The sequence below is a fragment of the Heteronotia binoei genome, chromosome 2 (assembly GCF_032191835.1).
Source record: "Heteronotia binoei isolate CCM8104 ecotype False Entrance Well chromosome 2, APGP_CSIRO_Hbin_v1, whole genome shotgun sequence".
NCBI lineage: Eukaryota > Metazoa > Chordata > Lepidosauria > Squamata > Gekkonidae > Heteronotia > Heteronotia binoei.
Window position 1 is genome coordinate 183,448,500 of NC_083224.1, and position 143,592 is coordinate 183,592,091.

Sequence of the window (143,592 nt, forward strand, 5' to 3'; positions counted from 1 at the left end):
CACTCAATTCAAGTTCAATTTCAAATTCAGTATTCGGTGTTCAGTGTTCAATGTTCAGTACTGGTTAGTTGTGGGCCAGCCGGAAGAGGGCTGTCTTACCTCTTCCTGTCTTACCCGCAGGGCCCTTACCTCTTCCGGCAGCTGGTTCCACCAGGATGGGGCCATTACGGAGAAGGCCCTGTCCCTTGTAGCTTTCAAACAGGCTTCCTTTGGCCCGGGGACAACCAGAAGGTTTTGAGTTCCCGATCTCAGTGCTCTCTGGGGAACGTGTGGGAAGAGACGGTCCCTCAGGTAGGCAGGTCCTAGGCCATATAGGGCTTTAAAGGTAATAACCAGCACCTTGTACCGAACTCGATAGAGTATTGGCAGCCAGTGCAGAGCCCAAAGTCCCGGCTGAATGTGCTCCCACCTTGGGAGCCCCAATAACAACCGGGCGGCGGCGTTCTGCACCAGCTGCAATTTCCGGGTTCGGCACAGGGGCAGCCCCATGTAGAGGGCATTGCAGTAGTCCAACCTCGAGGTGACCGTAGCATGGATCACCGTTGCTAGATCGTCGCGCTCCAGGAAGGGAGCCAGCTGCCTTGCCCGCCTAAGATGGAAAAATGCGGACTTGGCAGTGGCTGCTATCTGGGCCTCCATTGTTTTTCCATTTTTCTTTTTTCATCTCTGCTTCTGTTGTGATATTCTAACCATTATTCAACACTACTTGTTTAAATATTTTACATTTTTGGTAGCTTGTTTTACTTTTGAAAATAAATGATCCAGTCTAAAGCCACCTCTTGCCATTCTTAATACTTATGGAACAACTAACAAAATACTAACAGTAAAACACAAGATAAAAGGGTTTTAAATGCCTGTGAAAATCGTATCATAGTGCCAAAAAGCTTGATAGATTTGGCATCCACCAAAATGGAATTCACAATCATGGTGCCACCGTCCAAAAGATGGTGTCCCTTGTGGACATTAAATTGACCTCCAAAGAGAGAGCAAACTTGAAGTAGGGCCCAGGGCAGGGGTGTCGAACTCATTTGTTATGAGGGCCAGATCTGACATATATGAGACCTTGTCAGGCTGGGCCATGTCAGGCCGGGCCATGTGTGTACTTATTTAAGATTAGGTAGCAGAGATATAAGCTTTTAAAAGGACACAAACAAACACAACTTTTAAAAAAACCCCTTAAAATTAAACATACTTAAAACATCAGCACTTGTTGGTCTTAAAGGTGCTTTCTTTGTATTTCTCCCATGGGATCCAAGGAACTGGGCAAAGGAAACTCTGACTCTTTCCCTCCCTCCCCAGGGGACCAGGAGGGGGAGGAGCCTCAACCAATGGAGAAAATCAAGATTTTGATCTGTAGCTCCTGTACGATTGAGCAAGCCTTGCAAAGCAAGCTGAGATGCAGAAGGAAGCAAGAGAGAGGGAGAAGGAAGCAGACAAGCCAGTTGCTTGGGAGCCTGATAGGAGCCCTCTGGGGGCCTGATTTGGCCCCTGGGCTGTATGTTTGACACCCCTGGCCTAGGGGAAAGATCTAGAGTCTTAGGCAGCCTTATATGGTAGCAGGTAGTCCTTTAGGGGGGATGGCAAAAGATGAGATGGCTGCTCAAATTCATGTTAGTTACTGATGTAACTAACATGAATTTGAGCAGACTTCGGAGAATGGTGGAAGACAGGACAGCCTGGCATGACTTTGTTAATGGGGTCGCAAAAAGTCAGACTTGACTGTGTGACTGAACAACAACAACAACAACAAAGTCCTTTAGGTACCCCAGTTCCAGGCTGTTAAGGCTACTTCACAGGTCTGTTACAAGGACTGCAACAAGACAACCACTGTGGAATTGCCAAGAGTAGTTTTTATATAGTGCCTTGCATTCAAAACTGTTAAAAGTCAACCTGCACACTTAAGGCTGTGCCCGAATAAAAAGTGAAAGTGACAGGACTTAATCGAGCAATAACAGCCGATAACTGATAAACCGTAACTGCTGTATCACCACTCAGTCCTTCACTGCAATCCAAGCCACTCTAGGAGGGTTCAGATAGAAAACCACTTCAGCCTAAATGGGAAAGGCTTCCCCATGTATTACTGAGGTAATCTGAGTTCAGTGTAATTATAAAGACTGAAGTGTGCATGGGTGCCTCTCCCATTCAAAGGCATACCATAGGGAGAGGCTGTGGCTCAGCGGCAGAGCATCTGCTCAGAATGCAGAAGGTCCCAGGGTTCAATCCCCGGCATCTCCAGTTAAAAGATCGGGCAGTAGGTGATATGAAAGACCTCTGCCTGAAAGAGCCGTTGTTAGTCTGAATACTGACTTTCAGGCTTCATTTTGAGCAGATGCTCACAGGAGCGGAGCTTTGGAACCACTAAATGTTTATTGTGTTTTTTTCTTTCTTACACACACCCCCCACCAAAAAAAACCCTTGCTTTTGGGCTCCATTGTTCAAACCCGCTGTGAGAATTTGGCTGAACTCTAAGATTTGATGAACTTTATATTTCCCCCCACAAAAAATGGCAAAGTAACCAAAACATATAAAGCAGACAGATGGAAACCTTCATTATGCCACTGCGGCCACGTAGGAGAAAGTCATTTAAAAAGTATGATGGGATGGGAGTAAGGTTTTAGAAGCATTTTAAGATAGATGCTGAGCTGATATAATTTAGGACACCTTCTGGTGATGTCAGGGGTGTGTGGCATATGCAAATGAGTTCTGCAAATGAGTTGTGCTAATAAGCTCTGGCACCTCCTTTTCTACGAAATGACCCCTTTGATGGACCAAGGGTCTGATTCAGTCTAAGGCAATTTCATGGGATTTTGTGTGATTTCTCATCTCTCAGTCCCTGCCCTCCTATAGAGATAGTAACACTGACTGACCTACCTTACAACACTGTCTTGAGGATAACACAATGGTGATGAGACTGAATTGTGAATCCCAAACATCTGTGGCCCCAGAAGGCAGGACCAGAACCAATGGGTTGAAATTAAATCAAAAGAGTTTCCGTCTCAACATTAGGAAGAACTTCCTGATCATCAGAGCGGTTCCTCAGTGGAACAGGCTTCCTCTGGTGGTGGTGGGCTCTCCTACCTTGGAGGTTTTTAAACAGAGGCTAGATGGCCATCCGACAGCAATGAAGATCCTGTGAATTTAGGGGGAGGTATCTGTGAGTTCCCTGCATTGTGCAGGGGGTTGGACTAGATGACTCTGGAGGTCCCTTCCAACTCTATAATTCTGTGATTCTATCTGAGTTTGAATTCTGCCTCAGTCAGATACTCTCAGCAGCATCAGTATCCCCCCTCCCCTAGCAATATGGAAATTTTAAGCATTCTAATAATATAGTAAGGGAAACAGTCAAAATAATGCCATGTGGAGATCACTGAACACTCATAAATTCCAAATAGAAATCCAAAGTATCTATTTGCAACACAACCATGAAAGGCACACACGACTGAGGAATGAAATTGCTTTCTCTTTGCTTCCGCGCAGCGACGTTGTTCCATCGCTTCCTTAATATGCAAAATAATATTTCCTGAATTTCTGCTGGTCCCCCCCCCACCCCGCCCATCAGGTTTCTAAAACCTTGGAATCCACCTGCCACCCTCTTTCCTTCACCGCACATGGCCCGGCTGCTTCGGGGTTTTTTTTGCCTTGCGTCTGAGTGTGTGTGTGTGTTTTGGTTGGAACCCATCATCCAGGAACAGCTCCGTGCTGATCTGCGTGTTCTGGGTTAGATAACATGGACAGCAGCCATGGCTTGGGGAGGGCCAGGAGGCCGGCTGGGAGCAGGGTCCTTTCTTGCCTGGGTGGGGTCAGGGAGAGGGTGGGGGGAGGCTACGCAGGGTTTTGCAAAAAAAAAAAAGAGAGAGAGAGAGAGAATGTAATCAAGCGTGCCCGTGGCACAAGCAAGGAGAAGCCAAGGCAAAGGGTGAAACGTGGCAGCCGAGCCGGGGGTGGGGGGTCGCCTCGATTTGCTGTCTGTCCATTTCTCCCCCGCCTCCCTCTTCCCCCCCCCCCCGCCTCCCTCTTCCTTTGCCCAAAAAAAAAAAAAAAAAAAAAAAATCCACCCCAGCAACAGGACTTGCCAAGCCAGTTTGCAAAGGCTTGGAGCGGCGAGCAGCCCCGTGTCAATTTCCCTTGTCAATTGCAGGTTTCCCCAAAGAGCTCTGCTGCGGCTGCACCTTTAAGAGAAGGGAGGGGAGCCCATTATAGCCTTAGAAAAACCAGGAAGGGAGTTTACACAGCATCATACGGGGCTTTGCATCTACTGTTACAGTAGGGGCAGGAACAGCAGAGAGAGAGAGAAGAGGAGAGAGAAGAGGGAGGGAGGGAGGAAGGACTTGGAAGAGCAGCTCAGGAATTGACTTCAAACTCCAGGCGGCCCCCCCTCCGCCTCTTCCTCCTCCTCCTGGCCCCACACCCTCAGGACCAACAAGGTAAGAACTCCGGATAAAAGGGGGGGGGGGATCTTTCCTCGCGGGGGGTGCTTATCAAGAGATCTGGTATCTCTGTTTGGGGGGGGGAGTCCTTTCCTTGATCTTTCACCCCCCCCCCCAGCATCTTTTCCACCCTGTGACTTTAATCTTAACTTTAACGAAAAAAAAAGGAAAAGCAGTCTAGGGATTCCGGGTTGCATGTGTGATTGGGGCATAGATGGGCGCGCGGCGGGAGAGAAGATTGACGTTTGGGTTTATATGGGGGGGCAGAGTGAAGGTGAAAGTGGTTCAGTGAGTTGGAAGGTGTGGGGGTTGTTTGCAATGCAGACTGTGTAATGCAAAAAACGGGGGGTAGCAATTAATCTGACGGCCTGTCTTTGCGTTAGGGAGCTCCGAGGCTGGTGCAAGGGGTAGGGGGTTGTAATTAAGTTGGGGGTGGGGGAGAAGCTGAAAATAACTTTCCACCCCTCCCCCTCCTTCTCCTTCCTGCCCAGCCTTTCTGTGCTGCGTGCATACGTTGTACTTGCTGAGGCTGGGGCTTTCAGGGAGGGTAAGGAGGGGGGCAGGATATGTTTTTTTTAAGGGAGGGGGGCTTGAAAGCCAAGGGGGGAAAAAGAAAAAAGTTGCCGGGATTCCTGGGAGTTGTAGTTTTCCCACCCTACTACTGCCTGTAGGTGCAATAGGCACCGGCACTACGCCTCCCGAAATGCACCGCGATGGGGCTGGAGCCGTCCTTCCTGGGGGAGGCGTGTTGATAGGCGGCTGCAGGGGCCAATAAGAAGTCAGCCTGCGTCGTATTTCCCCTCTGGCCTCCGCTTTGACCAATGGCGGACCGAGGGGAGCTTTCGGGTGGGGGGGGAGGGGAAAGCGGCCAAGGGCTCGAGCGGGGCCAACCTCAACCCCTCCCCGGGGAAGAGGTGGGGTCCTTGGGCGCGGTGTTTAGGAAAGGCCGGGGATGCAAGGCCTAGTATAAGGCCCGGGCGGGGCTCCGTCTCACTTCACCTTTCTTCCAAGCTTCATTATTGAGTGCTATGAAGGACGAGGAGAGACGGCTGCTGAGGAGGGGGATCCTTCTCGCCTTCCGTAGGACAAATTGCGAGGGCAAGCCGCAGAAAGGGAGAATCTAAAGTTTAGAGGTTGGAATATGAAGGGGAAGTACTGTGGGAAAGGGGGTGATGTTTAGAGGGCAAATTCTGAGCGAGGGGAGGGATATGATTTAACTGGTTGTGGGGTTTGGAATTGGGGACAGGGGGAGGAGGTTTGAGAACTGCTTATTGTCCCAGGATTCAGTAAACAGCTGCGAGTATGGAGTGTCCTGGGTTCCAAATCTGCGTTCGCCACCAGCTTCTTGATTAAAGTGATGGTCTCTGGCAGAATCTTTCCAATAGTCAGCTCTTCTATTTGTTTCTAAACTGTCACGAATGAATGACCCAGTGACAGGTGCACTGACTTAAATGAGGGGGAAAAAATAATGTGAGCTAATAACTTTTAGGTGACTCATGGCTGAGGCCTGGGTCGGATCTTTTCCTGTGCTGTGAATTGGCTTTGGTGAGCGAGTGACCTCTTGGGAAGGAATCCAAAAAGCCGCACAGGCATAATATTTTTATTTGGAATGGATTTTTAAAATTGCAAAGAAGTGAACAAGCTTTAGATTCCAGAGAAAACTCTTGTAACAGTGGCTGTCAAGCTTTGTGCTGGTGAGCGTGGTTGGAATAATTAAGTTGCGCCCAATCCTGTTCTGTAAAAGGTATAAATTTCAGAAGTTGCTCATCCCCGTATCTGTGGTGTACCATAGCTGATGCTGTCTGCAAGGTTTCAACCTCTCTGGGAATCTTAGTTTTAATTTATATTTATGTTTGCCATAAATGACTGAGTTGGCTATGTGTGGGCAAATGAGCAAGTAATGTTGGACGCCATGTTTGCGAGGCCTGTGTATGTTATCGGCTGAACAGAAAATGTGTGAGTTTGTGGTCTAAATTTCACCGTGGTTAGGATTTTGCAAAGTGTCCTCCGTGCTCCTTTGCATTGAGCCCCCCCCCTCCAAATCTGCACTACGCCTTGTGCAGTTGTTTAGACAATAGTGAGCTGATCATCCTAATAGCTTCACACACTTGAAAGATGCTGGTTAAATTGTTGTAATATGTGGGGGAGGTAAAGAGGGTGCTGAGTTGTGAGAGAGATGTGGAAGAGGACTGTAGAGATTAGGGGACTGGCTGGTAAACAGACTTAAAGGAAAGTGAATTGGGGTTAATGGGTGAGGCATAGCAGGCAGTGCAAAGGTGATTGGAAAACAGAAGGTCACCTGGACCCAAAGTGTCGGCATATGTGAAGGAAAGGTGAATTTGGTGTGCCAGGCCTTCCTGATAGGTGGCGTTTAAGCTGGTAAAGCAACTGAAGGTGTGAAGTAAATTGAGGCAGCCGTGCTAAGGAAGAGGGGTCACCTCAAAAGCAAAAATAATGGGTCATTGAGGAAGGTTCAAAAACCTGGTGTTGGGGTAGATAAAATCAGATTTGCAAGTAGCTGTTCTCCTTTTGGCCTTGATGAGGGTGAATGATTTCCTGTTAGGGGCCTTCTGTAAAGTGTTTGTCTGTGTACCATCAGCGTTTAAAGCACTGTAGGGCAGTTAGTTTACAAGCTAACCTAGAAGATGTAATAGATCAGGGGTGGCTAAACTGCAACTTGGGAGCCACATGTGGCTCTTTCACTATATTATGTGGTTCTCAGAGCCCCCACTGCCCTGTCAGCCAGCTTGGAAAATGCATTTAAAGTTAAAGTTCCTTTCTTTCCACCTCTCCCCCCATCTATTGCCTGCCTGCCTGCTTGCTCTCAAACATCTGACATTCATGTTTTGCGGTTCTCAAAGTTTATTCTATGTTGTTCTTACATTAAGTGAGTTTGGCCACCCCTGTAGTAGATCCTTTCAACCCAATGCTAAGAGACCAGATGTGGTTTGGATCTCGTGCCCAAGCTTGATTTCCCATCACAGTTTGAGAAACATGCGTTCCTGAGAAAGTGGAGAACTACACCAGTTACAGTGGAACCTAAGGACCACTTTGCCACATGGTAGTCACTTAACAGTGTTGCTGTGACTGCTGTAGATCGGTGTAGAACTGTAGACTTTTGTAACTGGTGGGGTGGGTAAGAATATGTGTTGATCACCAGCAGCAAGGAACAGTTAGACGTCCCTCTTTGAACTGTGCGGGTTGATCTTGAAGGATGTCCACACAAATAAATGGCCCTAAATGTTGATGTGGACCATCGATTGAAGGAGGTACGAGTCATCCACTGTCACTGTCTTCCTTTAATAATAACAAATAAAGACAGTTTTGGAGAGATGGTGGAAACAGAGCACACAGAGGAGACTTACAGGGGAATCTGAGCAGGGGAAACTATGTCCTGGTTGCCGCGTCTAGAGAAAGCGATAGCTCACGTAGGAAGGGGCAGGTGAACAGAGGAGAGCTCTGAGATGTGCCGGGTCTTGTTTTTGCCTTTTGCGAGGGAGGGGACTTGGGTGGGGTCCTGTTTCGCACTAAGCCCTGGAGAGCTGGGAGATTGAGAAAGACGGTGCAAGTTGCCCACTTTGTGGATTTAACAAAACAGCAGCTCTGGCAGAGAGAGAGGGTGGGGAGCATGCAAATTTGTACTGGCTCGGTCTCCCCTCCCTGCTTTTCTTTGGCACTGAGGCCAGGCGTGGAGGAGGCTGCTCAAAGACTGATTGTTAATGCTCCCCCAACCTCCACCCTCCCATTTTTCTTCATACCCGTGTGTCTACCATCAGTGCTGAACCCGTAGGGCTGAATCGCGAGAGTCGGTTGCTGAGGCCTGTTTGGGGGCCCGCAGAGCCAGGATGCTTGGGAAGAGGGCGTTGGGAGTCTCCTCTCCTCCACTGTTTTGAGTTAATTGGGTTCAAACTGGGAAATCGGGATCTCAACGACTGGAATGCCATCGTCTCTGGCCTCCTCCGTCTGCTTCAACCAGAAACTCAAGAATCCAGCCCTTAGCCTCTCTGTAAGCAGTGCAGTCAGCCGGTGTAGCACAAGTCCATTGTGTGCTTCCCTCGGAACTCCCAAGAGCACCGGCTGGCCGTGTGGTTGCTTTTAGGCAGGTGGGCTTGTGTGATGAGCAGAGGATCTGGGAAGGAGAGGCCCTGTGAACAACACAAGTTAACTGAGTCAAACAGGGCCAACTTTTGTAAGTGGTTCGGGCCTTGCAGAAGTAAACTTAAGAATAGTTAGAGCTGTGCGCGTGATGGGAACAGAGGAGCATGTGGGAGTCCATACAGAATTTACTCCAGTGTAGGATTTAGATTCCTGAATTGAACTGGCCATTTTAATTTCCGGGGAGATTTCCTGGTAGGCTACTGGCAGCCACGATCGAGCCTAACCAAGCCGCTTCTTTGGTGTTTGCGGTGCCCAACCGAAGGTCTTGTAATATCCAAAAAGGGGAACCACAGTTAACAATGGATAACCAAAATAAAGAACAACGGTGATGCAGGTACTAAAAAATTATAATGGCTAACAATATATAATTCCTTAATGAAGTATTCCAAATGTAGCTGTTGCTGTAGCGTATGCGTTCGGAATACTTTGTTAAAGAATTACACACCGTCAGTTATTACAATTTGTTTAGTATCTGCATCACAGCTGTTCTTTATTTTGGTTATCCAGCCAAGGGTATAGTAACAATGGTCATAAGTGTCGGATCCCCCTGGTCTGAACTGAGCGACCAGCGTTGCCGAAGCCACTTAACTTCAACCTGCTCAGGTGGGTTCTTTGAATGCCCCAGGGCGTTTTTGTAGCGGGAACTCCTTTGCCTATTAGGCCACGCACCCCTGATGTAGCCAATCCTCCAAGAGCTTACAGGGCTCTTAGTACAAGGCCTACTGTAAGCTCTTAGATTGACTACATCAGGGGTGTGTGGCCTAATAGGCAAAGGAATTCCTGCTACAGAACAAGCCCTGGAATGCCCCATTCCATTTCAGCTGAGAATCTGGTATTTCTGTTTTGACACATTTATCTTGCCCTTTGTCTGAGAAGTTCAGGATGGCACACGTGGTTTCCCCTCAGTTTATCCTCATAGCATCCCTCTGAAGTAGTTGAGGCTGAGAGGGCACAGCTGGTCCAAAGTCACCCTGAACAGTCATACCAGAACAGGAATTTGAACCGGGGTCTCTCCGTTCCCAGTCAAACACCCTAACCACTACACCGTGAGAGCACTGTTGTAAAGAAACAAGCTAGAGGGTCATATCTGAAGCTGTTTTGTTGGCTGGCGATATGCCCCCTCTCGACATCAGGTTTCCATACGTCCTTCCTTGCATCAGTGTTGCTCCGTGTGCAGAAAGGTCGTAAACAGGGCCATAGTTTGTTCTGGCTTACACAGGCAATGTGAGTTTACACTATAACTTTTGTGTACATGGTATACATGGGGCGGTGTTGTTGGAAGGCTTGTTGCACGGTGCAGTCAGTTCCCACCTAAGTTAGAAGGCCCGTCCCCAAACGGTGTGGGTGACCAACGAAGCTGCTTGATAGGAATCTGAAACCTTGTGGGGGGAAAAGATGGCAGTGATGGCATTTCCCTAACCAAAGAACTGGACCAGTGTTTTGTCATGGAATTTGGTACAGGTTATCCGCTGAACCACCAAAGGAGAAGACTTCCATGCAGGCTAGGCCACAAGTTTATAGTGAAGGAAGTTGGGCTAAGGCCTTGTCTTGACCTTGGGAAAACAAATATTTAATCATGAGCGAGCTGATGATTTGGAGCTGTCTTATGTCCTCCTGTACTGTCTTGTGAAGAGTTGGGCTGGCCATTGTCGATGATTAGAAGGAATGTAGTTTATTAGTGGAGTACCTGCTCTGCATACAGAACGTCCCAGGGACTATCCCTGCCATCTCCAGTTCAAAGATCCCAGAGAGACGATGTTGGACTTTACCTTTAAAGCCATATCATGTGTCTGTAGAATACTAGAGTGTGCTAAATGGACACATAATTTTGACTGCAAATGTCCACTCTTGTGAAAATGGCTTAAAATAATCCCAAAGTGGGGAAGAGATAAGTATTCCTGTTTTAAATGCCAGTTTGGGCCGCCATTCAATCCAGTTCTGGAAAAATTGGAAGCGAAGAGGCAGCAACCAAATGAACTGGAGACCAAGGGAGAAGGTGTGATGGGTTTTTTCTCTCTTGGCATTAGAGAACTACAGTTACGGATGCTGCGTTAATTGGGCTAGCCCAAGAGAAGCTGACATTGCCCAGCCTCCCGAATCAAACTGTTCCACCGCTATCTCCTCTGTTGAAAGTTGTCTAAGGATGGCACCCTTGACCAACTGAGCCTCCGTTTTCATTGTTAAGACCAAAGCTGTGCCAGGGAGGAATCTTCAGTAAAGGACCTGTTGAGAAGTGGTTAACGGTGGTGGAAGTTCACATGAACGTCGGAAGTAGTTGTCCTAGGAGAGCTCAGAGTGAACCCGTCATTTACCTGTGGTATTGAACCTAAAAAGTTGCCTTCTGCCAAAACAAACCACTGGGACCGTGTCATTCCAGGTAGAGAGAGGTCTTTCCTGACATCCGCTACCTGAAACTATTTAACTGGCGATGCCAGGGATTGAACCAGAGACGTTCTGTACGTGAAGCTTGCACTCCGTGGCTAGCTCCTTGCATCATCCGTTCACACTTGAGTTCCGACTCTGAGCTCCTTCCATTTTTTTCTCGAAGCACGATCGAGGAAAACGTTTTAGCTATCTCATCCTCTGAAATGTGCCCAGATGCTACTGAACGATCTGCCTGTCCCTGCTGTCTAAATTCATGCTTTTTTTAAGCTCCAGCATCTAAAAACTCGCAGGAAAGCCCACTCGTTCCTGGTATCAGCAGTCCGTTCACGAATCTAGATGTTTCTTGCGCTAGAAAAATAATACCAGCGATCTCTCTAGATTCTACCGGCCCTTGTTTGTGCAGGCTCTGCAACAAATAGTTCCTGTCCCAATGTCACTCTTGCAGGTTACCAGAGTATACCCCAATGACGCAAATGCTATCCAGATCAAATATGCTTTCAGTTCGTTAATTTAACTGTTTTGCCATTGAATCCTAACTTTGTACTACTTTGCATTCTTAACCACTGTCCAACAGCTCACATGTAGCTCTGCTCACTGTACCCCATTCCTTTGTCTGATGAAGTGTGCATGCATACGAAAGCTTACGTTCTGAATGAAACGTTGTTGGTCTTAAAGGTGCTACTGGACTCCTGCTTTGCTTCAGACCAACACGGCTGCCCACCTGGATCTATCCAATGATGGTAGTACCTGATGCTAGTTGGATTCAACACAGATTTCTCTGTAGTAGTGTAATGCTTTCATCAGGCATGCTGTGTGAGTTAAGCACTATCAGAGTTGGTTGAATTCCTGGTTCAGGCCCAATATACCCATTGGCTAGTTTCAGATGTAATGACAACTTGTGTTTTTGTTGTTGTTGTTAAGGGAAGGAATTTTGAAAGTCCTCATGTTTGCACCTTCCTTTTCCCTCGGGGGAGGGACTACGGCTCAGCGATAGAGCATCTGCTTGGCATGCAGAAAGTCCCAGGTTCTATTCCTGGCATCTCCAGTTTAAAAATCTGGCAGTGGGTGATATGAAAGCCCTCTGCCTGAGACCCTGGATATCTGAGTAGGCAGTACTGAGTTGGATGGACTAAGGGTTTGATTCAGTAGAAGGCAGCTTCATACATCTGCATTCCTCAAAGACTTGTGGGTTGTGATGTTTAAACGGGATGAAATGACAAGCTGGTTGGTTCTCTGGCTTGGCTCCGAATCCTGGTTTATAGGCAAGAACACTTGACAGTTGGCTGTTTCACCCAAGGCAAACATCCCGACAAATCCTGGATAGTTGCAGGTTGAGAAGTCTTGAGAAATCGTTGGTTGTTCCTGTGACGACAGTCATCTTTTGAATGGAGCTTGTCTCTCAAGCAGATGTGGGGAGAGCCGAAAAGTGGGTGCGCGTTGCCAGTCTTGGGTGGGTTTTTTAATGCGAGACAGCGTGATTAGAGCATCAGATTAAGATCTGAGAAACCCAGGGTTGAATTCCCGCTCTGTTATGGAAACTTGCTGGGTCTGCCACGCACACGCAGCCCAATCTGCCGCTTCCCAGAGTTGTTGAGAATACGGTGGAGGAGAAGACAATGACATAAGCCTCTATGAATCCCCATTAGGGAGAAAAGTGAAGTATGAATGAAGTAAATAAATAAAACAGGTGGATTTTATAGTGATCTGAACCATCTGAGACAGGGGTGGCCAAACTTGCTTAATGTAAGAGCCACATAGAATGAACATCAGATGTTTGAGAGCTGAAAGACATGAACATCAGATGTTTGAGAGCTGGAAGGCAGGCAGGCAAATAGGGTAGGGGGGAGAGGTGGAAAGAAAGCAACTTTAAATGCATTCTCCAAGCTGCTGACTGGCTTGGCTTGAAGAAGTGATCTAAAGAGACAAACGGCTCTCCAAGCTGGCTGACAGGGTAATGAGGGCTTTGAGAGCCGCACAATATGTTTGAAAGAGCCACGTGTGGCTCCTGAGCTGCAGTGTGGCCTCCTTTGGTCTGAGATATGCTGGTGAATGGTCATCTTTGTTAGTATATGCTGGATGTTCACAAAGTTCATATGGGGGGAATAGAATTCACTGGTGAATGTCAATGCCAAACCAAGTTTTGAACTTGTACAGTAGCATAATACAGGGGTGGCCAACGGTAACTCTCCAGATGTTTTTTTGCCTGCAACTCCCATCAGCCCCAGCCAGCATGGCCAATGGCTGGGGCTGATGGGAGTTGTAGGCAAAAAAACAGATGGACCAGTGGTTTGACTCTGTATAAGGCAGATACAGATGCTGATATTTCTGCTCACAGGCAAGGCAAAATTTGCTATCTGTTCTTTACGTCCTCATGAATTATTTCATGCTTTTGGTCTTCAGCAAGCAAGAATTAGGGTTTCCGTTGGATGATCGCAACCCAAAAGAGTCCATCAATCATATGTCTTGAACATATGGATGTTGGTTTGAAATGTTCCTCCATTGCTAAGGAATTACAGCCATAAAATCTGTTTTATGGGTCTGTGGGGATTTAAAAAATGTTGTTAATGTCTTTGAAATAAACTATGAAGTGTCTTGACCATTTTTCCCCAGTAGTGGGCCAGTTGGGTAGAAGAATACACATAAAAGCAATCATGGATAAACTCAATGTTTGACACTTGCAGGGAGAAAAGATAACCACTGCTCAGAATATTCTGTTCCAGAAATAAGCTTAATTTGAAAGGTATAATCTCGTAGCCCTCTTCTGACTTGATCAATTCCAAACGATCTAGCTAACAAATAATGTGGAATTTTTACAGTTTTAGATTCCCTGTTGTCGCTGCTGTGATGAGATTTGCAACTGTTTCCACAACTACCTTTCTGACTGTCTTTTTTAAAAACAGCTGAGAAAGACGGCGGGTCTCTCAGCGATGAATATTGTTGTCTGTTTCTTGTTTTGGGACTTGAGGATGCCATAAACATTCCGTCAAACTCTTCCTTTTTTGCACTCACTGCTGAAATTGTATATATTTGTATGTTTCGGTGTTTTTAGCTACCACTTAAACTTTAATTGGGTGTTGAAAAGGGATTGAGCGCAGTTGTTACGGCGTGTCAGACTAGGAGCTAGGAGACCCAGTTTTGAATCCCCACTCTACCATGAAAGCTCACTGGGTTACTTTAGTCCAGTCATACACACTCATCCTAACAGGGTTATTGTGGAAACAAAACGGAGGAAAGGAGAACTATGTAATCTAGTTTGGGTCCCTACTGAACATAAAGGTGGGGTATAAATGGAGTAAACAAAAATCCAGGAGATTACTCTGTTTGTCTTGGTGTATTTTTGTCCGGTGTCCAGTGGGTGGCTGTTGGTGATTCAGTGCTTCCTCCTCCTCGAGAGTAGCAGCATACTGTTGTGGATCTCCAGAATATGGCTTCTTCCTTGTCATAGAGCAAGCATGGTGTTCAAACGCTGAAGTAGGCAAGAGTCATTTCGTAGAAAAAGAGGTGCTGGAACTCATTAGCACAGCTCATTTGCATAACTCATTTGCATATGCCACACACCCCTGACATCACCGGAAGATGCACTAAATTATATCCGCTCAGCATCTACCTTCAAATGCTTCTTGGGTCATAATTGTCATAATAAAACCTTACTCCCATCATACTTTTAAAATTACTTTCTCTTATGTAGGAGCCCTGTGGTGCAGAGTGGTAAAGCTGCAGTACTGGAGTTAAACTCTCTGCTCACAACCTGAGTTCGATCCCGACAGAAGCTGGGTTCAGGTAGCCGGCTCAAGGTTGACTCAGCTTTCCATTCTTCCGAGGTTGGTAAAATGAGTACCCAGCTTGCTGGGGGGGAAGTGTAGATGACTGGGGAAGGCAATGGCAACCACCCCATAAAAAGTCTGCCATGAAAACGTCATGATGAGACGTCACCCCAGAGTTGGAAATGACTGGTGCTTGCACAGGGGACTACCTTTACCTTTATGTGACCACAGTGGCATGATGAAGATTTCCATCTGTCTGCTTTGTAAGTTTTAGTTATTTCCCCATTTTTGGTGGAGTAAAATATTAGAAAGTTTTGTCAAATCTTGGAGTTCAGCAAAATTCTCACGGGGGTATGAACAATGGAGCCCCAGAAGTAAGTATTGTGGGGTGAGGTTAAGAAAGAAAGCACAATAAAATTTAGATGTTCCGGAGCTCCACTCATGTGAGTTCCTACCCAAAATGAGTGCCAGTCCCCACTTGGCAGAGAAACTCCTTGAGCGTCCTCATGCCTATCACTTTAGTTCAGCCTAACCTGCCTTGTATTATGCTAGTGAGGATAAAACAGAGGAAGAACCAACCTACACCACTCTTCAAAAGGAAGGGCAGGATAAAAATGTGGCCATTTACCTCCGGGGACTTTTAAATAGCCATTAAAGCTAGTGGATCTCATTGCCTCTTGTGGCAGGGAGTTTCATAAGCAAATTTTTATTTACTTGAGTTTTAGCTTGTTTTGAAAGCCCCCTGGCTTAGGTGTGTTTCATCCCAAACAGTACATGCTGGCCCATAGGCCACGTTAGTCCGGCCCCCGTCTGAATTCTGCGGAGTTCAGCTGCAGCCTCCAATCACAGCCTGTTCTCGACAGCCCTGCCTTGTCCATTGAGCCATGGCAACCAGGTTACTGGCAGTTCCCTGAAGAGATAGTTGCAGGACTGAAAACAATTCAAAGGTGGCCTGTCTGGTTATAAGAACATAAGAGAAGCCATGTTGGATCAGGCCAATGGCCCATCCAGTCCAACACTCTGTGTCACACAGTGGCCAAAAAATCCAGGTGCCATCAGGAGGTCCACCAGTGGGGCCAGGACACTAGAAGCCCTCCCACTGTGCCCTTCGCAAGCACCAAGAATACAGAGCATCACTGCCCCAGACAAAGAGTTCCAACAATACGCTATGGCTAATAGCCACTGATGGACCACTGTTATGGGCCAGGCATCCTCTGACTACTGAATTTGAGTTATCACTCCCCTCAGAGTTCTCATAGATGGGTGCCTCGATGTTGGCTAAACATTTCTCCTTTGCTTTGGGGGCACAGGATGGAGACTGCGGGTCATTCCTAGTTCAAACCTTCTGGCTATAAGGCTGCAAAATGAGCCACTGAGGAATTTCAGAAGCCCTCTTGGATTGGATCAAGATCAGTGTAGTTCCACATCCTGTTTCATGCAGTTGGCAAACCAGGTGTCCAAAGGAGGGACACGGAGGCCACAGTTACTCCTTGCTGCTTTCTCTTCCCTTCAGCCTGGTATACAGAGATACTGCCCCTAAACATGGAGGTTCCTTTTAGTATTGGCTCCCCCAAGAGTGGATAGAATAATCTGTCTTCCATAGATCTTTCTGTTTCAGGCGGAGTCAGAAATCCAGCGCTGGGGCTAGAAAACTGAGTTCAGCGGGAGTTTTTGAGAACTTGGAACTGCTTAGTTTGTCAAAAGCGCGGGCATAACATAAGCGAGAGAGTTTTTCTGCTTGTTATCTGGCCAATCAGAGTGAGATAGAAATCCTCAAGCCACTAATAGGGGTGACCAACGGTAGCTCTCCAGATGTTTTTTTGCCTACAACTCCCATCAGCCCCAGTCAGCATGGCCAATGGCTGGGGCTGATGGGAGTTGTAGGCAAAAAGCATCTGGAGAGCTACTGTTGGCCACCCCTGCACTAGGAGACCAGTTTCTCCGGATAATTAGAGGCTTGCTGTGAGTATCGTCAGGAAGAGAACGCAGGAGCATCTGGAAAAGAGGCAGTTCCTTGAAACCGAAGGTAAACTTCTCTTGGGCTTTCTGTGCTGGGCCAGGCCAGAATGGCAACCCTCTCTGCCCTATGGCTTGTTGATGAAGCCTGGTTTGCACATTCATTAGAGTGGACTGCACCATTTCATGGGGCAGTGAGATGGAGTCCTGCTTTGCCATGTCCCTTGTATGGGAAAAAACTCAGTGTGATAGAAAAATAGCAGGGCAGGAAGAAGTTCTAACACACACACACCTCGTTGCTTGTTAGGTTGTTTTCTATTTGCAGGGATTTTTTTAACAGGATCCACCCCACAACATGATCCCCCCACCTGCAGTCTGAAATGGTGCAGTCTGTTCGGTGACCTTGGATGTTTGTCACCACCTCCTTCTTGAATATGTGAACTAGGCTAGGGGGTCTCTAAGCATGGTGCCCATGGTTGCCATGGCACCTGCTGACAATTTCTGGTAGTCTTAGAAAGTGGGTGGGGCCAAGTGGGGCTTTTGCCCAATAAGGCTTCTGATTTGCCATTGGAAAATCTATCGAAGGGTTATTGTTAGAGTTCCGTGCGGCCTCGTTGCCTGATGTGTGGTTGGCTCCGCCTCATGGAGTGGCCATTTTGTGGCTGTGCCTGCCACCTTGTGCCAGAATTCCGAAGGTGCCCACGGGCTTAAAAATGGTTGGAGAGCTCTGAAGTAGGCAGTATGTGGTGCTTGCATACCGAGTTGTGTGCTGACCTAGAAAGTACTCCTGTGCGATGTTGGCACAGGTGAGAGTGAAGTTGTTCTCTCCTTGATGATTGAGCATAGGTTTTTCAGCGCTGAGCCATAGGTATTCCAGCATGGCCTTTTGATATACTTCCCCCTCCCCTCCGCCAGGTGTTGAGAATGGCTTACATAGAATGAAAAAGCAGGGCACGGAAACAAGGCCAGGCAGAAGAGCTCCCTTGGGATTTCTTGGTATCCATCAGCAATCCTGTAAAATGCATCTTCTGCAAAGGCTTCATCGACCAAAAAGCATCTGGTGAGATTTCTTAAGTTTGGCACAAAACAAGCCGTCCCTGGCTGTTGGGCTAAGTGCAACCTTTTGCTTTTAATGGGAATATACCTCCAAGTATACCTCTAAGAGGCAAAGAGCCTTGGATCTCCTGTCACAACAAAGGAAGTTGGCTAGCGTTACAGGAAAGGAGGCTGTGGTTATGCGCTCAGGAAGGCCCAGGTTGAAAGATGCTCCAGCAGAAAGGGTGGGTTCCCCTCTGCCAATGCAGAGAGAGGTTCTCTAAGCCAGAGGTGTTAAACATGCAGCCCGGGGGCTGAATCAGGCTCCCAGAGGGTTCCTATCAGGCCTCCGAGCAACTGGCTGTCATCTGCTTCCTTCTCCCTCCCTCTTGCTTCCTTCTGCATCACAGCTTCCTTTGCAAGGCCTGCACAATCGCACAGGAGCTACAGAACAAAACCTCTGTTTTCTCTATTGGATGAGGCGTCTCCCTTGGGGAGGCAGAGCTTGTTTTGCCAGGTTCTCTCAATTGCACAGCAGAGCTACTGAGCCAAGCCTCCCCTCCTTCTGTTGGCTGAGGCTCCTCCCCCTCCTGGTCCCCTGGGGAAGGAAGGAAAGAGCCAGAGCTTCCTTTGCCCAGTTCCCTGGATCACATGGGAAAAATACAAAGAAAGCACCTTTAAGACCAACGAGTGCTAATGTTTTAAGCATGTCTGTGTCCTTTATAATGTTTATATCTCTGCTACCTAATCTTAAATAGGTATACATATGGCCAGGCCCAACATAGCCTGGCATGACAAGGTCTAATTTATGTCAGATCTGGCCTTCATAACAAATGAGTTCGACACCCCTGCTCTAAGCAGTCCTTAAGTTGTGGAATCATCCGAAATGTGCCAGATTTGGACCTTCGAAACAGATTGTAAAAGGCCTCTCTTTTCCTTTGGATTCCATGTCCTTGCTTGATGTTATTGGCTGCAATATAGTTGGTTCCCCCCCCCCTCAATGTTCTGGAATAGTTTTAAAATAATGGTAATTATAAAGAGCCCTGTGGCGCAGAGTGGTAAAGCTGTAGTACTGTAGTCTGAGCTCTCTGCTCACGACCTGAGTTCGATCCCAGCAGAAGCTGGGTTCAGGTAGCTGGCTCGAGGTTGACTCAGCCTTCCATCCTTCCGAGGTTGGTAAAATGAGTACACAGCTTGCTGGGGGGAAAGTGTAGATGCTGGGGAAGGCAAGGGCAAACCAGCCTGTAAAAAGTCTGCCGTGAAAACGTTGTGATGCGATGTCACCCCAGAGTCAGAAACGACTGGTGCTTGCACAGGGAACCACCTTTATCTTTAATGTCTTAATTGCACTTGCCTTGAGAATCATTGCAGGAACACATAATATAAAGTTTGCTGTGTCAAAGGTAAAAAGGCTTTTCTCCGCTGAGGGGCTGAATGAACCAGTGTTCTGTCCATATCTGCAGCAACGTCATGGGGAAGTGTGGATCCTATTGCGGGAAGGCAGAGTTTGTACTTTTCAGGAAGATGCGTCTGCTTCTCTTTGCAGTTGAGCTGGGATGGTCTTGCCAGAACAGACGATGCCAAGCCAACTGGCCCACTGGCAATTTTGTAGGCTCTTACATCTGTTTATCCATCTTTATCCTGCCCTTACTCCAAGAAGTTCTGAGCAGCATACATGCAAATCCCCTATTTTATCCCCAACAACAACAAATCGGTGATTGGTTTTTCGTCTTTTCTCTCCCTTCTCAGCTTTTGAGGGGGATGGAAAGTGCTGCTGTTTTAACAGTGGAATAAAGCAGTAGACAAGGGCACCTTTAAGACCAACTAAGTTTTATTCAGTGGTTCTAGGTGCTCTCATAGCTATGCTTCATTGATGTTGTTGAGTTCTGGGTCTCCAGAATGGTGTAGTACTTGGAGACTCTAGTCTGAATCTGGGAGACCCTGGTTCAAATCCTGTCTTTGCTCCAAGTTCATTTATAGAGCTTCCATGACACTCTGTCTCTCGCTGTCTCTGTCTGTCTCGGTCTCTCTCTCTGCCTAAACTACCTTACAGGGTTGTGATTGTAACAATCAAATGGAAGAGAGCAAATGATGTAGGCTGCTTTGGGCCCCCACTGGGGAGGAAAGCAGGGTGTAAGCATCTAAATAACTATCCATTGACATATAGTTCTTTTAAATTTCTTTGGCATGTGAGTGGCACAGAATCCCTCCCCATGTGTTTGGTGCCCTCTGCAGTGCACGTCAGGATACCTGCGGACCGAGGTGTTAATTCAGCATTAAAAGAAGTTTAGAACAGGCTGCCTAAAGTCAGCATGCTAGGGAAGGAAGCTGTCAAAAATGCCCTACGAGTGCCACCTAAATTATTAGACCTTGCCACAGCTCGTGGCAATGAGTTCCATATGGTAATGATGCAGTGTGTATCGAAAATACTTTGTACTAACCCTGCAGCCAATGAATGATGGAGAAAATCCAACTATCAAGTTGTTGGTAGAGTGGATCAATGAAATCAGGAGAACCGAATGCAATACCATCTTTTTCAAATTTGGTATGGAGGGGTCACTGGAGCGGGAATGGATGGAGGAAGTTTCCAGAATGAAGAAAGGCTGGGCTTCAAGTACAGCCATGTAATTAACGTATGGAACTTGCTGCCACAAGGTGGGGTGATGTCCAGGAGCTTAGATGGCACTCATAGGAGGTTATATAGCAGCGGTGACCAAACTGTGGCTCTTTCACACATATTTTGTGGCTCTCCAAGCCAGCTGATGGCTTGGAGAATGCATCTAAAGTTAAAATTGCTTTATTTCCACCTCTGCCCCCCATCTATTTTCCTTCCTTCCTTCCTTCCTTCCTTCCTTCCTTCCTTCCTTCCTTCCTTCCTTCCTTCCTTCCTTCCTTCCTTCCTTCCTTCCTTCCTTCCTTCCTTCCTTCCTTCCTTCCTTCCTTCCTTCCTTCCTTCCTTCCTTCCTTCCCTCAAACACCTGAAGTTCATGTCTTGCAGCCCTCTGACATCTGATGTTTATACTATGTGGCTCTTAGGTTAAGCAAGTTTGACCACTCCTGCTCTATAGCTTCCTTCCTTGCCTGCCTTATGTCCACTATTCTGGATGAGTTTTTAGACAGAATGAAACTGATGCGTGGAGAATATCATCAATACCTGTAAGCCATTTACTGATTGGGAACTCATACATGGGTGGGGTGATCAGATTTCCCTTCCCCCAGAAATCTGTGAGGCAGGTGGATTGAGAAACAGTTAGTTGCTCAAGGTCATACACACAAATGACTTTGTGGCCCAAGTAAAGGTGGTGGGGGGTTGTGTATGTGTGTGTGCACCTGGAAGTCATGGTGACCTTTGGTGACTGACCCCTACTGGGGACCTGGAGGATATTCATTGAGGTGGCTGAATAAAACCTGCCTCTGCCTCCCAGCTCTGGTATTCAAGGAGGTTTCCAATCCAAGTACTTGCCAGCGTCGACCCCGCTTAGCTTCTGAGATCTGAAGAGATTAGGCTTGCCTGGGCTATCCAGGTCAGGACTGGCCAGAGTAAAGTTTTGAGCTGTTATCTGTCCAGCCCAAGTCCCGCACTCTAACCATTGCCCCATGCTGCTAATTTAGCCATCACAGCCAATGAACTGGCTAAGGTGCTTCTCAGCCAGTTCATTGGCTGTGATGGCTAAATTAGAATATCCGCAAACAGAGGCAAACTACCAGCTCATAGGACAAAGCATGAAAGGGCTGAGGCTTGTAAGCCTCTCAGGAGGCATCCGGTTGGCTGGAAATGGGATCTTGAACTTCTTTTTACTACTATTAGCCATGCCGGCTTGATGGAGCCTCTGTGTTCAGTAGCATTCTACGTGCTGGCAGACAGTGGCTGAGTGCAGAGTTTAGGGTTGCCAATCCCCAGGTGAGAGAAGGGGATCCCCCAGTTTTGAGGCCCTCTTCCTGCTTTAGGGTCATCAGAAAGCAGGAAGCGGAGGGAAATGTCTGCTGGGCACTCCATTATACCCTATGAAGATTGAATCCCATATGGAATAATGGAGAATTGATCCATGGATATCCAGGGCTCTTGGGGGTTTTTTGATGTAGAGGCGCCAGATTTTCTGCATAACATCTGGTGCCTCTCCTCAAAACATCCCCAAATTTCAAAAAGATTGGACCAGGGGGTTCAAATCTATGAACCCAAATCCTTCATTATTCCTGTCTTCTTCTTCATTATTCCAAATGGAGGGAAGGCATTTAAAAGGCATGTAGAGTCGGAAACGACTGGTGCTTGCACAGGGGACTGCCTTTACCTTTAGCTACTTTAAATGTGATGGCCAGAACCCCCTTCGGAGTTCAGTCGTGCTTGCCACATCCTTGCTTCTGACTCCACCCCCATAGTCTCCTGGCTCCATCCCCAAAGACCTCAGATATTTCTTGAGTCAGATCTGGGACTACTGCCTGGGTGCCCTGCTTGTGGGTTATCTAATTGGGGCGAGACGGATTCTGGATTTGACCCAGGCGAGGAGGCTGCAGCCTGCAGAAGGAAATGAACTTAATTTCTTGTGGCGTCTCCAGCTCTTCTTTTAACACTCATCCAACCCAAAGATCTGGGAAAACCGGGCTTGTCTGTTCTGCCCCCACTATTTTCCTTGACAGACATCTCTTGCCCCAACAAGCAAGAGAGCGAGAGGGAACATTGTGTGTGTTTTCTTTGACTCTCCCCTCCTCGGTGAGCTCCATTTCCTGATCGCGTCTTCAGGAAGGGGAGGGGGTGGCGGCAGACTCTTAATAATAGGGCCAAGCTCCTAGGAATTTCCTAGGGCCTCACTGCAGCTCGACGCCCTGCCTCAAGTAGGGAGTGAGGAGACTCAGCTCATCCCCGCTTCTCGCTCTAGACGCACACACTATGGATTGCGCAAGGGTTATTTTGGCTCCCTCCTGGTGCGCCAGTCAAACTCGCTCTTCCTTCCTGGTTTGGGGGGGGGGGGGAACCAGAAGGATCAGCATGGCAAGGAGTAGGATTGAGCCAGGCTGGTGAGAAGGAGACCTGTTAAAACAAGGGTGGGCCTGTTTAGATAGCTAAGTGGAACCTCCCCTGCCAAAGGCAGTCTACCAGGTACTAGGGCTGAAAAACAGGGAAGGGCAGCTGCTTTCCCTTTCCCCCCTTTGGGCTTTCCTGGGAGAATCCGGCTGGCTGGGAAACTTGATCATGGACTTAGAGGGGACTTTCTGGTCTGCTGTGGCGGAACTGTATACATTTATGACAATTGATATTGGGGAGCACTTCCGGTTCCGGGTGTTGGCTGCAGACGGCTGTATTCACGACTCTGATAAGCGCTAAGTAGCTTTAAATACTTCCAAGATATTTTAAGCTGCTTTTTTAGCCCTTCTGTGTTTTACTTGATGATTTCAAGGACTTGGCATTCTTATTATTTTAAGTACCGACGTTTATGACAAGGCAGTTATAATCCCGTTTTATCTCCCAACTCACAACATAGGTAGATTAGATTGAAAGTGGGTGACTAGTTGTTGTGAGCTTCATGACTAGTTGTAAGAGCTTTGAACCTCGATGTTCACAGGCTTTCTCTGATGCACGAACCATTACACCAAGTGCATATAAACATATAGATCAGGGTGGCCAAACTGTGGTTTCGGAGCCACATGCAACTCTTTCGCACGTATTGTGTGAGTCTTCAAACACCCACAACCCCATTGGCTAGCTTGGCATTTGTCTCTTTAAATCAATTCTCCAAGCCAAGCCAGCTGGAGGCTTGGAAAATGCATTTAAAGTTGAAGTTGCTTTCTTTCCACCTCTCTCTCCCTCCCTTCATCTATTTGCCTGCCTGCCTACTCTCAAACATCTGACGTTCATTCCATGTGACTCGTATATTAAGCAAGTTTGGCACCCCGGCATAGATGATCCTTGCTTCAGTGTTACCATCCATATAATGGGAGCATTAGAACTGTTAGAACTGATAAAAGGAAGTACTTCTTCATCCAAAGGGTGATTAACACATGGAATTCACTGCCACAGAAGGTGGCGGTGGCTACAAGCATAGACAGCTTCAAGAGGGAATTGGATAAGCATATGGAGCAGAGGTCCATCAGTGGCTATTAGCCACAGCTTATCGTTTGAACTCACTGGGGCAGTGATGCTCTGTATTCTTGGTGCTTGGGGGGGGCACAGTGGGAGGGCTTCTAGGGTCCTTGCCCCACTGGTGGACCTCCTGATGGTGCATGTTTTTTTTACCACTGTGTAACACATGTTTTTTTTGGACTGGATGGGCCATTGGCCTAATCCAACGTGGCTTCTCTTATGTTCTTCTTATCAGCTGTTTCAAAGTAAATGTATGAGAAGTACAAGTAGGGTTGCCAGCTCTAGGTTGGGAAATGCCCAGAGATTTTTGGGGTGGAGCCTGAGGAGGGTGGGGTTTAGGGAGGAGAAAGACTTTGATGGGTATAATGCCATAGAGCCCGCCTTCCAAAGTAGCCATTTTCTCCAGGTGAGCTGATCTCTGTTAGCTGGAGATCAGTTGTAATCCCAGGGGATCTCCAGCCACTACCTGGAGGTTGGTGACCCTAGCTACAACCAAGTTTCCTTCAAAGTAAACTTGAGTGGAATTTAAAATCTTTTCAAAATCCTGTTTCCACAACGCGGCAAACTGTCCTTTGGCAACCCCCCCAGAGTATGTTTGACTGTGTAGATGTAAAAGCAGCTAAGTCTAACCAAACACTTTGGCTCTAACATGGAAAGCCAGCTACCAAATAGGATGCAACCTTGGTTGTTGGTCACAAAGTCTGTGTGTGAGAGCTCAGCTTTGAAAAGAAGAAGAGGAGTTTGTTTTTATACCCTGCTTTTATACCTTGTTGAAATGCCCCGTGGCACAGAGTGATAAAGCTGCAGTACTGCAGTCCTAAGCTCTGCTCACGACCTGAGTTTGATCCCCAGCGGAAGCTGGGTTTTCAGGTAGCCGGCTTGAGGTTGACTCAACCTTCCATCCTTCTGAGGTAGGTAAAATGAGTACCCAGCTTGCTGAGGGGAAAGCGTAGATGACTGGGGAAGGCAATGGCAAACCACTCCATAAAAAAGTCTGCCATGAAAACGTCATGATGCGACGTCACCCCAGAGCTGGAAATGACTGGTGCTTGCACAGGGGACTACCTTTACCTTTATGCGACCACAGTGACATGATGAAGATTTCCATCTGTTTGCTTTGTAAGTTTTGGTTTCCTTTATACCTCGGGGCATCTCAAAGCAGCTTACAGTCGCCATTCCCTTCCTCTCCCCTCAACAGACACCCTGTGAGGTAGGTGGAGCTGAGAGAGCTCTGAGAGAACTGTGACTGGCCCAAGGTCACCCAGCAGGTTTGACGTGGAGGAGTGATGAATCAAACCTGGTTCTCCAGATTAGAGTCTGCTGCTCTTAACCATCACACCACGCTGGTTCTCAGCTTGGATCATTTGATTGAGTCTGAGAATTGGTGCGACGTCCTGGCTGGCATGTCAGATTATGCCTGGAAGATGTGGAAATCCATGTTCAACCATGATCTGCTGCATTTATATCCCACAATTCCTCTGAGAAACTCAGGGCAGCATGCATGGACATTTATCCTCACAACAATCCTGTGGAACAAAGTAGGAGTCAAGGGCACCTTTAAGACCAACAAAGTTTTATTCAGAACATAAGCTTTTGTGTGCTGCAAGCACACTTCATCAGACGAGGAATCAGGTACAATGAGCAGAGCTACATATAGCTGGTAGGCAGTGGTTTAGAATGCAAAATGGTACAAATTTAAGATCCAATGACAGAATAGTAAAATTAACAAATTGAGCAAATCTTTGATCTGGATCGCATGAGTATGAGAAAGCAATAAAACAGTAATATGTCAAAATGTGAGAATGTTCTACTTTGTTCAACTGCTTCAGACCAACATGGCTGCCCACTTGGATCTAACAATCCTGTGGTTCAGGTTAGACTGAAAGAGAGCAGAATACTCCTGGATCCCTACAAATGAGCTTCATGGCATGGTCTGGGGTGGGTGGGGCGGGGTGTTGAACTTAGATCTTTCCGTTCCAGATTCCACCCTAACCACTAGACCTCACCGATGCTCGTTGGGTAACCTTGAGCTAATGAGTTCAAGTGTATAAACCAGGGGGGGCCAAACTTGCTTAACATAAGAGCCACAGAGTATAAACATCAGATGTCTGAGAGCTGCAAGACATGAACATCAGATGTTTGAAAGCAAGCAGGCAGGAAGGCAAATAGAGGGAAGAAAGCAACTTTAAATTTAGATGTATTCTCCAAGCTCCCAACTGGCTTGGGGAGCCACACAATATGTGTGAAAGAGTCACATGTGGCTCTTGAGCCAGAGTTTGGCCACCCCTGGTGTAAACCCTCATGGTTCTGGAATCCTCAAAATGAGCCTGTAATTGCGTAGAAACCTAGCGCAGTGTGGCAAGTCTAAGGTTTTGAGAGACATGGATTCAGATCTCACATTCGACTGCAATGGATGGTACCAGGAACCAGCAAACAGAGCCTGCTGCTATTAGGGGAAGCAGTCATCAAAAAATGGGGGTCTTGAGCAAAATAAAGGGGATTCGTGGCCTTCTGGAAAACTGTCGGGGCTGCAGGGATCAAGCCGTGCTGAATTCTGCAATGTCGACTTGTACCCGTGCCCTGCCACCCAGTACCCCGTTGATGCCAAGGGCCAGGCACAAGAAATCCCACCTACACAGCTCACCACCTTGGCTCTCTTCCAAAGCGCCAGTGGAAATTTACCGACTTGAGCTTCCCCCTTGCTACATACCAGACTCCCTTCTTTGTGGAGCATTGCCAAGTCAGGCGGGCGAAGGCAGAACAGTTTGCTGGGGAGGGGGGTTAGGCCGATAGCTGTCGACTGGAATGTGGTTTGTTTTGTATTACGTGTGTGTGTGTGTTTTTAGGGGCTAGCAGGTTCTCCTGGAGTGTCTTAAAGGTATTTTTTTAGGACAGCCAACAAGTCTTTCCCCCTTTTTGGAAACCTGTTTTGAATCAGGCAGCATGGACTATCTCAGCTTTTATAGACCCTTTTTCAAACCATAACGGTGATTCATGAAGCATGGTGTTTTATAGCTAAGACCATCCCCCATCCTGCCCCTGACTTTTATCTCCTTTTGTAAAAAAAAGTTATTTAAAAATTTCTGTCCCACTTTGCTATTATAAAGCCCTTTATTTCCACTGTTCCTCTGTGGCTCCCACTTAAATGGCTGTTCCTCCAACAAAAGAGCCACTTTAAGTTATAGAGAGAATCTTTAAGACTGGAGCTAGATTTTGAGAGTCATAGAATCATAGAGTTGGAAGGGATCTCCAGGGTCATCTAGTCCAACCCCCTGTGCAATGCAGTAAATTCACAAATACCTCCCCCCAACACCACCAGTGGCCCCTGCTCCATGCCCAGAAGATGGCAACAGTTCCCTTGAACAGATACAAGCTTTGACTCTCAAAAGTTTATAACCCCAAAATTTTTTTGGTCTCTAAGGTGCTACTGGAATCTAGTGTTTCTCCGGCAGACCTACACGGCTGCCCACTGAAACTATCCTTAGATTCGAGAAAGGCTTCCAACTTGAGCCATTATAAAAAGCAAAAGGTAAAGGTAGTCCCCTGTGCAAGCACCAGTCATTTTCTACTCTGGAGTGATATTGCTTTCACGTTTTCATGGCAGACTTTTTACGGGGTGGTTTGCCATTGCCTTCCCCAGTCATCTACACTTTCCCCCCAGCAAGCTGGGTACTCATTTTACTGACCTCGGAAGGATGGAAGGCTGAGTCAACCTGGAGCCAGCTACCTGAACCAGCTCCCGCTGGGATCGAACTCAGGTCATGAGCAGAGGGCTCTGACTGCAGTACTGCAGCTTTACCACTCTGTGCCATGGGGCAGCTATAATAAAAGGTGGGGGTATACATATTTTATGATGAATAAACTGCTCAGTGGAATGGAAGGATTCTCTCCCCACCCCCTTACCCCCGTACCAAACTCTGGTTTGTACCAATAAGTTAGTATCCAGTTTGACAACAGGTAAGATGTGCTTTTTTCTTTTCCAATACAGCTTTGTAGGTTAACTCCATAGTGCAGCAGCCCTGCAGTGGTCAGGTTTGTGGTGTGTCAATTCAGACACTGGGCCAGATCACAAGCAGCATAAGCCATTGGGTTGGATCCCTCCGATCCATTGCTCTAGAGGTGGTGCTTCCCTCCAGCGCGGGGAACTTTTATCTGACGGAAGAGGGTTCTGTCACCACTAGCAAAATGGATCAGCATGATCCAACCCCATGGTGTTAAAATGCAATGTTGATGTGCAAACCATGGCTTGCCTGTTCATGAACATGGGGATTTTCAGATTTGCAAATGCCCTCCTTCCCCTTGCACGCAGCCAGCCGCTGACGAGATCTGCTTTCATAGCAAACCACTTGCTTTCATTTGCATCTGAGCCGATGAACCTTGCAAACTCCGATTGAGTGGCTCTTCAGAATTTTGGTTGTAAAGAAAGGTTAAGCCACAAACGGGATGGAAGGGAAGTCTACAAGCCCCCAGTTCCCTCAAGAGCATTCACATAGCAGCAGTTTTACTCCTTAAACCTCGAACCTTCAAGGTTTCTGATTGTGGCATGTTGGCCACTTAGAAGACACGGTTAGTGCATTCGGATGCATTCCAGTCCATTGTTGAGATTCCTTTGCTGTGATTTTTGCACTGACCCGTTGCTTTGGATTTCCCCAGAAAGTTTCAAGGTGAATATCATAGAGCTTGAAAAGTCAGTGTTCCTATTTTTGCTGTCGGGGGAATGCCTCATTCAGTTTTTATTAGTGACGTGCTCAGGTTCTTATTCTCCAAGGCTTCGCTCCCAGTCTCTAACACCAAGCAGGGGAGTGGATGCATGTGCATTTAGGCAATGCATATGAGCATTAAGGCAATGCACAGCTGGCCTTTTTAACACATGACACCTTTTTGGAATCTGGGATCAGGCTTTTCTTGTAGAAAAAGCCCTGCAGGAGCTCATTTGCATATTAAGTCACACCCCTGACACCAAGCCAGCCAGAGCTGCGTTCCTGCTAAAAAAAAAAGGCCCTAGATTCAGAAATCAATTAATGGTGCATGACCTTGTTGAAGCTGGACAGCTCTTACTCTGATTGGGAGAACCTTGCGAACCGCATCTTGAACTCTCTAAAAATGTTCAGAACAGTTCTGTTTTTTCGAGTATATTCCGGAACCCAGAGACCAAAGGCTACCTGGGCTTTTAAAATGAGGAAGTTAAAGCTACTGCAGAGTGTCTGAACATCATGCTCAGAGTGGGACTTTCAGCAACGTGTAGCGATTGCAGAGCATTTGGGCAGTGATTCCTTCTGTGAGAATACACCACGCCGCTATTCTTCTTTGGGGAGAGAGTGGATATCAAGACATTGCATTATCCTACAGTATCGTAAAAGGTGTTTTAATATGCCTTTGCTGAATATGCAAAACCACAAGAGGGAGAGTTTTTGGTTTTTTGGTATGCTGTTATCACAGATGGCTTATGGTGACCCTGTGGGGTTTCGAGCCAAGAGATGTTCAGAGGTGGTTTGCCATGGCCTACTTTTGTATAGCAGTCTTGGACTTCCTTGGCACTGTCCCTTCAAAAAAACTTGCCAGGGCCGACCTTGCTTCACTTCCAAGATCTGACAGGATCAGGCTAGCTTGGGGCCATCCAGGTCAGGGCAAGAGAGAAATGCCACCCAGGAATTCTTGTCTGGCCGAAGGCTCAGAGAATCCACAGATTTACCTGGAAATAATCTCTGGGAAGCAGGGAGAACGTTGCCGCCCATTTGGGTGGAGGCTGGCAAATCTTGTTTCCTGAACAGCTGGTTGGCAGCATCCTAGTATGGTGTGGAGGTACAGATGCCAGGGATGCCCAGTAAGCATATGCAGGTGGTAAGCTGTAGTCCAAGCTCTGCTCATGACCTGAGTTTGATCCCGGCGGAAGCTGGATTCAGATAGCCGGCTCAAGGTTGACTCAGCCTTCCATCCTTCAGAAGGTGGTAAAATGAGTACCCAGCTTGCTGGGGGTAAAGTATATATGACTGGGGAAGGCAATGGCAAAAAAGGTAAAGGTAATCCCCTGTGCAAACAGTAGTCATTTCTGACTCTGGGGTGGCGTTGTTTTCATAGCAGACTTTTTTTTACAGGGTGGTTTGCCATTGCCTTCCCCAGTCGTTTACACTGGGTACTCATTTGACCGACCTCGGAAGGATGGAAGGCTGAGTCGACCATGAGCTGGCTACCTGAACCCAGCTTCCACCGGGATCGAACTCAGGTCGTGAGCAGAGCGTACTGCAGCTTAGCACTCTGCACCACAGGACCCTAGGCAATGGCAAACCACCGCATAAAAAGTCTGCCAAGAAAATGTCACAATGTGTCATCACCCCAGGGTGATGTCAGTAACAACTCGGAGCTTGCACAGGGGACTACCTTTACCTTTTAAAAAAGAGCCTGGATACATGTCAGGGGCGGCTAGATAACTTCTGTCTACAGACTGTGCAGAAGGAGTGTGACAAAAAGGGGGAAAGAATTAAGAGAACGGAGAGAACCCCTCTGCCCTTCTTCAGACTGAGGCTACTGGGGACTTTAGAGTAGGCCTATGGAGTGGCCAGGCAGATGTATCCCTGGTCCCTGCCCCTCCCCCCCCAATCCTTCTCGAAAAATTCACATCTCAGCTTTCTCAATCTGCTTACGCTCACCTGCTACCTTATTCATTTTATTTATTTAACGGATATTGATCTCCCCTCTCAGACGTAGTTTCCAGAGCAGCAAAGAAGGAAGTGGGTAGCCAAGTCTGCCACACTGACCATGCTCACCTGGGAGGAAGCACCCTTGAACTCAGTTGAGTTACTTCTGAGCAGGGCTTTTTGGGTAGCAGGAACTCCTTTGCACATTAACCACACCTCCCTGATGTACCCAATACTCCTGGAGCTTACAGTAGGCCCTGTAAGAAGAGCCCTGTAAGCTCTTAGAGGATTGGCTACATCAGGGAGGTGTGGCCTAATATGTAAAGGAGTTCCTGCTACAAAAAAGGACTGCTTCTGAGTAAATAGAATATAGGTTCAGGCTGTCCGGTGCTTACCAATTCCAGGTGGGGGATCCTCTGGTTTAGGGGGGCTTCTGGGAAACGCTACCCCCAAACTGTGATGTTGTGTGTGACATCCCTGACATGCTGAATTAATATGGAAGTTATGTCGTCATGCTGGGGACATCATGTGGCGATGCTCTGGTTTGTATACAAAACTCTATGGTTTGATGCTGATTTTACCATAGAGTTTTGCCCCAAAACCAGAGCAGTGTCCCTAATATCACTGATGCAATGATGTCACTTCCAGGTGGGGCCAGCACGTTGGTATATCTCTGCCCACTTCTGGAACACCCCAAATCCCCCTGCCGGCAACACAAAGGGACCTGGCAACCCTACCAGAGCATGAGCTATGAAGTGGGAAACTCTGGTTTGAACCTTGCTTCCTCTCTTGCTGGTTATTTTGGCCTCCGTTCACCCATCCTGCAATATGGCATAATAAATACTGGCTTACCTTATGGGGCTGTTGTGTGCAGTTCTAGGTTAATGCGTACAAAGCACTCTTTGAATGTTCAAAGTGCTGTATAAATTCTACACGTTATATCTAGGTAGATAATAAAGTCTTTGTCCTTTTTTATAATCATTGGATTTCAGACTGGCTGCATTTTGGTGTAGTAGTTAAGTGTAGTGGTTAAGTGTGCGGACTCTTATCAGGGAGAACCGGGTTTGATTCCCCACTCCTCCACTTGCACCTGCTAGCATGGCCTTGGGTCAGCCATAGCCCTCTCCAGCCCCACCTACCTTACAGGGTGCCTGTTGTGGGGGAGGAAGGTAAAGGAGATTGTGAGACGCTCTGAGACTCTTCAGAGTGGAGGGCAGGATATAAATCCAATTTCTTCTCCTCCTCCTCCTCCTCCTCTTCCTCCTCCTTCTCCTCCTCCTCCTCCTCCGAGGGGGTGAGTCTGGACTCCACCACTTCGGATAGCAAGTGGCTGGAATAAATCCAGAGCAGAGACACATCTTAAGACAAGGCATTCCTTCCAGTGTGAGAAATAACTTCCACCCTGGCCAGCTTTAGGAACAACATCTATTCCTCCATTTGTTAGCTGTAGCCTGAAAAGTTTTATGGCTGTGTCACTATTAACTGGCATTACTGTTAGGAGAGGACTGAGAGGGGAGGAAGTGAATGAAATAGATTTTGGAAGGTTATTGCTTTGGCTAGTTAGTTCTAATGTATGTTGAATAGCATATTGTATCAGTGTGGGTGCACAAAACTGTAGAGGAGTGGGAATGGTTTTTAATTAGACTCGGGGCTTTTTTTTTTGTAGCAGGAACTCCTTTGCATATTAGGCCACGTCCCTCTTCTGTAGCCGGTCCTCCAAGAGCTTACAGTAGATCCTGTACTAGGAGCCCTGTAAGCTCCAGGAGGATTGGCCGCATCAGGGGTGTGTGGCCTAATATGCAAAGGAATTCCTGCTACCAAAAAAAAGCCTTGAGTATACTTGAGAAGCCATCCCTGGGTCAGGGATCCCGGTGACCAGCGGTCAGGAGAGATATGGTGGTGGGAGAAGGTATTGTAAGGGAAGGAAACAAAGATACGGATATGCTCGGTCTCCTTCCAACTTTCCTCCCATCCCGAGACAAATGGTAGTGGGGCCAGGAAAGTAAACTCTTCTCTGATGCTGTGTAATGCCAGGTCCATTAATAATAAAACCACTACATTGCAGAGTTATAATGCAATGCAAGGAGTAGACATGGCACGAGTGACTGAGGCCTGAGTTAGGGAGGACGAGACAGTTGCCTGGAAAGAGCTTAGGGTTGCCAGCCTCCAGGTGAGGTCTGGAAATCTCCCACTTTTACAACTGATCTCCAGCTGGCAGAGATTAGCTCCCCTGGAGAAAATGGCTGCTCTGGAGGGCGGACTCTATGGCATTGTGCCATGCTGAGGTCCCTCCTCTCTCCCAACCCCACCCTCTCTTGGATCCACCCCCCCAAGGTCTCCAGATATGTTCCAACACAGGCTTGGCAACCATAAAAGAGCTGGCTCCCCCAGGTTTTTCAGGCCTTCATCAGTCTCTGACAAAGAGTCAGGGAGGTGACAATACTCATTCTAGAGATGTTCTCCTTCAGGGTACTCCCTGTCCCTGGTATTGATAATGTTGGCCTGGCCTGCGACACTGAGGAGAGTTTGGCTATCTGGTTGGTGTACTGACCGCCTAGCGCACCAGTAGACACCTTAGGGGTGCCAAGTTCCCGGGCTGGGTGGGAGTTCCCCCACCCTGGAGGTTCCCAACCTGCCAGCCCATATTGTGCCGGCGGGAGGGATCCTCCCCCGATGTCACTGGTGTGATGACATCACTCACAGTTATGTCATTGTGCCAGCGACATTGCATGCCGGTTGCTCTGGGAGCTTCCGGGAAAACTGTGGTTTTTCCAGACACTCTAGCAATTTGGGAGGGAAAGCTCTATGGTACCAAATGGCGCCCTGACCATGGCCCCGCCCTAGGCAAATGTCCAATTTTCTTAATGGGTGGGCCAGCCCTGTCTGCAGGATCCGCTGCCTCTCTGGCAATTCGTTTGATAGGCTGATAGATGACTGTCATAGCCATCTTTTAAAAGCCATCAATGAAATTGTTTCCTGATTTCTTCTGTGCCCCCCTTCCAAATTAGCACCAAATTAGCACCATGGTATACTGTGGAGCTCTAGAGGATGAAACAGGAGCTTAGACGACTAGAAAGAATTTGGCTATGGGCTCATGACAAAACTGCAAGAACATCTTATAGGATGTTTATGAGATGGCCTCTATTGCTTCTGCTAGTTTTTGCATGGCACAATTATTTTGGATAATTAGGTCATTACCCTCTCTTTCGAGGAGAATCCAAAATGCTAGTGATTCAGCAATTAGCTGTGAGGCTTTTGCGAGCTTTTTCATGGATAAAATCTTGTCACTCTGCCAGGACCTACCTGCCAACATTGATACAGTACAAGACCTGTTGGCCATCTTCGGGTCTGATACGGGATCAATTCATTTGACTGTCCCAGGCCGATGTTGACAGGATCCTGAGCACTGTGAAGTCTACCACTTGTCTCTTTGACCCTTAGACTAACTGTACTCCCCCTCTAGTGAGGGGCGTCATGTTATGCTTCCTGTTATTTGCCATCGTATCAATTGAAACCGTATTGTAAGAGTTGTTTAAATAGATTTAATTTACGAATAATTTTACTATCTGCTGTGAACCCTGTTGTAGAGGGGAGGGCAGGCTATAAATCTAATAAATAGAGCTTTTTTTTAAAAGCCGGAACACATCGGGACACAGTTCCAGCTGGCTTGGCATCAGGGGGTGTGGCCTAATATGCAAATAGATTCTGGCTGGGTTTTTTCTACAAAAAAGCCCTGCGTGAAACAATGATGTCAAGGGGTGTGGCCTAATATGCAAATGAGTTTCTGCTGGGCCTTTTCTACAAAAAGCCCTGCTAATAAATAAATAGATTGCAGCAGGGTTCTGGATTTCTCCCTGAGATTCCAGTTCTTTATATGTCGGAGATTTGTTTTGGAGAGCATTCTCCCCCCCCCCCACTTGCAGGATGAAATGGTTTAGCCCAGAGACAGGTAGGCTCACCGTTTCAGTGTGAGCCTGTGCAGTACAAAATCTAGGCATTCCTTACATGGGGGGGGGGGGGGCGGGGGGAAGCATAGCTTGCACATGACCCTCCCTGGGCTACCTGAAGCCAGCTCGTGGGAGAAACTGGACAGGTGGTACCTTGGCCATTACTGAGGTGACTCCAGGCAGCAATGCCGGAGCCATTCCTCGGAGACTAAATATGGATGGGTTTCCCCCTTCTTTCCTTTGAGGCATTTTTCCTGTGTGAGAGGCAGTGTGGTAGGGTTGCCAATCCCCAGTTGGGAGCAGGGGATGCCCTGGTTTGGAGGCCCTCCCCCTGCTTCAGGGTTATCAGAAGGGAGAAGGGGGTTATCAGAAGGGGGGAGGAGCTCTCCATTATACCCTGTAAACATTGGTCCCCATAGGGTATAATGGAGAATTGATCTGTGGTTATCTGGGGCTTGGGAGGGTTGTTTTTTGAGGTAGAGGTACCAGATTTCTCAGCATAGCATTTGGTGCCTCTCCTCAAAAACACCCTCAAGTTTCAGAAAGATTGGACTAGAGGTCCAATTCTATCAGCCCTCAAAGAAGGTGCCCCTGTCCTCCATTATTTCCAGTGAAGGGATGGCATTAAAAAAGTTTGTGGTTTCTTAAAATATGATAGCCAGAACTCCCTTTGGAGTTCAGTTGTGCTTGTCACAACCTTGCTTCTGGCTCCACCCCCAAAGTCCCCAGATATTTCCTGAGTCGGACCTGGCAACCTTAGTGTGGTATAATGTTTAGGGTGCAGGTTAGGAGACCTGAATTCAAATCCTCCCTCAGTTACAAGGTTTGCTGGGGCAAACTTTAGGCCCGTCACTCCCTCACAGCCTGGCCTGCCATGCAGGGTTGTTAGTAGGCTAAAGAGGGGGAAAGGGAAGCATGCCCCCTGCTCTAAGCCACCTTGGAGGGATAAAAAATATATACAGAAGGGAGATCCTGCATCCAAGGTGCCATCTGCCTCCTCCAGAGTTTACCAGTAGTTTAATTAATACTAATGAACAATTAAAAAGTCATCTGCCTGATTAATTGTGAGGGCAACTTTTTAAGCAACCCAAAGGGTTTTTTTCCAATTAAATGTCTAATCACTGTTGCGTTCTTAGGAAATCTTTTGTACTCAGTTTCTTTGTTCTCACACTTCGAAAAAACCCCACCTGTATTTGTGTTTTTAATTGTTTTTATACTTGGACTGTAAACTGCTTTGGGAGTGCTTTTTTCCTAGCCAGGTGGGACATGAAAATAGTAAAGGAATAAATGTCCTCTCAGGGCCGGATTAAACCTTGTGGAGGCCCCTAGGCAGTTGAAATCTTGGGGACCCCCTTGCAAATTATCTCGTTGCAGCACCCACCCCACTGCCTGTGGCCACCGCTGCAGCCTGCAGGCACCGGTGGCTAAATAGGCAAATGCAATATTGGGCTGTATTAACAGTAGTGTCCAGTTCATGTGAAATGATGGTATTGTTTTACTCTGCTCTGGCAAGACCTCACCTGGAGTATTGTGTTCAGTTTTGGGCACCACATTTTAAGGAGGATATAGACAAACTGGGATGGGTCCAGAGGAGGGCGACGAAGATGGTGAGGGGTCTGGAGACCAAGTCCTATGAAGAAAGATTGAAGGAACTGGGCATGTTTAGCCTGGAGAGGAGGCGGCTGAGAGGTGATATGATCACCACCTTCAAGGACTTGAAAGGCTGTCATAAAGAGGATGGTGCAGAATTGTTTTCTGTGGCCCCAGAATGTAGGACCAGAACTAATGGGTTGAAATTAAATCAAAACTGTTTCTGGCTCAACATTAGGAAGAACTTCCTAACAGAGCAGTTCTCCAGTAGAACAGGCTTCCTCGGGAGATGGTGAGTTCTCCTTCCTTGGAGGCTTTTAAATAGAAGCTGCATGGCCATTTGACAGCAATGTGGAGCCTCTGTATTTGTGAATTTCCTGCATTATGCAGGGGGTTGGACTAGATGACCTCGGAGGTCCCTTCCAACTCTATGATTCTATGGGTGGTGAGGACTGGGAAAGTTATTTTAAAATTTACCATATGTCACATATATGAGAATATGCTTATATTTCATGTTGAAGATGAATAGTTAGCACATGGTGACTTAACACAACAGAATTCACAATATCTGGCATGCACTGGAAAGTAAGTGTGGAAGAGAGAGCATCAACCATTTTGTGACTCTTTAACTACCCTGATTGCAACTGCAAGCAGAAATAACCTTCAACAGATATGCATCCTATTTAAAGGTAAGCATGCATACATATTCTATAGGAAGGAGGTGCTCTAAAACTACACTGAACATTGGTCCTCATATTGGTATGGAGTTCTCTGGGAAAGACAACTGATCTCCAGAATTTACCCAGAGTAAATGGCCACTTTCAAGGGTGGATCTAGGGATCCATTCAGCTCCCAAGGCACAGCCTCCAGCTCCAGGAATTTCCTAAACTGCAGGGCCGAAGCCAGGATTTGGAAGGTCGGGGGGCATTTACATTTTTCGGGGGGCACTGATGCCCCCCAGCGCCCCACACGACCTTCCTTCTAGTTGCTCTCCCTCTCTGCCCCAGTCAGCAGAATTGCCACCTACTTGCGAGTAGCCCCATGAGTAGGTGGCAGGTATGGGGCTACTCGCGAGTAGGCAGCAGGCACAGGGCTACTCGCGGGAAGGGGGGGAGGCAAGCAGCAGAGGCCAAGAGAAGCGGCTGCGATCAGGGCTGGGAGGGAGGGGAAGAGGCCAAGAGAAACCAGTGATGGGGGCAGAAGCAGCCCCCCACCTCCCCCCCCCACTAGTTAAAGGGCCGGATGATCAGCTGTTCTGTGGGCCCTTTAACTAGCACGGGGACTGGGGCTGCTTCTGCCTCCAGCCCAGCACACTATTTTAATGGTGGGGAAAGGAGGGTGGTGGCGAGGGGCAGGCAAGGAAGAGCTTCCCTCTTCTCCCTGCTGCTTTCCCCACCACCACCCTCCCTCCCTTCCCCGCCATTAAAATAGTGTGCAGGGCTGGAGGCAGAAGCAGCCCCAGTCCTCCTGCTAGTTAAAGGGCCTGCAAAACAGCTAATCATCAGGCCCTTTAACCGTGGGGAGGTGGGGGCTGCTTTTGCCCTGGAGGCACAGGCTATTTTAATGGCAGGGAACGGAGGGCAGCAGCAAGAGCAGCAAGGAAGGAAGAAAAGACCCTTCTCTTCCCTCCCTGTCACTCTGGTCGCCACCCTCCTTTCTTTCCCCGCCACTAAGCTGAAGGCATGGGGGCCCATAGGCAAGTGTCTTGTTTGCCTAATTGTTAATCCGGCCCTGTGTCCGTTCCTTCTTCCTTGCCTGTGTGTTCGAGAAGGATCTCTCTGACCCACAGAGTCACATGTTCATTTGTACCCTCTGACATTTTGCAGATGGAAATTAGGGACATGTTTGCGACACCCCCAGTTTTCATACCAAAGGCTGCATCTCCCCACACTCGCACTCTTGGATGTTGCTCAAGGCTCTTCTCACCTGTTCTACAAGTCTCTTTGCGAATCTGTTCTCTGCCGGTTTAAAATTCGAGAGGGTGTTTGTTCTTTGAGTTGGCAGAAACCTCTCCCTGGTCCTGCAATCTGCAATCAGAAGTTCAAAGTACGCCTTGCCAGCTGCGGCGTGCATCAGAGCACCTCCTGCCATCTTAATGCCCATGTGCAGTTCTTCACTGAGAAGCATGGCATTATGTTTCTTCCTCAGCTGAACATCTAGAGCAGAGGTGGCCAAACTTGCTTAACGTAAGAGCTGCATAGAATAAACGTCAGATATTTGAGAGCTGCAAGACATGAACGGCAGATGTTTGAGAGCTGGAAGGAATGGTAGAAAGAAAGGCAGAAAGAAAACACAAAGATTGGGGAGGGAGAGGTTGAAAGAAAGCAACTTCAACTTTTTATATGCATTCTCCAAGCTGCCTGCTGGCTTGCCTTGGCAAAGTGATTTAAAGAGAGAACTGCCTTTTCCAAGTTGGCTGACAGGGCAATGGGGGCTTTGAGAGCCACACAATACGTGTAAAAGAGCCACATGTGGCTCCCAAGCCACAGTTTGGCCACCCCGGATCTAGAGAACCTGGGGGAGGAAGCTCAAATTCTGCAGAATGCCAGCTAGGGCAACGCCCATTGGCAACATCTTTGCCAAGAATCCCCCAAAGTCTGCGTCCTCGTTGCAGAGAATGCACAGATGGCATGTGAAGCAAGTCACCTTTGTGTAGGCAGTGCCCGGTTAGGAGACCATCAGGGGAGAGGATTTTAAAGATGGACAGTGATCTTAATGTGAGCAGGGTTTTTTTTTTTTTTTTGTAGCAGGAGCTTTGTTGCCTGTTAGGCCACACACCCTTGATGCAGCCAATCCTCTAAGAGCTTACAGTAGGCCCTGTAAGAAGAGCCCTGTAAGCCCTTGGAGGATTGGCTACATCAGGGGGTGTGGCTACAAAAAAAGGATTTGTATGATTGTATGGCATTTTCCCTTGTCAGCCTCCTTGAGCAGGACTCAGGAGAGGCAGCACAAAAACTTCCTAAATACTGGATACCAAGCCTCATTTTGGGAAGGAGCTCACAGAAGCAAAGCTCCGGAACCTCTAAATTTTATTGTGCTTTCTTTCTTACCCCCGCCCCGCCAAATACTTGCTTCTGGGCTCCATCATTCCAACCCCCTGTGAGAATTTTGCTGAACTCTTTTAAGATTTGACAAACCTTCTAATATTTTTCCCCACAAAAAAATGGGGAAATAACCAAAACATGCAAAGCAGGCAGATGGAAATCTTCGTCATGCCACTCTGGTCACAGAGGAGAAAGTAATTTAAAAAGTATGATGGGAGTAAGGTTTTCTTATGACCATTATAATTCAGGAAAGCATTTTCAGGTAGCTGCTCAGCTGATACAATTTAGTACAGCTTCCGGTGATGTCAGGGGTGTGTCGCATATGCACATGAGTTGTGCTAATGAGCTGTGGTACCTCTTTTTCTAGAAAATGGCCCCTGACTCCTTTAAGGTTGCCGACTTGCAGGCGGTGGCTGGAGCTCTCCTGCTATTCCTGCTGATCTCCAGGCAACAGATACCAGTTCACCTGGAGAAAGTGGCTACTTTGGAAGCTGAACTCTATGGCTTTATATCCCATTGAAGTATCTCTCCTCTCCCAACCCTGCACTCCTCAGGCTTCACCCTTAAAATCACCAGATATTTCCCAAACCGAACCTGGCAATTAAATCTGAAGCAAGGGGTGTTAGAAAACTGGCCCTAACTTTTGTCCTCCTTAGAAAAAAACAGAGAAGAGAGCCCAATCAAAACACTTTCAAGAACCTAGGGTTGCAATCCCCAGTTGGAGGCAGGGGATCCTCTGGTTATCAGAAAGGAGGGGGTTGAATATCCACTGGGCATTCCTTTATACCCTATGGAGAGTGATTATAGAGTATAATGGATAATCAATTTGTGGGTATCTGGGACTCTGGGGGCATTGGTTTTTTGCAGTAGAGGCACCAAATTTTCAGCATAAGTGTTGGTGCCTCTCCACAAAAAACTCCCCAAGTTTCAAAACAATTGGACCAGGGGGTCCAATTCTGTGAGCCCTCAAAGAAGGTGACCCCATCATCCACTATTTACAATGAGGGGGACCCGGTCCCTTTAAATGTGATGGCCAGGACTCCCTTTGGAGTTGAGTCGTGCTTGTCACAACCTTACTCCTGGCTCCACCCATAAATTCCCCAGATATTTCCTGTCGGACCTGACAACCCTACAAGAACCACTGGTTTCAAGTGCCAAGAACTTACAAGAACCGCTGGTTTCAAGTACCAAACCCCTACAAAAGCTATGGCTGACCCAAGGCCATTCCAGCAGGTGCAAGTGGAGGAGTGGGGAATCAAACCCGGTTCTCCCAGATAAGAGTCCGTGCACTTAACCACTACACCAAACTGGAGTGGAATGAACTTTTGGATGAATTGTTCCCAATGGTGTTGAATAGAATGTTTAGCCATATCCGGATAGACAATGGGGAAACACTTTTTTTGCAATAATTTTGCTGGGTTGTTATGATGGGAGGGTGGGAATCCTGCTGGCTCCTTGCCATGGTTATGAGATCAGATGCCAGCTATGGGAATGACATGCCCTCTTCTTTATATCCTCTCCGGTTGCCACTGGTATTACTAACCAGTCTCTAAGTAGGGATGCTAGCCTCCAGGTGGGCACCTTCGGAATTCTGCAATACTGTGTTGGACACAGGCTCCAATGGCTGCTACAAAATGGCTGCAGGAGGAGGCGGAGCCAGCCACAAAATGGCTAGCACAGTGACGATCCTTGTAATGTGGTGGCAGCTGCTGCCAAAGCATTGTTTTTAAAAATTTGCACAGCCGTTCAGAACTCTTTGCTGGACAGAAACCCCAACCAGCTCCAGCTACTTTCAAAAAATGCTTGGCAGGCATCATGGGGACCTCAGGATCAGAAACGCTTCAAGGAGAGGGAGAGAAGTAGGGCTGCAAATCTCCAAGTGGGGGCAGGGGATCTCCCATTTTGGGGGCCCACCCCCCACTTCAGGGTCATCAGAAAACAGAGGGGGGGAAATGTCCGCTGTGCATTCCCTATGGAGACCAATTCCCATAGGGTACAATGGAGACTTAATCCATGGGTATATGGGAATGAGGTGGGTTAATTTTTGAGGTATAGGCACCAAATTTACAGCATAGCATCCAATGCCTTTCCGCAAAACACCCTCCAAGTTTCAAAAAGATTGGACCAGGGGGTCCAGTTCTAGGAACCCCAAAAGACAGTGCCCCTATCCTTCACTATTCCAAATGGAGGGAAGGCATTTAAAAGGTGTGCGGTCCCTTTACATGTGATGGCCAAAACTCCCTTTGGAGTTCAATCATGCTTGTCACACCCTCGCTCCTGGCTCCACCCCCAAAGTCTCCTGGCTCCACCCCCAGAGTCCACAGATATTTCTTGAGTCAGAACTTGCCGCCCTGTGGACGAGCCAGGGAAGAGATCTCTCCATTCCCAGCTGCAGGCACATAGCTGGCCTTGATTAATGGCTATGGACTCCCCCCACCCCCCCAGTCAGCGTGCCTTGTTCTTATTAGCGGCCCGGAGGCTTAAAAGAATTCCTCTGTGTTTGGTGGGCTCTTGCAAACTCCCAGAGGAGGAAAGGAAGCCGAGTTCCCATCTTAGGGCAGCATGTGAAGCAGGAAGCAGCTGGGCATGATGGGAAAACAGATGCTGCAGGAGGGGCACTTGCCAAATGGAAGCCTTGGGTGGCACACGTTTGCATTCAGGCGGATGGGAAGCTGCATTCCTGGGAGATTAAATGTGGTCCTGGGTGACAGGGGAGAGAAAATTGGCCAGCAGTCATAGGGGTGGAGTAACCTGTTCTAAGGAAACAACCCCTTGCAACATCTCGCAGCTTGCCCTACTTTTGAAATGGCGGTGGCGAAAATGCCGACGACAGTTTGGTTTGGAAGATCCTCCCCCCCCACACACACACACACAATGCCCTCGGAGCGGGTTAACTGGCTCTGCTGGATTTTGCTTGGCACTGCTGGGCTGTGCCTACCTTTCTGGTGGTTAATGCAGGGCCAGGGAGCCTCTGCGGCTTTTTGTCATTGTTGGAATTGCCAGTCCAGTCCCTTGATGGGTCTGGAGAATAAGTTACAGGTGGGGAGACAACGCTAAGAAGGACCAGGTTTGGGTCAGGCTGAGAGAACATGATTGGCCCAAGGTCACCCAGCGAGCTTCCATAAAACAGTGGAGATCCAAACTTGTGTATCCCAAACTGTGGCTCTTTCACACATATTGTGCACCTCTCAAAGCCCCCACCCCCACCCCATCAGCCAGCTTGGAGAAGGCATTTATCTTTTTCAGTCATTTCTCCAAACCAGTCAGTGGCTTGGATAATGCATTTAAAGTTGCTTTCTTTCCATCTCTCCCTTCTCAATCCATTTTCCTTCCTTCCTTCCTTCCTTCCTTCCTTCCTTGCAGCTCTCAAACATCTGGCGCTCATGTCTTGAGACTCTCAAACATCTGACGTTCATGTCTTGCAGCTCTCAAACATCTGGCGTTTATTCTGTGTGGCTCTCAGGACTTTTTTTGCAGCAGGAACTCCTTTGCATATTAGGCCACACATCCCTGATGTAGCCAGGGCTTTTTTTTTTTAGAAAAAGCCAGCAGGAACTCATTCCCCCCCCCCCCCCCCCGATATCATCATTGTTTCTCACAGGGTTCTTTGTAGAAAAAGCCCTGCAGAACTTCATTTGCATATTAGACCACACCTCCTGACACCAAGCCAGCTGGAACTGCGGTCCTGTGCATTCCTACTAAAAAAAAAAAAAGCCCTCGATGTAGCCAATCCTCCAAGAGCTTACAGGGCTCTTAGCAGAAGGCCTACTGTAAGCTCCAGGAGGATTGGCTACATCAAGGGTGTGTGGCCTAATATGCAAAGGAGTTCCTGCTACAAAAAAGCCCCAGGGATGCCAACCTCCAGGTGGGACTGAGGGATCCTCAGATTTATAGGCCATCTCCAGACTAAACAGATCACTTTCTCTGAAGGAAATGGATGCTTTGGAGAGTGGGGTCTACTACTAAGGTCCCTGTCCTCCCCAGGCTCCATCCCCAAATCTCCAGGAGTTTCCCACCCTGGATCTGGCAAGCCTGCCCCCCACCCTCTGCCAATGGGGGTGTGTGGTATCAAAGTGGGGACCTCAGTGAGTGAAGGAAGTATCCCCCTTCCCTTGTTCTGCCAGAGGAAAGAGTGCTTGTCATCCAAATCTCCCGTTTCTAGATTTTAGGGTGAAAAGTGTGTGAAGTTTTTCTGGTGAAGCCATTTCAGGTGGGCTTTGGGGCCCATCTCCATAACGCATTCCACACAATGGTAGTCATTTCACAAGAAGCCGTGTGAAGCTTTTTTCCCCACTTGTCTGAATCATAGAATCTCACTTGCCTTGTTACAGAATTTGCAGGAGAGAGGAAAGCCACAACCCTCTGTTGTCTTCTGCACATCTTTTCCACTACTACATTTTTAATCCCGCCCTCCTTCCAAGGAACTCAGGACTGTGCTTCTCTCCATCTCAGTATTGTCTTCACAACAATGCTGTGGTTGGTTAGGCCGAAAGAGAGAGAGAATGACTGATCCATAGTCTCCCAGAGAGTAGGAATTTCAGCTAGGGCCCATGTCAGGGCTTTTTGAGTAGAAAAAGCCCAGCAGGAGCTCATTTGCATATTAGGCCACACCCCTGACATCACCATTGTTTTGAGCGGGCCTTTTTGGGAGAAAAAGCCCAACAGGAACTCATTTGCTTATTAGGGCATACCCCCTGAAATCACCATTGTTTCACACAGGAGAGGGGGGTTGTAGAAAAAGCCCAGCAGGAACTTATTTGCATATTAGGCCACACACCCCTGACACCAAACCAGCCAGAACTGTGTGCCTGTGTTATTGCTAAAAAAAAAGCGCTGACTTGTGTAATCTTAGTTTGCGGCTCTAAGCACTACACCGCACTGCCTTACTCTGAGCCTTTTGTTGTCTGAGAGACTTCCCCCATAGTATTCTGAATAGAGATTTGAACCAGGGCTGCCAATCCCCAGGTGAGGGCAGGGGATCCCCTGGTTTGGAGGCCCTTCCCCTGCCAGGGTCATGGCTGGCATGTAGGAGTAGGCCAAGTAGGTGACTGCCTCGTGTGCCACCTGGCCACTGGGTGGGTGCCCCTTCCCCGTCCTTGCTTGCGCCAGCTGGCTCGGCTCTGAGGTGTTTGGAGCAGCTCTGAACACCTTGGAGCTGAGCAAACATGCAACTCGCCCAGCCGCTTCCGGACCAGGAGGGAGCTGAGCGGGACGCATAGCGTGGCCATTTCCTCGGCTCCGAGGCATTCGGACCTCCACACATCCCAGCCCAGCCCCTTCCAGGTCAGCTGCGCTACTTGAGAGGGCAGCCTCAGTGGTGCAGAAACTCCCTGCCACCCCTTTCTCCTGCCCGGGACCCAGGCAGCGAAAGGGGCTGCGGGTAGGGGGTGCAATATGCGTGCCGCTGGGAGGCTGCCTTCCATTTGCCAAGCAGACTCCCCGCTGTGAAAGAGGCGGCGGGGTGGTGACATGCACATGGGGGTGAGGGTTCTTGCCTGGGGCGATCTGTGGGCATCTGGGGCTGATTTGTGAGGTAGGGGCACCAGATTTTCAGCATAGCATCTGGGGCCTTGTCAAAAACACCCCCAAGTTTAAAAAAAAAAAGATTGGACCAGGGGGTCCGATTCTATGAACCCCCCAAAGAAGATGCCCCTATCCTCCATTATTTCCAATGAAGGCAGGACATTAGAAAGGAGCATGGTTCCTTTAAATGTGATGGCCAGGACTTCCTTTGGAGTTCAGTGGTGCTTGTCACACCTCGCTTCCTGGCTTCATCCTCAGACCCCAGATATTGCTTGAGTTGGACCTGGCAACTCTGAATTTGAACCTGGGTTCCAACATTCAAATCATCATTTGGCAATAGTTCAACTCGCTATTTATTCAGAGCGTGAGTCAGTATGGAATGTGATTGTTGGTTAAAGGCTTCAGGAACATGCAAATGCTCTGCTTTTGTTTAAATGGAGGGACATGTGTCTAGTCCCTCTGAAGTATAAAATACAGCTGTTAAAATCCAGAGTGAAAAAGGGTGGTTGACCAAGGCTCCTTTTTATGCAATGGGAGTTGGCTTTAGTGAATCAGAGCAAATTATGCAGAACTGCATAGGTGCAAGTTACCTGTTTTGCATACGGTTGATGCAAAATTTAGGAAGGGGGGGTCTTATGTTTAGCCCAGATTACTCCTGTTGTGGTCCCCGTTTAATTTTAGCGTTGGCAGCATCAGGGCTGAAGGAACGGGGCATCTAGAGGCCAAGTGCCCACCAAGCCATTTAGTCCGTGCCAGCTGTGCTGCAATACCGTCCTCCAGCCATGTGTGGTGGCAGCACTGTGGGTGCCCTGGGAGAAAGATAGCAGCTTTTCTTTCTGGCAAGTGGTACCAAAATCCTGCTTTTAGAATCCACGGCGGAGATGCTTCAACCACTGGTCCATGGACCAGCGCCAGTTCGCCAGAAATTTCTGTCGGTCCGTGAAAGGAGGGGATCACGGTGGTATCTCCACTCTACCCCACGCAAAACTCTCCCTTCTGCCAATGGGCCGGATGGAGGGAGGCAGAGCTGCCTTGCCTGGCGCCAGGCTGGGGCATTCTATGGTTTTTATTTATGCCTTAGCACAGGAATCCCCAACCCCCGGGCCATGGATTGGTTCCGGTCTGTGGCCTGTTAGCAACCGGGCCATGAATTGTATAATTATTTCATTATATATTATAATGTAGTACTAAGAAGAAGACATTAGGTTTATATCCCGCCCTCCACTCCAAATTTCAGAGTCTCAGAGCGGCTCACAATCTCCTTTACCTTCCTCCCCCATGACAGACACCCTGTGAGGTGGGTGCGGCTGAGAGAGCCCTTTCAAGGACAACTCCTACAAGAGCTATAGCTGACCCAAGGCCATTCCAGCTGGTGCATGTGGAGGAGTGGGGAATCAAACTCAGTTCTCCCAGATAAGAGTTCGTGCACTTAATCACTACACCAAACACTTTAGAAATAAAGGGCTCAATTGTATCATCCTGAAATCATCCCCACCCCCACCCCCCGCTGGTCTATGGAAAATTTGTCTTCCACAAACCAGTCCCTGGTGCCAAAAAGGTTGGGGACTGCTGCCTTAGTGGTCCCTGAAATAATTCTCCTATTTTCGCTGATCCTCAAGTATAAAAGGGTTTTCAACCACTGCTTTAAGCACAGTATGCCATTGACTCTGTAGATCACAGCTATGGCTTTTCGAGTCACTAAAACCCTGATTTTGTTAAACATCCTGTATAAAAACCGTATGTAAAGTTTGCATGTTTTAAAAAATTCCAAAGGGGCTGCAAGAAATAGATAGTAATTCCTGCTCTTGATTGGGAGGGGGGTGGGTGGGGAACAGGCACCAGTTTGGGGAATCTTTTTGTTCTTTTGGTCAAGAGCTGAAACCAGACGGCTGCTTCCTTACTCTGTTGCAGCCGCTGATCAGATTGGGTCCAAGAGTACGTGTCAAAACGTAATCAGAGGACAGAACAGAGACACAGTGGGGTATTGGCCAAATCCCAGCATATGCGATGTTGCAGAAAGATGGCAGTGAAGAGGAATTGCCCAGATGGAATCCAAATCCCTCCTGCCCGATGCTTCTACCTTGGGGTCTTTTGGTTTTGTTCCTGTTAATTCTGCTTCCCCACTTAATAATTAACCCTCCCCTGCTTCCCGACAACTCCCCTTCCGTCCTGGGCGAAAGAGTCTCCCTGCTCCCCAGTGGTCTTGTCGCTTCTGCAGCCCTGATTGTGTAAGTCTCCTTCCCCCCCACACCCATTGACACGCACAGTGATACTGTGAGAGGCTGTTTTCCCCACCACCACCCAGTAGAAATGATCTGCTGCTGCTGCGGAGCCAACATAAGTGTCCCCCGAGGTGGGTTAGCTGCCGGACCCTGGGGTTTCTGCTGGTGTCCACTGCCACCAATCCAGGGCTGGCCGTAGACTGTCTGGCATCCTAGGCAAGGCTAAGTTCTGGTGCCCCCCCCCCTGCACTGATAAGATCACTGAGTCACAACGAGAGTGCCCAATTCAGCACCCCCAGAAGGCCGGCACCCTAGGCAATTGCCTAGTTTGCCTAGTGGCAGGGCCAGCCCCGCACCAGTCCATGCACTCTCTCGTGCTGTTCCCCCTATACCCCATATTGTTGCTAGGTCTGACTCAGGGACTATCTGGGGGCTTTGGGGGTGGAGCCAGGAGACTTTGGGGGTGGAACCAGGAGCAAGGTTGTGACAAGCTTGATTGAACTCCAAAGGGAGTTCTGGCCATCGCATTTAAAGGGGCCACGCTTTATGGGAATAATGGAGGATGGGTCAACTTCTTTGGGAGTTCATAGAATTGGACCCCCCTGTCCAATCGTTTTGAAACTTAGAGATATTTTTGAGGAGAGGCACCAGGTGCTATGCTGAAAATTCGGAGCCTCTACCGCAAGAAACAGCCTCCCCCCAAGCCCCAGAGACCCACAGATTGATTCTCCATTATACCCTTTGGGGACAGATCTCCATAGGTAATAATGGAATGCCCAGCAGACATTCAACCCTTCCCCCCTGCTTTCTGATCACCCTGAAGCGGGAGGAGGGCCTCCAAACCAGGGGATCCTCTGTTTCCAACTGGAGATTAAACAACAACTTGGGATCACAGTAGGGCTGCCAAGCCCCCAGTCCAGGTGGGGCTTCCCCCACCCAGGAAGTTCCCAACCTGCCGGTCCACATCAGGCTGGCAGGGGGAACCTCCTTCGATGTCGCTGCCACGATGACATCACCTGGAAGTCACACTGGCAACATTGCACTGGCGACCACTCTAGGTGTTTCCAGGGAAACTCTATGGTTATCCCGGATGCTCTAGCCATTTGGGAGGGGAAACTCTATGGTACAATAGGTGCCATAGAGTTTTTCCATCTCAAATGGCTAGAGCATCCTGGAAAACCATAGAGTTTCCCCAGAAATGTTTAGAGCTGCCAGGAGCGGCAATGCGGCGTGATAACGTCCCTTCTGGGTGACATCATTGCGTCAGGTCCCCCACCGGGGATTAGAGGGGACTTGGCAACCCTAGAGCACAGGTATATTATAGGAAATATGTGATATACTGGCTAACATTTAGTAAAAACTTTCAAAGAGTCATATAAACCTTTTGTACACATTATAAAGAAGTACTGCTTTACAATACTGTAAAGAAAGGTTCATCCAAGGAGCACCCAGACATCGGCTCATTTTGTCACAAGTCTTCCTCAGGAGCAGAGCTTTTTTTGAGCAGGAATGCAGTTCCAACTGGCTTGGGAGCAGAGGATGTGGCCTAATATGCAAATGAGACCCCGCTGGGCTTTTTCTACAAAAAAAAAAAAAGCCCTGCTCAGTAGTATTCCTATTTCCTTCACAGTTACCAGGCCCTTGGCAGATCGGCAGTCCTTGTAACCCACCTGCTCGCAAACTCTCCACTTCCTGTGCTCCAAGGTCAGCGTTCTGTGCAGCACTATTGGAGAGCAGCATGTGGGTGGTGCACAGCAGCGGTAATCCTGGCAGACTTGGCAATAGCACCCTCAGCGCCAGGCCTCACCCAGCAGTGTCAGGCTGCGTGGGTGGGTGGTGGGAAAGCTTTCAGTTAAGGGAAGGATGCCAAGGTGGGTAAAGGCGTGCAGAAAAGGATGTCCTAGCAGGGGTCCTGATGGTAGGCAGAAGGGGGCATGCCATGCCAGCTTCCCCCGAAATCTGGAACCAGCCCTGTGCTTTTGCCTCCTTCTGAATGGTCCTTCTGCCCTCCCCCCCAAAAAATCCTAGTCCCTTTCCAGCGTTCTTTCGTCTGCCTCAGAGCTATGACCTCTCCACAGAACCAGACCCTCACCCACACAAGTTCCTGGAATCGGCAGAAGTTATTTCAGTAACAAAACATTTAGCCATGTTCAGACGCAGTAAACTTCTGAGTACCAGTGTCGGGAGGTTGCTTTGACCGCTATGCCCTGTATTGCTGGCCCTCCAGGACAACTGGTTGACCACTTGTGAAACAGGTAGCTGGACTAGATGGACCACTGGCTTGATCCAGCAGGGCTCTTGCATCAAGAAAGCCATTTGCCAGTGCTGGGGATGGTTTAGCCAGGAGTCGAACCTGGGGCTTTCTGCAGGGTTCCATCGTTGAGTGTCTACAAAACTTCTCAAGAAGGTTATTAGTAGCTGTGTGTCTTGTCTCAAGGAGGTATGCCTAACAAAATGCCCCCTCTTTACAGGTGTGCGTCATTGTGGCATGACTCTGGCAATGTTTTTACAGGCCTGGTCCCAAAAACAAAGTGGCAAACAAGACCTTCCTGGGCACAGAATTGTCCTGGAACAAAGGACATCCCTGGTGATCACCTGTTGCCAGGGGTGGAATTCTAGTAGGAGCTGCTTTGCATATTAGGCCACACCCCATGATGTAGCCAATCGTCCAAGAGCTTGCAAAAAGCCTTGTAAGCTCTTGGAGGATTGTCTACATCAGGGAATTAGGGCCTAATATGCAAAGGAGCCCCTGCTAGAATTCCACCCCTGCCTATGGCAAATGAGCAGGGGGGGAATTTCTTTATCTTTTTTCTCTCTCTCTTTCTCTTTTTCTCCTTCCTTCCTGTCCCATTGTTAATTTCTCCAAGTGGCAAAGCATCACATATCTTATTAATTAATGTCATTTCTCTTCTGCCCTTCCTCCAAGCATCTCAGACCGGCACATGTAGTTTTTCCTGTTCTCTTGACAGCCCTCTGAGAGGCAGGTTAGACGGAGTGAGTCAGTCACTCGAGGTCTCTCCCTGTGAACTTCATAACTGAGTGAAGATCTGAACCCAGCTCTCATGAGTTTGTTCCTTTAATCACCACACAGAACTGAAGTGACTTCCAGATCAGTCCATGATTTGACTGTCTTCTCACTCGGGCAAATTTAGACCAGTCACACACTGCTTGCCTCGTTCTCCCTTTAAAATTGTGGGGTTTATAACACTATAGGGCTCCCAGGTCCAATTCAAGAAATATCTGGGGACTTTGGGGGTGGAGCCAGGAGCAAGATGGTGACAAGCATAATTGAACTCCAAAGGGAGTTCTGGCCATCACATTTAAAGGGACAAACACCTTTTAAATGCCTTCCCTCCATTGGAAATAATGAAGGATAGGGGCACCTTCTTTTGGGGCTCATAGAATTGGACCCCCTGGTCCAATCCTTTTGAAAGTTGGAAGGTATTTTGAGGAGAAACACCAGATGCTATGCTGCAAATTTGGTGCATCTACCTCAAAAAACAGCCCCCCCCCCCCGCCCCAGATACCCACAGATCAATTCTCCATTATTCCCTGTGGGAATCAGTCTCCATGGAGTGCCCAGCAGACGTTTCCCTCCCACTTTCTGGTGACCCTGAAGCAGGGGAAGGGCCTCCAAATTGGGGGATCCTCTGCTCTTACCTGCGGATTGTCAATCCTATAACACTAGCATCCCCTGGCAAAAGTTTTATTAGAGGTGCTGAGGATCAATTTGAACTGTTTTGAATTCTCTGATCTTCTATAACTCTGGTTTACTATTTAGAGCAGTGGTGAGGATTACAAGGAGGCAGTGAGATTGACAGAGGACATGGGGGGTGGGGTGGGGTTTTTTTTGGTGCTTATGCACCCCATTCTTGGGCAACCACCGATACCCTCCTAGGTATCTCCAGGGATCTCCTGTCCTTCCACAAGCAACTCTTTGGGGGTGCATTTTGTGCTGCTGCGGAAGGAGGGAACCAGCAAAAATCCTTCTCGTTCTTGGTGGAAAGTGCCGTCAAATTGTAGCCAACTTGTCGCAACCTCATAGATTTTCAAGGCAGGAGACATTCGGAGGTGGTTTACCATTGCCTTCCCCTATGTAGCAACTCTGGACTTTCTTGGTGGTTTCCCATCCAAGTACTAACTCAGGGGTGTCAGACTCATTTGTTTTGAGGGCCAGATCTGACATTTATGAGACCTTTTCGGGCCTGGCTATGTGTGTCATAAAATGTAATGCCAAGTAGTGGAGATAAAAACTTTATAAGGACACAAGCACAAAGATATTTTTTTAAAAAAACTTAAAATAAAACATGCTTAAAATATTAGCCCTGTGGTGCAGAGTGGTAAAGCTGCAGTACTGCAGTCCAAAATCTCTGCTCACTACCTGAGTTTGATCCCGGCGGAAGCTGGGTTCAGGTAGCCGGCTCAAGTTTGACTCAGCCTTCCAAGGTTGGTAAAATGAGTACCCAGCTTGCTGGGGGAAAGTGTAGATGACTAGGGAAGGCAATGGCAAACCACCCCATAAAAAGTCTGCCATGACAACATCGTGATGCGACGTCACCCCAGAGTCGGAAACGACTGGTGCTTGCACAGGGGGACTACCTTTACCTTTAAAGTATTAGCACTCTTGCAATATTGTGGTCAGTATCAAAGCAAGCTCTCCCTCCCCAAGAGAGGAGCCTCAGCCAATGGGGAAAATAGAGGCTTTGCTCTGTAGCTTCTGGGCAATTGAGAAATCCTGGTCAAGCAAGCTGTGACGGAAAAGGAAGCAGACTTGCTTGTGGGCCTGATAGGAGCCCTTTGGGAGCCTGATCTGGCCCCCAGGCTGCACGTTTGACACCCCTGTACTAACTAGAGCTGACTCTGTTTTGTTTGTCTGTGAGATCTGACAAGATCAGTCTAGCTTGGGCTGTCAAAGTTGCAGCCTCTTTCTTTGCACCTGTAGAAATTCTAAGGTGGGATCCAAGTCTACGTCTGCAAGGAGCTCACTTAAAGGTGTGGCATTGCATGTTTGGGGGCTTCTGATGGCAGAAAAGAGGGGATTAAGCAAAGCCTGCTGCTGACTCACCTCTGAGTCAGCGGTAAGCTGCATTGTGTTCAGTGGGAGTGGCATCTAAGGAAGTTGTCCATTGGAGTTGCAGCTACGGAATCCTTTTCTTTTGCTCCCAGTGCACCAAGGGTTATCTGTGCCAAAGGCTGTCTCAGAATTTTATTACATGCCATGATGTGACATAGAAAATTTCTGAAAGTGCCTAAAGCCAAATTAAAGCAATTCAGTAAAGAGAGACCCAGTCATGCCCTCGGGCTTATAGAAAAGCTGATAGTGCTTGAGATGGTCTTGTGACCCCTGGGACTTTCTGGCAAAAATCCCTCCTAAAGCAGACACATGGAGCCACAGCCTTGGCAACATGAAAGCAACCACCTTCAGCCGGATAAGAACGTTCATCCATCTGGGCTGCTTATTAGCTCCAGCAAGACTAAAACTGGCGTCTTCATGCAAAATGCTACGGACCTGTCGTTGTCTCAGTCCAGGAATAGGAAATTACCATATATTATTGTTGGTCCATCTGGACCGGGAGTGGCTAAATTTGCTTAACATAAGAGCAACATAGAATAAACATCAGATGTTTGAGAGCTGGAAGGAAGGAATATGGGAAGAAAGATGGGGAGTAAGAGGTAGAAAGAAAGCAACTTTAACTTTAAATGCATTCTTCAAGCCGCTGGGTGGTTCGGCTTAGAGAAGTGATTTAAAGAGACAAATGCCCTCTTCAAGCTGGCTGACGGAGTGGTGGGGGCTTCAAGAGCCACACAATATGTCGAAAGAGCCACACGTGGCTCCCGAGCCACAGTTTGGCCACCCCTGACCTAGACCCTGGTTCTGCAGAATCTCACAGTGGTGGTGGACAGGGCTATCAAGTCGCAGCCAACTTATGGTGACTCTGTAGGGTTTTCCAGGCAAGAGATGACTAATGGTGGTTTGCTATTGCCTGCCTCTGTGTAGCAACCAGGGCTGATCCTGATTAGTTTGTAAGATCTGATGAGATTGGGCTAGCCTGGGCATTCCAAGTCAGGGCAATCTCACACTCTGTCAGACGTTGTAACAATCTGGGATAAAACCTGAAGTTCTCTAGCAGTTTGGTGTAGTGGTTAAGTGTGTGGACTCTTATCTGGGAGAACCGGGTTTGATTCCCCACTCCTCTACTTGCACCTGCTAGCATGGCCTTGGGTAAGCCATAGCTCTGGCAGAGGTTGTCCTTGAAAGGGCAGCTGCTGTGAGAGCCCTCTCCAGCCCCACCCACCTCCAAGGGGTCTGTTGTGGGGGAGGAAGGTAAAGGAGATTGTGAGTCGCTCTAAGACTCTTCAGAGTGAAAGGCGGGATATAAATGCAATATCATCTTCTTCTTCTTCTGGGTTTTGGTGGGACCTCACAAAGCCCTAGCTTCAAGCCAAGTCGACTCCTCTAAAACAGGGGTGGCCAACAGTAGCTCTCCAAATGTTTTTTGCCTACAACTCCCATCAGCCCGCCATTGGCCATGCTGGCTGGGGCTGATGGGAGTTGTAGGCAAAAAAAAATCTGGAGAGCTACCGTTGGCCACCCCTGCTCTAAATGATAATGCTCTAAGGAAGGAGTGGTCAAACAACATAAGAGCCGCATAGAATACACATCAGATGTTTAAGAGCTACAGGACATGAATGCCAGATATTTGAGATCCACAAGACAGGAAGGGAAGGAAAATGAGGGAGGGAGAGGTGGAAAGAAAGCAATTTTACATGCATTCTCCAAACTGATAACTGGCTTGACTTGGAGAAGTGATTGAAAGAGAGAAATGCCTTCTCCAAGCCAGCCGACAGGGTTGTGGGGGTTTCGAGAGCCACACAATATATGTGAAAGAGCCACATGTGGCTCCCAAGCCACAGTTTGGCCACCCCTGCTCTAAGATCTCAGATCTTTCCCAATTGATCCTCCTTGATTAGAGATGCTGGGAATGAAAAACTGCATCCCTTCTACCCACAAATCATGCCCTCAAATCACTGAGCTGTGGCGCTCATAATCCTAGATGAACACGTATGATACCAAGTCAGAGCAATTGGTCCTCTTTGCCCAGTATTGTTCCGAATGTGTCCTATGAAAAAGCTCTGGTCCCCAAATCTTGACTGGAGCATGTTGACATCTGCCACGTGTCTGTCGCTTTCAAATCCTCAGCTTTAGCACCTCCTTGCTCCGCTTTTTGGAACAGGTATCTTGATAAACATCATGGCATCTGGGTGCCAACTTTGGCAAGGACGTTGCAGAGCTTCATAACTGGCAGGACTTTTTTTTTTTAGCTTGAATGCGCAGGAATGCAGTTCAAGGTGGCTTGGTGTCAAGGGGTGTAGCCTAATATGCAAATGAGTTCCTGTGTGGAACAAGGATGATGTCACGAGGTGTGGCCTAATATGCAAATGAGTTCCTGCTGGGCTTTTTCTACAAAAAAGCCCTGTGCAGAACAAGGGTGATGTCATGGGGTGTGGCCTAAGATGCAAATGAATTCCTTATCAAAGATTTCAGGTTTTCACGGCTGGTAACATCATTAGGGTTTGTAGAATCTTTCGGGCTCAAGTGCCGTGTTCTAGTAGAACACGGCACTTGAGCCCAAAAGATTCTACAAACCCTAATAAAAATGAATTCCTGTTGGACTTTTCCTACAAAAAAAGGCCTGGTAACTAGGATATCTTTCCGATGTCATGAAATGTTCCTCTTGGCTTAGATTTTGGTGAAAGAGACTCACTGGAGACAGCAGCCTCTTGTCACACTGGCAGGCTCCCGCTATTTATTTATTTATTATTCCATTTAATTTATAACTTGACTCTTCCCCAAAACCGGCTCAGAACAGGTGACAGCAATTTATAAATATACAATTTACAACCTTCTAAAAGACAATGTACAGTTAAACAGAATCAATAAATAACAAAATCTCTAAAGCAGTTACTATACAGTTCAAGATGGCGTAAAACTCATATGGAGAAGCAATATCAAACATCTAAAGAAGCTGGGGTTGGGGGGGGGGAAGCAAGGGAGAGAAGGGAAGGACAGGGAGGCAGCTTATTGGCTAGCCGACTGACACTAGCCTAGAGTTGCCAATCCCCAGTTGGGCAGAGCAAACAATGGAAACACAATATAAACAGAAATCTAAAAACAATTGTGTCAAGAATACAGTTTGACAAATTTACAAAAATCTATATATTATATTGTGCAAAAACATCCACATTTCATTCCAAAACCATAAATCACATAGAGAGCATAAAGTCCCAAACAGAAACACTGTTCCTAAGGATGACTCCGAAGAATGTCTTTTCAAAAAGTCTATAAGGAGTACTACTACTCAGGAGTAAGTTCCAAACGGAGTCCTTCCACTGATGTCGGCTTCCAAAGCGGAAATTCTTGCCTTCACGCAATCACCAGCTTAAATCGCGTTCTACTGCATTTGCAGCTTCTTCACAAGCCAATTGAAATATCTAATATGGGCGTTTGAGAGAGGCCGGTCTGAGGACCTTGTCAGTTGGCTTGTGAAGAAGCTGCAAATGCAGCAGAACGCAATTTAAGCCGGTGATTGCGTGAAGGCAAGAATGTCCCCTTCGGGAGCCGACATCAGTGGAAGGACTCCGTTTGGAACTTACTCCTGAGTAGTAGTACTCCTTATAGACTTTTTGAAAAGACATTCTTCGGAGTCATCCTTAGGAACAGTGTTTCTGTTTGGGACTTTATGCTCTCTATGTGATTTATGGTTTTGGAATGAAATTTGGATGGTTTTGCACAATATAATATATAGATTTTTGTAAATCCCCAGTTGGGGGCAGGGGATCCCCCCTATTTAGAGGCCCTCCCCCTGCTTCAGGGTCATCAGAAATGGGAGGGGTGGTGGAGGGAAATATCTGCTGGGCATTCCATTATACTCTAGGGCAGGAGTGCCAAACATGTGGCCTGGAAACTGAATCAGGCCCCCGGAGGGCTCCTATCAGGCCTCCGAGCAACTGGCTGTCATCTGCTTCCTTCTCCCTCTCTCTTGCTTCCTTCTGCATCTCAGCTTGCTTTGCCAGGCTTGCTCAATCGCACAGGAGCTACAGAGCATAGTCCTCTGTTTTCTCCATTGGTTGAGGCTCTCCCCCTTTCTAGTGAACTGGGGAGGGAGGGAAAGAGACAGAACTTCCTTTGCCAAGTTCCCTGGATCCCACGGGAGAAATACAAGACCAACGTCCTAATGTTTTAAGCATGTTTTATTTTGAGGTGTTTTCCTTTTTAAAAAAATCTTTAGTTGTGTTTGTCTGTGTCTTTTAAAATGTTTCTATCTCTGCTACCTAATCTTAAATAGGTACATACATGGCCTGGCCTGACATGGCCCAGTCCAGCCCAACAAGGTCTCATTTAGGTCAGATCTGGCCCTCATAACAAATGAGTTCGACACCCCTGGTCTAGGGAGACCAATTCCCATAGGGTATCTGGGGCTCCGTGGTGGCTGTTTTTTGAGATAGAAGCCTCAAATTTTAAACATATCATCTGGTGTTTTTCCTCAAAACAACTCCCAAGTTTCAAAAAGATTGGACAAGGGGGTCTAATTCTATGAGCCCCTATCTCCCTATCCTTCATTATCCCAAATGGAGGGAAGGCATTTAAAAGGTCACTTTCAATTTGATGGCCAGAACTTCCTTTGGAGTTCAGTTGTGCTTGTCACACCCTTGTTCCCGGCCCCACCTCCAATGTCCCCAGATATTTCTTGAATGGGACCTGGCAACTCTAATACTGGCCTCAACCATAGGCCTGGCAAAAGAACTCTGTTTTGCAGGCCCTGCTGAACTGTACCAGATCCTGCAGGGCCCTGATTGCTCCTGAAGAGTGTTGCACCAGGCCAGGGCCAAAAAGGTCGAGGACAGCCGGATGCTCTTCGGACCGGGGAACCACCAGCATATTTCGATCACTTGAGCATAACACTCTACAGGAGACATACCAGGAACATAAGAACATAAGAGAAGCCATGTTGGATCAGGCCAAAGGCCCATCCAGTCAACACTCCGTCACACAGTGGCCCAAAAAACTAGGTGCCCATCAGAAGGTCCATCGGTGAGGCCAAGATACTAGAAGCCCTCACACTGTTGCCCCTCCCAAGAACTAAGGATACAGAGCATCACTTCTCCAGACAGAGAGTTCCAACAATACACTGTGGCTAATAGCCACTGATGGACCCTCTGCTCCATAGGCTAGTCCAATCCCCTCTTGAAGCTGTCTATGCTTGTAGCTGCCATCACCTCCTGTGGCAGTGAATTCCTTTGGGTGAAGAAGTACTTCCTTTTATCCATTCTAACCCAACTGCTCAGCAATTTCATGGAGTGCCCACAAGTTCTCATATTGTGAGAAAGGAGAAAAGTACTTCTTTCTCTACCTTCTCTATCCCATGCATAAACCTCTATCAGGTCATCCCTCGTTGGACATTTCTCCAAAGCTAAAGAGCCCCAAGCGTTTTAACCTCTCTTCATAGGAAAGTGTTCCAACCCTTTAATCATTCTAGTTGCTCTTTTCTGCACCTTTTCCAATGCTATAATATCTTTTTTGAGGTGCGGTGACCAGAATTGTTCACAGTGCTCCAAATGAGGCCACACCATTGATTTATACGGGGGCATTATGATACTGGCTGATTCGTTTTCAGTTCCCTTCCTAATAATCCCCAGCATAGAAAGGGCAGTCCCGAAGGCATGCTAGGCCTCGAGAAGATAAAAGTGAACAAAAGGCAGGCTCCACTCAGCTCTCCTTGTCTTAAGTTCCTCCTCCCACCCTCCAAACTGGGTTTCTACACCAGCTGCTCTTAGAAAGGTCTCTGCAGGGCCCAGGGAGGGACCACAGGCAGAAGAAACCTGCTCGGACCTGCCTGCGCTGTTGCAAAGAGCTGTGTCTTTGCTGAAAATGTGCCTCTAGCTCAGAAAACAGCCCCACAGAGCCCCAGATACCTGCGGATCAATTACCCATTATACCCTTATGGGAATTAGTCCCAACAGGGAATAATGGAGTGCCCAGCAGACATTTCCTCCCCCCTTTTTTCTGATGGCCCTGAAGTGGGGGGGAGGGCTTTCAAACCAGGGGATCATCTGCCCCCACCTGGGGATTGGCAACTCTACTGAGCACAGGCTCAATTCTGCTTATTTCCATGGACACTAGGGTTGCCAGATTTGTTCTGGAAGAAACCTGGAGACTTTGGAGTGGAGCCAGGAGAGGGCGGGGTTTGGGGAGAGGAGGGGCCTCGACATAGTACAATGCCATAGAGCCCACTCTCCAAATCAGCCATTTTCTCCAAGGGAGCTTATCTCTGCCATCTGGAGATCAGTTGTAAAAGTTGCCCGGAGGCTGGCAACCATAGGGAGGAGGAGCAGGACGGTGCTGGACTGGCATCAGGAAGACTGGGTCTGTGTCATAGAGTTGCCAGCCTCCAGGTAGAGCCTGGAGGTCTCCCAGAATTACAGCTGACTTCCAGGCTACATAGATCAGTTCCCCTGGAGGGCAGACCCCAGGACATTCTATCCTAATGATGACCCTCCTCAAACCTTGCCCACCCCAGACTTCACTCTCAAATCTCCAGGAATTTCCTAACCCACAATTAGCAACTGTAGCGTACTAGGTGATCTTGGGTCAGCTGCTGTCTTCCTGCCTAGCTGCCTTCTCAGGGTGACTGTGAGAAGAAAATACAGGGTCAGCAGGAGAACCACCCTGAGTATATTGGAGGAAGGACCTATAGTTAGGCTTGCCAGATCCCTGCTCTAGGTCAGGACCTCCTACTTTCAGGCACGCTTGTTCCCTCCCTCCCATTACACACTCTTACCTCAAAAAGCCGGAAATAACCCAGAAGTAATGCAGGCATATCAAGCAGCAACACGTTTGTTTGTTTTTTGTCAAGAATCTATGGTTTGTACCTAATTCTACCATAGAGTTGCCCCAAAACCAGAGCATTGTTGCCTGATGTCCCCACGTCACTTCTGGGTGATGTAGGCTTTTTTGGCATTCCTCCCCACTAGGGTTGCCAAGTCCAATTCAAGAAATATCTGAGGACTTTGGGGGTGGAGCCAGGAGACATTAGGGGTGGAGCCAAGATCAAGGCTGTGACAAGCATAATTGAACTCCAAAGGGAGTTCTGGCCCTCACATTGAAAGGGACGGCACACCTTTTTCAATTCCTTCCTTCCATAGGAAATAATGAAGGATAAGGGCACCTTCTTTTGGAGCTCATAGAATTGCACCCCCTGGTCTAATCATTTTGAAACTTGGGGGGTATTTTGGGGAGAGGCACTAGATGCTATATTGAAAATTTGGTGCCTCTACCCCAAAACACAGCCCCCCCAGAGCCCCAGATACCCGCGGATAAATTCTCCATGATTTTCTATGGGAATAAATCTCCCCTCTCCCCTTGCTTTCTGATGACCCTGAAGCGGGGGGAGGGCCTCCAAACCAGGGGATTCCCTGCCCCCACCTGGGGATTGGCAACCCTACTCCCCACACCAGGAAATGTCCCCGCCAGCACACCACTGGGACCTGGCAACCCTACCTAGACTAAAAAAAACAAACTCAAAAACAAACCATGCCAGGGGGTGTGTTGTGCCAGTGTCCCTGCTGTGGGAGCAGTAGTGTTTTCCAGCTGTTCCATCTGGCCCTTAGATGGCAAAAATGTTGTGCTTTAGCTGCCAGTATTTTCTCTCCCTCCTTTCTAGCTCCACTCCCCCACTCTGTTTGCCATCCCCAGATCCCACCGCTAACACCAGGCAAAGAAGGCAGATATGAATTTTACCAGGTAGATCCTGGTGTTCAGCCGTGTTGGTCTGAAGCAGTAGAACAAAGTTAGATTCCAGTGGCACCTTGAAGACCAACCAAGTTTTATTCAAGGAACGTACTTTTGTGTGCAGGCACACTTCCTCAGATACATTGAAATGGAAATTAACAGTTCATATATAGAGACATAGGTGAACAGCAAATTAGAATACAACTTAATGAAGATGTTTTGACAGCAAAAATAAATTGAGTTTATATGGTCACCAGGTCACCATTTGTTTGGATTTAATTAGGGAGGGGACCTCAGGTAGCCTCAGCTGAACTTCCTAACCATTGCCCTGGGGAAGTGAGACCCCCCCCCCCCCCGGCAGACTGGCTCACCCATAAGCATGGCCACATAGTTGGTGTTTAACACAGTGCAGGTCACATTGGGCTCTTTGAGAGTTGTGCTTTGCTTTTGCCTTTCCCAGAGGACTATATATTAATGTCTATCACACACTACATTTCAAGTGTAGTTGTATTGATTTCTCCCCTCCCTAAATAAAATACTTTTAATTCACATTTTTTTTTGCCTGTGGGGGATTGACAAGTTTCTAAATCTCAATAAGCTTGAAGCATATCTTACGGAAATCTCAGGAATTGGAGGTGTGTGAACAAAACATCTCTGGTGTTGATGGGAGAGCTTCATTACCTTACGCCCTTCCCAATGGCTTATAGAACCAGTAAGCATTTTACAAACTACATGGGGGAGTACAGGTATGTGAGAAAGTGCATGCAGATATTCTTAATTTGTATTAACTTATCTGAGCCTTTGTGGTTCTTAATATAGTACCTAATATGCTTTTCTTAGAATCCACAGTCCTCCCTTGTCAAAGAGGGGCATGCGTGTGGGAACTAGCACCGTGTGTTGTAGCATTCATGATTGTGAGAGTTACATGAATCATAGGCTCACAGAGTGGGAAGGGGCCATCCTGTCCATATTCTAGACTAAACTTTCTCTGTGCAGAATCAGCCTACAGCTGCGGTGTCAAACTTGCAGCCTGGGGGCGGAATCAGGCCCCCAGAAGGCTCCTATCATGCCCCCAAGCAACTGGCTGTCCTCTGCTTCCTTCTCTCGCTTCCTTCTGCATAACAGCTTGCTTTGCAAGGCTTGATCAATCGCACAGGAGCTACAGAGCAAAACCTCTATTTTCTCCATTGGCTGAGGCTCCTCCCTTGGGGAGGAAGGGGGGGGGAGGCAGAGCTTGCTTTGCCAGGCTCTCTCAAATCACACAGCAGAGCTACTGAGCCAAGCCTCTCTTCCTTCTGTTGGCTGCTGCTCCTTCCCCCTCCTGGTTCCCTGAGGAAGGAAGGAAGGAAGGAAGGAAAGAAGGAAGGAAGGAAGGAAGGAAGGAAGGAAGGAAGGAAGGAAGGAAGGAAGGAAGGAAGGAAGGAAGGAAGGAAGGAAGGAAGGAAAGAGCCAGAGCATCCTTTGCCCAGTTCCCTGGATCCCATGGGAGAAATGCAAAGAAAGCACCTTTAAGATCAACAAATGCTAATGTTTTAAGCATGTTTTAAGTTGGTTTTTTTTTTAAAAATATATATTTAAGTTTGTCTATGTAATTTATAAGGTTTATATCTCTGCTACCTGATCTTAAATAGGTAGACACATGGCCCAGCCTGACATGGCCCGGCTCAACATGGCCTGGCATGACAAGGTCTCATTTATGTCAGATCCAGCCCTCATAACAAATGCGTTTGACGCCTAGAGCGTCCGTCCAGCCTTGCTTAAAGACTGCCAGTGAGAGGGAGCTTGCCACCTCCCTAGCGAGCTGATTCCACTGCTGAACAACTCCCAACTGTCAAAAAAGTTTTTCCGAATATCGAGCCGTCACCTTCCCGCCCTTCATTTAAACCCTTTTGCAGGAGCCCTCTCCTCTGCTTCCAACAGGAACAGCTCCCTGCCCTCCTCCAAGTGACAGCCCTTCACAGACTTCAAGGGAGCAGTCATGTCCCCCTCAGCCACCTCTTTTCCAGACTGAACCTTCCCAAGTCCCTCAGCCTTTCCTCATAGGGCTTGGTCTCTTGGTGGAGGCATATGACCCTGATCCGGGATCTTGGCTGTGTGGGGTGAGAGGCTGGCCTCGCACCATCCCCTGTTGATGCATTCTGCAGACACTGCAGTTTGGCAACCCCAAATTTCTTCTTGTTTTTTTCCCTGGGTGAGTCGGAGGTGGGTGGGGAGCAGGTCTATCCTGTCTGAGTCTTGCTTGGTCATCAGGAGCACATCAGGTGCCAGGCGGTGTGCTAACAGCGTCTTCCTTTTGGGAGGGGGAAGCAGGCAAGATGCGAAATCGTCCTCTTGTAAGTGATCCCTTTGATAAGAGAAGCGGGGAAACAATGTTGTTGGGCTTTTTTAAAGAAAAGAATTGGGTGGGAGAGTTCTGCTTCATGATACTGTCACACAGGGCTTTTTTTAAAAGCAGGAACTCCTTTGCATATTAGGTCACACCCCCAAGATGTAGCCAGTCCTCCAAGAGTTTACAGTAGGCCCTGAAATAAGAGTCTGTAAGCTCTCAAATGACTGGCTACATCAGGGGTTTGTGGCCTAATATGCAAAGGAGTTCCTGCTAAAAAAACAAAAAGCCCTGTCGCATAGGTGGAAGGTGCAACCACAGCTGGAATACTGTGGTTGCCACATCTCACAAAAGGCAGGGCCTTTTTTGAGCAGGAATGAACAGGAATGTGGTTCCAGCTGGCTTGGTGTCAGGGGGTGTGGCCTAATACGCAAACAGCAGTTCCTGCTGTACTTTTTCTACAAAAGAAAAAAGCCCTGCCAGGAAGTATGATGTGTCTGGAAAAGGTGCAGAAGAAGGCATGTTCTTAGGGTTAATGTGGTTTCCCTTGAAGGCCATAAGGAAGGGGGCGTAAAAGAGGTCTATAAAAATTTGTCGTAATACTAGAACTCAGGAGCACCCAGGGAAGTTGGTGGACTGTAGATTGCAAAAGAGAGGAACTTCTTCACGTGCATAGTTAATGTATGGAATTCTCTGCCACATGTATCGAGTGACAGCCGCTGGCTTTGTAAGGAGGTTAGTAAAATGCATGCTCCAACTTGGATGGTCGAAGCTGGACAGATCTTGGACGATAAGCCAGGTCAACCCGCCAAGGAAGTCCAGAGTTGTTATGCCGAGGCAGGCAATGGCAAACCACCTCTGTCTGTCTTTGTCTTGAAAACCTTACTGGGTAGGGATAACTCAGCTGCCACTTTACAGCAGTTTCCACCACCACCTAGGGTTACCGATCCCCAGTTGGGGGCAGGGGATTCCCTGGTTCGGAGGCTTTCCCCCCACTTCAGTTTTGTCAGAAAGCTGGGGGGCAGGATAGCTGCACTCCATTATACCCTATGAAGACCGATTCCCATAAGATGTAATGGAGAATGGATCTCTGGGTATTTGGGGCTCTGGGGAGGCTGTTTTTTGAGGTAAAGGCACCAGATGTTCAACATAGCATCTGATGCCTCTTCTAAAAAAAAAAAAATCCCAAGTTTCAAACAGATTATGAGCCCCAAAAGAAGGTGCCCCGTCCTTCATTTTTTCTAATGGAGGGAAGGCATTTAAATGGTGCACAGCCCCTTTAAATGTGATTGCCAGAACTCTCTTCGGAGTTTAATCATGCTTGTCACAATCTCGCTCCTGGCTCCACCCCCAAAGTCCCCAGATATTTCTTGAGTCGGACCTGGCAACCCTACCACCACCACCAGTTAAATCCTTGGAGGAGAAATGGTATGTCGGTGGTTGTTTGCCATGATAGCTGAAGAACTTATGCATTCAGAGGCAGTGTCCCTCTGAATCTTAGGGCATCACCGGCTGGCGGGGCGGTGGCCTTCATATCCTGCACGTGGGCTTTTTGGAGGCATCTGGTTAGTCAGTGCAGGAAACAATATTGGACCAGATGGACTTTTCCAGCAGGACCAGCGTGGTGTAGAGAGTAGACTGCCTAACTAAGATCTGGAAGATCCAGGTTTGAATCCCTACCTTGCCATGAAAGTTAGCCTGGGTGATCTTAGGCCAATCGCATGCTCTCATCCTATCCTACCTCACAGGGTTGTTGTGAGAATAAAATGGAGGAGAGGAAAGGATGTAAGGCGCTTAAAGACCCCACTGGAGAGAAAAGCAGGGTGTACATGAAGTAAATAAAATTTTGTTCTCAAGTAATTCTGTCCATTATTTCTATCACCTAGCATTTGAAATAACTTGCTTTAGGTATGCTGTGAAGTTCAGGGTGCAGGAAAAGGTGTGTGGGTTTTCTGCTATTACACAGCACAGCCTGACATCTGGCTTTCAGCCTGTGTGCAGCTTTCTGAGAATATCAGCCTCCATTAAAAAAATGTTTCTAGTCCTCATGGATTGTTGAATGCATATACTTACTTGCACTTAGTGCAAACTCCGAATTAAGTAAGATGGACAAGACTTCAAGCGTAACTGATGGTGGAAACTGCGGTCGTGTCAGCGACCCTGAGCTGGATAGCCCAGGCAAGCCTGATCTTGTTAGATCTTGGAAGCTAAGCAGGGTTGACTGTGGGTAAGACTTGGATGGGAGACTGCACCCAGCCGAGAGGACAGAGGCAGCCTTTCAGCCACCTCTCTGAATATCCTCTGGTCAGTCACCAGAGGTCAACATGACTTCCAGGTGCAGATACACACACCTAAAATACACAAATATACCAAAAAAGAAAAAAAATCAGTGATCCCATGAGTTTTTCAAGGCAAGAGATGGTCAGAGGTGGTTTGTCATTGCTACCTCTGCATCCTGGTCCTGGTATTCCTTGGAGGTTGACCCTGCTTAACTTCTGAGATCTGACAAGATCAGGCTAGCCTGGGCCATCCAGGTGAGGAATTTAATTGCACCTGTCTCATCTTGTAGCTAACCGATGCAGAATGAGTTGTGTAGAATAACTGTTCTTCTGCATAATGCTAATCAGGTTGCAGAATGGTTTGACTTTCTAAAAGCAAAATTGGTGGTCAGGGCAGAGTTTTTATAAGCTTGGCAGCAGAGAGCTGGTAGGGAGCTTATGGAGGACTTGAGATTGTGCAAAGGGGTGATTGTCTGAAGTGGGGAGTCTCCCCGTCCACTGACTGTATTTCCTGTCTCTCCGCAGCCCTCTGGTGTCGGCATGGAGGGTGGTGTGGATGGCCCCATCGGGATTCCTTTTCCCGACCACAGCAGCGATATCTTGAGCAGCCTGAACGAGCAGAGGAACAACGGCCTGCTCTGCGACGTGGTGATTCTGGTAGACGGGCAGGAGTTCCCCACCCACCGCTCGGTCTTGGCGGCCTGCAGCCAGTACTTTAAGAAGCTCTTCACCTCAGGGCTAGTGGTAGACCAGCAGAACGTGTACGAGATAGACTTTGTGAGCGCTGATGCCCTGTCGGCGCTGCTGGAGTTTGCCTACACCGCCACCCTTACCGTCAGCACTTCGAACGTCAGCGAGATCCTCAATGCCGCCAAGCTGCTAGAGATCCAGGCGGTAAGGGAGGTTTGCACAGATCTCCTGGACAGGAAGATTCTGGCCAAAAATGACCAGATGGATACAGTAGATCAAATTGATCAAAGGAACCATCTCAGAGCGAAAGAGTACCTGGAATTCTTCCAGAGCAACCCCATCAACGGCCAACAGGGCAGCTTTCCGTGGACCAACCAAGACTTGAGAGACCTTCATAGGCTCAACTTCCGTGGCCCAGAGGAGGAAGAAGAGCCGGATTGCAACGGCGTGGACTTCTACTCGCAGGCTGCCCTCAATGAAAGACCAAAGGCAAATGACTGTGACCCTGACAGCAACCATGCCATGTGGTTGGAACATGACGAGGAAGAGGCCCAGGGACCTTTGTTCCCACCCTCCCAGAATGGACAATTTGGTGGGCGCAACCTGCCGACAGCAGCAGGGGAGGACGAGACGTCGGCAGCAGCTCAGCTGGACCACGAGGTCGGGGACTCCCCCGCCTTTGCTCCTGGGGGAGGGGAGGGGGAGGACACAGAGGCCAGAGAAGTGGACGGCCTGGCCGCCAGTGCCCTCCTGCAACAGATGATCAATTCCGTGGGGCGGCAGCAGCTGACTGACGAGGACCGCAAGGATGACGACGGGGTCATGGATTATTACTTGAAATATTTTAGCACTTCCCAAGAGGGCGAGGTCTATCCGTCCTGGTCCCAGAAGGTGGAGAAGAAGATCCGAGCAAAAGCATTCCAGAAGTGCCCCATTTGCGAGAAGGTGATCCAAGGGGCTGGCAAACTCCCACGCCATATCCGAACCCACACAGGCGAGAAGCCCTATGAATGTAACATTTGTAAAGTTCGGTTTACAAGGTAAAGTAGGCATTACCTCTAGGATCTGGGGGCTTGTTCCTTGTAAAATTGTAGAGTCTGTTGAGGCTGGGGTCAGATGGGAGGTGTGGAGTTGTACCTTAGGAACTTGCCCTTAGACCAAGGGTGTCGAACTCATTTGTTATGAGGGCAGGATCTGACATAAATGAGACCTTGTCGTGCCAGGCTGGGTCATGTCAGGCCGGCCCATGTGTATACCTATTTAATATTAGGTAGCAGAGATATAAACTTTTTAAAGGACACACAAACACGACTAAAACATGCTTAAAATAAAACATGCTTAAAACATTAGCACTTGTTGGTCTTAAAGGTGCTTTATTTGTATTTCTCTAATGGGATCCAGGAAACTGGGCAAAGGAAGCTCTGGCTCTTTCCCTCCATCCCTAGGGGACCAGGAGGGGGAGGAGGCTTAACCAATGGAGAAAATCAAGGTTTTGCTCTTTAACTCCTGTGCGATTGAGCAAGCCTTGCAAAGCAAGTTGAGATGCAAAAGGAAGGAAGAGAGAGGGAGAAGGAAGCAAACAGCAACCAGTTGCTTGGGGGGCTGATAGGAGCCCTCCAGGGGCCTGCATGTTTGACACCCCTACCTTAGGCAGTAACTTCTAAAGGGAGGATTTTACTGAGAATCTGAAACTGTTCGTGGTTCTGAGAGATTTCCCTGCAGGTGAGACTGTATCCAGCCCTGGTTTGGGTCAGGAGTAGCAGAAACGTCTAAAAGCTTCAAGGCCAATGGGAGCCTGCGATACAGTATTGTCCAACTTTTTGATTTTGAGGCATACAGATACCGTTAATATTTTGTTCTTCTTCTAAAGAAGGTCCAGAATTGCCTTTATAGATTTCACAAGTGGTCTCCCAATCTGTGTCAGACCTACTCAATCCCCAGAGGTAGGATTCTGTTCCTCCGGCCTTGTGTGTGTCAATCCAGAGCATTTCCAAACTCCCATCTCAGTCTTGGACTGCTTCCATCTATTTAGTTGCAGAACTTAGTCAGTGAAATGAGTTCTAAACAATTGGCAAATGTAAATTGCCATATGTTAATATAAACAATAATAATAACCATTTATTAATGGAATGATATAATGTCAGTAGCGTACAGATGTATACACCAACACACTACAGTGTAGTTAAATTAAAACCATTCTCACAGCTAAGAACATAAGAGAAGCCATGTTGAATCAGGCCAATGGCCCATCCAGTCCAACACTCTGTGTCACACAGTGGTCAAGAAAAACCAAGTGCCATCAGGAGGTCCACCAGTGGGGCTAGAAGCCCTCCCACTGTGCCCCCCACCAAGCACCAAGAATACAAAGCTCCAGACAGAGAGTTCCAATAATACGCTGTGGCTAATAGTCACTGATGGACCTCTGCTCCACATGCTTATCAAATCCCCTCTTGAAGCTGTCTATGCTTGTAGCTGCCACCACCTCCTGTGGCACAGCTCATCCTTCAAATATTATCTAGGATCAAAGAGAGCTTCCAAAAAGTTAAACAAGAGCTTTTGACCTTTTGGCAGGTTGACGGGGCCAGTTTGGTGTGGTGGTTAAGAGCAGCGGGCTCTAATCTGGAGAGCCAGGTTTGATTCCCCACTCCTCCATATGCAGCCAGCTGGGTGACCTCGGGTCACTCACAGTTCTCTCAGAGCTAGTCTCTCAAGAGCAGCTCTCTCAGAGCTCTCAGCCCCACCTACCTCACAGAGTGTCTGTTGTGGAGAGAGGAAGGGAAGGGGATTGTAAACTGCTCTGGGACTTTGAGTGAAGGACGGGGTATAAATCCAATTCTTCTTTCTCTTCCTCCTCCCCCTCCCCTCCTTGGGATTCCAAGGGATGGTGGGTACCACAGCAGAAGAATCTTTGCCACATGCCTTGGCCAGTTCATACCAGCCCAGATCATTGAACTAGATAACATAGTCTTGCACACTACAACTGGAAATGGCTCTGCAACGTCTTCAGTCGAGAGAGATCTTTTCCAGGCCTCCAACAAACTTCCTTTAAATGGTGGTGCTGTGGATTAAACCTGGGGCCTTCTAAATTTAAAACCAGGTGCTATGATACCACTGGGCAAGAAAGGGAATGATATATACTAGATCCAAGAAGCCAAGGTTCTTTGGCTTTGAAGTTACTAACTGAACCCAACCCGAATTTGCTTCTAAGAATTCTCCTCCAAATCCTCCACAGGGAATTTTGATTCCCTAGCTATAAGATTATTCGGCAAACAGCTTGTATTTTGCGAATATTCAGTCTTTGGGAGTTTTAAAGGTAATAACTGCCTCACCAGCGTCTGCTTTTAAATCAGGTCTACTCTAGAGCCAGCAGAAGACACAGGAGATGGCTTTATGCTGAGGGCTTTCCTGTTTGATGCACTTTTAACCTGTGGTTTTTTTTATATGCTTGGTGAAATTGGGCTGTTCTCAGATGGGTGCAACGTGTTCTCATTAGGATTGCTTTGATTTGGAAAGTGGCTTGAGTATTTTTTTAATGCAAAAGGTATTAAATGTATTAAAGATACGTCATGGTGGGATATAATGGTTAGGGACCACTACTGGGGAGAACCGGGTTCAGATTCCCACTCAGCCCTGAAGTTTATGTCAGCCCTCATTGAAGGGGAGGGAACTATAAGTTGCTTGTGGTCACTGGCTTAGATGTCATCATCGGAGGAGCTGGGCTTCCTAGGTGGTCTCCCACCCAAGTACTAACCGGGACTGGCCCTGCTTAGCTTCTGAGATCTGATGAAATTGGGCTAGCCTGGACTGTCCAGGTCAGGGCTGGAACTAGTGTTGCCGACCCCCAGTTGGGGGCAGGGAATCCCCTGGTTTGGAGGCCCTCCCCCACTTCGGAGAGCCAGTTTGGTGTAGTGGTTAAGTGTGCGGACTCTTATCTGGGAGAACCGGGTTTGATTCCCCACTCCTCCACTTGCACCTGCTGGCATGGCCTTGGGTCAGCCATAGCTCTGGCAGAGGTTGTCCTTGAAAGGGCAGCTGCTGTGAGAGTCCTCTCCAGCCCCACCCACCTCACAGGGGGTCCGTTGTGGGGGAGGAAGGTAAAGGAGATTGTGAGCCGCTCTGAGACTCTTCGGAGTGGTGGGCAGGATATAAATCCAATATCTTCATCATCTTCTTCTTCTTCAGGTTTATCAGAAAGCGGGGGCGGGGAGGAAATGTCAGCTGGGCATTCCATTATACTCTATGGAAACCAGTCATAGGGTATAATGGAGAATCAATCTGTGGGCATTTGGGGCTCTGAGGGGCTGTTTTTTTGAGGCAGAGGCACCAGATTTTCAGCATAGCATCTGGTGCTTCTCCTCAACACCCCCCCCCCCCAAGTTTCAAAAAGATTGGACCAGGGGGCCCAATTCTGTGACCCCCAAAAGAAGGTGCCTCCATCCTCGATTATTTCCATTGGAGGGAAGGCATTTTAAAAGAGCACGGTCCTTTTAAAATGCGATGGCTTGAACTCTCTTTGTGCTTGTCACAACTTTACTCCTGGCTCCACCCCAGAGTCCCCAGATATTGCCTGAGCTGGACTTGGCAACTCTAGCTGGAACGCTAGCACCTTCAGGGGATTTCTTTTTTTAATCTGCGAGATTTGTAGATTCCCCGAGTACATGAAAGTTGCATGGGGCATAATCTTCTTGCGTGATGTTCCTAAGCAATTTGCATGTTGCCATGTTCTTTTGCACAAGAAGTGCCGAAGCAAAGGGATTTCATAAGTTGCTTGTCCTTTTGATGAATAACCTTCCTGGTTCGGGACGAAGGTTTCAGCCAAGGCTCTTTGTGGCTTACCAGGAGTTTTTTGTGGGCTGACTCAGAAAGATATCAAGCTACCTGCCTGGTTTTGACTCCTGCATGTGAGGCCCGAATTCACATCAAAAAACAAAACACCTCTCCCTGTTAGTCATTCATTTTGTGTAGTCCCCAGAAGGATAGCAAAGGCATATTTTATTAGCTGGGCTCATATAGGCCTTTATCCGGGCTTTTTTTGTAGCAGGAATTCCTTTGCATATTAGGCTGGACCTCCCTGATGTAGCCAATCCTCCTGCAGCTTACAGTAGGCCCTGTAATGAGAGTCCTGTAAGCTCTTGGAGGATTGGCTACATCTGGGGTACGTGGCCTAATATGCAAAGGAGTTCCTGGGCCTCTTTCTGAAGAAGGCTTCAAGAACAGGGAGATCTGAACTTCATGCAGCCAGGATGGGCATTCCAGCAGGAGCCAACAGGAGATAAATGTATCTCAGGATTCTTGCATGTAAGTTAACCAAAAGACTGTATTCTGCCTGCTTTCCCAATCTTGACTGCAAGTTCAAGAAATTCCAGAAATCCATGAAGAATTATCCTTCATGGAGAAGGGGGGGGGGTACCATCAGGAGGTCCACCAGCAGGGCCAGAACTCTAGAAGCCCTCCCAAGCACCAAGAATACAGAGCATCACTGCCCCAGACATAGTTTTCCATCTATACCTTGTGGCTAATAGCCACTGGTGGACTTCTGTTACATAGGTTTATCAAATCCTCTCTTGAAGATCATGCCAGTGAAAAGCTACCAGTGATGCTGTTCTTCTGCATCTCTGAGAAACTAGGGAGAAGAAGGTGGGGAGGGAGAGGCTGGTCATGCTGCTCTGTCCCCTCCCCAAGACCAATAAGCCACTTCCCAAGCCATGGCTGGGAACAAGGCTGCCGAGCCCCCACCAGTGGCAGAGGACCCCCCCCCCAGCTCTAATGCTATCAGGTGATGTCATGACATCACATCTAGGTTGTTTTTTTCTGGAAGTGATGCCATTTAGTCACTGATGGTGTCCTTTCATGTCCTATCCTTGGGTCTCCCACTATGGGGGAATGGCTGATATTTCCTGAGGTGAGAGAGCTATTTTTGTTGTGGAAAATGGGGTCTACAGAGGGAAGGTCACCCAGGTGCTGACTAGGAGTATTCTATAGGCCATATCTCTAGTGGTAGCCCTAGGGCAGTTCTTGGCCCAGGGACACCTTTTGCCCCTAAACCAGGGGCAGTCTGGCTCCAGAAGGCAGCCCAGGTTGAACATATGAAGCTGCCTTATACTGAATCAGACACTTGGTCCATCAAAGTCAGTATTGCCTTCTCAGACTGGCAGCGGCTCTCCAGGGTCTCAAGCTGAGGTTTTTCACACCTATTTGCCTGGACCCTTTTTTGGAGATGCCGGGGATTGAACCTGGGACCCTCTGCTTCCCAAGCAGATGCTCTACCACTGAGCCACCGTCCCTCCCCAAAAGGTTGGAAAGGGTTGGATAATATCACAAGTGGTCCCAAGCAATGCTCCCTGTAAGCTGTGGAGTCTTGTGAGCAAAAATTGTACTTTGTGGGCTACTGGCATTCAAGCTGTGAGCTACACAGGGGAGGGATGGTGGCTCAGTGGTAGAGCATCTGCTTGGTAAGCAGAAGGTCCTAGGTTCAATCCCTGGCATCTCCAAAAAGGGTCCAGGCAAGTAGACGTGAAAATCCGCACCTTGAGACCCTGGAGAGCCACTGCCAGTCTGAGAAGACAATACTGACTTTGATGGACCAAGGGTCTGATTCAGTATAAGCCAGCTTCATATGTTCATGTATGTTCATATGTACTGCATAAATTAGTTTGCTCTGGGGCCATCCTTTCTGAGTGAAGACAAAAATGTGTGAGCTGAAGGCTAAGAAAACCCCTCTGAGCTAGCTCACACTAACTCAGCTTAGAGGGAACACTGGTTCCAAGCTAATTAGAGCTCAAGAAAGTCAGTTGTGGCATGAGCAGCCTCTTCTCTGTATGACCTGCCCCATCCAGGTTAAAGGTAGAACTGCTGAGACCTTGTCCAAGAGTGTTCTAAATCCATAAGCAGCCAGCACTTGACTTTACTTTGAATCTTGACCATGCAATTGACTTCAAATTGACCCTTGTGTGGCTAAAGAGTTTGGGGTTCTACAGTTTAGAGAAAAGACAACTAAAGGGACAGGAAAGAGAGGCTTCCAAACTTATGCATTGGGTAGAGAAAATGAATTTTCTCCTTGTCAGAATGCTAGAATTCAGGGGTACTCGATGAAGCTGGTAGGTAGTATATTTTGGACGGACAAAAGATATGGAATTCACTGCCCCAGGATGTAATGATGGTAGCTTATTTACTTGATAAAAAGTGGATTAGAGAAACTCATGGAACACAGGTCCAGCAATGGCTAGTACCTATAGAACCTCCATGTTCAGAGGCAAGGCTTTTTTTGTAGCAGAAACTCCTTTGCATATTAGGCCACACCTCCCTGATGTAGCCAGTCCTCCAAGAGCTTACAGTAGGCCCTGTAAGAAGAGACCTGTAAGCTCTTGGAGGATTGGCTGTATCAGGGCTGTGTGGCCTAATATGCGAAGGAGCTCCTGCTACAAAAAAAGCCCTGTTCAGAGGTAGTCACTGAAGGGACAAAAGGAGGAGGAGGAATTTGGCTGCTGTGGCTTACTCATAAGCTTTCACTGGACATCTGGATGGATGCTTGGGAAACATGATGCAGAAGTAGAAAAGCCACTGGTCTAATCCAGCATGACTGCTTTTATATTCCAATTTTTCATATTGCCACATCTGTCTTCAAGAGCCAGTTTGGTGCAGTGGTTAAGTGCATGGACTCTTATCTGGGAGAACCTGGTTTGATTCCCCACTCCTCCACTTGCACCTGCTAGAATGGCCTTGGATTAGCCATAGCTCTTGTAAGAGTTGTCCTTGAAAGGGCAGCTTCTGGGAGAGGTCTCTCAGCCCTACCTACCTCACCGGGTGTCTGTTGTGGGGGAAGGAGATAAAGGAGATTGTCAGCCGCTCTGAGACTTTGATTCAGAGAGAAGGGCAGGGTATAAATCTGTGGTCTTCTTCCTCCTCCTCTTCCTCCTCCTCCTTCTTCTGGCAGTCCTACATGGAACACATTGCTTTCTAGAGGTTTGGAAAATGGATCTCATTGTGTTAAGTACCATTGCAGGCACAGCAGAACCCATAGCCAGGGAGCTTTGGGGGACCACAGCCAAGGAACTACATGGTGATATGCAATATGTTCCATGCAGGACTGCCCCTGATGACAGAAAAGACTTAGTACAGCCCTACTATAGCTCCAGGAGGATTGGCTACACCAGGGGTGCATGGCCTAATATGCAAAGGAGTTAGGGTTGCCAAGTCCAATTAAAGAAAAATCTGGGGACTTTGGGGGCGGAGCCAGGAGACTTTGGGGGTGAAGCCAGGAGACATTGGGGGTGGAGCCAGGAACAAGGATGTGACAAGCATAATTGAACTCCAAGGGAGTTCTGGCCATCACATTTAAAGGGACAGTACACCTTTTTAAATGCCTTTCTTCCATAGGAAATAATTAAGAATAGGGGCACCATCTTTTGGGGCTCATAGAATTGGACCCTCTGGTCCAATCATTTTGAAACTTGGGGGGTATTTTGGGGAGGGGCACTAGATGCTATACTAAAAATCTGGTGCCTCTACCTCAAAAAATAGCCCCCCCAGAGCCCCCAATACCCACGGATCAATTCCCTATTATTCCCTATGGGAATCATTCTCCATAGGGAATAATAGAGTGCCTAGTAGACATTTCCCTCCCTCCTCCCACGCTTTCTAAAGGGAGGGAGGGCCTCCATGCCAGGGAATCCCCCCTCCCTGCCCCCTCCCTCTCTCACACAGACAAATACTTACTTGGTCTTCTTCCAGCAGAACTTTGCTTACTGTGAAAACGAAAGCAAGGCTGCACAGGAAAAGAAAGGGAGGGGCCGTTCTCCATGGAAACTGTTACTGACCCTTTCCCATGAAGCCCTTCCTGTTTCCTGTGCAGCCTTAAAGGGGCACACATTTTAAAAACAGATCAGAAGCTCTACAACAACATGATGCCTACAGGTATGTTCTCTCCCCCCCCCCCGCCTCCAGATTTTTTGAGATCGGGGGAGAGGGCCGCAAATCTGGGGGTCCCCCGCCAGGGCGGTGGGGTTGGGAAGCCTAAAAGGAGTTCCTGCTACAAAAAAAGCCCTGGGCAGGTTCATCCTGGGGAGGAGACAGAGTTCAGCTGTAGACCCCTGCAGAGCATGCAGAAGCCCCCTGGTTCAGTCCCAGTGAAAAGATCTCCAGCCCTATGTGTCAGGATGGACCTTTCTCTGTCCAAGACTCGCTTGCCAGTCATGGAAGACAAATTTGGGCTATGTAGACCAATGTCCTGACTCCATGGAAAGCAAACTGATGGTGGAAGGGCTAAGAAAAGGTAGAGAATGCAGGCAGAGAACAGACAGTATTGGAGAAGAGATTAGAAATCTGAGGTGTGCAGGCACTTGAGAGATACAGCTGGAATCTGGCCATTGGCTAGGCAGGCCGGTGGCTTTTTCTGACCTAGTCAGGTCAGAATGAGTAAAATAAACTGTCAAAATACCATTTCTGAATAGGGTTGCCAAGTCTGTGTCAGAAAATAGCTGGGGTAGATCCAAGAGTATGCAGAGTTTGGGGAGGGGAGGAGCTTCAGCATGGGACAATGCCATAGAGTCCACCCTTCAAAGCAGCCATATTCTCCAGGGTTGCTAATCTCTGCCAGGTGGAGATCAGTTGTAAAAGTGGGAGGTCTCTCAGCTTCATCTGGAGGCTGGCAACCCTACTTCTGAATGACTGTTGCCTGGAAAACCCTACGAGGTCATCAGCTGCGACTTAATGGCAGTTTCCACACACACACATCCATGTGGACAGAGCAATGAGTAAATTTATTTATAACAGTCATAGACCAGCAGACAATTAATAAAAGTCTAGTTCATAACCAATAAAAGGCAATCTAAATATACAATAATAGTATATGTTACCCTCTAAAATATACATAAAATATGAATACAAAATTTAAAAATCAGACGATCTAACATTAGTGTTAAAACCAAGGGTAAATTAAAAACCCTATCTAGACCTCTTTGTTTCTTCCCTAATTCAATAAGCCATCAAGCCAAATTTGGCATCCCTCCTAATCAAATGTTGAAGAAGATCGTAGATTTATACCCCGTTCTTCTCTCTGAATCAGAGTCTCAAATAGCTTTTTTATCTTCTTCCCCCACAATCTCCTTTATCTTCTTCCCCCACAACAGACACCCTGTGAGTAATGTGCCCTCTAAGTTGGAGTGTCTTGTGAGCAAAAATTCTACTTTGTGAGCTACTGGCATTAAAGTTGTGAGCTACTGCATAAATTATTGTGTTCTGGGGCCATTTTTCCTGAGCTAAGACAAAAATGTGTGAGCTGGAGGCTAAAAATCTGTGAGCTAACTCACGCTAACTCAACTTAGAGGGAGCACTGCCTGTGAGGTAGGGGGTCTGAGAGAGCTCTCACTTGAAGCTGCCCTTTCAAGGACAGCCCCACGAGCTACGGCTGACCTAAGGCCATTCCAGCAGCTGCTAGTGGAGGAGTGGGGAATCAAACCTGGTTCTCCCAGATAAGATTCCACACATTTAATCACTACACCAAACTGGCTCTCTATACCAAACTGGCTCTCTTGATTATTGCCCGCAAACATAGATAGAGCAATATCCTCCTGCTACTAATTGCTAACACCCTTCTGTCAATCTTCCCCCTCCCCTTTTTTCTTTTTCTCCCTATAGGCAGGACAAGCTGAAGGTCCACATGAGGAAGCATACCGGTGAGAAGCCCTACCTGTGCCAGCAGTGTGGGGCGGCTTTTGCCCACAACTACGACCTGAAGAACCACATGCGTGTCCACACGGGTCTGCGCCCCTACCAGTGCGACAGCTGTTTCAAGACTTTTGTCCGATCCGACCACTTGCACCGGCACCTTAAAAAAGATGGCTGCAACGGCATCCCTTCTAGAAGGGGGCGCAAGCCCCGGGTGAGAGATGTGGGCGGCATGCCCACCCCGGCTGCCAACCCCGATGATGGAAGCTTTGCGGGTGGTGATGAGGCACAAGAATTGCAGGATGCCACCCCGCCGCAGGACGGCCCGGGACAGCACCTTGAAGATAGCTCAAATGCCGAAGCGGTGTCAGGAAGTTTGAATGTAGTGGGGGGTTCGTCTGAGGGTAACACGCAAGAACTCTCCTAAACCAAAAAAAAAGAAAAAAAAAACCAACCCGTGTCACAAAATCTAGTTATACCTTTCCTCCAATGCTCCTTGAAAGATATGGTTTCCTTGCCCTTTTGTGAGGGGAAAAAATAGCCTTATAGATTGATGATATATCTCTGTTTTGTGATCTTCCCGTAATAACCATTCATTCTAACCTCTTATAGCAACGGATTAATTTTAAGCTTTTCTTTCACCCCTTGAAAAGAGAGATTGGGTGGGGAGGTTAAGATGTCTATAAAGTATGAAATGAAGCTTCCAGAGTTTAGTTTGTTAAAGTAACACACACGCATATAGATATAATATATTGGAGATTTTATCTATTTTAGCTAATGGAATGTTCTTGAGGACAGAAAAGCAGGGAGGGCCATGTGACAGAAGTCCTTGGAAATATTTCTTTTTCCCTCTTGGCCAATGCAGTGTCCTTCCCCTTCCCTCGCCACCCTCTTTCCTGACTTCTCTCCTGTCCCCCCCCCAGCCCAAAGTGTTCATTTCCTTAGAATGTCATTGGAGTACAGAGTTAGAGTTTCCTTTAATCAGATGGATATTGGGAGGCCTTTGATCTCTTTGGGATTCTGAGTTTCCCCACGATAGCTGATTGCATGCAAATCACTCTTCTCATTGTTTAGACCTTACAATTGGGGGACTGGTGCCTCCCACTATTTCAAATCATTCAACACAGATCATTCAACACAGTAAGTCTCAGATCCCCACATTAGCCACATGGTTAAAACTGGAGAGCCCATTGAGTCTCTTTCAAAAGGTGCTCAGGGGCCTCTGTTGCTTTTTCACTGAGGGGTGTGGGGGGTGATGGTGACCATTTGGGTACAAGCCCGGTGCAGTGCCAACCTGTTTTTGGCAGAGCTCCAGCCTCCCAAACATCTCAAATCTTCAGCTTTTTTAAAAAAAATTAGTTTCTCACAGCTACCCGATACCCAAAGGACCATGGGAACTGTAGTTCTGCGAGAAAACTCTGGAGAAGCGCCTCCCACAAGCTTTGATTCCATGGTCTCTTGAGAGCAGCAGCTTAAAACTGGCTAACATTTGTAGGATTAAATGCATCCTATTTGGGTTTTGCTTACTTAGAAATGATTCCCTGAAATCAATGCAAATTACATACAAGTAAACTTGGTTAGGATTGTGCTGTTAGTGTTTTCCGGGCCTTATTCATAGATACACAGCTTAAACAGCTTGATCTGAAAAAAGCCTGCTAAAATTGGGGGTGGGGGTTGTCTTCCAACCTCCTGTCCAGCATGCTAGTTTTAGGATTTTAGCACTTTGATTTATTGTTTCACATCTTTGGGGCTCTGTAAATTCAAACAGTATTGTTTTATGACAGTATTGTTTTAGACAATTAATTACTGCTACTTTCAAATCTAACACTTCATCTAAGGATTGACATTTGTCCACCATGATGAGTAAATCCCTGCCCTACACCCCACTCTCCTGCTCTTTAGAAGTTCAGGAGCAAGAGGAAGAAAATGGCCGCCATAGTAACACTGTAGGAATTTTGCCATGTCTCTGTGGTCTCTACCATAGAGATCAGGGGAAAATCCTAGTGTGTCACTTCAGAGTGACATCACATCCTCCCAGAATTCCACCCTTCCCAGGCACAGCCCTCAAAATCTGCAATGCTGGCAACCCTAATTCAACCTTAAGCAACATAACCATAGCCCTGTTCTTTGGCTAGACCGTATTGTACAATGCTAACAGGAAGTGGTCCCGGAAAGGTGCGCTGTACAAACATTCTCTACACACTCACAAAGAAGTTCCAGCTTTGACCCAGGTTTAAAGAAGTAGCCAGGATTTTTCAGCTTCTCCAGTGTTTGAGGTGGGCTAGATAGACACTCCAGAAATATAAACAGGTGTTTCAATCCCATATTTTCCTCCTCGGATGGGCCAGCCTTCCCCTTGCATTGCTTCAAAACTCCTAAGTCTCATCTTGACTCAGAGTGTCAGCATATATTGCCTTTTTCAGTTCAGTTAAGTTTCTGGGCCGTGACTTGCAGCCAGTATTGCATGCTTCTGTCTGGTTGAGCATAGGGAAACAAAAGGTTTAATCATAATGCCAAGAATATATTTCTTTAGGGATGAATGGGGGAAGAGTCTGACCCTTATGATGAGCACTTTGGGCTGGGGAGACTTGTATTTCACCAAATGGGTCCCCATGTGATAATATGGCTTATTATCATTGGGGTGGGCAAGGTGTAGTGGCTTGCCCAAGAAAATTGCAACTGGAGATGCCAACCGGGAGATGACTTGGTGTTGCAATAGAGGGCTTTGACCTCTGAACAGTCTTTAGATCCACAACCTTTTTGGTGAAGGACAACCATTCCCTAAACTTTCCCTGTCTCCCTTCTCCCCCTCCTCCATCACTCTTTTTTGGTACCAAATATGTGGGGTTTGGCCCTCATATCCAAAATGGCAACCCTTAGCACAAATCAAGCTTGCCCTAGTGGACCCGTTAAAGCAAAAGGGTTCCAACTAAGCCCCAGGGATCTCTACGTCACACAAACCCCTCCCCAGTTTTGAGACTTTTACACAACTTGAGTTGCACTAAGGCATGTCGACTTGGACTATGGCGAGATATGTGGTCCAAAGCCGGCTTCGACAGTCTGATCCCCTCCACTGTCTAGAAGGAGCAGGATTTAGGTAATGCATCGGCTACATCAGGTTTATACATGGCACATCTCCCTCTTAAGCTAAAGAACCAAGGCACCTTTTAGCCATTTGAGAGTTTTATAAATGCACAGTTTAAAAAATGATAAAAATGACAGAGAGAGATTTTAGTCCTTTTTATTTTTAAAAAAGCACTTTTAAGATTTTTTTTTAATTTAATATTAAAAAGGTGAACCGTTTGGCCGAATGTAACTGAACAGGGAGTATCGTGTGTGTTTTCAGGAAAGTGTGAGGGGGGGTGTGAGGGGAGAAAGAGTCAGGATTGGGTGGGATGTTTTATTTAATATAGAAAAAGCAATAAAAAAACCACAAAAAAAGATTAGAAACAAAGAAGTCTTAGCACTTTGCAATGGAACGGGTACTTTGAAATCACTTTATCTTAATTTAAAAAATATATAAAAAAGAAAGCAGCAAAATATGTTTACACGTTGAAACCATCTTCTACGGAAAGAAATTTATTGTTGTTTATTGTTTTTATTAAAATAATTCCTAAAATTGAATTTATTTTTGTAAGAGAAAAAAATGTATATATATCTATATATTGAGAGCGAGAACGAGCGAGAGAGAGAGAGAGAGACTTAAAATGGAATCCACCATTTTTGGTTTAGCAGATTTGTTTGGATACAAAACTGGGAGGATTGCAGTTAATTAGATTCTGTGACACAGCAAAATTTTAAAAGAAACCCTCGGAAGTGATTTGCACTTCAAAAAACATAAATATATATAAAAATGGAAGCTTGAATTTTTAGGCAGGAATCATGGGTTATTTTGTGTATGGTTTATTTTTTCCTCCTTTTTTTAAAAAAAAAATGTCTTATAGCCAGTGCTGGCCTGGTATGTTTCCTAATTTGGATTCCCCCATAGTTCATCCAGAATCTCAGTCCCAGGACCTTCTTGAAGTAGAGTAAAATTCAAAAACTTGACTTGTAATTTCCCTCCCAAGACTGGTTTTCCACCATTTTGCGGCCCTGGGTATTTTGTTAAGACTGGCAAGCATTGACCGGAACTGCATTCCAAAATATTCTCAGCCTTTGACCGTTGCCCTTCTCATCGGTATGCTCCTAGGTGCTGGGAGAGTAACAGCTAAAAAGAATATTACAAATTCCTTCCTGAAGTCACTCAATGTTGAAAGCTTGTTTCAGTTGAGACAAACGATCTCAAAATATAGGCCAGGTTTAGAGAGCGTTAATTTAACAGTTTTCTCATTCTGGGCCCCCGAGGGCTAACAGGTGCCGAAGTATCAGCCTCAAAATCCAGCTTTGGTTTTGTGGCTTGTTTCTTCGGTGAACTCAAAGCTAGATGGTTAAGAGCACGTTCTTCCATGGAAATAGAGACATTTTCTGATGTCCAGGAAACAAAAACAGATCACACGAACAAAGAAGACTCCCAATCACGGAGAACAGCCTTCACTACACACACACATACGCATGCTTATAACTAGCTCTCTCACCCATTTATTGGACAAGAGAAACCAAACAGATGGTGTTTGAGAGCCAGAGATAAATATATTTTTCTGTATGTCAGGAAAGTCTTCAGAAAAAGAATATGGGGACATTTGATGATGGATATGTTTCATGTTTTGAACCTTTAGGCAAGAGCAGTCAGCAGTGATAGTTTTGGCAGATGCAGGATCTGGTAGAAAACCCATTTTTGATAACAGTGAGGGTCTGGAGCAGTTGATGACCATCACCATAATGGGGTCCACTAACCTTGCGATGCCTGACCCGCAGCAGATCTTACTGCCGTGTTTCTAGTAATCCAACTTCCCTTTTTTCAGCGGCTTTTTCAATTTGGTTGTGATTTGGTTGACAGAACTTCTAAATTCCTTTACCCTTGTTTGTTTCTTTCACCCTCTTGACCAATCTAGAACATACAAAGAATCTGAAGAAGGTCCTGGGTACTTAGATGGATGTACTCCTCTGGTCCTTCCCCCCAACCTCACCTTCCACAGAGATCCTTGGCTTAGCACTGACTAAACTATCTCATATGCAAAACTAGCGTGGACTTTGTAAATAGATAGCTACATGAAGTTCTGTATTGTAATCAGAAGTTGTGGTATCTCTTCCAGTTTGTTTTATGCCTCTGTCTCCATGGCTGTGTCACATTTTGTGTTCCCCCCTCCCCTTTCCATTCAAAGCCACCTAGAACCCAATAAGAAACAAAATTCCCCCCTCTCTCATCCAGTATGGGCAGTCCAAAAGATTCTCCCCCACCGCACCCGAGAAAGATGGTTATGATCCTTGCCCTGGGAAGCCCTCAGCCTATTTTATGAGCATGTCTGTTGAGCCTAATGTACGCTTTCTGAAGTGGCCCTCTTCTGTCATGGATTGGCGTGATGGACGATAAACAGTAGACGAGGTGTGGGGAGGAGCAATGTTCTTTTTCTGATTGGAAATCTCCATCCCTGAGAAGAACTCCATTCTTGGCTCCCCTCCCCCGTCAAATCAAGGAAGGGTCCCCTGTTCATTCCGAGTCTGTGTGAGACTTCCTGTTTGCAAACAAACTGCTCAAAAACAAAAAACCACCCTTGACTCTATTGGCCGTTGTAGTTTCAGAAAAACTGCAATCCAGTTCCAAACACCTATATTCCACTTTCTTTCATCTTCTGTCTCCCAGTTTCTCCTTGTTTTTCAGACTCACCAGAGGCTGGTTTATCAGCTGGTACCATTTGGGGACCATCTACAGTACAACTTTCAATTAGTTTAGCTGTCATGCCCTTGCCCCAGGGAACTCTGGGAATTGTTTGTAGTTCTGCCTGTGGGTGGGGGGGCAGAGTTTCTTAATTGAGATTTCTGCATCCCTCACCAAGGTACAACTCCTAGGATTATGTGAGGAAGCCGTGACAGTTAATTGGGTACTCAACTGGTTTTGTAATGTAGATCTGTCCTTTTTCACTCATATTATTTTCTTCTAAACAGAGATACCGCACCTTGTTCATGATGTTTTTTCTCCCCTCCTGTTAGTGGTCAAGGGGCTGGGGGTGGGAGTGGGTGGAATCCAAAGCAAAGACTCTTGGGGTGGGGCTAAAATTCAAATATCTGTGCTGGCAACACTTTAACACAAGCCTTGGTGTGTTTGCACTAAAAAAGAGAGAGAGAAAAATGTGTACCTTCTCCGTTTCTGCCTTAACCTTCTAACACCCCTTTGTGTGAACAGCAACAACGCAAAAGATAGCTCTGCATGCGGTCCCTCTTTAAATCACATCCTGTATATAAAACATTTTGATTTTTTTTTAAAAAAAAATCTTACTTTATTTTTTACAAAAAGCAGGTTGTGATAAGGTGTTGCCAAAGAAACTGCTGATTTTTTCCACATTTCAGGAATAATAAGAAAAGCTTTTGAATAACAACCACACACACACAAAATACAGATACAAATATGTTTCCTTTACCGCCTGTGTTTTTTTGCTTTGTTTTTAATTTCTTGGCCCCTTGCGAACCACCAGTGTAATTTCAATGTATGCTTCTGAGGGTATGTGTGTCTTCTATGTTGGTTTCTTCTATACTGTTTTTTTTTTAAGTGTGTTTCTGGTCTGCCATTATTGAGACTTTTGACTTCCACCAATCAGAATGGTGGGAGAACTGGGGGTGGGGGGTGTTTGAGAGAGATCTGGGGGTGGGGAGCAGGGATCACTGAGTTGGCATGAATTCCACAGAACAACAAAGAGTTCCACCAAAGAGAATTAGCCCAAACTATTTGTGCGGGGTTTGATCTGAGACGTGGAAGAGCTTTCTCAGCTTTGTACAGGAAGTGGCCCAATCATGGCGGAGGTACGGAACCATTTTTCCGGTTGCCTTCCCTCAGCCTATAGCCTAGAAAGAAACACGCCTTGGACACACAAACTCTCTTCTTGCCTTTGTTCCTGTGAAAATGTCATGACCTCTGACCCCACTGTATGCCCCTCCCCTCATGTTCTCTTGACAATTTTTTGTGCTAGTACCAAGGTGGTACTGCTTTTATTTATTTCTTCCCTCTCCCCCCGCAAAAGAAGAGCGCAATGTAAATGATGGAGGGGTGGCTGTGTTGTAAACAACTGTGGGAAGGGTAATTCAACACCAAGATGGAGAGATGTGATGAAGTTCTAGCATGTTCTCCTGCAAACTCTCGAGGGTACCCTTCTCTCACCATGGAACTCTCTGAGCTAGGATGCAAGGCTCAGAGTGGTCTCTTTTCCAAGAAGGCTTGAGTGGTTTCTCCTTTCCCAGTGCCCCAATGGGGAAGCACTGCTTAGTCATCTGAGAAGCACAAACCATCAAGGGATGGATTTCTCCATCTCCTATGCATCCCAGAAGAAGGAGCTGACATGAGCGTTGGAATGACCCCCATGTTGTTACACTGTTATCCCAATTTGTGAGGTTCTCCTCTTCCATCCGTGGATTTTTAGTTGGGCCAACTCCATTCCTGTTCTCCTTTTTTTCAGAAATGCTGGATCCTCTTACAAGAGCCTTCTACTTCTAAACAAATCTGGTCCTTACGAGGTCCTCCTCTCCCCAAGACCCTGCAGTGGTGGAAAGTTTGGAGAATGGCCCAAATAAGCCAGGCTTATCCCCTGCCCAACAAGATGTGGAGAGGAGCCAGTTCTTAAAGATGGCGGCCAACTTTTTCTCCATCCTTTGTCTTTGATCTTGGGGTTCAGAAGAAAGGCCTCGATTTCACTAAGCTACATCAATATCATGTAATCACCTTATACCCCACCCCCCTCTAAAAAAGCCTTAAGCATAATAGAAGGAGGATACAGCATCTTGAAAAACCAATAGACTATCCTCTTTTGCACTAATGCTGACCCATTTGATCCAATGGGAATCTTGTTCTGTTGCACTTTTTTTATGGGGGTGGGAAGCTTTCTCGGGTGTGCCGGAGGGCATTTGCACAGGGACTTTGGGTTTCCAGTTGATGTTTGGAAAAGGGATTTTCGCTGCAAGTTAGAAAAGGGCTTCCTTTTTTTATCCCCATATTCTCTCCATCCTTTCTTCTCCTTCAGACCCCAAACATTTCATAAATAGTTCTAGGTAGTAGCTCTGGAGACTTGCTGAGTCGACTTGTTGAAAGACAGAGAGGAAACTGGTGTGGGGTTTTGTGTGTGAAGGGGTGTTTTGTGATATTTTCCCGGTTTCCTGTTTAGATTTAGTGAAATCTCCATATTTCCTTCAAACACATCCTTTTCTTCATGCTCCTCAGTGTGCATTAGGCTCTGTTTTATGATTAATGCGTTTAAAAAAAATGTTGATTTTTGTCAAGGTTTGGAAGTAGCTATGTCTGTCCCCCCACAATCCCCATTTTATTTGACTCTCGCTCAAGCAGCCCAATTCTACTATTTGAAATGAAACTATAGATCTATTTATATTTTCAGTATAAGATGAAAGTTTTGATGTAAGAGGAACACTTATAACTTTTTTTTTTTAATTTAAAAGTTCTCCACATGAGATTAGAATCCTTAGGTGGGTATCCATTGAGGATCCTTATTATCGGATGGGGAAAGTTCATGAGACGCTGTGCTGAAGCTACGTTTAAGATATATATATAGTGTATATATATATTAAAATATATGAATATATATGTGTGTACAAAGAGAGTTTAAACTTTTAATCTGGGAGGGGAGGTTCTTAAAATTATCTTGTCCCTCCTTCCAGAAAAAGAAACAGAGATGCAAAGAAAAGAGATTATTACAGATGGGGCCACTGTTCTTACACCTTTATCCATAATATATCATTGATGTTATATATAAAGAGAATAATCTATCCAGAGCACTTGAAAGTTCATCTCTTTTTATAAAAAAAAATCCCATAAAAGACTAATTTGCGTGTTGTCAGGCAGGCGTCGCACAGAACAGACATTCCATAGGTTGTATGTTTTGATAATTTTCTTAGAAAAAAATTTGGGAGATGAGTACAAATATATATATATTATCAAATGCACTTTTGCGGGAACTAGGGGGGCTTAAAATAAAATAAAAGTATATAATATATATAATTAGAAAGATACCACAGTTCTTTCATTATTGTATATGTAAGACCCACTTTTTAAAAAAGTGATGTAATCTACTGCTGATAGCGCTTTGTTTTGTTTTCATTTTTTTAAAAAAGAAAGCTCCAAAGAAAAAGTAAAAAAAATAACATTTGATAGTCTGATGATATAGAGAGAGATGGAAACTGGGAGAAACAGTAGGGATCTAAAGAGTGACTTAAAATATATTTTACTTAGTTCCTCTGACCATCAGAGCCTGCTTCACATATAGCTTTCAAAAGGCCCTTGGCTGGTTGTTTGGTTGTGTAGGGTCAGAGGGGGTTGCTGCCTCAAAGAAACACCAGGAGTTCTCTTGGGTGTATGGGGCTCAATTCTGGCCAATTCCTTTAGAAGTGACCACCTCCTCTTGGGACAGGTCAACTTGAAGCCTCTTCCCCTGTGAAACAAAACTGTCTTGCTTCACCAAACTCTGTTCTGCAGATCTCACTCAGACCCTCCAAAATTTGAAACAAAACTAGTTAGGCTCAGTTCTCACATTCGGTTATTTCCAGACATGATGGTTGCTCGCTCACATTTTCAGATGCTCAGAAAGAACATAAAAACAGTAAGCATCAAATCCCACCTAGGAATTGTTTGATGTGGTTGAAGGCTTAACCTAGCCTTTGTGGGAGGATTTTGCAACTTGGCAACTAGCAAGAAGCTGCCTTGGTTGAAAGTAGGCCCTACTGGATTTGGTAGGACGTACTTCTGCTTAAATGTGTAGAATTTAGCATTGCTGGCTCTATCCCAATGATTTAACTATCCCTTGAAGTTGCTATCTACATCTGCTGCAAAACTGATGTATGTAAAAAAAAACAACCCTAGCCACCTGTCCCATTGTAGAATGTTCTACTTCTGCAGGTTATTTGGAGAGCAGCCAATAATGATGTTGTTTTTCTACTGCTTGCCATTGATGTACAGGTCTGAGAGTTGGAAGGGAACATGCAGTGTGTGGTATCCATGACTCTTGTGCACGTAGAAGTCTTCCATGGTTAGGGGAATGACTCATTCCTCTCACCTTTGACCCTGTTGACGCAACTCTTCCATTTCCTTTTCCTCAGCAGCCCCCTACACCATGCCTTTCATTTTGACAGAACAAGGCAGGGACATGATCTGAACTACAAGTCTGTCCTAGTGCAACTCACAGTGGCCAAGCATGAGAATTTTCCATTTCCACTTAGATTTCCTTCCCATTTGGGGATCAGAGGGAGTGGAATTTGGGGGATCAGAGGAGGTGGAAGAAAGGTTTCCTAGTAGGGTCCGTCTTGGCCATGTATCCTAGTTAAGTCTAGCCCGCCTGTACTTGATACCCCTTCAACTCTGGGAAGGATTATTTTTTTCCCTTTAACTTGGAAAAATTTCCAAAATCCTAGCTCCTAACCAAGCCATTAGGTTCTTCCCACTTTGCTCTTGGAAGTCTGGGAAGAAGGAAGGAAGCCATTTTCTCCTGATTCCACTGTGCCTCACACTCTGCTTCAGCTAACTCTGGCCTACAGTGCCACTCTGCCAGTGAGTCAGGGTAAATAACATGGCGGTGCTGTTTCCTTGGGGTTCTTCTCCCTGATTTGGATCTGATTTGAGGTGATTATGGGCCTATGGAGGAGAGGCGGTAACATTGGTGCTGTTCCATATAAGATGGATCCTTGATGAAGGAAGATGACCAGAACTCCCATCGCAAATACAAACCAAAGAAAAGCAGTCCGTGGAGCTTCTCTGTGTTTGCGGGGAGTTATGGGATATTGCAGAGGAGAGATAATTTCTTCAGGAAGTTAAAAAGCAGATAGCTGGAATGTTAAAAATACAGGCAGAAACAGGATGGGAGAAGATTCATCCTTCCCTGTTCGTTGTAAGTTTAAATTCAGATCCTGTCATGTGTTGCCCCCCCCACCTTCTTTTGCCTTGAAAACGGAATTTATGGAATTTCTCACTTCCAGTTGTTTTGCTGACCTTTCATGGCTTCTCTTCTGCTCCATATCTCATGGATTCATGGGAATGATGGTTCAGCAGCAAAGCTCAGAGAAATGACCTAGCAAAACTCAAGTACCCAATAAACTTGACTTGGTTTTAATTGCTATAGTTCCCTCCCCCTCAAAAAAAAAAAAGATGAGAAAGTTTTCTAACATATGAGGGTTCCTTTTATATGAATGGTTGTGAACCCTTTTAAACAGGCACGAAATCAGTTCAAGATGTAATGTAGATGTGCCCCATGACAGTTCTTGAGATTCCTTAGAGAACACAGAGGTTGCATTGAAAAGATTGTGAAAAACATAGTCTTGGTTTCCACCCAAAGAAACCTATCTTCCAGGGTCAGTCGGCTGTACACTGGGTGTCCAACATAACCTCTTTTCTGTCCCTTTATTTTTCGGAGGCGGAAAAGACCCAATTCAAATTAGAAATCTTACTTACATTGTTGGGATGGTTTATCTTCATCCCTGTTTCGAAATTTCCCTCTCATCAAGACATCTTTTGGAGTGAGATTCTCCTCAGTCACTTATGGAGCGCTTGCTGAGCCTTGTTTCAACTAAGAAATGTCTGTCCCTCTCTTCTTGTTCATTCCCTCTCTCTCTCTCATTCTCTCTCTGTCTCTCTCTGTCTCTAGCAAAATGTATTTCTTGACTGCTATCAAAATCCCCTCAAGGGGCACCAATTCAGGAAAGGGTTGAGGATTTGTTGGGAGGCCTTAGGGGTTTTTATCAGATGAAATTTATAACTTTTATTTTTTCGATGGACACCTGGGGCGCTGTATTCAACACTGAAGTTCAGGCTTGCGGGTGAGACAAATGTGTTCTCTTTCCCAGGATATTTTGTGTTCGTTCAAAGAAAAATGAGAATTTACAAAAAATAAATTAAAAGTTACATTTGATTTTCTTCTATTGTTCAGGATTGGTTGTTGACTAAAATCAAATCAATTGTATGTTCCTTTCCATATATTGTACTGTAATAGATAAACTATTCATTTTTTGCACTAATAGATTTTTTTTTCTCTCGGATTTTGGTTTTGTGTCCATTTACTTGTCCTCTCCCCTTCTGTGCCTGAATGGTGGCCCGGTTGTCTTCTCTAACCATTGGGCACCATTTCCTTCTGCCAATTTGGTGTAGTGGTTAGGAGTGCAGATTCTAATCTGGGAGAACTGGATTTGATTCCTGACATGTTCCTGCTAGTGTGACCTTGAGTTAGTCATAAATTCTTTCAGAGCTGTTCTCTCAAGAGCAGTTCTTGAAAGAGCTCTCTCAGCTCCACCTACCTGAAAGGGTGTCTGTTGTGGGGAGGGGAAGGGAACAGAGAAAGGTAATTGTAAACCACTAGACTCCAAATGAAGGGTGCGGATAAATCCAATCTCTTATCTTATGATGATGATGCAGGTTCTGGTGGCGTAGGATGCCTAGGTATTAGTATGATACTGGGGGGCCTCCAATCTTATTGAAACTGTCAGTACTTTTTGAATTCTGAAAATGGGGAGTAGGCTAGGCACTACTATCTACCCCTGGGATCTTTATGGTTTTTATAATAGAGTTTTGCAGGAGCATTGCCATGATGTCCTTTCCCGTTACACAACTGGAAGTGACATTACAGCATTGTGTGATATTGTGCAATGCTTAGCCACACCCTCCAAAGCTTGCAGGGATTTGCCAGCTTTCTGGTGGTAACCCTTGTGCTACTTAGGGTCGTGAGGCCCATGCCTAGCAAACCTTGGAGACTTGGTGGCAGGAAATGTGATTGTGCAATGTAGTGAGTCACTTCCAGGAAAAGACCTGGAAGTGACATCACAACATTGGGTAGCACCCTAGGAATTTTCCTGATCTTTATGATAGAGACCATAGAGACTGGGGACATTCCTAGTTAAGACATTTCCTCACTACTACTGTCCTCATTCCTCACTACTACCGCTCCAGTTTCCCTGCCATCAGCTGGGAAGCCTAGCACCATCACAAAATAGCTGTCATAGGGCTGGTACTAATCACAAAACGGCTACTGTGGAGGACTGGCATCAATCATAGAATGGGAGAGGTTGCAAGCCAAGCAACCTGCTACAATGGACACAGCTCTGTCTGAATGGGTGCTCCCTGCAGGCACAAAGGTAATAGCTCCTGGGCTCTTCTGAAAGACTCTAATCCAATGAGATGGAAGAAAGCTAAGACTGGCTTTTTGTTTCGGCGAAGAGACCTTTGTCATATAAACAAATGGATGTCAAGGAACCCACTGGAGGGTATCATGCTGGGAATCACTGCTTATCAGGGCTTTTTTTTTTGTAGGAAAGGCCCAGCCGGAACTCATTTGCATATTAGGCTACACCCCTGATATCACCATTGTTTCACACAGAGCTTTTAAAAGAAAAAGGCAGGCAGGAACTCATTTGCATATTAGGCCACACACCCCTGACACCGAGCCAGCCGGGACCTGGTTCCTGTGCATTCCTGCTTTTAAAAAGCCCTGCTGCTTATAAATAAGGATTATAAATGATTTCCAATTAACATGGTATTTTAGGATCTTCAAAGGATTTTGCGTATCATCCTGTAGCCCCTTACAACAACCCTATAAATAAGAGTCAGTGGAAAGTAGGTTGTTAATAAAGAAAGGGAAAATATAATTATTTAAAAATATAAGAATGCGTGCCAGGCTCCATATGGACTACTGGTGAGGTATAGACAAATATTTCTCCCTCAATAATGCTGAATTTCTTAACCTTGAGTGGTGGGCAGGTTCTCATCTGATTCAGAACCTCAGAAATCTCACTCTCTAGAGCAGGGGTCCTCAACCCCCGGGCCGCGGACCAGTACCAGTCCGTGGCCTGTTAGTAACTGGGCCACGGGACAAGGCAGAGGTGCCGCACCGCCCTTTTCCCCTGCCTGGGACCCAGGCAGACGAAAGATGCAGGGCGGCCTCGCTCCAAAACACCTCTTTCATCCGCCCAGGTCCCAGGCGGGCAGTAGGAGCAGCACAGCAGTGACCTTTGCCTGCCCCCCCCCATTTAAAGATACCCATGGAGGGACGGGGCGTGGGCGAGGGGTCAGCCTGGGACAGCAAAACCCCCAGTACCTCCACACACACGCACACCGGTCTGTGGAAAAATTGTCTTCCATGAAACCTGTCCCTGGTGCCAAAAAGGTTGAAAATCACTGCTCTAGAGCAATTGCCCTGTAGTGCAAACTGCTGAGGTTTGTGGGAAGGGGACAGGTAATTTGAGAAGCAAAGCACTGTGAAGGCTGCCTCCCTATGCATTTCCTGCAACCTTCTATAGGATATCCTCCTCTGGCATTCCTCACCCTGCTGCTAGCAGTCCATAAGGCTGTGTGGGAATAAGCTTGCCCAGTGCCTACAAAAGGGCAGACAACCCCACAGCAATTATGGCCACTGGTTACCAATGCCCATCTGGTTGGGGGAAGTACAGGCTTGCCAAATAAGGGGAACAGCAACTGTCATCACCATGCCATGATATCACTTCTGGTGCAACCCAGAACTGCTGGCATCGTGCGAGGGTAATGCTCTAGCTCTTGTCCTCAAACGCTATGGTTTCTCCTCTCCCACAGGTTGCCTGGCTGTGACTGGGAACAGTGATGTCACAACCAATGTTCTCTCTAAGCTGCAGAGTCTTGTGAGCAAAAATTCTGCTTTGTGAGCTACTGGTATTATAGTTGTGAGCTGCTGGCATTAAAGTTGTGAGCTACTCAAGGCTTTTTTTGTAGAAAAAGCCCAGCAGGAACTCATTTGCATATTAGGCCACATCCCGTGACATAAAGCCAGCTGGAACTGCGTTCCTGCTCCAAAAAAACCCCTGGAGCTATTGCATAAATTAGTGTGCTCTGCAGTCATCCTTCCTGAGCAAGACAAAAATGTGTGAGCTGGCGGCTAAAAATCTGTGAGCTAGCTTATGCTAACTCAGAGGGAACACTGGTCACAACATCATTTCCAGGCTCAAGAAGCAGGAAGTGACATCACTATGCCATGTGATGCTCTAGGAATCCTGATCTCTATGCACCATGGTGACATCTCTTCCTGGTTTGGTTTTGGTAGGAAATGATGTGTGATGCCATTCTTGCTTGCCTCTGCCCTCCCAGTTCCGCTTATTGCCAACCATAGGCTAGCAAGTGCAACCCTACAACGCCATACTCCCCAGGTAGGGTTGCCAAGTCCAGTGCAAGAAATATCTGGGGACTTTGGGGGTGGAGCCAGGAGACTTTGAGGGTGGAGCCAGGAGACATTGGGGTGGAGCCAGAGCAAAGCTGTGACAAGCATAACTGAACTCCAAAGGGAGTTCTGGCCATCACATTTAAAGGGACCGCACACCTTTTAAATGCCTTCCTTCCATAGGAAATAAGGAAGGATAGGGGCACCTTCTTTTGGGGCTCATAGGATTGGAACTCCTGGTGCAATCTTTTTGAAACTAGGGGGGTATTTTGGGGAGAGGCACTGGATTCTATACTAAAATTTGGTGCCTCTACCTCAAACAACAGCTGCCCCAGATACCCGTGGATCAATTCTCCATTATTTTCTATGACAATAAGTCTCCATAGGGAATAATAGAGTTCCCAGCAGACATTTTCCTCCTCTCCCTCCACTTTCTGATGACCCTGAAGTGGAGGTGTTATGGATTGTTTTCATCTCACCAAGAAAACACCAAGACAAGGAGGTTAGCAACAAGCAGGTTTTATTTGGAATACATGTCTGTAGACATGGAGAGAAGGCACCCGGGTGCGGTCTCTGAAGTCTGGGTCGCCGTCCAGCTCAATTTAAGGCTCCCAACGCTACGCCTCCTAGCTGTCCCTCTGGCCAATCATGGCCAATGTGGAAGGCACACACTCTGCCTATCCCCGACATTAATCATTTATTTTACCCTTATACAGACATCTCTTGACCTTGTCTTCATGCATAGTTAATATATATGGAAGAAAGGAAATAATCTATTCACAGTTACGCTCGCAGTTAGGTATTTTCCTTGGGTCAGGTATTTTCCTTGGGGGTGATAAATGAGCTATTCATGGCTGGGCCCGGTACTTTCCGAGGGGGCGGTACTTTTCCACGGGTGCAGTGCACAAAAGACTTGCCTATTCCCACATCAGGGGGGAGGGCCTCCAAACCAGGGGGTCCTCTGCCCCCACCTGGGGATTGGCAACCCTATCCCCAGGATTCTATACGCTGACCAATTTCTTGAGTTTCCAATTTCCTGAGGGTAACTGTGACTCAAGATACTAAGAATTACAATTTAACACACACACAAAAATACACTTTTAATAACACTATATCAAACAGGTATATAATTGGAAATCCATAGCATTCAATATTTGATGTAGAACTTCAACAGTGAAGTCCAGGGCTTTTTTTTGTAGCAGGAACTGCTTTGCATTTTAGGCCACACACCCCCTGATGTAGCCACTCCTCGAAGAGCTTACAGTAGGCCCTGTGCTAAGAGCCCTGTAAACTCTTGGAGGATTTTACAGGGAGGTGTGGCCTAGTTTCTGCAACAAAAAAAGCCCTGATGATGTCCAAAATAAAAATTCACAGTAGGTAACATATGAAGCTGCCTTATACTGAAGCAGACCCTTGGTCCATCAAAGTCAGTATTGTCTACTCAGGCTGGCAGCAGCTCTCCAGGGTCTCAAGCTGAGGTTTTTCACACCTATTTGCCTGGACCCTTTTTTAGAGGAGATGCCAGGGATTGAACCTGGGACCTTCTGCCACCGTCCCTCCCCAAATGACTTTTCTCATTGTGTTGAATTGAATCTCCTGATGGTAGCTGGAGATCTCCTGCTATCATGACTGATCTCCAGGTGACAGAGATCAGTTCACCTGGAAAAAATGGCTGTTTTGGAAGGTGGTCTTGATGGCATTATACCCCACTGAAGTCTCTTCCCTCCCCAAACCCCCATCCTCAGGCTCCACACTATTTTTCATTCCAGAGCTAGTAGGCTTACCAATCCCCAGGTGGGGGCAGGGGAACCCCCCAGTTTGGAGGCCTTTCCCCCCGCTTCAGGGTCATCAGAAAGTGGGGGTGGGGAAGGGAAATATCTGCTGGGCATTCCATTCTCTATGGAGATGATTCCCATAGGGTATAATGGAAAATTGATCTGCAGGTGTCTGGGGCTCTGGGCGGTTGTTTGTTAAGATAGAGGCACCAAATTTGCAGTATAGCATCCGATGATGCTTGTCAAAACACCCTCCAGGTTTCAGAACGATTGGACAAGGGGGTCCAATTCTATGAGCCCCAAAAGAAGGTTCCCCTATCTATTATTCCAAATGGAGGGAAGGCATTTAAAAGGTGTGCGGTCCCTTTAAATGTGATGTTCAGAACTCCCTTTGGAGTTCAACTGTGCTTATCACAACTTTGCTCCTGGCTCCACCCCCAAAGTCTCTGGCTCCACCCCCAAAGTCCCCAGATATTTCTTGAATGGGACTTGACAAACCAAGGAGCTAGCACTCTATTCCTGAGGTATTGGGGGGTGTCCAGGAAACAGAACAGCAGCAAAGGGGAAAGAGGAAGGATCACTGAAGAGAACAGGAGGACTTCTAGTGTCCTGGGCCCACTGGTGGACCTCCTGATGGCACTTAGCTTTTAGTGTAAAAACAATTTTTTATTATTCTACAACATATTATAGGGGGGAGGGAGGGGTGGGCTCCCTCTTGGGTATCCTGCCCCCCCCCAGGGAAAGTGTATGCGCAATACATAGCCTCTCCTTCCCGGTGTAGTGAACGCCGCGTGGTCACTGTCTGGCTATGCCTGGCAGATAGTCACTGCAATGGCCTCTCCTGCATTACTGCATCCGTGGCAACACCTTCCCGCTGGTCCCCCCCCCCCGTTTCTCACAGAGTTTGCCATGTCATGGTGCAACCGAATGTCCGGCGGTAGAACCGGATGGGCAGGCTGGGCTCACCAACCTCGCCAGCCAAGAGAAGGAAAACTCTAACATCAAACCCGGGCAGATAGAGCTCGTTAATGTAACACCTACCACCTGGAGGACTCGCTGCCGGCGTCCCGGCTTACTGGGCCATGGCAGATGACCCCAAGGTGAAAGGGTGGAGCCAGTACCGCGCACACTGTGCTTCACCTAAAAATTCCTCTGCGCAGGCCTGAAGGGCATATCCACATCCACAACCCACAGCACACCAAGTCCTGCAGCGATGGGCAAGGGGCGAAACGGCAGGTGGAAGATGCCACTGGAAGCCGCAGTCCCGATCCTGCATGTAGGCGGTTCAGGGTATTGGTCGCCTGATGCTGACCCGGAGACGAAAGCATCTTTCGGCAGAACCCTGAACAACCAAGCAGCCTTATCTAGGGACAGCATTGCTTGCTCCACACGGAGAGGGGCCTAGAAAAGGTGGCCTAAACAAAGCTCGTCTCCCCCACCCCAGTTGGCTAGCCACGGTCAACGGGCATCCTTACTTGCGGTCAAAAAATAACAACAAAGAAAAGGCATGCACCTGCCTCACAAAGTGTGCAAAGACTTAAGCTTGCGTGTTGGAACATCAGAACCATGCTTGACACAGTAGACAGTGGTCGCCCTGAACGACGCTCTGCTCTAGTTGCCCACGAACTTCTCAGGTTGAATATTGACATAGCAGCTCTCAGTGAGGTCCGTTTCCCTGAGGAAGGTAGTCTTCAAGAACATGGTGCTGGCTATACCCTCTACTGGTCGGGTAAGTCAAAGGCTGAGAGCCGCCTTTCTGGCGTTGGCTTCATGGTCAGGAACTCCATTGCCTCCAAACTCGAAAACCTGCCAACAGGTCACTCAGATCGCATCATGTCCATGCGCCTCCCACTTCAAAACAAGCAGCATGCAACACTCTTCAGTGTGTATGCCCCAACCCTTCAAGCAGATCCTGCAGAAAAGAACAAGTTCTATGCTGATCTACACAACCTCGTACGGAAGACCCCTACAGAGGACAAGGTGATCATCCTTGGCGACTTCAATGCCAGAGTAGGTAAAGACTCAGAAGCCTGGAAAGGAGTACTTGGCAAACACGGCATTGGCAACTGCAATGATAACGGGTGACTCCTGCTAGAATTCTGCACGGAGCACCAGCTCACCATCACCAACACTATCTTTCAGCAGAAGAACAGCCTGAAGACAACCTGGATGCACCCACGGTCCAAGCACTGGCACCTTATCGACTACATTCTGGTGTGCCAGAGAGACCTTCGAGATGTCTTACACACCCGTGTAATGCCCAGTGCGGAATGTCATACGGATCATCGTCTTGTAAGCTGCAATCTCCATCTTCACTTTAAACCCACACCCAGGAGAGGAGGTATCCCTCGGAGGAAGCTTCAGGTTGGCAGCCTTCAGTCAGCCAAAGTTAAAGCTGCCTTCCAGGCAAAACTCCAGTCAAGAATTGAGGACCCCAGTTGCCCCACAGACCCTTCTCCAGAAGTACTCTGGGAACACCTAAAAACTACCATCCTGTCGATCTCTGAAGAAGTCCTCGGGTTCTCCACAAGGAAAAGCAAGGACTGGTTTGATGAGAACAATCAAGAGATCCAAGAATTACTAGCGAAAAAGAGATCTGCTTACCAAGCACATCTTGCTCAGCCCTCCTGTCCCGGGAAAAAAGCAATCTTTCGCGCTGCATGTAGCAACCTCCAGCGCAAGCTTCGAGACATTCAGAACAAGTGGTGGACCAAGCTTGCAGAGAGAACCCAGCTGTGTGCAGACACTGGTGATTTAAGAGGGTTCTACGAAGCCCTGAAGGCAGTATATGGCCCATCATATCAGGCTCAGAGTCCCTTGCGTAGTGCAGACGGCCAAGTGCTCCTCACAGACAAGGCATCCATACTGAACCGGTGGTCGGAGTATTTTCAGGCTCTCTTCAGTGCCAACCGCGTAGTTCAAGATTCAGCAATCCACCTCACCCCACTTCAACCAGTGAAAACAGAGTTGGATGAGATCCCCACCCTAGAAGATCCCCACCCTGTTAAAGCCATCAAGCAACTGAAAAGTGGCAAGGCAGTGGGAGTTGATGGAATCCCACCAGAGATCTGGAAGCATGGGGGCACAGTACTACATAGCACACTTCACAAAGTACTTGTCACCTGCTGGGAACAAGGCAAACTACCACAGGACTTTCGCGATGCAATCATCATCACTCTACACAAGAACAAAGGAGAAAAGTCAGACTGCTCCAACTACCGGGGGATAACCCTGCTCTCCATCGCAGGCAAAATCCTTGCCAGAATACTCCTGAACAGACTGGTGCCCACCATTGCAGAAGAACTCCTCCCAGAGAGCCAGTGCGGCTTCAGAGCTAACAGGAGCACCACCGACATGGTATTTGTTCTCAGGCAGCTCCAAGAGAAATGCAGGGAACAGAACAAGGGTCTATATGTGACTTTTGTCGACCTTACCAAAGCTTTCGATACCGTTAGCAGGAAAGGCCTGTGGCAAATCTTGGAACGTTTAGGATGTCCCCCAAGGTTCCTCAGCATGATCATCCAGCTACATGAAGACCAGCGAGGCCAAGTCAGACACTGCAACGACCTCTCGGAGCCCTTCCCAATAGGCACAGGTGTAAAGCAAGGCTGTGTTCTCGCACCAACTCTCTTTACGATCTTCTTTAGCATGATGCTTCAAAGAGCCGCAGTAGATCTAGATGATGGCGATGGTGTCTACATCCGCTATCGCACTGATGGCAGCCTGTTCAACCTGAGGCGACTAAAGACTCACTCCAAGACAATGGAAAAACTCATCCGAGAGCTACTATTTGCTGATGATGCTGCACTCGTCTCCCACTCGGTATCTGCTCTGCAGCATATGACATCCTGCTTTGCAGAGGCTGCCAAGCTATTTGGCCTAGAAGTTAGTCTGAAGAAGACAGAAGTTCTCCACCAGCCTGCACCCCAGGAAGATTATCACCCTCCCTGCATCACTGTGGGTGAATCAGTTCTGAAGACAGTTCAGCTACCTGGGGTGCATCATCTCCTCAGATGCCAAGATCGACAAGGAGATTGACAACAGGCTGGCAAAGGCAAACCGTGCATTTGGCCGACTGCACAAAAGAGTGTGGAGCAACAAGCATCTGAAAAAAGGCACAAAGATCAATGTTTACAAAGCGGTTGTGATGACAACCCTCATCTACGGCTCCGAATCGTGGGTTTTATACCGTCATCACCTGCAACTCCTTGAGCGCTTTCATCAGCGCTGCCTTCGCACCATCCTCAACATCCACTGGAGTGACTTTGTGACCAACACTGAAGTCCTCAAGAGGGCGGAGGTTACAAGCATCAAAGCACTGCTGTTGAAGACGCAGCTGCGCTGGGCAGGGCATATTTTTAGGATGGAAAACCACCGCCTTCCCAAGATTGCTCTGTATGGCGAACTTTCCACTGGCCATCGAAATAGAGGGGCACCAAAGAAGACGTACAAGGACTCCTTGAAGAAATCCCTTGGCACCTGTCGCATCAACCATCACCAGTGGTCTGACCTAGCCTCAGATCGCAAAGCATGGAGGCACACCATCCACCAGGCTGTCTCTTCCTTTGAGAATGCACGCATAGCTGGTCTTGAGGACAAAAGGAGATTGAGGAAGAATCGCACTGCTACAGCACCAACCCCAAATCAGACTTTTCCCTGCAGCCACTGTGGCCAGATCTGCCTGTCCCGCATTGGTCTTGTCAGCCACCAGCGAGCCTGCAGCAGACGTGGACTACTGCACCCTTCTTAAATCTTCGTTCGCGAAGTCAAGCCGAGAGAGATTATATCGCTATTTCATTTACTTCTCTCAAATAAAAGTCAATATGTTGCATCACATTTCCACCTCCTCTCCCCCCTTTCAAGACTTCCCCAGTGTTACTTACAATATAAAAGCAATAAAGGTAATTTAACATTTAAAAAAAACTTTAAAAAGAAAAAAGGAACATATACTTCTTTATGGTTATTACCTCATTCGATTAATGATCCAATATATTACTAAATTCAGTCATATTATCTATCTTATTATAATCTTTTAAGAAAGAACAAAATATTTTCTCATACTCTCATTTTAACTATCATTCTTATCTCAGCAAATTAAAAATAGCTGATAAACAAGTTATCCATTATCAAATATCACCAAGTGTCCTTTCACTCTCCAGTGTTCTTCCACATAGTTCTGAAACTTTTGCCATTCATTATTAATTTTTTCCATATCAAGTTCCTTTAGTGTTCTTGTTAATTTATCCATTTCACTCCAGTGCATAGTTTTCATAACCCAGTCCCATTTTTCTGGAATTTTATTTTGCTTCCACAACTGCGCATACAATGTCCGTGCAGCTGAAAGCATGTACCAAAGTAATGTTCTGTCTTGCTTTGGAAAATTTTCTATTTGTAATCCCAACAAAAAGATTTCTGGTGCCTTCTTCACTTTGTATCCCAAAATCTTTGACATTTCTTGCTGGATCATTTGCCAATATTGTACAGCCCTTTCACAAGTCCACCACATATGGTAGAAGGACCCTTCATGTTTTTTACATTTCCAACATCGATCAGACATCTGATTATTTGTTTTCAATAGTTTTTTTGGTGTCGTATACCATCTATACAACATTTTGTAACAATTTTCTTTTATGTTATTACATGTCGATATTTTCATAGAGTTCTTCCACAAATATTCCCATTGTTCCATCTGAATTTCCTTGTTTATATTAGTTGCCCACTTTATCATTTGAGATTTTACCACTTCTTCCTCTGTTGACTATTTCAGTAACAGTTTATATACTCTTGAGATCAATTTTACGTCCTCACCAAACAGCATTTTCTCCATTTCTGTTTGTTCTTGTCTTATTCCTTCATTCCTAATATCCTGCTTCAGCAGACTTTTAATTTGTAACCATTGAAACCAATTAAATTTATAATCTAATTCTTCCACTGATTTTAATTCTGCTTTGCCTCGTATTTTTAACAACTGTTTATATGGTAACCATTTCTTTTCCTCAATATCCGAATATAACTTTATTACTTCCGTTGGCACAATCCACAGCGGTTTCCTCTCATCTCCATATTTTTGGTATTTCAACCAAGTTTTAAGCAAACTACTTCTTACATAATGATGTGAGAAAAAACCATCCCTTTTACTTTTCCCATAGCACAAATATGCATGCCAACCAAAAACCTTTCCATGGCCTTCTAATGTTAATAACTGCCGGAAGAGGTGTGGGCCCTGCGGGATTTTAACCAATTCCGTAGGGTTTGCAAAACTGTCCTCTTCCAGCTAGCTTTTTAAGACGGAACCCTGATAATATCAACAACACCGAGCCATCATATACACAAGTCGATTATACCATAATGTTATTCTGTTTTATTGGTTTTACTGTTTAAATTATTAATTATATTATATATTGTTTTATTGTATCATGGTTTTACCATGTCTTGTTAGCCGCCCTGAGCCCGCCTTGGCGGGGAGGGCAGGATATAAATAAAAGTTTATTATTATTATTATTAATTTTCTAACACTATCCAATCCTTAATCCATACCAAACAAACTGTATGATGATATAGTCTTAAATCCGGTACTTGGAAGCCATTTATGAAATTGTTTATCTTCTTTCACTATTGGTATAGTTTGAAATAAGAACATTATTCTTGCTAATACATTCATGTTTATTGCAGATATTCTACCCAGGATAGACAAATTCAACTTATTCCATTTTTGTAACTCCACCTCAATTTTCCGCCAAAGCTTTTCATAGTTGTTTTTAAATAAGCCAATATTCTTTGTTGTAATTTCTACTCCTAAATACTTTACTTTAGAGGCCACTTCACGGTTTGTTAAATTTTGTAATTCCATCTGCTTAGATTTTGACATATTTTTACACAAAATTTTTGTTTTCTCTTTATTTACATAAAAGCCTGCCAGATCACCATATTCATTTATTTTTTGGAGCAGCACTTAGTTTTTTGACCACTGTGTGACAGAGCGTTGGACTGGATGGGCCATTGGCCTGATCCAACATGGCTTCTCATCTGTTCTTAGGAGAGTTTGGACTGTCAGCACTGGAGGAGCCAAGTGGAAGGCTGGTGGGGAAAGCACTGAAAGGGAGCAGGGGCCATTTTGTGTTGGGACTAAAAGCCAAGGAGATACCCTGCAACCACAAGGTAAGTTCCTAACGGTGTCACAAACAGCTCCCCTCTCATGCTCCACAGTGACTCCTAGTGGCCACATGAGGAAGAAGACTTGCGATCCACATCTTCCCCTCCTTTATTCAGTAATCCATCTCCTTTTATTTTGGTTCAGCCAGGGACCCTGGGGCCAAAGGCTTTCTGGGGATCGTCCTATAATTTGTTCAGGTTCACCATCTTTCCATTTATGCATGCAGAAAAATAAAGCTGCAAGAAGGATGCCAGTCTCCAGGTAGGACCTGGGGATCCCCAGGAATTACAGCTCATCTCCAGACAATTAGTTCCCCTGGAGAAAATGGATGCTTTGGAGGGTGGATTCTATGGCACTGTACCCCACTGTGGTTCCTGTCCTCCCCAAGCTCCACCCCCAAATCTCTGGGTGACATGGTAGAGGTTTACAAGATTATGCATGGGATAGAGAAGGCAGAGAAATGTCCTTTCCTCCCTTTCTCATAATACAAGAACTCATGGACACTCAATGAAATTGCTGAGCAATTGGGTTAGAACAGATAAAAGAAAGTACTTCTTCACCCAAAGGGTGATTAACATGTGGAATTCACTGCTACAGGAAATGGTGGGAGCTATAAGCATAGAGGGCTTCAAGAGGGGATTGGATAAGCATATGGAGCAGAGGTCCATCAGTGGCTATTAGCCAGAGTGTATTGTTGGAACTCTCTGTCTGGGCCAAGTGATGCTCTGTATTCTTGGTGCTTGTGGGGGGGCACAGTGGGAGGGCTTCTAGTTTCCTTGCCCCACTGGTGGACCTCCTGATGGCACCTGGGTTTTTTGGCCACTGTGTGAAAGAGTGTTGGACTGGATGGCTACTGGCCTGATCCAACACGGCTTCTTTTCTGTTCTGGGAGTTTCCATCTTGGATCTGGCAACCCTACCCTGCTCCATTCCCTGCTGGTGGCTAGAGAAGATCTGGCAGCCCTAAACTACCTCATACCATATTGGTCCAACTAGCCAGATGCCATCTCCACTGACTGACAAAGGCTCTCCAGGGTCTCTGGCAAACAAAGACCTTTCCTGACACCTGAAATCCTTTACCTGTATATTTTTTTTGCCTTGTTGGTGCCAAGACAGGCTTGCTGTCACTGAACACCCATCTCCAGAGCTGAGCCCGAAAGTCTCTCTGTGTGTAAATGCTAGCTTTTGATTTCGAAAAACGTTTGCTCCCTCTCCCTTGGGAAGTGGGTGGAACCTAGGGAATTGCGATGGAGCCAAAGGTTAGGAGAGGAACTGGATTTTATTGGCCCTCCGAAGCCAAGTTGTGGTTTCCTGACTGTGTACTTTATTGATTGGACCATTAAATTGTTGGCTGGTTGGGGCTGTTAAATTGTGCCAGTTCTTCATATATAAATGCATCTCAGGAGACACCATCTGCTGAGAAATAGCTCTGGATGCGCTTCGCTGGAAGATGCAGAGCTACCCAAGAATTGCTGTTGCAAGTCTTATTGGCATATATAGACATATACAATAAAAGGTTGACCAAATTACAAATTAGAAGCGTACAGAATCCGTACAGAGTAAGATTAAAAATATAAGATAAAAAACAGCAATAGCATAATAAAACCTAATACATAGTATTACTTATCAGAACGTGTAATCAAAGCATTATGAAGAAACTTTGCTACTGTTTCAGTTATTTCAATATCTTGATTATCAAGCAAAAAAAGAACCTTAAAATCATCAAAGGTCTCTAAAATTTGGGCTTAAATGGGCTATAAAAGATCCTGACAGGATGTCAGATAGCAGAGCTTTTTTGTAGCAGGGACTCCTTTGCATATTAGGCCACACACCCCTGATGTAGCCAATCCTCCAAGAGCTGACAGGGCTCTTAGTACAGGGCCTACTATAAGCTAAAGGACGATTGGCTACAGCAGGGGTGCCTGCTGCAAAAAAGCCCTGTCAGATAGAAAGGACACTGGAGAAGAACATGGGAGATAGTTTCAAGACAGTCCTTAGCTGAGGGAAGAACATTGTATCTGGCTACAACCCAAGAATTCTACCTGCGTTCAACAGCTTCCCAGTTGATTGGTTTCTTCCATGGGTCATCTGTCCCTCTCCCACCTTTAATGGCACCCAAAAATCTTCCACCTCTTTTTTCTTCTTCTTCTTCCTCTTCTTCTTCTTTTTTTTAGCAGTGGGGCATGTTTGAAAGGAGCCTCAGCTAGGAATTGATCTCCAGACTACATAAAACATTTTTAAAATATTTAAAGCATGTACTCTACTTCTTCTGCAGAAAATAGCTGCTTTGGAAGGTGGGCTGTGTGGCATTCCCTCCTCCAATGTCCCTCCCTCCTCCTTAAACTCCACTCTCTCATGCTCCACCCTCAAATCTCCAGGTATGGCTCTCTGGATTCACGAAGGAAGAGATGGCTGGGCTCACTGGAATGCCTGTCTGGAACATAAATTGCAAAGCAGGTCTCAAGCTACAGGTGAAGATGCTGTTGCGAGATGTGATTTATGCCTGGCATCTAGGTCTCCAGAATGGTCTATGTGAAATATCCGAGGCTGTGTACTGGCTAGCATCAGTTCTACCAACAACCTTCTGTTATCTTGGGAAATTGTGACGACAATTTCTGGTTGGGGAGGGTTGGTGGTTGTTACTGCTCTTAAAAGCTTGCATCTGTCTTGATGCATGGGGGGGGGGGTGTGCCTCTGCCCCCTGATAATTTATTAAGGGCTGGGGGCACAGTGTGGCCCATATTGCCCCAATTTGCCATAAAGGAGCTTTCCCGGCTCTTTCCCTGATAAGCTCCTTGACTCCGGTAGGGAGAAGTAAGCGGGCCTTGATGCTGGATCGAAAACACAAAAGGCTGCGTCTAATCCTCCTTTTGCACGGATTACCATCCAAGAAGCTCGGCTAATGCTGGGGCTCACGGCCAGCTGAGGAGCCGAGTTAGCAACGCCGCTTAGCCAGAGGACAAGCTGTCACTCAGTGGGGACAAGCAAACAGATGGTGGGGGGAATTGGAACGAGGGGGCAGGCTGCTATCTTGGCTGGGTGATGGAAATGGTGGAAGCACAAAAGGGAGAGCCAGAGTGGGATGGGACTCCCATGTACAGAGAAAGTCTATCTGTTAACACCAGCTGCTAGTAGCCTTGTTATTCATGAAACACAAAACTTCAGCATGGCAGCATTTTTCCATTGGTTATTAAGGAAGGCATGGTCTTCTAGTTTGGTACTGTGAAGTTTGGTACTTGGTTTGGTACTGTGAAGGCAACTCTGTCACTCTTTGAGTTCCAAGTTCAGTTCCTACCTCTGCTGTGTTCTTATAGAATGAGTCAGCCCTTTAATCTATTTTGCCCTGTATCACCTACAATGATTTGCAGCTGCCACCCATTGTGTCTGTGGGGAATTTGCTACCCAGGGTTTTTTTGTAGAAAAAGCCCAGCAGGAACTCATTTTCATATTAGCAGGGGTAGAATTCTAGCAGGAGCTCCTTTGCATATTAGGCCACACACCTCTGATGTAGCCAATCCTTCAAGAGCTTACAAGAAAGAGCCTTGTAAGCTCTTGGAGGATTGGCCACATCGGGGGAGTGTGGCCTAATATGCAAAGGAGCTCCTGCTAGAATTCCACCCCTACATATTAGGCCACACCCCCTGCTGCCAAGCCAGCTGGAACTGCGTTCCTGTGCATTCCTGCTCAAAAAACCCCACCTGCTTATGGGTGGTGGGAACCCTGTTCCCTAAGATGGAGACTCCAGAGGCAGAATTTGAGACCTTCTTCAGATATGGTTGCCAGCATTAATGTGGGGCCTGGAGATCTCCCAGGATGGATCGCCAGAATATGGAGGTCAGTTCCACCAGAGAAAATGGCTGCTATGGGGGATGGACTTCGTGGCATTACACACATCTGAAGTTGCTCACTCCCCTCTGCCCCCAAACCTCCAGGAATTTCCCAACTTAGAACTGGTAACTATTTGCAGGCAAAGCTGGCTTACTACATAACACTTGTGCTCTTTAAAGGGTTGCCAACTCTGGGAAATTTGGGGGTGGAGCCTGGAAAGGGAAGGGATTGGAGAAAGGAGGGACCTCAGCAGGGCATAATGCCATAGAGTCCACCCTCCAAAGCAGCCATGTTCTCTAAGAGAACCACCCTCTGTCACCTGTGTTGGAATTCTGAGTATTTATATGGCATGTCTAGGCAATCTCTAAAGTTCAGTCATTATAGTCTCCTCCCTTGGAGGTTTTTAAACAGAGGCTAGATGGCCATCTGACAGCGATGAAGATCCTGTGAATTTAGGGGGAGGTATTTGTGAGTTTCCTGCATTGTGCAGGGGATTGGACTACATGACCCTGGAGGACCCTTCCAACTCTATGATTCTATGAATATATTTACCAGTTTGCGGGGGGGGGGGGGGTTAAGTAGGAACGCACAGGAATGTAGTTCCGGCTGGCTTGGTGTCAGGGGGTGTGGCCTAATATGCAAATGAGTTCATGCTGGGCTTTTTCTACCCCCAAAAGCTCTGTGTGAAATAATGGTGCTGTCTGGGGGTGTGGCCTAATATGCAAATGAGTTCCTGCTGGACTTCCTCTACTAAAAAGCCCTGCCAGTTTGTATTATTTGCTAAAGCCTAGAGTTCCACAATGAAGAATGAAATAACAACAAAAAATGTAAAAAATAATGAAAGAATCCTGAAAATACTTAACAATTCAACTCTATTGAATGGAAATTCAGCACTATTACAATACAATTCATTACACTTCTACAAAAGTCCATTCTAGTCTACAAAAATTCATATAACACTAATGCAAAGAGAGAATTAAAGTTCATAAAAAGACTCTCTGCTTGTGTGCGTCAGTTTCTTGTGTGCGTCAGTTTCAATGGAGGCCCAGATAGCAGCCACTGCCAAGTCAGCATTCTTCCACCTGAAGCGGGCAAGGCAGTTGGCCCCCTTCCTGGAACGCCGTGACCTCGCAACAGTGATCCATGCAACGGTCACCTCAAGATTGGACTACTGTAATGCCCTCTACTTGGGGCTACCTCTGTGCCGGACCCGGAAGCTGCAGCTGGTGCAGAATGCGTCGGCCAGGCTACTATTGGAGCTCTCGAAATGGGAGCACATACGGCCGGGGCTGCACGGACTGCACTGGCTGCCAATCACCTACTGAGTCCAGTACAAAGTGTTGGTTATTACCTTTAAAGCCCTATAGGGCCGAGGACCAGCCTACCTAAGGGACCGTCTCTCCCCATATGAACCCCAGAGAGCACTGAGGTCAGTGGGTAAAAATAAAATGACCACCCCTGGGCCGAGAGAGGTCAAACTCCAAAACACCAGAGCATGGGCCTTTTCAGCCGCGGCTCCTGCACTGTGGAACCAGCTTCCGGAGGAAGTGCGGGCCCTGCGGAACCTCGACCAGTTCCGCAGGGCCTGCAAGACCGCCCTTTTCAGACAAGCCTATGCTGATATCGACTGCTGAGTTGCTAGGAATAAAAGAACCGCCATCTATAATACTACCATGGAACTATCTAAACTGGCAGAACCAGCGCCAGAACAGTTTTATTGCTGCCAGATACATTTAATGTAACTTAAATTATGTATTTTAACTCAATTAACTGGTTTTTATGTTTAATTTTTTAACTGTTAAATTTAAAGTTTTACCTATTTATGTTAATGTATGGAATGTTGTTAGCCGCCCTGAGCCGCCTTGGCGGGGAGGGCGGGATACAGATAAAATCTATTATTATATTATTATTATTTCTTGACTTTAAAGCTCTCATAGACATTCACCTGACTCCGCAGGAAGAATAAAATGCTAGTGCAGTCCGAATTCGAATGCAGACGATTTAAGTTCTGGAAATTCTTTCTTCAATCTTGCAGATGTTAAATTGAAACTTTCATCCATTGAAAAATTGTTGAAAATAGTGGGTCAAAATAAGCCTCAACAGTAAAGCTGCCTGTAATACTGTTTCAAATTCCTTTGTCTTAGAGACTCTTCCCACATTCCATCATCCAATGAAACGCTTCTTACAGCACTAGCTCTGGAGAAAACTCTCAAAAGTTTTCTCCAGAGCTAGTGTAATGAATTACACTTTCCTCCAGAGAAGTGTAATGAATTGTATTGTAACAGTGCTGAATTTCCATTGAATATATATTGTTGAATTGTAAAGTATTTTCAGGATTCTTTCATTATTTTTCCACATTTTTTGCTGTTATTTCTTTCAGTTTGTATTATTTAGCTGACTCAGGAAAGGCTATCTGGCTCACTGCCAATGAGATGGGAGCTGATGGAACATTAAGGAGAGGGTTGAATAACAATGGTTAAAGAAGAGCAGTTGGCAGCTTTGGATCTGGGGGAGCTGACGGCGTACCAAGCTTGTTAGTGATAGAGTAAGGATGTAGTCTATAGCGTTATTATTTTCATCTCAGTGTCCCTATCCCTTTAGAAATAAAATATATGTTTTTCAATACTAAAGACCTCTCTATTTCTTTTTGTGACCTAGCGGTCCATTGAACTGTCTGGGAGGGTTTAAATAATTTTCCTCACAAGGGAGAGCTTGCTTTGCCAAGCTCTCTCAGTTGCACACCAGAGCTACTGAGCCAAGCCTTTCTTCCTTCTATTGGCTGAGTCTCTTCCCCTTCTTTGTCCCTGGGGGAGGGAGGGAAAAAGCCAGAGCTTCCTTTGCCCAGATCCCTCAATCCCATGGGAAAGATACAAAGAAAGCATCTTTTTAAAAAAGAAAGAAAGCACCTTTGTGTCTTTTAAAAAGTTTATATCTCCTCTTCTTGGCTTTACATTTTATGACACGCATGGCCCAGCCCAACAAGGTCTCATTTATATTAGATCCAGCCTGCATGACAAATTAATTCAACCAGGGCTTTTTTTGAGCAAGAACGCGCAGGAACACAGTTCTGGCTGGCTTGGCACCAGGGGGTGTGGCCTAATATGCCGCCCAGCGTCCATGTGTGGAGTGGGCGGCATACAAATTTAAGGTAAATAAATAAATGAGCTTATACTGGGCTATGCCAAACAATGGTGCTGTCAGGGGGTATGGCCTAATATGAAAATGAGTTCCTGCTGGGCTTTTTCTACAAAAAAGGCCCTGAGTTCAACACCCCTGATCTATTTATTTTTAATACAGTCCTGGTTGCAGCCACTGGGGGCAGCGAGAAATCTGAGCACCGCATAACGGCACTCACCATCAATTAGACTTCTTTTGCTCCAAGACTGAGGGAAACTTGCCTAACTCATGCTAAACCCATCAACAGATACTACAATAGAGCAAGACAAGTGACCCTGACTGATGGCTGCTACACTAACTGGTCATTTTCTCTAATAGTTTAGCCCAGGGGTGGTCAAACTGCAGCTCAGGAGCCACATGTGGCTCTTTCACACATATTGTGTGGCTCTCGAAGCCCCCATCACCCTGTTGCCTGGCTTGAAGAAAGTGTTTGTCTCTTTAAATCACCTAAGGCTGGTCCTGTTCCTTCCTTCCTTCCTTCCTTCCTTCCTTCCTTCCTTCCTTCCTTCCTTCCTTCCTTCCTTCCTTCCTTCCTTCCTTCCTTCCTTCCTTCCTTCCTTCCTTCCTTCCTTCTCTCAAACATCTGATGTTTATTCTGTGCGGCTCTTATGTTAAGCAAGTTTGGCCACGCATCCCTATCTAGCCTTTCTCTCTTCTTTCCCTTGCACCCAGTTCTTGCAAAGCAGTAGTTAGAGTGTTGCAGCAAGATTAAGAACAAAAAAAAACCCTTTTCCCTCTCTTTTCTTTATAATCTCTCCCGCTTTTCCACACTTTTCTCATTCATTTCTCTCTCCCCCCCCCACCTAATTTTTCCATATCTCCCCCCCCCCCCCCGCCTCCCTGCTTTATTTTCACATTTTGGTCTCAAGATCTTCTCATCCCTATCCTGTTTGATGCCAAATGTATTTAGGAGCGGTATAATAATAAACCTTTGTTAATATTATGAACAGAAGGGGGGGAGGAAGAGTTGATATGTCCCCATGATCTAACAAAGCAGTAGAGGGTTGTTAGTTGCTGTGGATTTTTCAGGCTGTATGGCCATGGTCTTGGCATTGTCTCCACCCCCAGATTTCCAGGAATTTTGCCAACTCAGAGGTGGGTTCCAGCTCACTCTCCTATTTTATATGGGAATCTTCCAGCCTGACTTTACCCAAGGCAGTGAAATATTCTTGAGTGGAACCCGTCACCAGTATCGCATTGGTATGTTTCTTCTTATGCCGAAGCCAACTCTGGCTGAGGATGTTCTTGGAGAGATGGGGGCAGGGAAAATCTGGGAAGGGGTTTCACCTATGTGGTATACCACTCTGTTATCTCCCCGGGGGAAACTGGTCTCTGTTATGTGGAGATCAATTGGAATTCCTGAAGAAGAATTTAGGGTTGCCAGGTCTTACCTTACTTCCAGCAAGGGGCTCCCAGTTTTGGCCAAAGTGCTAGTGTCCGCACATGAAGTGCCTGGCATGACATGTCTGGGTGATTATCATTAGGGTTGCCGGGTCCTACCTTGGTTGTGACGGGGAATCTTCCTTAGAATTACACACACACCCCCCCACAAGTGACAGAGCATCTCCCCGGCAATGTGCCCAGCATGATAACATCCAGGGCTTTTTTTTTGTAGCAGGGACTCCTTTGCATATTAGGCCACACACTCCTGATGTAGCCAATCCTCCAGAACCTTACAATAGGTCCTGTACTAGGAGCTTTGTAAGCTCTCGGAGGATTGGCTACATCAGGGGTGTGTGGCCTAATATGCAGAGGAGTTCCTGTTACAAAAAAAGCCCTGATAATGTCACTTCTGTTGTCTGGCACCAGTTGCATGATGGCGGGTTGGAGGCCCCAAAATTGGGGGAAACCCTGCCCTTGGCAGGACGCTGGGAACCCTCGGCATCACTGAGCTGACAGCGTTGATGTGGGAAGGGCTGTTTGGGGTGGGGCTTCTCCACTGCCGGCTAGCTAGTGAGTGGTGGATTGGAGCTCTCAAAATAGGGGGAAACTCCGCCCTGACTGGGGGACTGACAATTCTAGGAGAACTCCAGGCCCCACCTGGAGATAGGGCTGCAAGGTGTCCCCCCCCCTCAGCCAGAGTTGACGGGTTGGGGGATGGAGAGTTGCGAGATCCAGGTTGGGAAACTCTTGGATGTTTGGGGGTGGAGCCTGGGGAGGAGGGGGGAACAATGCCACTTGGAGTCCACCTTCCAAAGCAGCCATTTTCTCTGGGGGTAAGTAGTCAAAACAATGGGCTGCAGTGTGGAGAATACAACTCAAAAATACACTGCTCCAGGCACAACCAATGTTCTCTCTAAGCTGCAGAGTCTTACGAGCGAAAATTGTACTTTGTGAGCTACTGGTATTCAAGTTGTGAGCTACTAGCATTAAAAGTTGTGAGCTACTGCATACACCAGTGTGCTCTGGGGTCAATTTTCTTGAGCTAAGCCAAAAATGTGTGAGCTAGAGGCGAAAAATCTGCGAGCCAGCTCACGCTAACTCAGCTTAGAGGGAACTCTGGGCACAACGATATAATGATAATTGTAGTGTTAGCCGTTCATATGCAACAAAAACATACCAATCCCATATATAAATTCCAAATATACTGTTGTCCATATTTTTGGAATTCATACTTGGCATTTGTATATTTTTGTTGTATACTACTAAATTATCATTGTATTGTTGTGCCTGGAGCAGTGAATTTTTGATTTGTATTTTCTCTGGGGGAGCTGATCCCTGTAGTCTGGTGGTGAGCTGTAATTCCAGGGGATCCCCAGGTGCTACCTGGAGGCTAACATTCCTATTTGAGACTGGCAACCCTAATTCCAATACTGGGATAAAGATCCAAGTATGTGGATGTGAAGTCATTTGAACTCAGTTGGGAGAATTTTGCTCCTGGAATATCACTCCGCCACGTACCTGGGAACTATTCCAGCGTGACCCTTCCCTGGTTTGGGTACATTACCTTTGCCCCTGCCTTCCTTCCTTTGGGTGCAAAGGCCGACACCGCCGTTAAGCGATTAGCTTGTGTCATAAGCCTCCTATTTTTCGAGGCCGCGATCAGATTTAGGGGGGCTTAGCTGGGGAGATTAGAGGGCAAAGTCATCTCCTCTAAGGCCACTTAGTGCCCTGGATCTGCGATTTGCATTAAGAGCATCAAAAACAATTAGCAGCCAAACAATTAGGCCAAACCTTCTTGTGTATTATTTCTTCCTTTGTTTTTCTCTCTCTCATTCCCCCAAATAAAAAGGCAATCAAGCAAATGGAATTTGTAAAACCCCCTCCGCCCAGTTCTTCCATGGAAGGTGGGTGATCAAAAGCCCCCCCAATGTGTCCTGTCATAGCCCAATTGACTTTTAAATGAGGATGGTATAGCGCAGGGGTGCCAAACTTGCTTAACGCAAGAGCCACATAGAATAAACATCAGATGTTTGAGATCCACAAGACGTGAAGATCAGATGTTTGAGAAGAAGGAAGGAAAAGTGATGGGGAGGGAGAGGTGGAAAGAAAGCAACTTTAACTTTAAATGCCTTCTCCTAGCCAGCCAACAGGGTGGTGGGAGCTATGAGAGCTACACAATATGTGTGAAAAAGCTACATGTGGCCACCCCTATGGTTAGGGCGTCAGATTAGGAACTGGGAGACCCAGGTTTGAATTCCTCACTCTGCTGTGAGGCTCGCTGGGTGACCTTGGACCAGTCACTCACTCTTGGCCTGGCCTTCCTCAAAGGGCTGTTGTTAGCGTTGTCAACATCCAGGTGTGGCCTGGAGATCCCTTGAAATTACACCTGATCTCCAGACCGCAGAGATCACTTCCCCAGCAGAAAATGGCTGCTTTGGAAGGTGGTAAAGGCAGAGGTAGTCTCTTGTGCAAGCACTGGGTCATTACCAACCCATGGGGTAATGTCACATCACAGCATTTTCTTGACAGACTTTTTAACGAGGTGCTTTGCCATTGCCTTCCCCAGTCATTTACACTTTCCCCCCAGCAAACTGGGTACCCATTTTACCAACCTCGGAAGGATGGAAGACTGAGTCAACCATGAACTGGCTACCTGAACCCAGCTTCCTCCGGGATCAAACTCAGGTCGTGAGCAGAGCTTGGACTGCAGTACTGCAGGTTAGCACACTGCACCATGGGCTCTTTTGAAGTCTGTTGGAACTACTGTGTTAATCGTGGGAGCTTTCACCTATAAAAAAGATTTAAAGGACTTACCTTTTTGTTGGACTTTGAAATATTAATATAGGTGTTTTGTCCTTCTCCCGATTACGTTCTGTTTTACACAAGTGTGTGTTGCTTGAATTATTAAAGCTATATTTTCTCAGTTGTAGTGGTTGCAAAAGTTAACAGCTTTAAGAAGCACACCTTAGACAAGAGGTGTCAAACATGCAGTTTGGGGGTCGAATCAGGCCCCTGAGTGACTGGCTGTCATCTGTTTCCTTCTCCCTACATCTTGCTTCCTTCTGCATAACAGCTTGCTTTGCAAGGCTTGCTCAATTGCACAGGAGCTACAGAGCAAAACCTCTGTTTAATTCATTGACTGAGGCTTCTCCCTTGGAGAGAAACGGGGGGGGGGGAGGGAGAGCTTGCTTTGCCAGGCTCTCTCAATCACACAGCAGAGCTACCGAGCCAAGCCTATCTTCCTTCTATTGACTGAGGCTCCCCCCCACAGTCCCTGGAGAAGGAATGAAAGAGCCCAAGCTTCCTTTGCCCGGCTCCCTGGATCCCATGGGAGAGAAACAAAGAAAGCATCGTTAAGACCAATGAGTGCATGTTAAGCATGTTTTAAGTTTTTTAAATATATATATTTGTGTTTGTCTGTGTTCTTTATAAAATGTATATCTCTGCTATCTAATCTTAAATAGGTACACACGTGGCTCAGCCTGACATGGCTCAACCCAACAAGGTCTCTTTTATGTCAGATCTGGCCCTCATAACAAATGAGTTTGACATCCCTGCCTTAGATCTTTCGTTACACGGAAATGCAACTTTGATTCTCCGCACCTCCAGGAGGCTGACAACCCTGTATGGGTGCTTGTGGTTATTTGGTTGGTTTTAACCAATACTTTCATTTCACTTCCCAGAAGCAATGCTGGAGAGAGAAAAAATTATTTTTTTTTTGAAAGAGTGGAATATAAAGGAGGGAGAGGAAGAGCACTCATTAAAGGGGGTGCTAATTAATGACAGTCCCAAGATCTCAAGAGGAAAACTCAACATGTTGCCTTCCTATTAGCAACAGTGGGTACAGATCCTGTTTTCCACTTTTGCTGCGACTTTATTCTGCCTTTCTGGCCAATGTTTTCTTCCATCCTTGTTGCAAGGGTGTTTTATGGGGTTCTGCCCACTTTCTCTAACCTCTATAACAATTAGGGTTGGGAGCTCCAGATTGTGAAAGGCCTGGAGATTTGGGGGGTGGAACTGGGGAAAGACTTCAGCAGTTCCTAATGCCATAGAGTCCGCACTACGGTCCCTCCCCAGGTTCCACTTCCAAAACTCCAGGCCTTTCACAACCTGGAGCTGCCAACCAGTGTTCCCTCTAAGCTAAGTTAGTGTGAGCTAACTCACAGTTTTTTAGCCTCTGGCTCACATGTTTTTGTCTTAGCTCAGGAAAAATGGTCCCAGAGCACACTAATTTATGCAGTAGCTCACCATTTTAATGCCAGTAGCTCACAAAGTAAAATTTTTGCTCACAGAGTTCTGCAGCTTAGAGGGAGTATTGCTGCCTACCCTAGTTGTTATGGAGGTTAGAAACAGTGGGCATATCACCCTTGGAGGAAGGATGGGATAGAGCCCGCTTTCCAAAGAGCCCCGTGGCGCAGAGAAGTAAGCTGCAGTACTGCAGTCCAAGCTCTGCTCATAACCTGAGTTCGATCCTGGTGGAAGCTGCATTCAGGTAGCAAGCTCAAGGTTGACTCAGTCTTCCATCCTTCCGAGGTCAGTAAAAGGAGTACCCAACTTGTTGGGGGTAAAGTGTAGATGACTGGGGAAGGCTATGGCAAAGCACCCCGTTAAAAACTCTGTCAAGAAAATGTTGTGATGTCACATCACCCCAGAGTTGGAAAAGACTGGTGCTTGCACAGGGGATTACCTTTACCTTTTTCCAATGGAGTTCAGCACGCTGAGAAGAAAGGTCGGACTTCAGCCCGACAATTAGGCGATTCTTGGATGTGCAGTATTCTTTTTCAGTGTTGTTTCATAAGAGCTAAACAAGACTATCCAGAAAATTCAGTCCTCATTTTCACCCAAAAGCTTTCTCTAAACTTTAGTTCACGACAAGGCACTTTAAGAAGCGATCCATAACTTCAACTTCTTACAATTCCTGACTGGTTACAAACTTTGGTAACAAACCATGTTAATTGCGGGAGCTTGGGACTTTCACCTACAAAAAAAGTTTTAAAGGACCTGACCTGTTTGTTGGACTTTGAAATATTAATATAGATGTTTTGTCCTTCTCCTGATTATGTTCTGTTTTGCACAAAGTGTATGTTGCTTGAATTGCTAAAGCTATATTTTCTCAGTTGTAGTGGTTGCGAAAGTTTACAGCTTTAAGAAGCACACCTTAGATCTTTTGTTACACGGAAGCGCAGCTTTGATTCTCCGCCTCTTCTGTCCATGGTTCTCACTCCGGTTGCCTAACCTCCAGGTGGTGGCTGGAGATTTCCTGGGATTACAACTGATCTCCAGGCAACAGGAATCAGTTCCCCTGGAGAAAATGCTCACTTTGGAAGGTGGACTCTGTGGCATTGTATGTTACTGAAATCCCTCCCCTCCCCAAACCCTGCCCTCCGCAGGCTCCACCCCTAAATTCTCCAGGATTTCCCAAGCCAGAGATGGCAAACCTTTAAATGGAAAAGAATCAGCTGGAAACAGGGCTCGGGTATGTGTGCGGTGTGTGTGTGGGGGGGTATCCTTAATTGTAGAATGCCCTCCATTCCTGAATTTCACCTGGCAACAAATCTTTTTAATTATAAGTGCTAAGTGAAAACATAGAGCCCCGTGGCGCAGTGTGGTAAGTTGTAGTACTGCAGTCCAAGCTCTGTCCACAACCTGAGTTTGATCCTGGCGGAAGCTGGGTTCAGGTAGCCAGCTCAAGGTTGACTCAGCCTTCCATCCTTCCAAGGACAGTAAAATGAGTACCCAGCTTGCTGGGGGGAAAGTGTAGATGACTGGGGAAGGCAATGGCAAACCACCCCATAAAAAGTCTGCTGTGAAAACGTCGTGATGCGACATCACCCCAGAGTCGGAAACGACTGGTGCTTGCATAGGAGACTACCTTTACGTGAAAAATGGGGTGCTTTCACCCCACTTTCAATCCACTTTAAGTGCACTTTGCAACTGGATTTTACTGTGTGAAAATCCACTTGCAAACAGTCATTAAAGTGAACTGAAACTGCATTATTGAGCATGTGTGAAAGTGCCCATGATGTTTTTAAAAAATTACAGGGAGTGGGGAGATGCCTCTTTCCAGGGCCTCCCATAACTTCCTGCTTTTATACCCTGTGTGAAGTATTCTCTGAATTAGGGTTGCCAAGGCCAATTCAAGAAATATCTGGGGACTTTGGGGGTGGAGCCAGGAGCAAGGGTGTGACAAGCATAACTGATCTCCAAAGGGAGTTCTGGCCATCACATTTAAAGAGACTGCACACCTTTTAAAATACCTTCCTTCCATAGGAAATAGTGAAGGATAGGGGCACCTTCTTTTGGGGCTCATAGAATTGGACCCCTGGACCAATCTTTTTGAAACTTGGGGGGTATTTTGGGGAGAGGCACTGGATGCTACACTGAACATTTGGTGCCTCTATCTCAAAAAACAGCCCCCTAGAGCCCCGGATACCTTCAGATCAATTCTCTATCATACCCTATGGGAAAACGTCTCCATAGGGAATAATGGAATGCCCAGCAGACATTTCCCTCTCCTTCCCCCACTTTCTGATGACCCTGAAGTGGTGGGGAGAGGGCCACCAAACCCAGGGATCCCCTGTCCCCACCTGGGGATTGGCAACCCTCCTCTTAATTAAATCATTTCTTTTTTTTTAATTAGTCATACCTTAGTATGTGAAGTGTTGTTGTTTAAAGAGAGCATTTGGATTGATTTTATTGGGCATAATAGAAGAGGATAATCCAATAACAATCCAAAGGAATAAGCCACAGGTAAGAACTGAATAGCATATAATTGATTAAACGCTGGGCAAAGAAAACAACCCTAAAGCGATGGGCAAGCTTTTCTGGAGAAGATGCGCCACAACCATCTGTTTCCCCATTATCTCATGCCTTTACGACAGCCCTGTAAGGTCACCTGGTGTTTCTATTACTGATATGGGGAGTTGAATTGACAGAACAAGTTTACATGTACACACAGAAGTGTATTCAAGGTATGAGCTTTTGTGTGTGTGCACATTTCCTCAGATATCTGTTCAGAAACCCCAGTCCCAACTCTTGTAGAACAAATTTTGAGTCTACTGGTACCATTAATACCAACAAAATTTTATTCAAGGTAGAGGGATATGCCTATATATATATGAACTGTTAACTTCAATTTCTATGTATCCAAGGAAGTGTGCATGCACACAAAAGCTCATACCTTAAATCAGGGCTTTTTTATATAGCAGGAACTCCTTTGCATATTAAGCCACACCTCCCTGATGAAGCCAATCCTCCAAGAGCTTACAGGGCCCTTAGCACAGGGCCTACTTTAAGCTCCAGGAGGACTGGCTGCATCAGGGGTGTGTTGGACTCCAAATTTATTCTACTGCTTCAGACCAACACAATGGCCCACCTGAATCTGCACACAGAGAGAGTTATTCAGAACTCCCTGCGACAATCCTGCAAGGTAAACTGTTACTACTTTCCCTGAGTTGCGCATACTGGAACCAAAGCAAGATTTGAATTAAGAACTTTGGGGCAGACAGTGCGTTAGTTTGTCACCACTCTTCTATCACAGCAGTCAAACATGATACCATCAACAGGGGCTTAGAGTTGCCAGTCTCTACGTGGGACCCTGGAGATCTCCCAGGATTACACTTCATCTCCAGTCTACAAAGCAGAGTTGCCAGGTCTGTGTAGGAAAATACCTGGAGACTTTGGAGGAGGATCCAGCAGAGGGCGGAGTCTGGGGCGGGGAGGTGCCTCAGCAGGATACACTGCCCTGGAGCCCACCTCCAAAGCAGCCATTTTCTCCAGGGGAGCTGATCTCTGCCAGCTGGAGATCAGCTGTAAAAGCAGGGGATCCCCTGGCCCCACCTGGAGGCTGGTAACCCAACTCCCCTGGGGGAAATGACTGCTGTAGTCCTTCTTCTGGCATCATATGAGGTCCTTCCCAGGCGCCACTCCCCCCTCCCAGGAGTTTCCCAACCCACAGTTAGCAACCCTATCATGTGCTTCAGTAGGCTCATTGGTGTGTGTGCACAGTAGTACTGCTGGCCTATCTCATAAGGCTTTTGCATGAACAATGACACAATTATGTAGGGGAAGGGCTATGAGATTATATTCTTGTAAACGTGGAATTCAGGGACATTTTTATTCTTAGACGTAATGCCCGGTTTGTGACATACAGCAATCGAAGGGGGAAGCCGTGCAAAGAGGCAAGGACTGAAAAAGCACAACGCTGACGGCCAACTACTGCAAATGTGTATAAGATAAATAGATAGGAACAATAATTAAATACTTTCTAAATACACAAATTTACATGCACGTAAAGTTGCAAATTCACAATGCTGACTCGAACCAAAACAGTCACTGCAAAGACCGCTCCACATTGAAAATGGAAGTTCCTCCGTGATTTAAAGAGCCATCGCTCTATTTCTTCTTTTGCTCACGGGGAACCTAATCCAACTTAATGTCGATTCCATTGTATCAGACGAATCTGTATAGTTCAGATGTCCCAAAGTTGGAAACCAAGGTGCAATGGCAAACCGGTAAACAGACCGTTTCCCATGAGGCTTCGTCAGGCACACACGTGGTAGTGGGACTACAAGTGATACAATCACAGTTGCTTTTCGAGTCAAGCATACAATGCTGGTGTCTTCGAACATTCGGTTCATTTGCAACTTTATGTGCATGTAAATTTGTGTATTTAGAAAGTGTTTAATTATTGTTCCTATCTATTTATATTATACACATTTGCGGTAGTTGAACATGAGCTTTGTGCTTTTTCATTTCTTGGTTAGTGACAGCCATCTGGACCAATCAATGATAACACATGTAAAAAACATAACCTATGGAACATTTTCTTTAAAGAAGGTTTCACAACCGCGACAAAACTGCTGGCATCCTGCTCAGCTTTAGGAGCTCTTAGTGGATCGAATCCTAATGCATTCATCATCAAAAGTATCAAAATGAACTGGTTTTCGCTCTGCTTTCCACTGGCAAAAGGTTTCATTGCATCCATACACAATAATATGAACATATGAAGCTGCCTTATACTGAATCAGACCTTTGGTCCATCAAAGTGAGTATTGTCTTCTCAGACTGGCAGCGGCTCTCCAGGGTCTCAAGCTGAGGTTTTTCACACCTATTTGCCTGGACCCTTTTTTGGAGATGCCAGGGACTGAACCTGGGACCTTCTGCTTCCCAAGCAGATGCTCTACCACTGAGCCACTGTCCCTCCCCGACAGCCAATAATAGCTTGTATATAATATAATATACTATACTATAATAGCCAATAGTGGTTTGCAGCTGAATACCGGAAGTTCATGTTGCTTGGAATGCCGACTTTTTTATTTCTATGAGCAGGTCTAAAAGTTTTTCCAGGTCCTTTCCCATCCTTGGTCAGCCATCCTCTTGCTAGAAGTAACTAACCAATCAAGATGTTTCTTACTGTCTCTGACACAGCTAATTCCTTTCCAGTGGAGGGATGAGACTGATTAGATCAGGGGTGTTGAACTCATTTGTTATGAGGGCCGGATCTGGCATAAATGAGACCTTGTTGGGCCAGGCCATGTGTGTCATTAAAAATAATGCTAGGTAGTAGAGATATAAATCTTATAAAGGACACAAACAGACACAATTGAAGATTTAAAAAAAAAAAACTTCAAATAAAATGTACTAAAAAGATTAGCATTCTTGCAATATTTTGTTTACTTAACAGTTTCCGATAACTGATACCTCTTGCTCTGAATTATTGCATAAAAATCTGGAAATAATGTCTGTGCTGTAGCAATCTTGAGTATGCTGTTCAGGTGTTGTTCAGGTGTGTAAGTTGCAAACCTACTGTTGGTTTATTGACATTCATTACAGAAATCTCATGGGCAGTGCTTTGAGCCTGTGACCCAGGGGAAAACTTGAAATGGTTGGGCATTGCAAGCTTTTGACATAAGTTGCTTCATGTGCAGGTCAGCCAATGGAGAAAATAGAGGCTTTGCTCCGTAGCTCCTGCACAATTGAGCAAGCCTGGCAAAGGAAGCTGTGATGCAGAAGGAAGCAAGAGAGAGAGAAGGAAACAAATGACAGTGAGTTGCTCACGAGTCTGATAGGGGCCTCCGGGGGCCTAAACCAACCCTCGGGTCACACATTTGACATCCCTGGATTAGTTCTTTGGACAGCAGGGCCTTTTGAATGACAACCTTAGAAAGCAGGCATCCCCAAGCTTTTTGAGCCTGCGGGGACCTTTGGAATTCCGACACAGTATGGCGGGCATAGACACAAAATGGCTGCTGCAGGATGCGGAGCCAGTTACAAAATGGTCGTCCCGTATTATCTTCAGTCTTACAGTGAAGATCCTTGTGCTGTTGTGGCAGCTGCTGCCAAGCAATGTTTTAAAAAATCTGTACAGCCCATCAAGTCTCCAGTGGCCAATCAGAAGCCTTGCTTGGCAAAAGCCCTACCTGGCTTCGCCCACTTTCTGAAAACACTTGGCGGGTGTTCTTTCAACCCCACCTCCATCACAGGGTGTCTGTTGTGAGGAGAGAAAGGGAAGGAAAATTGTAAGCCTCTCTAGGATTCCTTGGAATAGTGAAGAGTGGGGTATAAAAACGAACTATCCTTTCTCTTCTTCTCCAGTTGCTACAGCCATTTAACCTCTCCTTTCTGGATGTGAAAATTGAGTCAACTTGCAACGATTCTTCCTTGCAGTCAAGTTAGGAGCAGGAGGTGCTTCCTGGGTGAATCCAGGACACATTTTTGAGGATAATCATCAGCATCAGAACGAGATTTCAGTTTGGGATGTCCCTGAGACGGAGGGATATTTGAGAGTAGGTGGGACAGCTGGCAAAGTCTCTTCTTTTCAGCAAGACATCCTTTGCAGGGACAGGAAGCGGCCGCCAGTCTCAGCTTTATGGGGAGAAGGTCCCTGTTCAATTCCTGGCACCTCCAGTTACAGATCTTGGCTCACAGGTGTCGGGAGAGACCTTTCTCTGCCCCAGACTTCGAAGAGGCCCTGTAGAAGGGACTATACTGCCCTAAACGCAGGTTGGATTGGAAGGGTTCAAGGATTCAGTTTTGCATGCCGAATGTCCCTGGTTCAATCCTCAGCACCTCTGGTTACAGAGAGCAAATGACATCAGCAGGGCCGGTCCTGCCACTAGGCAAACTAGGCAATTGCCTAGGGCGCTGGCCTTCTGGGGGCACCGAATTGGGCCCCCCCCCCATGTGACTTGGTGATGTTATCAGTGCAGAAGAGAGTGCCAGAACGTAGCCTTGCCGAGGGTGCTGGACAGTCTAGGGCTGGCCCCGAATATCAGGCAGAGGAGTTCATTCTGGGATTGATGGGCTGGTGGTCTGAACTTACAAAGGGGAACGCACCCAGCATCACTAGGAAAAGTAACCCACAGGTTGTTCTGGATTCCGATGGGAGAGGTCACAGGTTGGCGTGAGCTTGCAGGGGGACCATCGGGAGTGTTGGCTTGTTCCAGGTGGCCCAGCGGAGGTGCTTTTCAGATGGAGATTTCTCTGTTCCTCCTCCAGGGAAGAAAGGAGGAGGGAATAAAGAGGCGGCTGGTGGGAGAAGGAGAGGGGGAAAGCTCGGCAGGCAAGGTGGAGATGGACCAGGAATGCCAGGGTGGGTGTATGGAGAACAGCCGAGGCAGTAACGGCTTGGGCAGCAGCTGAGTCCATAAAAGGCATACGGGAGGTGGTAGCCAAAGTTCACAGCCATCCTGGAGAAAGGAGGAAAACGTGGGAGGGGGGGAAAGGAGTCAAACACATTCAGGAAGGATAGTTCTGTGTGCAACGACAGCCACATGGCACCTCCATCTACAGGGGCAGTGTATCTGTGGGTAGAAACACTTCCATACCCTGCTTGCTGAGCTTCCCACAGGAACAAGCAGCGACCCTGTCAATAAGCAAACTAGGTGATTGCCCAGGATGCTGGCCTTCTGGGGGCAGCGAATTGAGCTTTTCATTTTCCCCTGAATTCATCTGTTTTTGAAAATTGGTTATCAGTGTGTGGGGGGTGGGGCACTGTCTTGGGTGCTAGACAGTCAACGGCCGGCCCTGGGTACAAGGCTGGAAAAGGTCTGGGTCTGTTCACTTCAACGGCTACCTCTGTCTACCACAAATGAATTCTCAGATGCATCCAGCTCTGTTGGAAAAGGCTAGTCTGGATCCAGCAAGGATGTTTGTTGAGCAGCCAATTGCCTTTACATAAAACCTTATGAGCTTTCCAGGCAATTTGTGGGCAATATCTCAACCGTCTTTACGGTTTAAGAAAGGCTGGTACAATTATCCCCTTGTTTGCAAATAGGAGGAAGGAGGAGAGTCATGGCTTGGTAGGGAATTGGGGGCAGAGGTGAAATGCAAAACTGGCACTCAGTTCAGTTAATATTATTACGGTCATTTGACCAATATATAACCAATTTTACAATTTAACCATGCACTCTTTAACTGCCTATGTAAATAGGGTCACCAATCCCCAGGTGGGGGCAGGGGATCCCCTGGTTTGGAAGCCCTCTCTCCGCTTCAGGGTCATCAGAAAGCAGGATGGGGGGGAAGGGAAATATCTGCTGGGCACTCCATTATTCTCTATGGAGACCAATTCCCATAATGGAGAATTGATCTGCAGGTATCTGGGACTCTGGGGGGGGGCTGTTTTTAGTTAGAAGCACCAAATTTGCAGCATATAATCCAGTGCATTTCCTCAGAACACCCTCCAAGTTTGAAAAAGATTGGACCAGGGGGTCCAATTCTATGAGCCCCCAAAGAAGGTGCCCCTATCCAGGATGGGGGGGAAGGGAAATATCTGCTGGGCATTCCATTATTCTCTATGGAGACCAATTCCCATAATGGAGAATTGATCTGCAGGTATCTGGGACTCTGGGGGGGGGGGCTGTTTTTAGTTAGAAGCACCAAATTTGCAGCATATAATCCAGTGCATTTCCTCAGAACACCCTCCAAGTTTGAAAAAGATTGGACCAGGGGGTCCAATTCTATGAGCCCCCAAAGAAGGTGCCCCTATCCATTGTTTCCAATGAAGGGAAGGCATTTAAAAGGCGTGCAGTCCCTTTAAATGGTAATGGCCAGAACTCCCTTTGGAGCTCAATTATGCTTGCCACAACCTTGCTCCTGGCCCCACCCCCATATTTCTTGAATTGGACCTGGCAACCCTACTCAGTTCAGTTCTTTATTATTACATCTGACCACCATATAATAAATTTTACAGTTAAATCTTGCACTCCTTAGCTGCCCATTTAAAAGACAACTCAATGCTTTTATAACAGCGGTGTCGTTCTCAAGATCTCAGAACATTCAAAGCGCTCGACAGATAACTTCCTCTGCAACAGGGTACCTTCCTTTCATATTATAGACGGGGCATCGAGGCAGAGTTGGGAATGAGGTGAAACTAAACGCAGGGTTTTCTGGTTCGGGGCTCTCTGTCACTATGCTAATTCTTTCCACCTCACTGGAGAGTGAAAGGAAGATGGTGGATCTTTCCACCGGTTCTGGCGAGGTCAGCTCAGGGTCAGTACACAGGGCTAAAGGTCTTATCCTTCATGCCTTGGGGTCACGGTGGAGGTTAATAGAGCCCATTAAGGGATAGGAGAAGGAGGTTTTACCCTGCATATGGTGTGGGGATCAGGGGGCGGATTGGGGGCAGCCGTGGTCTGGCAGCTGCCGCCTTCTTACCTCCGGATACGGCGCCGTGCCCTCCGCCGGTGGTAATCGCCCTTGGAGAAGTCTTCCAGGTTGGCTGGATGGATGGCCCAGAAGTGGCCCTTGCCGTTGTCACTGCGGCCCGCTTTGACGAAGCACTCGTTCAGGGAGAGGTTGTGTCTCACACTGTTGCGCCAGCTTTTCTCCTGGGAATGAGAGGAGCACGTGGAACTCACTGCCACAGTTTTGCCCACCAACAGGGCTTTTTTAAAAAGCAGGAACGCAGTTCCGGCTGGCTTGGTGTCAGGAGGGGTGGCCTGTGTGCAACGATGGCGATGTCAGGGTGTGTGTGCCTTATATGCAAATGAGTTCCTGTGTGCAATGATGGCTATGTCAGGGGTGTGGCCTTATATGCAAATGAGTTCCTGCGGGTTTTTTTCCTACCAGAAAAGCTTGGTGTCAGGAGGTGTGGCCTAAATGCAAATGAGTCCTTGCTGGGCTTCTTCTACAAAAAAAAGCCCTGTGTGAAACAATGGTGGTGACAGGGGGTGTGGTCTGATATGCAAATGAGTTCCTGCTGAGCTTTTTCTACAAAAAGCCCCGTGTGCAACGATGGCGATGTCAGGGGGTGTGGCCTTATATGCAAATGAGTTCCAGCAGGGCTTTTTCTACAAAAAGGCCTGTGTGCAACGATGACGATGTCAGGTGTGTGTGCCTTATATGCAAATGAGTTCCTGTGTGCAATGATGGCAATGTCAGGGGGTGTGGCCTTATATGCAAATGAGTTCCTGCAGGGTTTTTTCTACCAGAAAAGCCATGCCCACTGGTCTAGTTGATTTTCAAAGGCATGTTCATGGAGAGAGAAAGGTCCATCCATGATTTTGATTAGATGGAACCTCCAAGTTCAGAGGCAGTGTGCCTTTGAATACTTGTGGCAACAACAGTGAAAGGCCTTCGCCTCCTGATAGGACTTCTCGGGATATCTGGAAATAGGATGGTGCGCTGGATGGGGAATGATTTCTCAACAGAGGTGTCTAAAGCCCCTTCCCCCTGCATGCTTTTGCTATTGTAACTAGGGTTGTCAACCTCCAGGAAGTTATTAGCTACAAGAGAGTTCATCTTTAACCTGCTGGAGATCTCCCAGGATTACAACTGATCTCCAGACAACAGAGAAGAAAAACTTGGGAAGGTGGCCTCTCTGCAGGGCTTTTTTTGTAGCAGGAACTCCTTTGCATATCAGGCCACACACCTCCAATGTAGCCAATCCTCCAAGACCTTACAGGGCTTAATACAGGGCTTGCTGTAAGCTCCAGGAGGATTGGCTACATCAAGGGTGTGTGTCCTAACATGCAAAGGAGATCCTGCTACAAAAAACAGTCCTGCCTCTATGGCAGGGGTACGGAACATTGGCTCTCCATATGTTTGCCTACAACTCCCATCAGCCCCAGCCAGCATGGCCAATGGCTGGGGCTGATGGGAGTTGTAGGCAAAAAACATCTGGAGATCCAATGTTCCCTACCCCTGCTCTACGGCATTATACCCTTTTGGAGTCCTTCCCCTCCCCAAATCCTGCCATCCCTAGGCTCCACCACCCTCCCAAATCTCCAGGTATTTCCCAACCCAGTGTTGGCAAACCCAATCTTTTCCTACTCTCTGCCTGAACAGTTGCATCAACCAAAGTGTTCCTTTCAGCATAGTGAAGAGAAGACACAGCACCCCCTACTGACAGTTTAAGGAATAACCATGCAACGCACTGCAGTACCCTGCAATGTTCTTATACCAGATGTTGAAAGCAGGAAGGAAGGAAGGAAGGGAGGGAGGGAGGAAGGAAGGAAGGGAGGGAGGAAGGAAGGAAGGAAGGAAGGAAGGAAGGAAGGAAGGAAGGAAGGAAGGAAGGAAGGAAGGAAGGAAGGAAGGAAGGAAGGAAGGAAGGAAGGAAGGAAGGAAGGAAGGAAGGAAGGAAAATAGATGGGAGAGGGAGGAGGGAAGAAGAGGTGGAAAGAGTCGTAAAACATGAACATCAGATGTTTGAAAGCTAGAAGGAGGAAAGGAAGGCAGGCAAATACATGGAGAGGAAGAGGTGGAAAGAAAGCAACTTTAACTTTAAATACATTCTCCAACTGCCAGCATGTAGATTTTAAAGGGACAAATGCCTTCTTCAAGCCAGCTGACGGGACAGTGGGGGCTTTGAGAGCCACACAACATGTGTGAAAGAGCCATATATGGCTTCCAAGCCACAGTTTGGCCACCCCTCTTCTGTTAGCTCTGGGGTCCTCAATCTTTTTGAGCTTGAGAGCACTTTTGGAGTTCTGACACCTTATGAAGATCCTTGAGCTGAGGCAACTGCTGCTGCTGACGTCAAACCAGCACTTCTAAAAATCTGTGCAGCGAATCAAATATCCAATGGCCAGTCAGAAGTCTTGCTTGGCAAAAGCCCCACCCACTTTCTAAAAACACTAGGTGGGCATCAGGAAAGGTGTTGACAGGCTCCATGGACTCCATCTTGGGGACCCCTGTGTTAGACCTAACACAGCCCCAGAGCAAGTGGTCCTGGCTCTGAAGAATTGTCTGTGCTGGCTGAAATGTTCTTCCTGAGACATTAGTCCAAATCACAACTGTGTAATAGTATTTAGGGCTTTTTTTGTAGCAGGAACTCCTTTGCATATTAGGCCACACACCCCTGATGTAGCCAGTCCTACAAGAGCTTACAGGGCTCTTAGTACAGGGCCAACTGTAAGCTCCAGGAGGATTGGCTGCATTAGGGATGTGGCCTAATATGCAAAGGAGTTCCTGCTACAAAAAAAGCCCTAGTTACTAAGGTGAGTTTCTTGAAATCTTAGGGGGAATTAGAGGGAGGAATGGTGAAGGAGAGAATGGCCAAAGGCTGGAATGTCACCTCCATCCGCAAGGGCTGTGTATGTTGGGATGCTGCTTGCTTGGAGTTCAGAATGGGGGCAACAGCATCCTTTGTGCAATGTTTGTTGCGATTCTCAAAAACAGCTGGTTAGCCACTGCAGAAAATGAAATGCTGAACTAGGTGGATGCCAAGGTCATAGTTTGCTTAGGGCCAGGACTTTTGTTGTTGTTGCAGAACCTCCTTTGCGTATTAGGCAACACACCCCTGATGTAGCCAGTCATCCAGGAGCTTACAGTAGGCCCTGTACGAAGAGCCCTGTAAGCTCTTGGAGGATTGACTGTATCAGGGATGTGTGGCCTAATATGCAAAGGAGTTCCTGCTACCAAAAAAGCCCTGCTTAGTGCACTAAAAAAACCTTGGGCCAGCCCTGGATGGGTCGCCTTACCATGGACTATTATGCATGGGTGTTTTTCCTCACTTTCACTGTGCATGTCTGTCAGGTTTTCTTTCTTATTCTGCATTGATTCCCCCCCCCCGCCCCCCAAGCACTCAGTTCACTTTCTGGTCGCTATTTTCTCTGGTTTTCTTAAAGCGCTTTTGTGCCGATTTTCCCCTTGTTTAGTTTTCAACCCAAAGGTTATTCAGAAGCACACAGATTCTTTCAGATTTCCATCAGCCCTTTTGCTGCCCCTGAGAGGTCACTCCCCGCCCACATCGAGGTTGTTCTGCCCACTCTGCACTTTCCACCATCCTCCCCCCTTCATTGGTGTACAAGTTCCATTTCCTCCTTGTTTTTAAACGTTTAATATTTTTTACAAGGGGCGAGAGTCTAGTGATATGAAACTATCGCTAGTCTTGGATTGCTGAATTAAAAAATTTAAACAGTGGGGGGAGTTTAAAAGGAGCTGTGCGAGGTTTAACTTCCTGGTGGTATTGACTTGAAAGGGAGATCAAAGAGGAAGCAAACGGCAGTGTTCTCAGTGCAAAAAAAAAAGGATTTCAGTGCTGAATGCAAACAAAATAAAGGGGAGGAGGTTTGTCAGTGCAGAATGAAATTGACATAAAATGGGGAGAGAGAGAGAGAGAGAGAAAGAGAGAGAGAGAGACTAGGACGGGATGGAATGGGATGGAAAGCCTAAAGCTTTGAAAACATTTTTCTTTTATGCTTTTGTGAGCAAAGTTTTTTTGGCAGTCCCTGAAAGCCATCAAAACGGTGGCTGAGTCACATGGACCTTCTGCAAACCGCTGAATTTAAGAATCACTTGGAATTGAACCATTTGGAGGAAGAGTGCAATCTACACAGGACCGGCTTTGTAAAAAGACCAAGATAATGACTAACGTGCAGGATCATATTAGAGAACTGCAAAAAGAAAACCACACACATTTGCAAGGAAGAGCAGGAAATTAGCGTTACTATGCTAGAGCACCGATGAAAATACCCGCCATTTTTTTCAATTTAGTGGCACAAGACTAAAAAAAGCTCCCCAGCAACATCTGCCAGGGGACTCCTCCCCCATACAAATTGCAGCTCTGTGCAGAGTGTGGTGGAGTTTCAGGTGACCTTACAGAGGTGCACACTGCACGCATGCACAGGCACACACATTGCCAATGATCACAGCTTGCGGTGCTAGTGTCAGTGGGTTCTGCTGTACATTCTGTACACTCAACATGTTCCCCCATATTATGAGATTGTGTGACCCTTTCCCATTTTTCACAGTGGCCGATAACACAGTAGAGAATCCCCGAGTGCTTGGCCATATGGAAAATGGGGCTTCGCAGCTGCTTGTCGGTTTCAGAAAAAGACTAGTCAGTTTCAGTGGTGAGTTTCCCCCCCCATTGCCTGTGTTCCTTTCATTCAACAAACTAATACTTAAAATGCATGCACAAAACCTGAACCATGAGGAAGGCACTTGCTGGACGCTACTGTGCAGCTGCCATAGGACAATTGGGTAAATTTAAAAAACCTTTGGATGCCACACGCACCCCACGCATCACACGAGATGTTCCATCCCAATTCAGAAAAGTGCATTTAAAAAGATGTACCTGTAGAATAAATACTCCCGAGGAAGAAAAATAGTGCATAAGTGGGGCACAGAATCCAAAGTCAAGATTAAAGGCTTAATGCTTTGAAAATATGCAGTAAATTGTGCATGCATAATGGTCCCAAGTCAGTTCAGACTTGTGGGTCACCATACTGAAAGGGTTGGGAGCCACTGGGCTAGGGGTGGTTTTCTTACTTTAATTTGGAGTTCCTACCCCTCCTCTTGCTTCATGTCAAATGGCTTCCACTGGCTTCATCCATATGGCTGTAACTATCGGTTGCACATGGTTTATCATGAGCAGAGAGCATTTCCCCCTTTTCTGGTTTGGAATTTCCCTCCCTGCACTGCTTTCCTCTGAAGCAAATTTCTTTGAACGGGTCTAAAATAACATTCAGAATTAATTCCCTGATTTCCCAATCGTTTGCATCTTTTCTCTTCCTGTTATTAAAGCGCACAGCGTTCAAAGTGTTTCACAAACCGTATCTCACAAAGGTTCACAACAGCCCTGAAAGAAGTAGAGGCTGGCAGAAAGCAGCCTGGGCGGGATTGTGCATGTGATATTTTTTGCGGTTGAGTTTTGCGCGTATGCATTGTCAAAATGCCACACAAAAAGAATCCTCCATGGATCTTGCTGGGCGACTTTGTATGTTCAAACCTTTCCCAGTTTCTTGTGATCCCCCTCTTCCCATTCTATGCAACTGGACAGACAACTGCCTTCAACACAAGCAGTTTCCCCAGGGGCAACCATCAGGAAGATCCTCTGGGGAGGGGGGGTGGGGGAGGAACCACAGCTTCTGCTATCTGCACACAATGTCAAAAACAATTTCTGCTCCCAGGGCCGCAAAATAGCTTCCTCTGAGCCTGCTGATGAGGAGCTCTGTGTGAACCAGCAAGCTTGCATGCTTTCCCAATGGTTTGGTAAAAGTGAAGCTGATATTGTGAATCTGTAGGAAATGTAACACCAGAAAGAGGATTCAGAAAGAGTCGTCCAGACTGGAATTGACATGTGGAGATTCTCGAATGCAATTGCAAAATGGCAACCAGAGAATAAGTGCAAATCAGAAACTCTCCAGAAACAATGGTTGATGATCCTCCCCCCCCCTAAAAAAAACACATCACACCCAGTCAGAGAATGTGTAAATTCCATGTCACAACTCAGTGCATTATTGCTAAAGTGCATGCTCAAACACAGAACACCCCATGGAAGTTATGTCCTGACAAAGCAGACAATTAACGCAATTGCGCAGCATTGCTACAGTACTTGCACAGAAAACAAACCCAAAAGAGAGAGGGTATTGTTCTACATTCACATCACGGGTAATATCCCCCCAACCCAGGAAAACTGGATTTTATGGTACATGTGCTGAATAAATACAACACAATTAAGTGACTAGAAAGAAAAGAAAACTCTGGAGGAAAAAGAAGAGGGCAGAATGGCCACAGAGAAGGCAAATCCAAGTTTCATGTAGCATTGTACCCCACGGAAGTCCCCCACTATACTGTACCCCAGTGAGGCATTGTACCTCACTGAAGTCCCTGTTCTGTCCAGGTTTGACTACTCTAAAAATCAGGGGTAAGCAGAGCATGCAGAAAAGCCTTTCCGCACCAAGAAATTAGCTTCCAGAGAGACTTGGTGGCTGGTGTGGAAACCCTGGAGGCAGTACGACTGGTGATCCGAAGATACTATGATGCAACACGGAGGACTGTATCCAAGCATCTTATGCAGCATTTGGGAGATCGGCGAGGAAAATCAGTTTGCAACACTCTGGGTAGCTGTCAAAATCGTTACTACTCTTAGAACAAACTGAGTGGGTTTCTTCTATCTCTGGATCTTGTCAAGGTGTGACAGGGAAGAATGGTCCACTGATATGGGCTAGATGTCATGCATGTACAGGCTAGGTGTCAGGTGCCGGGATGGGATAAGGTGATGATACGGCTCAAACAAGTTGATTCGGATTCTAGCAAGGATTACAGTCCGGATAGAGGAACTTGGCTTGAGCCCTAGACCTGGGGGAACCTTTTAGATATGGAGAGATGGAGTTCTCTGATAACTTTTCAAGCCCCCATCTTGGGTTTTCTGTGGTCTGGAACAGAGGTGGCCAAACTGAGGCTCGGGAGCCACATGTGGCTTTTTCACACATATTGTGTGGCTCTTGAGGCCCCCACCACCCCATTAGCCAGTTTGGAGAAGGCATTTGTCTTTTTAAATGCATGCTCCAAGCCAGACAGCCGCTTGGAAAATGCATTTAAAGTTGCTTCTTTCCCTCTCTCCTTCCCTCTCCCCTCCTGCCATCTATTTGCCTGCCTGCCTTCCAACTCTTAAACATCTTGATGTTTTTGTCTTGCGGCTCTCAAACATCTGACATTTATTCTATGTGGTTCTTATGTTAAGCAAGTTTGGCCACCCTTGGTCTGGAATAAAAGAATGTAGACAACTGTCCGAAGAATACTTTCTTGGGAATAAGCCCCAATGAATAAAATTGGATTTATTCCCAACGAGACTTGTTGAGAATGGCTCTGTTTGTGTACTCTGTGACCAGGTTGTCAGAGTTCAGCTTTCCCAGTGGCACCAGAAAACTAGCTGAATGTCTGTCAAAACAGCACAGGAAGCTGGGAGCTCATGAGTCAGACAAGCTCTATCAAGGTCAATAGTGTCTACTTAGTAAGGCAGCAGCTTTCCAGGGTCCCATGCAGAACATAAGAACATAAGAGAAGCCATGTTGGATCAGGCCAATGGCCCATCCAGTCCAACACCCTGTATCACACAGTGGCCAAAAATGTTTTGTGTATACACAAACACACACTGTGGCTAATAGTCACTGATGGACCTCTGCTCCTTATTTTTATCTAACCCCCTCTTGAAGCTGGCTATGCTTGTAGCCGCCACCACCTCCTGTGGCAGTGAATTCCACATGTTAATCACCCTTTGGGTGAAGAAGTACCTCCTTTTATCCGTTCTAACCCGATGGCTCAGCAATTTCTTTGAATGCCCACGAGTTCTTGTATTGTGAGAAAGGGAGAAAAGTACTTCTTTCTCTACCTTCTCCATCCCATGCATAATCTTGTAAACCTCTATCATGTCACCCCGCAGTCAACGTTTCTCCAAGCTAAAGAGCCCCAAGTGTTTTAACCTTTCTTCATGGGGAAAGTGTTCCAAACCTGTAATCATTCTAGTTGCCCTTTTCTGCACTTTTTCCAGCGCTATAATATCCTTTTTGAGGTGCAGTGACCAGAATTGCACACAGTATTCCAAATGAGACCGCACCATCGATTTATACAGGGGCTATGATACTGAATGATTTGTTTTCAATTCCCTTCCTAATAATTCCCAGCATGGCGTTGGCCTTTTTTATTGCAATCGCACACTGTCTTGACATTTTCCATGAGTTATCTACCACGACCCCAAGATCACTCTCTTGGTCAGTCTCTGCAGTTCACACCCCATCAACTTGTATTTGTAGCTGGGATTCTTGGCCCCAATGTGCATTACTTTGCACTTGGCCACATTGAACCTCATCTGCCACGTTGACGCCCACTCACCCAGCCTCAACAGATCCCTTTGGAGTTCCTCACAATCCTCTCTGGTTCTTACCACCCTGAACAATTTAGTGTCATCCGCAAACTTGGCCACTTCACTGCTTACTCTTAACTCCAAATCATTTATGAACAAGTTAAAGAGCATGGGACCCAGTACTGAGCCCTGCGGCACTCCACTGCTTACCGTCCTCCACTGCGAAGACTGCCCATTTATACTCACTCTCTGCTTCCTATTAATTAGCCAGTTTTTGATCCACAAGAGTACCTGTCCTTTTACTCCATGACTCTCGAGCTTACTAAGGAGCCTTTGATGAGGAACTTTATCAAAAGCTTTCTGGAAGTCAAGGTAAACAATATCTATAGGGTCTCCTTTGTCCACATGTTTGTTCACCCCCTCAAAGAAATGTAACAGGTTAGTGAGGCAAGATCTTCCTTACAGAACCCATGCAGAGATCGTTCCCATCAATTTCTAGATGATCCTTTTAACTGGAGATAATGGGGACTGAACTTTAGATCTCCCACCCAACCAGCAGATGCTCTACCCCTTAGCCATGGCTAGAGATGTGAAGGCCCGGGAAAAAACCCGGAAAAATTCAGGGGAAAAAATGTTTCCCTCCCCTCGTTTTTTTCCTGAAGTCTTTTTTTTGTTTTTGTCCGAAAAATTGGAAAAATTTAAAAAAAGGAAAGGGAAAAAAAATGATTATGGAACACTTTATTTTAACATGATGAATAAAATATTTTAAGACAAGGTGTTCAAATATTTCCCAAATCATTTCTAAAAAATATGTATGGTATCAGATTATTCTAATTTCTGTGCCCTGAGAACAAGCATGTCCTAGATCATGCCCATTCATTGAAACTTAGTCCTATACTCCCTTCTTTACACTTCCCCCCTCTTCAATTCTTTTTATGAGAAGGAGGTTTTTTTTTTTAAATACTGTGGAGAGGAAATATGAATAATTGTTTCTTCTGGATTTTTAAAAATTGTTTTGTGGAGGTTTTTTTGTCTGTTCCACATAAACTAGTAAACAGTTCAAGAGATTGTTGCTCCATTTGCAACAATTACAAATAAATATTGTTTAAAATGTAAATTCCGTTTTACAAAATTATCACAACTAGCATATTAAAAATATAGTGTATCCAAACAATTGTTACACGCTATATTTTTAATATGCTAGCTGTGATAATTTCATGCCAAGTAAAATTGTCCATAGTCATATTTTATGTTCCTAAAGTAACAGAATAACTTTCAATCTGGAAAATAAAAAAGAAGTGGCGGGTTTTTTTTTTTCAATTTTTCTGAAAACTTCCGTTTTTTTTCCAGGGGGGGAAATGGAAAAAAACTGGAGTTTTTTCCGAGCTTCAAAATTTCTGGAAATTTTACATCTCTAGTCACGGCCCCTCCACAACCTACAGGAAGGCTTAAAGGAAAGGGGACTGTGGATCTGAAACAATCTCAATTTTTGAAGCCTGTGATGTGCATCGGATCTGTGAAGTGGTGTGTGGGGGCTTAGTCTCCCCTCGCCCAAATTCACATCCCCTGTAAAGAACCCATTGTCAAACTCACCTTGTTTTTGAAGTAGGGGTACTTATCCATGATCCACTGGTAGATGTCGCAAAGCAACAGCTTCTTCTCTGGGGATGAGAGGATGGCAGTAGAAATGAGGGCGATATAGGACAGGTTGGGTTTATCCAGGAGGTCTGGAGACCCGTGTAGTTCTTGTCCTGCCACTGTAGGGATATCATCTCCTCTGGAGAATCTGGAGTCCTGGATATCCTTTGGTTCCGGGGCCTCTTGAGGAATCTTTCCTTTATCAAAAAGCAAGTAATCGATGGTGAACGAGACTCCGGGCTGCCTTGGTCCGTCGACCCTGGTCCCCTGCATGATTCGGTCAACTAGACAGCCCTTTGGTCTCAGCTCATCTTCCAGGGTCCAGAGAGCCCAGGAGGGTCAGGGAAGCTGTCCTGGACCGCTGGAGGCTCCTCCTGAGGCCCGGCTTGTAATTAGTGCAGATTACAAGGTTTGCTAATTGTGTTTTCACAAACGGGCTGCCTTCGCAAAGCGGCCTGTTTATCTGTCAAAGTCTTGGCTTTAGCGGGATTTGAGACCTAAGCCTAATAAATACATTGATTAATCCACTCGGGGTGGAGGAATTCTGAGCTGGGTTCGCCAACAGGTTGGTGACAGCTGTTGGCCAGGGTGGGGTGAGGGGAGAAGGTGTCGGGAAAGGGGGTTAGAAAAACAGGGGAGTGTGGAGAGGGGGGCGTTGGAAGGAAGCCTCATAAATTCTACCAACGAGGGCCACATATCTTAGTCGTAGAAGCTGATTGCATATAGCCATTAGCCATCACAAATTTGGTAAAACCACAAGGAACGTAAACAAATAAAACCTTAACAAATAAGGTGTTTTTTTTTTTTTTAAAGCGGTTAAAACAGATTAAAAGGGCCTGATATAGCAATGCCAGTCCCCAGGCAGGACTTGGAGAGGCCGTGGAATTCTAGCTAATCTCCAGACTACAGAGACCAGTTCCCCTGAAGAAAATGGACACTTTGGAGGGTGGACTATGGCATTGTACCTCACTGAAGTCCCTGTTTTGCCCAGGCTCCACCCCCAACTCTCCAAGAATTTCCCAGCCTGCATCTGGCAGCCTACCCCCCACCATTTTCCACCAGTGGCTAAGGGAGAACCTGGCAACCCTAGGCCACATATGTTGTTGTTTTTAAATCAAGTGTCCTCTTTTGTCCCTAGATAGAGAAGAATATCAAGTTACAACTGCATTCATCAGGGGTCCCCAACTTTTTGAGTCTGTAGGTTCCTTTGGAATTCTGATCTAGGGAGACAGTGGGCACAATTATATAGATGGCTGCCGCAGGAGGCAGAGCCCACCACAAAATGTCAGGGAACAAGGTTATATACCAGGCTTTTTTTGTAGCAGGAATTCCTTTGCATATTAGGCCACACACCCCTGATGTAGCCAATCCTCCTGGTGCAGGCCCTGTAAGCTCTTAGAGGATTGGCTACATCAGGGTTGTAAGGCCTAATATGCAAAGCAGTTCCTGCTACAAAAATAGCCTGGTATATAACCTTGTTCCCTGACATTTTGTGTCCCCCAGAGAGCACTGAGGTGTAGTTCCCAAAATCTTCTAAAAATCCCTGGGCCAAGGGAGGCTAGATTGAAAACAACGAGGGAGCAAGCCTTCTCAACAATGGCTCCCCAATGGTGGAATCAACTACCAGAGGAGGTGCGAGCCCTGCGAGACCTGAATCAGTTCCGCAGGGCTTGCAAAACCGCCCTCTTTCAGCTCGCTTTTAAGATGGAACCTGGTTAATTGACATCTAGCCATCCTATACATATCCTGAATTTTTTTAAATCTTTTTTTTATTGTAGCACCTTCATTAATAACTTATAATGTTTAATTGTTTTATCTAACTTTTAACTTAATTTATGACTGTAACTTAACTATATTTTATATTTTAAATTGTTTTTATAGGAATGATTGTATTTTATTGTAATCATGGTAAACACCATGTCCTGTGAGCCGCCCTGAGCCTGCCTTTGGCAGGGGAGGGCGGGATATAAGAATAAATTTATTATTATTATTATTACAAAAAAAGCCCTGGATATATAACTCTAATAGTACCTCTTCAACATTTCAGGCATGCACAGGCACCATGTTGCGGTAGGGTTGCCAGCCTTCAGGTGGCAGCTTGAGATCTCCTGCTATTATAACTGCTCTCCAGACAATAGAGAAGTTCCCCCCTGGAGAAAATGGCTGCTTGGGAGGGCAGACTCTATTGGCCTTGTACCCTGCGGAGGTCCCTCCCCTGCCCAATCCCCACCTTCCCCAGGCTCCACCGCCCAAATCTCCAGATTGTAGCCAACCTAGAGCTGGGAACCCAGTGTTGGGAAATGCTGGCATAGGTACAGGTTGCTCAATGCTTTTGTTTCTTGGGGTTAAGCTTGCTTCCCAGGTTCTCCCTCAGAGGTGGTGGACATCTTGGGTATTTCCCACCATCTGCCCAGGGAGGCAGGAAATAAAATTTCTTCTTCCTCTCCCTGTGGTGGGAAGGGAATGCCTATCTTCTCAGTTAGAAGCGCAGCCACTAATTCAGCATTCGATAGACATGCATCAGTGGAGGAAGTGTGCAAGGCTGCAACTTGGTCCTTGGTGTCCACCTTGGTATACTATTACAAATTGAATGTTTATAACTGTGGATGCAGCATTTGGCAAAAGAGTGTTGCAACATGTAGTTCCAGAAGACAGCGATGTCCCACCCAAGACATAGACAACTGCTCTGGGAGCACCCAAGATGTCATCTGTCTCTGAGGGAGAATGACCCTTGGCACTTAACATGAGGGGTTATTCTCCTCTGAGGAAAGGAGGACATCTTGCCCTCCCATTCAAATTGCTCGCTGTCTTCCATTTTCCATCTCCCTTCTACTTTGCTTGACTTTAACCTACTGTTTATTTGGTCTCTTGGCAGCTCTTCTTATTGTATTCTACATGGTTCAAGTTTAATGTTTACCTTTTTTGTCAGAGTAAGGCTGTTATACAGGACTACTGCTCAGAGTTCTCCAACCTGAGGAGATGGGCGTTCCCACCACAGGAAGAGGGAAGAAGAAATTCTATTTCCTGCTTCCCCGGGTGGATGGTGGGAAAAACCTAAGATGTCCTCTTTTCCTCAGAGGAGAATGATCTCTCACAAGGGTTGCCAAGTCTAACTCAGAAAATATCTGAGGACTTTGGGGATGGAGCCAGGAGACTTTCCCATTCCCTAAAATAAATAAATAAAAATACAGCAGTGCAGTTCCCCTGAATACAGTCTTCATTCCCTCATCCCCTAGCAACTCACTCTCTCTCACACACACACATACACACACACAAAAAGAGAGAGACAGCAGCCAAAATCAACACAGTTTGGAAGCACACACTTTGTGGCCTCACAGGCATGTTGTTCTGCAAGGTCACCCCATTCAGCCTAGCTCCAAAGTTTTAAAGGCACACACACACATTTCAAAAAAGCAAGCCCTTCCCAAGTCTTCTAAGCCTTCCCGGGTAGAAAGGCACATTGTGGGGATGGGGCTTCTCCCTGCTGGCCAGCTGACTGGGGGTGGGAAGGCACCTGCAAAAGCAGGGGAACCCCCATTGGGACCTGGGGATTGGCAAACCTACCTCTCACCAAGGGTGAGAGTGCCAAAGGGTCGCAAGATCTCAGGTGGGGGGCTGCATCTTGTTTCTAGCCCCTGCGTATGTCAATACGCATACATGACTACTAAGTCATCACCTTGCATGCAAGCTGCCATTTCACACACTGCTTCAGCTGAGCCACTGAGACCCTCATGTAGGGCTGATCAATGTTTCTTGAAGAACAAACATCCCCTTGAAAACATCAGAAGACCAATTGTGGAAAGAGGAAATGAATGCAATAGGGTTGCCAGCTTTCTGTTGCAAAATATCTGGAGACTTTGGGAGTGGAGCCGAGAGAGGGTGGGGTTTAGGGAAGGGAAGGGCCTCAGCATGGTATGATGTCATAGAGTCCACCCTTCAAAGCAGCCATTTTCTCCAGGGGAGATGATTAAAACAACTGGAACCGGTGTAATGAATGAACGTTGTGAGAAAACCACCGGAAACAATAAGACTTTCACGCAAAGCGTGTATAAATGTGTTTTAGTACAAGCTAAACAAAACTAAGGAACACTGAGATTCCAATACCTGAAATTTCCCCACATAGTCTTTCAACAGCCTTGTGAAATGGCTTGATTATTGAAACTGTGAGGATTCCTTTCATAAGCGGTTCCTTCCTTACTCTCTCCGCATCGTTAGAAGTTGAACGCTGAGGAGAAAAGTACTTACCCATCGTTGTGTCTACCTTGAGGAAGCTGATGGTTTTCTCACAAAGTTCATTTTCTCCAGGGGAGCTGATCTCTGCCAGCTGGAGATAGGGTTGCCAGGCCCAATTAAAGAAATCTCTGGGGACTTCGGGGACGGAGCCAGGAGACTTTGGGGGTGGAGCCCACATCAAGGTTGCAACAAGCATAGTTGAACTCCAAAGGGAGTTCTGGCCATCCACATTTTAAATGCCTTTCTTCCATTGGAAATAATTAATGATAGGGGTACCTCCTGGGGTGGGGGGGCTGACAGAATTGGATCCCCTGGTCCAATTTTTTAAAACTTGGAAGATGCTTTGAGGAGAGGTACTGGATGCTATGCGGAAAATTTGGTGCCTCTATCTAAAAAAATGGCCCCCTGGAGCCCCAGATACCCGCAGATCAATTCTCCATTATACCCTATGGGAATCGGTCTCCATAGGGAATAATGAAGTACCCAGCAGACATTTCCTCCCCTGCTTTCTGGTGACCCTGAAGCTGGGGGAGGGCTTCCAAACTAAGGGATCCACTGTCCCCAACTGGAGATTAAGCAACCCAATAACAATAGAGAATCACAGATAAATGACTAACAGGGAAGCCCCTAAGGGTTCTGTGACTAAACCAGCCTCCAATATGGTCAACACATTCTCATTAAAGTTTATAACAGAAACATAAACAAACACTTAGAGCAATAAATTGTACATAAGATGAAATCATACAATATGCATGGTCCTTAGAAAGGACAGAATAGGTGAAGTTCAACAATATGCACAGTCTTTCTTGGGACCAATACTCCTTCAAATGGTTTCAACCAAGAACTGGCAAGATAGAGTCTTCTTCACGAATCAAACTGCTGTAGAAAAAAAGCCAACAGTAGCAGACAGCTACGAAGGCGGCGCTTCTCTGCCTCCGTTTCTCTGAAGCTTCCACAGGCTGAGTGAAGAAGAATACAAACTAAATATACAAATAATACTTCCAAAAATAATTTCAAATGTTCAAATGAGCCATTTTACCTTAATGCAAAAAATTACAAAATTGACAATGGAACTCAATCCTTCAAGTGGAATGTAAGTGATGATTATTATGTGGTGCTCCAGCGACCATTAAAACCCACTATACATGCATACAATATAAACACATTTACAGGTGTTCAAAGTTAACATACTCATTTAAAGGAGCCACATCAAGTCTACTGATACTACAAACACTCATATAAAACAGGACAAGTCACATTCATTATTTAAACCATTTGGTTGGAGAGAATTACATTTAAAAATCCAGAATGCCTCACGTTGTAATAACCACTTGGTAACATCATTTCTATTATAAACATTGGAGTTGAATTCAACTCATACGGCAAACACTCATATGTCTGCCCTGTGAGGGAGGCCAGGCTGGGTCCCCTCCCCTCCCCCTCCCGCCTGCCTCCCGTCGGTGGACCTGGGTGACGAGGGTGGAGCGGAGGTCGGCCTCGGGCAGTAGTCCCAGCCGCGCGTGCAGGGCCCGGAGGTGCGGCGGTGCGGCTGGTGTTGTGCTGCCGTGGGGGGTAGCGGTAGAGGAGGCAGGGGCTCCAGGCGGGCGGCGGAGGCGTTGCGCAGGGCCGGGGGCAGCAGGGCTGGGTCGGGGCGGCAGCGGTGGGGCAGCGTGGCGGAGAGCAGGAGCCCCGCAGCCAGTGGCACCGCCGGCAGCCCCGAGGCCGTGGCCAGCAGCCGCCAGTCGAAGGCCATGCGCCACTGCAGCCCTGAGGGAAAGGGAGGGGAGGGGAGGCTGCCTGGGAACGCCGTCGAGGGCCGGTTGGTGGCGGTGCGGACAAGCTACTAGCTGCTGCCTCCTCCTCTCTGCTCCCGGGTCTGTTGGCTGGTGGGAAGGCCTGGCCCAGGTGCCCCGCCCAGCTCTCTCCTCCCCGCCCCCAGATTTTTTGAGAGCGGGGAGGAGACTGAAAATTCAGGGGTCCCCCGCCAGGGCGGGAGGGTTGGGAAGCCTAAAGGACATGCATGTGGAACATAGGGCTGCTGAATCTCTGGAGTTTGGCCTAGGGTTGCCAAGACCTCTGCAAGCTCTGGTGGGGGATTTGCCTTGCGCACAAGAAGCGTGCGGGGCACAACGATGTCACCTGGAAGTGACATCATTGTTCCAGTGACGCCGCACACTGGCTGCTCTAGGTGTTTCTGGGAAAACTCTATGGTTTTCCCGGACGCCCTAGCAATTTGGGAGGGGAAAACTCTATGGTACCTATTGCACCATGGAGTTTTCCCTCCCAAATTGCTAGAGCATCTGGGAAAACCATAGAGTTTCCCCAGAAACGCCTAGAGCGGCCAGCGTGCAGCATCACTGGCACAATGACATCGCTTCCAGGCGATGTCGGGGGAGGTTCCCCCTGCCTGCCCAATATGGACCAACGGGTTGGGAACCTCCAGGGAGAGAGCCCCTGCCCAGGCCGGGGGCTTGGCAGCCCTAGCTTGGCCCCATCTCTATATTGTGCCTGTGGGTGCCCTGATGCCCACAGACACCTTTCCTGCTTCCAGCCAAGTGTCTTTAGAAAGTGGGTAGTGCTACGTGGGGCTTTTGCTCAGTATGGCTTTTGGCCATTGGAGATTTGATTGGCTGTGCAGATATTTGTTCCAAAGCAAGTGGACTCTATGGCATTTATATCCCACAGGAGTTCTTCCCCCTTCCCAAACCCTGCCCTCTTTAGGCTTTGCCCCACGAATCTCCAGATATTTCCTGACCTGCAATCAGTTTTGTTTTGTTTTTTAGTAGGAGAGCCCAGGAACTCAGCTCCAGCTGGCTTTCATCAGGAGGTATGGCCTGTGATGCAATGGTGATGTCAGGGGGTGTGGCCTAATGTATAAATAAGTTCTTGCTGGGGGGTTTTCCTGCACAAAAGCCCTGTGTGAGACAATGGTGACGTTAGGGGGTGTGGCCTTATATGTAAATGAGTTCCTGCTGGGCTTTTTCTACCAAAAAAGCCCTGTGTGAAGCAATGGTGATGTCAGGAGGTGTGGCCTAATATGCAAATTAGTCCCTGCTGGATTTTTTTTCCCTACAAAAAACCCCACCCCTGCCTGCAACCCTATACAAATAGCTTCACACATTATGCGTAGCAAGCTAGCCACAATTTATATTTTCCTGGCAAAAGCTTTTGCTCTACGAAGCATACAAGAATGTCACATTCCCACATTAACATATGAACTAGCTGCCTTATACTGAACCAGACCCTTGGTCCATCAAAGTCAGTATTGTCTACTCAGACTGGCAGCAGCTCTCCAGGGTCTCCAGCTGAGGTTTTTCACGCCTATTTGTCTGGACTCTTTTTAGTTGAAGATGCCAGGGATTGAACCTGGGACATTCTGCTTCCCAAGCAGATGCTCTACCACTGAGCCACCGTCCCTTCCCAATTAAGTTCTACAATGAAAAACTTTTATGTGAATACCTGGATACTATAACGTGTGAATTTTTCCTAACGTTTCACCTGTCATCTGTGTGCTTATTGCAGTTTACATGGTCATGCACAGCTCATGATTGATGCCAATATGTCTGTGATTCGCCATTTAAGAAGAAGATGGAGACACTGGATTTATATTCCGCCCTCCACTCAGAGTCTCAGAGATGCTCACAATCTCCTTTAACTCCCTTCCCCACAACAGACACCCTGTGAGGTGGGGCTGAGAGGGCTCTCACAGCAGCTGCCCTTTCAAGGACAACCTTTCAATGGACAACAAGCCAGAGCTATGGCTGACCCAAGGCCATTCCAGCAGCTGCAAGTGGAGGAGTGGGGAATCAAACCCGGTTCTCCCAGATAAGAGTCTGCACACTTAATGACTACACCAAACTGGCTCTCTTAACTTTAAAATTAAAAAACGCATCAGTGGATTAACATTTCAATAGCTGTATCTCCAAGAACCAGCGGGGTGTAGTGCTTGAAGTGTTGGGCTAGGAACTGGAATAAACCACGTTCGAATCCCTACTCTGCTGTGGAAGCCTGCAGGGTGACCTTGGGTCAGTCACACGCTCTCAAGCTAACTTGCCTCCCAGGGTTGTTATGTTGATAAAATGGAGGAGAGAACTATGCAAGCCGCTTTGGCTCCCCCCTGGGGAGAAAGGTGGGAAATAAATAAAGCAAATAAACATATAAATTCAAAATGTAGCTGCATGATTTTTTTATTCAATTCTGAATCATTGACTTCCTTGGGTAAGGATGCTGGTCGCTATAAATAGCTGGAGTTGTTTTAATAATTGTCTAACGATTCATTAATACATTAACCTGGCAGTTAAATCAACAAATTGCTTTATGATTCATGAGTGAATGGCTTAATTGCTTGGCTCGTTTGCAACCTAGTTAATTGCTTCTTTACTGTGCAGTTAATTGCCGAATGGGTTTGTTTATTTACCGTACTTGATTGCTTATTTAGTATTTTTTTTCTTCCTTAAAAAAGGAAAAGAAAGTCACTTTTTTTACTTGCAAAGCATTTTGTCTAATTAGTTGTTGTTTAACAGGCCAATTATACTTTCCTTATTTAAATGTCTCAGCGAGCCATTTGCTATGGGCCAACTCGCAGGGTATCATTTGAGGACGAGAGAGAGGAAACAGCAGGACAACGGTGACTCATAAACAGAGCATAGCAGTGTAGCCAAAGTGCTTCTGACAATACCTCTGTAACGTACTTCAGGATTATGTTCCCCATGGCTGCAATCACACACAGTAAATAATGCACTTTCAATCCACTTTCAATGCACTTTACAACTGGATTTCACTGTGCGAACTTGCGAAATCCAGTTGGCAACTGCATTGAAAGTGGATTCAAGGTGCATTAATTTGTGTGTCTGATCACACCCCATGTTACTCTGAGACTGAGACCAAGGTGATCTAGTCAGTTGCAGGCACAAGGTTCGAAACTGGAGAACCTCCAGTGCATTTACTTGGCTGCTATGTTACACTATGTTACACCAGCAGGGCTGTAGCCAGGATTTCATGTTTGGTGGGGCCCACAGTAGGATTGTTGTTTGGAGGGGCTGGGGAGCTGTCCAGTTTGGCAGTCCAGGGCTCTTGGCACTGTAAGCTGCCTTGAGTTCCACAAGCTAACTCCCCTTTGCCTGGGCAGTCATAGCAGCTCTGGTCCCCCCACCCCTTTCTTATGTGCCCCTCTCTCAGAGAGTTAGAGACTTCTTGACTCTTCCCCCCACGCCCCCGTTTGATCTGCAAGGTGTGTTAGGGAAGGGCAGAGAAAAAAGCTAAAAGACCTGCAGCAATGCCACTACTTCTTCAGAGTGGCAGTGAGCAAAGGAGACAGATTGGAGGCTATATAGTTGGAGGGGGGGGGGGTTTGAAAGGATGGGCCTGGCCCCTCCCAGGCCCCACTGTAGCTACAGGCTTATATACCAGGGGTGCAGTTTGCTGCGTGCACACCCAAGGTGTGACTGTTGGGCATTTGAGCAGATATCCACTGCTGTGCTCTGAAAAAAAGGGCCAGCCACCTGCACAGACACTGTTAGGCTCTGCCTATTGCCCGTCTCTTTGCATCTTAGCGCCTAAATCTCTATGAATACACCCCTGGGCTAAACAACGGTTGTCAGTTCTGGCTGTAACTCCTGAAGTATTTCATTGTTTGCGCAAAAGAGCCCTTCCTGTTGGGAAAGTACAATGCATCACAAGTTATGGCACACCAAATCGTTATGTAATTTCTAAAAAGAGATATTTGGGGGCTTAATCTGACCTATTCACCTCATCTTGTGGTTTAAGATGTGTCTTGCTGTATAGGACCAAAAGTCCTATACAGCAAGTCCAAAAGATGTGGAGCAGCTTACAAGCAGAAAAAACGTGGAAATTTGCAGCATTTGGTTATTCTGAGGTGTTCTGCTGATGAACTGGGAAGCTCCATTTAACTATGTGAGCTATCAGCTGGCCCTTATCCCTCCAGATGTTCCCAGGCAGCTCCTGAGCAAAGCATAAAGGTCATATTGTTGTATGGTTGCCGATTAGGCTTCCCAATCCCCAGATCCCAGCAGGGGATCCCCCGGTTTTACAGGCTTCCCCCCATCCCCAGCCAGCTGGCTGACAGGAGGAAGCCCCACCCCCAGAGCCACCATGTACCTCTAGAGCTCCGGCATGTTTAGAAACCTGCAAACACATCCAAAATGTCTGTGTCTGTGTCTTTAAAGTTGAGCTGGAAGCAGAAACAGGAAGTACTTGATGGGGAAGGCTCAGTAGCAGAAGCTCTTCAGAGGCAAGCCCTCCGTTTGTTTTGCTTTCATTTTGGACCAAGTAAGTGGTTGGGTATGAGTGTGTGTGAGAAAGCAGAGTAGCTAGGGCTGCCAATCCCCAGGTGGGGGCAGGGGATCCCCCGGTTTGGAGGCCCTCCTCCCCCTCAGGGTCATCAGCAAGCGGAGGGGGGGGGAGGGAAATTTCTGCTGGGAACTCTATTATTCCATATGGAGTATTATTCCCATAGGAAATAATGGAGAATTGATCCATGGGTATCTGGGGCTCTGGGGGGGGGGCTGTTTTTTGAGGTAGAGACACCAAATTTTCAGAGGCATTCAGTGCCTCTCTCGCAAATACCCCCCAGGGGGTCCAATTCTATGAGCCCCCAAAGAAGGTGCTCCTATCTTTCATTATTTCCTATTTCCTGGAAGGAAGGCATTTAAAAAGGTGTGCTGTCCCTTTAAATGTGATGGCCAGAACTCCCTTGGAGTTCAATTATGCTTGTCACACCCTTGCCACTGGCTCCACCCCCAAAGTCTCCTAGCTCCACCCCCAAAGTCCCTAGATATTTCTTGAATTGGACTTGGCAACCCTATTGCCGATCTCTAGGTGAGCCCAGGGGTTCTCCTGGAATTACAATTGATCTCTAGACTACAGAGGTCAGTTCCCTTGAAGAAAACAGCAGCTTTGGCAGGTGAAGTATCATGAACTATTTTCATCTTTGAAAACAGCAAGTGATTTAGTCAGCTCACAAAACACCACAGAACAAGCCCAGCAACATCCCCACTTATATACACTCCAGACATTGCCTCCAACCCATCATCTTTTAATAACCATATATAATGTTACAAGCGTCCCAAAAATCAGCCAATCCAAATGTTTGTTTAAGGCCCAATCAGGACAGTTTTCTCCGAAACAGTCCCTTTCCTGATTGAGCAAAGCTTAGAGTTCTTAGGAGCCTAGCTGAAGACTCAGGCTCTGAGAGTTCAGTATACAACACAGAGCCTATGACATCACATATCTGCTGAGGTCTCCCTCCTCCTCAAACTCTACCCCCAAATCTCTAGGAATTTTCCAGTGCAAAATTGGCAACCTTAGTTGTTGTTTCTTCAATTTATTAATCGCCCTATCCCAGCTTGCACTGGATTCTGGGCTATGTACAGTGAGGCATAGGCCATAGAACAGATACACATAGGGCTTTTTTTGAGCAGGAACGCAATTCTGGCTGGCTTGGTGGCCGAGGGTGTGGCCTAATACACAAATGACTTTCTGCTGGGCTTTTCCTACAACCTCCCCCGCACAAAACAATGGTGATGTCAGGGGATGTGGCCTGATATGCAATTGAGTTCCTGCTGGGCTTTTCTTACAAAAAAGTCCTG

At 46.8% G+C, this 143,592-nt stretch overlaps 2 protein-coding genes and 1 non-coding gene across 3 annotated transcripts; 2 read left to right on the top strand and 1 right to left on the bottom strand.

Annotated features, from left to right (window-relative positions):
* The first annotated feature begins 2,159 nt into the window (after positions 1–2,159).
* Positions 2,160–2,235, top strand: TRNAS-AGA (transfer RNA serine (anticodon AGA)). The gene has a single exon. It is a non-coding gene; the product is annotated as a tRNA-Ser (tRNA).
* Positions 2,236–4,057: 1,822 nt separating this feature from the next.
* ZBTB7A (zinc finger and BTB domain containing 7A) lies at positions 4,058–82,026 on the top strand. The gene is made up of 3 exons (XM_060232616.1): positions 4,058–4,424; positions 64,683–65,887; positions 75,483–82,026. The coding sequence occupies exons 2-3, from the start codon at positions 64,698–64,700 to the stop codon at positions 75,937–75,939; spliced, it is 1,647 nt and encodes a 548-aa protein (XP_060088599.1). The 5' UTR covers positions 4,058–4,424; positions 64,683–64,697; the 3' UTR covers positions 75,940–82,026.
* A 37,447-nt stretch (positions 82,027–119,473) lies between these two features.
* LOC132567401 (forkhead box protein D2-like) lies at positions 119,474–132,025 on the bottom strand. The gene is made up of 3 exons (XM_060233075.1): positions 131,708–132,025; positions 121,738–121,910; positions 119,474–119,771 (listed from the first exon to the last, which is right to left on the bottom strand). Exons 1-3 carry the CDS (start codon positions 132,023–132,025, stop codon positions 119,474–119,476), a joined length of 789 nt encoding a protein of 262 aa, XP_060089058.1.
* Between the last annotated feature and the right edge of the window lie 11,567 nt (positions 132,026–143,592).

What these genes read in the sequence shown, in the direction of transcription:
- ZBTB7A (XM_060232616.1), top strand. Translation starts at nt 64,698, where the DNA reads ATGGAGGGTGGTGTGGATGGCCCCATCGGGATTCCTTTTCCCGACCAC. An exon ending in TGTAAAGTTCGGTTTACAAG is followed by an intron (nt 65,888 to 75,482) that starts GTAAAGTAGGCA and finishes TTCTCCCTATAG; the next exon opens with GCAGGACAAGCTGAAGGTCC.
- LOC132567401 (XM_060233075.1), bottom strand. Translation starts at nt 132,025, where the DNA reads ATGCAGGGGACCAGGGTCGACGGACCAAGGCAGCCCGGAGTCTCGTTC. An exon ending in ACCCCTACTTCAAAAACAAG is followed by an intron (nt 121,911 to 131,707) that starts GTGAGTTTGACA and finishes TCTCATTCCCAG; the next exon opens with GAGAAAAGCTGGCGCAACAG. An exon ending in GCACGGCGCCGTATCCGGAG is followed by an intron (nt 119,772 to 121,737) that starts GTAAGAAGGCGG and finishes TCCTTTCTCCAG; the next exon opens with GATGGCTGTGAACTTTGGCT.